The 118,523-nt window shown below is 39.5% G+C and overlaps 2 protein-coding genes across 2 annotated transcripts; one reads left to right on the top strand and one right to left on the bottom strand.

Annotated features, from left to right (window-relative positions):
* Positions 1-3,860: 3,860 nt before the first annotated feature.
* LOC136747601 (transmembrane protein 263-B) lies at positions 3,861-68,105 on the top strand. Its single transcript, XM_066700552.1, has 3 exons — positions 3,861-4,036; positions 4,929-5,028; positions 64,787-68,105. The coding sequence occupies exons 1-3, from the start codon at positions 4,031-4,033 to the stop codon at positions 65,065-65,067; spliced, it is 387 nt and encodes a 128-aa protein (XP_066556649.1). The 5' UTR covers positions 3,861-4,030; the 3' UTR covers positions 65,068-68,105.
* A 5,690-nt stretch (positions 68,106-73,795) lies between these two features.
* chst1 (carbohydrate (keratan sulfate Gal-6) sulfotransferase 1) lies at positions 73,796-76,921 on the bottom strand. Its single transcript, XM_066700551.1, has one exon. The coding sequence runs from the start codon at positions 75,537-75,539 to the stop codon at positions 74,277-74,279; it is 1,263 nt and encodes a 420-aa protein (XP_066556648.1). The 5' UTR covers positions 75,540-76,921; the 3' UTR covers positions 73,796-74,276.
* Between the last annotated feature and the right edge of the window lie 41,602 nt (positions 76,922-118,523).

The following is a 118,523-nucleotide window of genomic DNA, read 5'->3' as shown; positions in this document are numbered from 1 at the left end:
CCACGGCCTACCTGAGCATTGTTTCTGACCATGTCCATCCCTTTATGACCACCATGTACCCATCCTCTGATGGCTACTTCCAGCAGGATAATGCACCATGTCACAAAGGTCGAATCATTTCAAATTGGTTTCTTGAACATGACAATGAGTTCACTGTACTAAACTGGCCCCCACAGTCACCAGATCTCAACCCAATAGAGCATCTTTGGGATGTGGTGGAACGGGAGCTTCGTGCCCTGGATGTGCATCCCACAAATCTCCATCAACTGCAAGATGCTATCCTATCAATATGGGCCAACATTTCTAAAGAATGCTTTCAGCACCTTGTTGAATCAATGCCACGTAGAATTAAGGCAGTTCTGAAGACGAAAGGGGGTCAAACACAGTATTAGTATGGTGTTCCTAATAATCCTTTAGGTGAGTGTATATATATATATATATATATATATATATATATATATATATATATATATATATATATATATTTATAAACTAATTTGTATTATGACTGATTTATAATATTGTGCTGTAATTTTGCACTTTTGTTTTGCTTTTGTATCCTGTTGGTCGCCTTGGATTTAATAATAGCATATAGCAATAGTATTTTATGCAGATTTATGTCAGTAGTGTTGATGAATACATTTATGTTTTGAGTCATTTTATGTTCTATGTAATTTTTTTGTTACAAATTAAAATAATATTTTCCCATTATGTATGTATGCATTTCTGTATGTATTTAGGTATGTATGTATGGTTTATTTTAGTTTTTTTTTAAACAGCGCCAGCACCATCTATTATTTTAGACTAGGATTAATGTTTTTCATGGTTCATGCAGGAATAATCCCAGTTGAGAGCAGGTGAACCTAGGAAGGATGTGCTATATTATGAACCAGCTAGGAGACACACATAAACAAATCTTACATAAGGACATAAACACCTCTTACACTGCCTGAGCAGCACCTGGTTTAAAGAGAAACACCAGTACTCTGTCTGGACAGGAAAACGAAGAGCCTTAACAGATGTGGGCTATCTGTGACCAGTTATTTTGAAGGCATCCCAATACATATGCTTCCTGTAAACTTGCAGGAAAAGTGGGTTGCAAGACTGCTAGTGTTTTATTAAACTGATACAATGTCCGCTGAGTCTTCTTAAAGCCTGAGTCTCCTTTTAAACCGTCCTTAAAACTGCATACTTTGGACATACAGATGGGTGACAAATTAAAGGAAAACCCTGGATAAATCAGTGGAGGAACTGAACAAATGCAGATGCCTCCAAATAAGCAATTAACATGCTATCAGGCTCTGTGGCATGTATACAAATGCTGAGCAGGCCCAATTGACCTCGATTTTGGATGAAGATGGCAAGAGGAAAGGATCTAAGTGACTTTGAAAGAGGGGTCATTATTGGGGCACGAATGGCAGTAGCTTCAGTCACACAGATGCTCAACTGGCTCGTGTTTCAATAGGAGCAGTGACTAAAGTTACATTTGCATTTAGATCTATGGGAAAGACATCAGTAAATAGTGTTGGACATTGTGGTTGAAAGCGCACATTCGATGACCGTGATACTCGTGCATTACTGCGATATGTAAGGAACAACAGAAGAGCAACTCTTTCCCAGCTGACTGAGAATGTCAATGCAGGACGTGATCAGACTGTAAGCAAGAACAGTCCACCGAGAACTACACAGAGAGGGATATTATAGCAAGGCTGCAGTGTAGAAACCCCTCAACCCTTACAAAGACAAATGCACATCTGAGAGTTCAGTGGTACAAAAACCACAGGCACTGGTCTACAGAGATGTGAAACAAAGTGATCTGGTCAGATGAGTCATCCTTCACCATATTCTGGACAAGTGGGCGAGTGCATGTGTGGGACACCAAGAGAACGGGACAGGCCTGACTGCTGGACCCCTACAGTGAGGGGGTCCGGAGGCTCTGTTATGCTGTGGGGGGCATTTTCCTGGCATGGTTTGGGTCCACTTGTCCGCTTAGAGGGAAGGGTCCCTGCAAATCATTACAAAGTTATTCTGAGTGATCACCTTTATCCTATGGTGACACATTTCTCTCCTGATGGGAGTGTCTATTCCAGGATGACAATGCCCATCCACAGGCACGAGGGTCACTGAATGGTGTGATGAGTATGAAAATGATGTGAATCATATGCTATGGCCATCACAGTCACCAGATCTCAACCCAATTGAACACCTATGGGAGATTTTGGACTGACGTGTTAGACAGCGCCCTCCACCATCGTCATCAAAACCCCAAATGAGGGAATATCTTTTGGAAGAATGGTGTTCATCCCTCCAGTAGAGTCCAGAGACTCGTACAATCTGTGCCAAGAGCATTGAAGCTGTTCTGGGACTCGTGGTGCCCAACACCTCACTGAGACACTGCATGTGGGTTTTTCCTTTACTTTGTCCCCCATCTATATCTAGTTGTCAGAATAGCTCTTAGTAAATATTGTACAATGTAAGTGGTATATACATCATGCATTGATCAATACCTGCTTATAGATTTAAAATAGGGTACATACATTTTCTGATCTTTTTTTTAATAAATGCATTATTTTAAAATGTAGCTGTAGTTTTAGATATTCAAAATGTATGTTAGTACAATCAGTGATTCATGCACTTACTGTGTAAGTAACTTCTTACTTAGTACAGAGATGCTGCTTTAAGAGGATTGCTGTTATAAAGCTGAACTCATAACCTTTTAAATTAAATTAGTGTCTGAGCTTAGAAATTCAGTGTTCAGTTGTTTTAAGAGATTTGTAAAAGCTACAGAAGAAATAGCATCTCTCCTTAATTGACATTACATGTGTAAGGATTATTTTAGGTATTTTAAATGTAAGTGCAATATGAGAAATGCCAAACTGCTTTAGTTGTCTGAAGTCAAGATGATTAATTATTTTGCCAAAAAGGTTCACGAAAGAGGTGTTTGGGTTTTACATGTGCATGAAAACAAATATCCAATGTCAACCTATTTTGGAAGCATTACACTCTTTAAAAGTCTCAAAACTATATAGGGAACTAAGAAAGGTAACACACATGTTATAATAAGCATGGAGAAAATATTAAACTTTTAAACCTGCCTTGTAAAATTCATATGGAATTGATATTGATATTGATAAGAAATAAACAATAAATTAATGTACGACAAAGGCAGTCTCCATTATTCATTAACTGTAATTAAGTTCACATGAGTGCAGCAGTGTGTGTGTGTGTGTGTGTGTGTGCGTGTGTGTGTGTGTGTGTGTGTGTGCGTGTGCGTGTGCGTGTGCGTGTGTTTGTGCATGACATTGTCACTCAGCACCTCAATGACATTTGATATAAAAGAATATTGGAGAAGGGAGGATATTATTAGGATTAATATTTTTTCTTATTATTCATTCCTTTCTTTACTTTACAGCTGGTGTATATAGTCCTTGAGTGGTTCAATCAAGACCCAGTGTTGAACGTATGTGCACACTGAGAGTAAAACAACTGTCTTGTTTGTGTGGGCTTTCAATAATAGCTCAAGATCAGTTTATGAAGTAAGAGATTGTAATAGGGTTGCGTTGGGTTTGTGCTCAGATATGTTGTTAAAGTTTGAGCCAGTGCACATTTGGATTTATTTGATGAGGATCATAATTTTAAATGGAATTAGTGTTAACATGACATTTAGTTTATTAAAGTGACACATTAACTAGTTGCTGTGAATTGTGAAAAGGGTGTATTTTCTTCTCGTAAAGCAAAATACATATCGGAGTTATTTTTGTTGAATCTGTGTTTCTCCTGCGACACCGGGGAGGCGGCCCCTGGCGGCCCCTGGCGGCCGACACACGAAACGGCAACACTAAGCAGATTCAACATAAACATTCACACGTCATTTCCGGCCACATTTACGCAGAAAACACACCGCAGCTGCTCAATGGTGTAAACATTCAAACACACCAGTTAACAGCATCACTGACCGGCGCTTCAGGTGCAGCTGGTTGCTCTTCGGGCGGCGCGTCGACAGAGACAGACGGCGCTGACTGTGGCGGCCATGAAGGTGAGCGGGGCGGGAGTCGCGCTGCGGGGCGGACGGGCTCGTTGCTGCCGAGCGGGTCGACACTCAGGCCGCGCAGCGCCGCGCAGCAGCCGGCTCTCTCTCGGGGAGGCATTATTGGTTTCCGCAAAGTATGAATTCAATCTGATCCGACGGCCAATACCAGAGAAATGTCGTCGTGCATTGGCCTGCGCATCACTGATTTGACCTGAGAGAGCGGGCTGTTGTGCTGGATGGCAGTTCATACTTGGTGTAATGTGTGTAACTGCTCATCTAATCTGCTGCATAGTGCGCTTGATTGCGGATCCATGGACAGTGCATCTGCTTTTACAGTGTATTAAGTGCTAAATACACACACGATGTGTTTCATAATGCCAATAACAATCAATACATTCATGCTTTTATAATAATTCATTTTCATGTTTGCTCAAGGCAGTTCACATTGTTAACAAGTTACACTCTCTCTCACACACACACATATGACCAATATATAGATGCATAGATATAACTTGGATGATATATTTTAACAAAATTGTATTGTAACACCTACCAAAAATACATACAAGCAAGTAAAATACAGTACAACAAATGAGGTGTAGCGACATGCAGAAATACATGCAAAATCTTGTTCTCAAAGTTCTCATTTTGGATGCATTTATATTTGAAAAAGTTTTCTAGACCTTTCTACAGATACAGTTCATCTTTTGTGCAGAAGATTAATTTAGCTTTACAGACCCATTTGTTTAAAACTACAGACCAGCCTAAAGAAAAGTGAGACCATTTTGGTTTTAGTAGCAAATTAAAACAAAGGAACTCGAGCATACTGTAGCCATAATCAACCTAAGATCTGCACACATGCAAGGAGCAGCTGTTTAACTCTAGTGTGCTTGTGAAGGGACCCAGCACCGAGTCTGAGGCCGTGGAGGAGGCGAGCCCGTCAGACAACACGAGCAACGAGGAGCTGCCCCCATACCTGAGAGAAGACCCCCCCGAAGGTAAAACCCGGCCTTTTATTTTCTCTATTTGGCTGGGATGACTACAGATCTAAGCAGAAATGCAACATTGGCAGCTCAGAACAATGCTGAGCCAGCAGTCTTCCTCAGTATCACCCCGAGGACCGCAGGGTGAGAAACATCTCCCTCCAATCAGCAAGCAGTGCATCAGAGAATGAATCGACTGGACCGGTGTGACGACGCCTGCAAGCATGCCATTTAAAGGGTCCGACTCCAGTCAGATTGTCTAGCATTTAAATAGAAATAAACGTGGGTAACTGGACCCCCTGTGGAAACACTGCATGAATAGGAGGTGCGAACAGTACTTTTCTATTCAGGTCTGTATGGCTGGATTCACAGACCTGGATTAGCACTAGTCTAGGAGTGCTCTACATGAACTAACACTGGCAGTCCATGATTAGTGTGTGTCTGTGAAATCAGCCCATCGTCTCCTTTACCCCTTTTGCACTGGCACATCCGACTCGACCCAGAACCAGGCTGGCGTGGTGCGGCACAACTCTGGCCCGAATTTTCGGCTCTGCTCCTGACCCAGCACAGTGGAAACACACCCGACCCGCGCCAGGCCAGCTCGGCTCGGTTCTGACTTGGTTCCTGGTCGGGTCAGGTGTGCCCGTGGAAAAGGGGCATGTGTGAAAAGTACCATTTTAAAATATGCCTGAGTTTGGGGAGGCTTTAGGACATCTTTAGAACAGTGTTTCTTATGCCTGGATCCAAAACTCGGGTGTCTGATCACACAGAGCAGGATTCGCACTACCCAGAATCACATCGGGTCGTCCATGACTAGTGCGACTCTGGGTCTATGAATCCAGGCCCACAACTCCCAAGAGCAGAACCAAACTCCCAGAGCCTGGTCTCTCTATATAGGCTGGTAGGCCAGGTGCGCTATTAAGGGATGGTGTTTAATTGCCAGTCATTTCACTTCCTCAGTCATACCAACTTCCCCTGGGGCATCCCCTCCCGTTGAGTCTCAGTAATGGAGAGTTTATTCCTGACCCAGTGTGATGTGAAAATGTAATCCGCCTCTGTTATTTCACAAACTCATTTAATACGTATATTAACTACATATACTCTGCCCTTCTGCTTTTTACTTCATCCAAGCAGTTAACCACTTAATTTATTTGAATTGCTCCCAAAGTTCAAGGTATTAGGTGTTTGATGCTTCAGAGCGGGGCTGTTGGACTCCGCAGTCTCTGCTGGGTTTTGTTCCAGCCCGGCTCTTGGCTTCTTAATTGGTCTAATTAAACAATTAACAGCATTCATTTAACACTTCTCTCCAGACTTTGAAATGTTCTGTGGGTTCGATGTTTTGAGTCGTCATCAAATTGTAAAGGTATGAAATAAAATGAAAATACAATATGTATGTTTTAGATGAGCCCCCCTGAGTAAATAATGACATTCATTAAGTTATTGGGATCTCCTGTTGGAACAAAAATCAGCAGACATTGCGGTCCCCCAGGACTGGAGTCTGACACCCCTGCTGTAGAGAGACCTGCAGGTTTTCCAGGTCTCCAGAAACAGGGATGGTATAGATTTAGATATAGTTATTAGATAATTTAGAATTAGAGGCACTTTTCCAACATGATGCAAGTATGGCCTGTTCATTTCAAAGCACTGGCTGTTTTGAAGGCAGTGAATCTCTCTGTCACACCCACACACACACATATAATTCCTACAAAAAATGATGGTAAGCCAGTTAATTTTTTATCTTCTCTGTGAGCAGTTTAGTTTCAAAGACAGTCAGTAGCCGAAGCACTGAGGGCAGTGACCTCCTCTCTTCCACCATTGTGTAATTCCCAATGCCACAATCGTAACAACATTCACAACCAGAATTAATTATTGTCTCAATCAGGCTTATTAATCTTTGCATTTCAGAGCTCAGAATATACTTTGAACTCGGGTTACAGTACCCGGAGACCCCCTTGAACCTGGAGGGGAGTTTTAAATGCATCCAGATAATCGTGTAATCAGAGTAATTAAGTAGTCTGGGAGTAATTAAGAGATGGGCTGGGAGGAGATCCGGTGGACACTACCTCCTTCTGGCAATGGAGTTTGAAATCCCGTCTTACAGGGGAAACGCTTGGCTAATTTTACCGAACGTCCAGTCTCTGTCTGGGATTGTGTTGCTTCAGCCCTTAGAAGGTTGTTGTAAATGTGTAATTTAAGAACATAAGAACATCAGAAAGTGTCCAGTCGAGAGGAGGCCATTCGCCCCATCGTGCTCGTTTGGTGTCCATTAATAACTAAGTGATCAAGGATCCTATCCAGTCTGTTTTTGAATGTATCCAAATTGTCTCTTCAGCCACATCGCTGGGGAGTTTGTTCAGATTGTGACGCCTCTCTGTGTGAAGAAGTGTCTCCTGTTTTCTGTCTTGAATGCCTTGAAGCCCAATTTCCATCTGTGTCCCGGGTGCGTGTGTCCCTGCTGATCTGGAGAAGCTCCTCTGGTTTGATGTGGTCGATGCCTTTCATGATTTTGAAGACTTATAGAAGACTGAAGAATTATATTTGAAAAACTGAATAAATGGTTTATTTTGAACTAGGCCTTGCACTGAGGGCCAGTCAGAGAGAGAGACACTTCCTTCTTTAGTTTAGTTTATTTGTTTGTCTTTAAAAAAATAAAGCACATCCATATGATGACTCAATCTCGTTATACAATAATAAGACAATTTTCCTAATGTCATTTCTGTAGTGATGCATTTTCAGTATTTTATTTAACACCTGTAGAGCAGCATCTCTGACATTATAAGCAATTCATTTAATACATTCAGGCACCGACATCTGTGATTATTTCTGACGTTGGAAACCTATTTATTCATATTTTCTCAGACTGATTCCTCCATGAGTCTGTGCCATGTGAGGACACCAGAGGATATGCAGTAATCTCCTGCCTCCTCTAGGGGGCGTCATTGTCAAACTATTATCAACTATTATTCTATTCATTTTTTTACGACTGTATATGACTATAGTTACTCTGTTCTAAATCAAGTTGAAGATGAAAATGTGTAATTACTACAATGGTACGTTATAACTCCATTCAGACCCGGGTGTATCCAAAATCATTTTCTATCATTTATCTCTTTTAAAGACTTTCATTTCATTTCAAATTGAAGAATGGCTTCACGACATTTATCCACGTGGTGGCTGTGTGTCTTTTGATGGAGGCCTGGGCCTTGTGAAAAGACCAATTGTCTGTCCGCCAGTTGCATTTCACAGCATATGACTTCCAATATGCACTGGTATTTTTAATCCTCTCGTACTTAAGATGCAAAAACCTTTAATCGAGTCGTTGTAGAACACGGCAATGTGTTTAAAAACCAAACAATAACTGAAAATGCTGCCTTAAAATGTTGTAATAGTCTTATTTTACTTGAAAAGCATGTGAATTTATGTGAAATTATGATATGCATACATAAAATAATACTGTGCCTTTTATTGGAGATGCAGCTTTTGCTTTTTCTTTCTCTTGTTATTTGTAGTTTATTGATTTCTCACCACTAGGTGGCATTGAAAAAGCACCAATAGTGTAAATTCAGTTTTCTTAATTATTAGTGCTTTACAGAACAGAAACCACACGCATATCTGTGACTTTCAGGACCCGAGAGGTGATATGAAGACAAATGTATTGTGGGACGAAAATGGTATTGTTGTTATGGTGTTCATATTGCCACTTAAACCCAAACCGTAGCAGCACAGAATGGTGGCAGGAGAAGAAATGTTTCGGTATATTGTTGGAGTCGGCCACATCTGTCCCTGTATGATTACAGGAATATGTGATCATATTATTCACCCTGTACCGATCCTGATATAGCTGCTTTAGCCCATATACTCGCATGCAATATATTACAACAAGTAAAGGGACAGCGGTCTAATGGCAGAAGACCACACTTCACAATGTGTTTAGAGGGTGCGGGCTCCCCTTGGCCTTCATGTCTGCTGCGATCATCTTGACGGATTGCCAGAGGACTGCTATGCCAGTTCCCCTTCGGCACAGTTTCCAGCTGGACCGGCTGTAATCTCTCCCCGATTCTCCTTTCAAGTTTCTCCCAGAAGTGTTGAGTGATACTCAGCATAGAGATATCTGCAGCTTCTTGAGTCATAAGGACATAAGACAGTGTCCAATCGAGAGGAGCACATTCGCCCCATCGTGCTCGTTTGGTGTCCATTAATAAGTGATTTAAGGATCCCATCCAGTCTGTTTTTGAATGTTCCCAAATTGTCTCTTCAGCCACATCGCTGAACAGATTGTGTTTGTTCAGATTGTGATTGTGTGAGGAAGCGTCTTCTGTTTTCCGACTTGAATGCATAAAGACTTGTTTCATTGCGCGGTTTTCGGACAGGGTGTGTGATTGTGTTCGTGGGAGGTCGAGTCCTTGTCATTCGTTCCGTCTGTAGTGGTGGGACACTGTTGTGCATATTTTAACAATCCTTACTGGTAGTCATCACACACACTCAAAAGCCTAACGGTTACAATGCGTTAGCGGAGACAGGTGTGGCGCAGCACTTTTGGTTATATAGTGTATTGTGTTGGTAAGGTAATGTATTGTGACTCAAATGTATTTGTACAGTATATTGTATCTGGGGAGTAAATGTAGAGCTGTGACATTTATTCATGAATGGCTGGACTGTCCTTTTCCATCAAATAAGGACATCGTGTTCATGTCACTTTTTTCCCTTCGGCCTTCTTCCCAGCTTTCATTTAAAGTACACCGTATTAAACAACAAATGATGACAAATGGCCGTATTTTTCTTACTATTTATAAATGAGTCATAATCATTAACGTCTGCACTGTCATTATGCAGAAATAAACCCAGCTCTGTCAAAGCACAGGAAAAATCCACAAAACAAACAAAACAAAACAAAAAAACACTAAATCTTGCAATCTCTGCTGTTGTACAGAAATAAAATACTGTCTGTCCCTAAATTTAGAGTGACAATGTTTGAGAGCTGTAAATGCAGTTAATTTATTCTTAAAATGCTCTTTAGTTTTAAAAATTACTTCCTTGGGGAACGAGGGATAATTTTATCTCACTCACTGAAGGAGATGAGTTTGTAGTTTTCTCTCCCTGGTGTAAAACAAATACTTGTCAATATGTTTTGAATACTTAAAAGGGAATGTGAAAATAATCCAAAAGCACACTCGCTTTGAAGACGCAAGTTATTTTTATGCCTTTCTTTTTAAAACTACATTTGGACACTACAAAGAAACTAGGCTATGGTAATTGAGTAAAATAGAACAATATATAATTTGGGCCGGGAACTGGCTGTTATTAGTTCTGCAACTTTACAGTATTCAGAAGCACAAATGGATTTATTAATGCTCAGATTATTTAACAGCATATAAAGACTCGCTTGATTACAGATAATGCTGCTGAGTTTTACACTCCGCACTCTTACCAGGGCTACAATAGTACTAGTTTGAAAGAAAGACGAATTGAGTTTGATTTTTCAAAATAAATATAAGATACAATATCAGCGGTTTTCCCTTTAACATTCTGCACATTTCTGCTTTGTGTGCTATATTACAGGTTTCAGTTATTTAAACATTTTAATTACAGGAGAAAACAGATGATATCTCAACAGATGAACAATCTAATATTCAGACAAACAATGGGCACATGAGGGCTCAGCCTTCATGTAATTAACTGGGATGAACCGAGGACTCGGCTGTGATGGGTTGTCACAGGAGTGACGGGCGATGCTTTGCCACACACCTCAATCCTCGCTTCGGGGGTCAGAGAGACGCCAGGGTGTCAGAAGGTCCTGGCCGAACTGTAATTCCTGCGCGCGCCACGCTTTTAACTCGCTGACACAAACCACAGCTGGGGTCCGCCGTTTGCTCGGTCTCGTTTTGTGCGTTTTCTTTGTTTTGGTAAAAGGTGACAGTGTTAGGAAATTGCATGGATAAAATAAAAAGCCTACAGTGAAGCCTTTTTTAATCACCTAGAGTTTGTGCAGACACTTCTTTTCCTATGGTGATATACATCGACTTGGTTGGTTATTTTGTCTTGCTAACATTTACTCTAGATACCCGAGTACAAAGACATGATGGTTTCTTGGTGCCACCTCAGCCTCACGTGTCCAGGTTGAAAATCGGTAATTGCAGCACTTTCATATTAAATTCAATCTGGCCAAAAGTAAAGGATGGGACGTCAGTCAAGGGTTCCAGTATTGAATCTTACATCGATTCTGAGGATGTTTCCAGGATCCATTTAATAGTTTTATGTTCATTCATTTCCAATTCCCCTTTGTTTCCTAAACATAAAGAGAATCCTTTGAAAAGACAATTCACTTCAGAGGCTACTGTGCGAGCTGTCTATGTTTTGTGCTGTTGGTATGTTCCTTGGCTTCACAATGGGTGTCTGTCGTCAGCCAAACCACACTCAGACGAGGAGACAGGTGGGTGGTTTCAGGCAGGCGCACCATTGATAGCCCTGAAAACCTTCTTCCTGGGGAGTTGCAGGGACACACGATTGATCCAGGCTGTCATCTGCACAGTGTGAGGCTCTGTGCTGTTTTCTGCTTCTTTTTTTCCTTCGCCCTGTTATCAGCAGGGCCCTGCAAATATCGAAGCAGTTTTGCTAGTCAAGGGTAACTGTTCTGCTTCACAGCTTCCCTTGTCCTCTTCCCCTTCCTCCTTTTGTCAAGGTCCCCGCGGCACAATTAGTGTATGATTCTAACGGACTTTACCACATTACAAATTAATTAGACTGGTTTTCTCCGGACGCCGCTTGGCCAACTTCCCCGGCCAGAGGTTATCTCCCTCCCCAGCTTCAGTGGAGATAAGGAGCAGAGTAACGGTGAGCGGTATCGATTGCGCGCGAGTCGATGGCGTTCTTAATTGACAGTTACCTTTTTTCGCACTTTGATGAGCGTGGTCCGGCCTCCCGCGGGGGCAAGAGCAGTAAATCTGGCGCTCGGAGGTGGCAGGCCTTTGTGGGTTACCAGGCAGTGAGGAGGAGACGCACACCAGGCAGGTTATCATTACGAGAGAGAAACGAGAGCTGTGGCTCGGAAATCTGTGGGGAAAGGGTGTGCATTAATTCACACGGGGCATCTCGATTTCGCCTCGGTGGAACTACGGACGCCCCAATAGCAGACACTGGACTGGGTGGGGGGGTTATTTCTTGATGTGTATTTACCTTTCCAAGTCCTTGCACGTTATAGTTTTCTAATCGCACGTCCGCTGATTAAAAAGGAATCTGAGTTTGTCAAAAGCCCTTACCCACAGAAAGTTTGCCGTAATGCTATTGATTGCAATTCCGAAACCTTTTATACAGCACATTTCACAGAGATGAATTCAAATTGACCCTTTCATGTTTTCAGCTTGTATGCCGAGGCGACTGCAATATAAGCTTAAGAGCCAAGCATAATTCTTTGTTGATAGGCTGCTGAGTAGAAATGATTTTCTGCTTTAGTCACTCCTCATTTACTTGGTTGTAAAGAGGATTAAAGGTATAAGAAGCCGTACAAATCTGCTTTATCTGGACCTTAGGTTATTAAAATAGAAAATGCTCTGTACTGCATTCAACTCTGTTTTCATATACAGGAAAACCATCGCAGAGAGTGCAGTATGCTGTAGTGATTCGCCAAGGTTTTTTTTATTGTATTTCGAGACATTCTCTTTAGACATGGTGGGAGTTTCTGTGAGAAAAATAGCATCAGGAGGACTGATTGTATTGAAGTGTCCATTGCAAAATACAAGCCTGGTCCTCCGTGACTGGTTTTAAGGGTTGGGTTTCTTATTTAAGGCTCGCTGATGGATTGATGCCCTGATTTAGACCCCAGTTGGAACCATTATGTGAATAAATAATTAAGTCATGTAATTAACTCTTTTGGCATCGTGATGTCTGGGTAAGACTTTACGTTTTGGCTTAAAACATGCAGATTTCACGATTTTTTTTATTTGCTCTTGAATGAAGATTTATAATGCGAGTAAAATTCACTCCCAGTTTCATAGGAAAGCGCTTTAGAATACTAGTAATGCATTTTAATATTTAATAAAGATCAATCCGATGATCTAAATGTTGAACATAAAATACTAATCTCATTACCGCTCTCAGGATTAAAATGACAAATTATTGTACAAAACAGACTGAATGGCATTTCATAGGGCCTTATAACTTTCAGAAGTAGTTCTCAAGGGTGTTACAGAGAATCTAAGGTGTTACAAGTTATTAATATCAGAAATTAGGTTTTATTGACTTTCTCTCTCCTCTTTGCTTATAGATACACAAAATGTTCAATCATCTTGACAGATCCAGTTCACATCAGTGAAAAAGTTTGATGTTGTGTGTAACTGTGATGGATGGATTGTCAGCACAGAGTCCACAGAGGAGATGCATTTATACCTCACAGCTGAGTCGTGTATCTTGATGCGTTTGATTATCAGTTTCTCTTTTTAAAATGATTTTTTCCGCTCCTCTGTTGCCGGCGTTCATTTTCCTTGTACGCACGTCTGTTCTCTCTTATCTGAAATCGTATTATTAAATAAATCTGTCCAGCGTTTGCAGTGATTTGGATACCACGGTGACAAATTAGTTGCGATATTCCAGGATATTCAGTGGCAATATATTAGTTTGTCAAGGGTATACAAATTCCAGGAAGGTAAAATATGCTGCCAGTGAAAAACAAAACAAAAACCCTTCCTAGACCATTTATTTATGATGTATGTGATTTGTTTGTGATTTACCTTTGAAAAACCACCATTGGCCACTGAACCAAAGGTGTCGCCGAGTGATTTGAGTGATTCCTGATTCTGGCCCTTGCTCTGTCTGCGACTCGCTGTGCGTAACCCTATGAAAGTGAGTTTACCTCCTCTTGCCAGATGTAATATGTAATAATATAGTATGTAACTCTACACCAGTAGTGGTTAATGGCTTTAGACACTGCAAGATGCTTTGGAACGATGTGTGCGCTGAATATTATAATGATGATCTGTATGTCTAGTAGTAGTATGATAGTAGTAGTAGTTGTACTTGGTGTTTTATTAGTAGTAGGCCTAGTATATCAGGTAGAGACGAGACATTTTACATTTCTTTTTAAGTTTCAATTTCAGCTCGTTTACTGAACTCGTTTTTTGAAAAACTTCAGAAAAGGACAGAGAATAGTCCTGATTAGGTGAGATTATCTGCCTGAATGGCTACAACCATCCCAGATCATGTGCTTAGTGGTGGTTTACTGGGACCAGTTACTTTAGCCCGACATGGTCAGAAAGCCATGGTTCATCATCGGACACATGGCTGCTGATCCTGAGATTAGACAATCCTGTCCTGGCTGTAGGTGACAGGTGGCCGAGCTACAGGCAGCTTTCGCCGGCCTGGCCTACTGTCATGGCACAGCCTGCTTGACTACCTCAGCCAACAGCCACACCAACCATCATTTGAACAAGCCTGGTGTGGATTTTGTTTTTAACCCAGGCTATGTCGGCCAGAACTGAACCCACAGCAGTGAGGTCTCCATCTCCGACAGCGATTTATGTAGAGCTTCACAGGAGATCAGGCTGCAGTCAGGGTAACCGACAGAGCCTAGTGTAGGGATGACTTCTGCTAGGTTTTGGGGTGAATCTTCCTATCAATCATGTTTCCCCTTTTGGTTGAATGCTTGGAGATCACCAGAACTCACTGTTTACAGCGAGAAAGCACAGCGGACAGAGCTGTCGTGCTCAGCCACCCGGCATAACTTGCTGTAGAAACAAAATGCTGGAGGCGTAGGGCAGCGAAACGTTGTTTTTGTGTTTTTTTTTTTTTTTTTTTTTTTTTTTTTTTTAAGTCAACAAATATGGGATGATGTGTACAACTCTGCCCTCCATGATGGATTTTTGAAGGGCGTTACAATAGATCAGCCATTAGCCTCCCTCTGTCATATGTATTCAAACAGGAGTGTGTTTTACCACCTATCAGTGTATGCAATCATAGAAGAAAACATGTGAGTAAATGCTGTTTTTTTTTTAAAAAAGCAAGAGGTAGCCGATATCGCGCATGGATCAGATAGATGTGCATCAATCTTAGGGCTCTGTTGTAGTGTGAAGTTGGACTGGGGTTCACAGCAAACTGAAAGGAAATACATTCAAAAAACAACAACTGTCTGATTGTATTGAAACGCAGACTAAGCAAGGGAATATGACATGTTTGTAGGGGCTCTGACATTTATGTGAAGGGTTAAAGTGGCATTTATTCCAAAACTGATTAATCTGGCAGACTCCTAAAGTCCATAACCCCCCATCCGTCGCTGCCAGTCGTGAACATTAAGTCTTTTCTTTCCCGGAACAAAGGACATTTGACATCACTGGGGAAGGTCTTCTGAAATCAGCCAACATTGTAGTGAACACAAAAGCATCCTATAGCAAAAGCAAATTGGGTACGTGGTATATTTTTTCTCTAATATGATTTTCCTGCGGTTTTCATACTGTACCTGCCACCTGCTACAGCACGATGGATGTCAGCTGGTAAGTGATGCGGTGGCACACATTCACTCGTTCAGCTTGGGTATTAAGTTTGTTAATCCTTTTCATTATCCAGGGCAGTTTGTTCCTTATCTGTTTTTTACCAGAAGCATCTGGGATCTGAAAGCAGTTTGTTTTTTAATTACTTCAACACAAATGGGCCATTTTCGATTGTTTGGGTCTCTGGCACCCGGACAGACGTTCGCGTGTCTTCTCTGATATAAAGGAGGGCACGGCTGAGCCCTCGAACCAGGACGTGGTTTGCAGTGTTTATTGAGCACAGAAGCCTTGCTACTCCAGGAGGACATCATTGAACACGAGCTCATTTGTACTGCAATCATCAGAATGCTTTTTTAGGCTCCTCACTGTTAGATCTTTTACTCGCATATAATTTATTACATTTACACATTTGTGATCTTGGTACCTGTGTAGGTGTCTCTTCCTTGAATATTCACCTATATCTTTTCATTCCCATTGATATCATGAACTTTAATTCTTTGCTGCCTGAAGTAGACCTCAAGATTAGTGATGCTTCAGTGTGTAACACACAATTATAATGCAGTGTTGTAAGGAAGGAGTGATTAGGCAAAGTAAATAACATTGACCTTAACCACTCAAAATGTTTAGCATGACGGCAGAGCACACGGAGAGGGAGGCTTTTCCCTCGGCTGGCGGTTTTTATGTGTTGTTAATTCTAGAATATTCATTAAGGGCTTGTTTCTTCAACATCTGCAAACAGTGTCTGTGATGGGTGTGTGCGTGGCCTTTTTCTTAGCAATTTCTGTAGCCATTTTACCGTTTATATCTCAGCATGCATACTGGTGGCTGTATTTCCTAATATACAGACACAGATCTGCATACCGATTTGATTAGCTCTGAAACAAGTGCAGTGGGCACACCTTTAAGAAAATGAAACTGAAAAAACCTGAACATTTTGTGACAGTGCATTTTTTATAGATAAGAAGATAAGTTGAACATGCACAGAGAGTATCGCATTTGATGTCATTTATTTCAGCTGGTTCATTTGTCACATTTATTTTCTGTTCAGTGTCTTGGCCCGCCATGTATTACTGAACAAAGGACAATAAAAGAGTAAGGACACTCAAAGCTGCAGCAGAAGCTATTCCATGCTGAATGCATGCATTGGGCAGACATTCAGAAGTGTACAATAATCCTCCGAGACGCGGTCAGGGTACGTAGAAATATTACACTAGCATTAAAAAGAAATGCGCAGAGACTGCATTAGTTCGGCAAATGCTTGCCGCAACTATCCGATAAAAAAAGAGAATGATTGCAGGACATAAAATGTAATGTTATGAAAAATTCACTAACCCATTAACCACCTCCACCTTGCAGTGCAGTGCAGTTTTTTTATTTTAGAAACCCCATGACTGTGTCTGAGTGTTGACTTTAAGAATAGGAGACATAAGGTTAGGATGTTTTTTTCTTTTTTCTCCCCCTCTGGAATCCAGGATGGAAAAGTGCAGATCTTATAATAGTCTAACTGACTTGGACCAGAAAAATAAATAAAGGGAATGAATGAAAGCAATAACTATTTCCCTTGGCTGATGGTCCGGTGAGAACGTGGCTAATGTTGCAGCAGTGCTTTCTCTGTAAACGTGGGCTTTGTAATGTTTATTTCTAACCTTTCCTCCCTTGGATGACTGAGCAGGCAATAAATACTGCTTGTCACAGAAGTACACAAGTTGTGCGTAAAAAAAGACAAAAAAATAGTTGAAGCGTCATAGTATCGATGTAAAACTAATGGATCGCATCGATTCCAAACAAGCTGTGATTTGTTTTAAAATGTGCCAGGTGTCAGACTCCAGTCCTGGAGGGCCGGGGTGTGCTCCGGGGTGCGTTCTACCCCAGCTGCTTAATTGGTCCAATTAATTGATGAACTGGAAGAATTTGACACCTCTCTCCAGACTTCGAAATGTTCTGTGGAGACAATATTTTGGATAATCGAAACTAAAAAGTCTTGGCTAAGCCCACCTGAGGAAATAATGACATTAATTGATTAATTGGGAGCTCCTGTTGGGACACAAATCCAGCAGACCCCCCAGGGTTATCTGACACCCCTGACTTAGAAGATAAAGGTCTTAGTCAGATTATCCCAGTAGACCAGCCTGCAGCCTGGTGGCTCTCAATACAACCAGAGTACCTGGTAATATAAGTATATAATCTTATAAACAAAGGAGTAAGTGGTATTATGGGCAAATTATATTCCAACAATCCTATAACACTTGAAATAATTTTAATTGAATGTTGCAGTGCTGTGTTAGAGACTCCCAACTCTACAAGCACACTACTATGTGAATTGCCTTTATCCCTCGTTCCGCCCTGAACATTTACTGTAACCTTTTTTTAATTAAAGATTTCACTGAAGATAACCGTTTTATCATTCAGTGAAAGCCCTCCGTACAAGACTGGAAACACACGCTCATCTGTTCGCTTCTTGAAAAGGAATGAAGCGCTAGAGGTGTAAATATGTATTATTATACATCTGTCAGGTTTTTTGCCACCTTTTTTTAAATGAGAGCAAGAAGTGGGAATGAATGGAGGGTCGGTGGAGTATGAAAGAGAAGATGGCCCCCAAACCCTTTTGCCTTTCTCAACAGTGCACCTAATATGCCTCAATAATGTGGCAGGCTTTGAAGATTTCTCCATGAAAAATGCTTTTTAACTGTGCAGTGCAGTTTAGAAACTGACAAAAGCTTTTATTAATGGTGAAAACAATAATTTGCTGTTTTCATACTGAATAAAGATGTCTATTTCAGCTTGAGGCTTTACAACACCTGCATTAACAATTTACGGATTGTGATCTTTTTTCTCCTTCCCTAATAAGACCCAAAATGATATGCTTTGACCAGCAGTGCTAAATATATATCTACTACACATTTTATGTGGATTGTCATTCAGTAATTGTTATGTGAATACAAAAATTCAAAATGGTGCCACTTCCTAATGTTTTACCACACATTTCAGAAAATTAGCTATCAAGATTAATTAATTCATGCAGAATGGTCATAATTGTCCTTGTTAATGAAGTAAATCCTCAACCGTCTTTGTAACTTCATTAATTGATTTCTAAAGCTGTGTCTGGCAACAGATTCCATAAAAAGACTCTCATTGGTTAACACGAGGTCATTATTAATTTACTTGGATTGATTTCTTTGCCTTTAGATAATATTTTGTCAGACGTGCTATGCAGTGAAATGAGTCATTCTGAAGGCTATTGCAGACTCTGTTCATGACAAATTTAAAAGGTATAACAAAGTTTCATCATTTAATCATTAATATTTGTCCAGTGAGGTCTGGTAATTTCACAGAAATGTCTCCTCAGGGAGTCCAGCGAAGCCCAGTTCACATTGACTCATCAAGACCAGCTGTCCGAGGTTTTCCCACTGTTCGGCTTATGCTGCTGATGGAGTTCACTAACAAAATTATTACCATTCATTGATTCTATGAACTTTGTGTGTATATACATGTTAGTTATGTATTAGATACAGACGGGTGACAAATTAATGGAAAAACCTGAATAAATGAATGGAGGAACATAACGAATGCAGACACCTCCAAACAGGTGTACTGCATGATACAATTAATCAATTAACATCCTATCAGGCTCTGTGGCATGTATACAAATGCTGAGCAGGCCCAGCTGACCTCGATTTTGGATTAAGATTAAGAGGAAAGGTTCTCGGTGACTTTGAATGAGGCGTCATTATTGGGGCATGAATGGCAGGAGCTCCAGTCACACAGACGCTCAACTGGCTCGTGTTCTGGACAAGTGGGCGAGTGCATGTGTGGGACACCAAGAGAACAGGACAGGCCTGACTGCTGGACCCCTACAGTGAGGGGGTCCGGAGGCTCTGTTATACTGTGGGGGGCATTTTCCTGGCATGGTTTGGGTCCACTAGTCCCTTTAGAGGGAAGGGTCACTGCAAATCATTACAAGGTTATTCTGAGTGATCACCTTTATCCTTTATATTTATATTTCTCTCCTGATGGGAGTGTCTCTTCCAGGATGACAATGCCCTCATCCACAGGGCACGAGAGTCACTGAATGGGGTGACAATGATGTGAATCATATGCTATGGTCTTCGCAGTCACCAGATTTCAACCCAATTGAACACCTATGAGAGATTGTGGACCGACGTGTCAGACAGCGCTCCACCATCATCAAAACCCCAAATGAGGGAATATCTTGTGGAAGAATGGTGTTCATCCCTCCAGTAGAGTCCAGAGACTTGTAGAATCTGTGTCAAGAACATTGAAGCTGTTCTGGGGCTCGTGGTGCCCAACACCTTACTGAGGGTTTTTCCTTTAATTTGTCACCCGTCTGTATGTATCAATGTATCTATAAAATATAATCTATATATAATCTTATTGTTATATTACATTTTTTTTTATCCATAGTGAATTTTCTCCACCACAATATATACTGAGAGATACACAGCAATTTTCTTCTGAGAGAGTCAAAGTATATGTTTATGCATTCAGGACATGGTTTGGTTGGAGTGCTAGTGTGGACATATTTTGCTCCAGGGTGAATGCATTGTGCTCTTATAAAATATATTTATTTTCTGAAAATCAGTAATTTTCCAAAAGATTGGATAATAATTTCTCCCCCCAAATTGCACTGCCCAGTTGTTATTCTTTTCCCTGTAGCCAACTCACCTGACTGGAAGAGCTGAAATGGACAGACATCCTCGGACAAATGCGCGTTGCCAAGCAGAGGTTTTTTTAATGTTTATTGTATGCTGTGTACCGTGAACAGCAGCCGAACTGGAAGACAACTTGAAGCCTGACTCATAATATCCCAGTCAGCCACTCCATGTTGACCAGTGTATTATGTGGATGTAAACTGGCAATGTTTAGCTATCTATCTCTATATATATCTTTCTGTTCTCACCATTTTATGTTCCTTCTTTTGAGACTTGCTGTCAGGCCAGTTCATCATTGTACACTGTAGTCCTGAAAGCACACAACGGGACTGGCATTACTGCACCCTGCATGCAACAAAACAACACTTAATATGTGTAGAGACTTTTCTATTCTATACATTTCTGGCTATTCGGAAGAATTATATTTCCATTTACTTTTGTTCCACGTGCAGTCCATAGCCCATTCATTCTTTCTTATTTATTTACACTGACAAAATATAATTTCAGTATTTTAAATGCAATGTGACAAGCTTCTGAAGCCTATAAATATATTAAACCGGTTCATGCTCAGTAAATAAAGGGGGAATGCTTGGGATTCTTATGAAAAAGTACAAACATTACATTTTCAACATTGTTTTGCATTAGGTGTCTGACGTTTGTCTGTGAGTGGTCCAGCGCCATAGCCTGGCGATGCTGGGTTTGGAAATAAAGGGGCAGCCAGGCATTGGATAGAACCAGGTGCTTTGAAAATCAATTTATCACAGATCAGTATGTTGCGAGCTAAACAGAAACACAACGACTTCTGTGTTAGACACTTCCAACAAATAAAAAGATTTATACATGAAACATTGGACACCGTGTTCATAAATATCTTATTTGGCATACAGATTCCTATTAAATATATATCTTCATGAATACCACATCAAAAAACTGGAATTTGCTTAAGAAACCTCGTGTACCGTGCTAGATGAAGGGGGGGGAGTGAAACCGATTGAATTCAGGAGAGGGACGTGTCATCAGGTGGGGGTTTTGAAATCTGAAAGAAATAAGTTAATGAGGCAGAAAGCTTGTTGTTTATTATGGATCTCGAGCGGATTTTAGTGTTCATACCCAATTACTGTCTATTCTGAGAGCTGTAACTCCCCCCAAATGGATAAATAAATAATGGGGGGGAAGAAAAAAAAAAACAGATTTGAATAACTTTTTTTTTTCTTCTTCTTCCACTGCTGGTGTTTGGAAAGGAGTGACAATCTATCTCTATCCGTTTTCCGCAAGAACAAAGACAGATCGGCTTGGAGCCTCCGTGCCATCTGGATAAATTGGTAAATTATGACAGTTCATTAATTCTGCTTTCCTCTGCTACATTTTTTGCTGTGGGGGCAAGCAGTGCAGGAGCATGACAACCATGAGAGTCAATACCGAAAAATGTCATCTCAGGATTTTATTTTATTTTTAAAAGGAGGAGGGTACTGTATGTGATTGTGGGGGAATAGAAAATGAATTATTAAAAGTCAGAAGCTTCCAGCAAGGCTAAATTATCTAGAGATTAAAGTCTCAGGTGAGGTGTGTGGCAGGAAGCATCAGAGATTTAATTAATCCATCAGAAAATGGAAGGGGTGTGTAAGAAATGAAGCAAAAATTTAAACGGAGAGATCATCCGAGACAAGATGTTAGTTAGCGGTGGGAAATGCAGGGTTTGTTACACAGGCTTAATGAGTGACTACAGAGGGGTGATGGCAAGTCGGGGTTTTAATTGATTCTCTTTTCATGCCAATGAATCCGTGATCAGATTTGTAGGATCCGCTCCGTGCCGAGAAACGGATAGTGTGTTTTTTGGCGGCAGATAGCTGTAAATTCATACGTCAGTATAGACGGAACACACATTATTAATTTACAGCGACACACTGGGATCTTTGATAGGCGCACCGGCTGTGGAAGAAGGGTTTTTAAAATGTATTTGTTTACTCTCCGGTGCTGGACTCGGGGCCCTCACATCGTTATTTTGTAAAACTGGGAAAATAAATAATGGTTGGAAAGACTGGCAATTTTCTTTACGCGTTTGTGGGTCGATCTGAAAGGAAAATGTTCAAAGGTTTTTCTCTCCATTCTCTTCACTATATCTAAATGTTCTCCTGCTGGATATATACAATTAGACTTGTGCAGCTACTTTAGGGACCTCTGATCTGGTGTGAAAACAAATATCTTTCTGTTGACATTTTAGTTACAAATATGTTATAAATGTCTTCTACTAGATGAAGATTCACTTGTCGTAGAATATAACCAGAGCTGCCATGACACGTATGACCCAAGTCAAGAAAACAGGCAGCCCTATCTTACAAACACACAAAGAGATGAGAGCATATACAAGTGCTTTATTTCATGCAATATAAAGACTGGTCTGTAATCATCTGGTCTGTATTGACCCAATTCTGGTATTTGCATAATTGTATATATTTTGTTACATTTATTTGCCACATATTAAGTTGTGACTGGTGTTTCTGCCCCATGACATCAGTAGTTAATGAATCAACCTGCCTGGTGGGCTGTTCCTCTCAATAAATGAAGAGCGGCACACATCTTCACTAAGCCGAGCACTTCTGAAGCTGATGCGGATTCAACAGTACACTTCTGTCTGAGACTGTGCTGCCGTGGCATCATTTACAGCTGGCAGAATGGTGCTATCACATTAATAAAATAAACAAGAGTGCTCTACATAAGACAACAAATACTTTATTTAAAGGGTCTCCCTTCTTACTCAAAGCACAGTGCATTACATGGCTTTATTGATCGGTGTCCCAGAACCCTTGAGATTCGTGTTCATGCCAGAGCCAGAGGTGTAAACCGAAAGCCGGGGCTTCAAATGTCTTTCGTTTCCAGAGCAGGTCTTTGCATTCGGGCATCCCTTCTTTAATATGGCATATACGAGCCATTAAAGCCAGAATTAGGCTGCTAATGCATACATTGTGTATAATATGTCTGTTAGAATTTAACCTCGTGAGTCACTTTCTTTTGATGTATGTCTCCTATTGCTTTCATCACGAATACAGTGAAGCCACGAACATAAAACATACGCTGGCGCTGTATATTCATATAAACTCATCTGTTGTTTTATTTTATCCCCGGGTTTGTCAGATGCGTAAAGCTGCAATGTGTGACAGTTTATAATTGGCCTGACCTCTTAACTACTCATTTAAATCACAATGCCGCTTGTCTTGCAGATTTTTTTTTAAGAAAACGAATGCTGTGCGCAGAATTATGAGCCCAGTTAAGGTTTCCATGGCAACCGTGCAAAATGCCCATCCTCACAGCTGAGAAACTCAGTGCAGTGTCCATTTATTTTATTTATTTATTTCTTTGTTTTCAGCATCCATTCAACACCTTCCACTCCTGCCGCCTCGGATTCCCCTCATTTACCTATAAATAGAAGCCCAAGTTTTTCTAAGCCGACTGCCTTCTCTCCCCGAGGCGAGTGAAAAAGGCTGCCAGTCTTTTTAATTGAGCCTCCAGCAACTTTTGGTTCACCTGTTCTTTTAAGAAGACCTTAAATGATTTTGGCTAGTGTACCTCCGATAGCTGCTGAAGTTCTCTGTATTCATCTGCTTGAAGTGTCTAAGCATATACTCTTCTTAACTCGAATGTCCTAAACATTTAAATGATGGACTTTCTCCTCCACAAAATCTATATCTACATGGAAAATTGCTGGAATCTGCTAGTAGAAAAAAAGATCAAAGTGTGTATTAAACTACCATGACTTCAAAAGAATTCTGCCTTCTGCTGTGTGATAAGACGTGTAGAAAAGAGGCAAACTGGAATAACTTCTCATGTATGTTTCTGTACTATTGTGTTGTTTTCATGTACAAAAATACTCCGGTGCACAAGGTCTTATTTGCCATACAACGTAGTATTTATATCTGTATGACAGAAGCTAATTAGCCGAAATAGTCAGTAGCAGCTTACTAACAGACACATTATAGATAAAGCATCACTTTAGCCAAGTTGTTCATATTGCATTTTCTGTTTATGACAATCGCCACAGCTCATATGGTCAAATGCAAGATGAATAGAAAATAGTGTGACCAACTGTAAACTTTACAATTATAATGTAAAATGTTGATAAACCTGCTAAAAAATGTCTGCTGGACTTAATTAACATACACTCACCTAAAGGATTATTAGGAACACCATACTAATACTGTGTTTGACCCCCTTTCACCTTCAGAACTGCCTTAATTCTACGTGGCATTGATTCAACAAGGTGCTGAAAGCATTATTTAGAAATGTTGGCCCATATTGATAGGATAGCATCTTGCAGTTGATGGAGATTTGTGGGATGCACATCCAGGGCACGAAGCTCCCGTTCCACCACATCCCAAAGATGCTCTATTGGGTTGAGATCTGGTGACTGTGGGGGCCAGTTTAGTACAGTGAACTCATTGTCATGTTCAAGAAACCAATTTGAAATGATTCGACCTTTGTGACATGGTGCATTATCCTGCTGGAAGTAGCCATCAGAGGATGGGTACATGGTGGTCATAAAGGGATGGACATGGTCAGAAACAATGCTCAGGTAGGCCGTGGCATTTAAACGATACCCAATTGGCACTAAGGGGCCTAAAGTGTGCCAAGAAAACATCCCCCACACCATTACACCACCACCACCAGCCTGCACAGTGGTAACAAGGCATGATGGATCCATGTTCTCATTCTGTTTACGCCAAATTCTGACTCGGTGGGGTCTTCTGCTGTTGTAGCCCATCCGCCTCAAGGTTGTACGTGTTGTGGCTTCACAAATGCTTTGCTGCATACCTCGGTTGTAACGAGTGGTTATTTCAGTCAAAGTTGCTCTTCTATCAGCTTGAATCAGTCGGCCCATTCTCCTCTGACCTCTAGCATCAACCAGGCATTTTCGCCCACAGGACTGCCGCATACTGGATGTTTTTCCCTTTTCACACCATTCTTTGTAAACCCTAGAAATGGTTGTGCGTGAAAATCCCAGTAACTGAACAGATTGTGAAATACTCAGACCGGCCCGTCTGGCACCAACAACCATGCCACGTTCAAAATTGCTTAAATCACCTTTCTTTCCCATTCAGACATTCAGTTTGGAGTTCAGGAGATTGTCTTGACCAGGACCACACCCCTAAATGCATTGAAGCAACTGCCATGTGATTGGTTGATTAGAAAATTGCATTAATGAGAAATTGAACAGGTGTTCCTAATAATCCTTTAGGTGAGTGTATTATATCCAAAGTATAATACAATACATATCACGTATCGTACAACACAGATATGGTAAACCTAGTCTCATTATAGTTCTAGTGATCTGATTGGTCATTTTCCAGAGGTCCTTTACATTTATTCCATTTGTTTGTTAAAACCTGCTGTCTTTACTACACTTCCAAAAGAAGTGTACGTTATTAATTTAGATTTACGTTTGATGAGATATGGTTATGATATCTCGAGTGGTAGGTCCTACTGCATAATACTGTTCCGCTGTCTGTAAACTTTACACTGTGATTAACATGAAGGCTAACAAAAAGAAAACCACACAGAAGGTTTCCGTCCGAGGAATCATTCAACAGATGAAAATGAGAAGACGTCTAAAACAAGAATAAATGTTTAATGATGGTATTATATAAGTCATATGAAACCTTCAACTCAAACAGTAGTCAAGCAATAAAAGTGTTATTGCAGAAGTTACAGGGCAAGTGAGCTCAAAGCCGCAGTAAAAAATTAACTTTCTAATGATGCACTAATTAGCAGTTGTGGCCTAGCAGGGCCACTGACAATTGATTTGCAATATGCCATTTTGCTAATGAGAGTAATGAATACAGGTCTGCTGGTTCTGCCATTACTCAGCCTCCCCTGCAGTTAATACAATAATTGAGCTGTAAAGTGTGCAACAAAGACCTGCCCAAAAATGAAAAGCGACCCATTTAAGAGAGGAGTTTGTGGGGAATGTCGAGGGATACGACGCACAATTTTTGGCGATTCACAAAAAATAGCTAGACATCCAAGCTGTTCAAAATGCATAGCCTAATTTCTTTGTGGCTCTCCGATAAATGTTTTGTACACGATCCTTGATGTTCATGAAAGAGTGAGGAACTCAAAATGTCCTTTTGATTGTTTGTTTTATTAAAAATAAAAGTAGGCTATGGTCCCCAGTTGGCTGGTGGAGAATCACAGCACCCTGTGTTGGCATGTTGAAGTGTGTGTGCGCGAGTTTCCGTGCCCATGTTTGGCTAAATTCGAATCTCTCTCCTGGCATAATTGAGTGGGTTTATAATTTCTGCAGATTTAATTTCATGGCTGTGTGAGCTATGAATGTGTTTGCATGCCTGTTGCGCGGTGCGGTCCATTTCGTTTCAGCATCGTGTCCTTCCTGGATGTCAATGAAACGAGCATGAATAGTTCCTGGTTAATAGAGATGCTCTTTATACGGGATGGGTAACACGCACGATTAACAGCCACATCGTCCGTTTCCGTCCTGTTTTTCACCAGTGTGGGCATGATCTACATTAATGGCATATTTGTTTTTTAAATATGCTGCCACTTTATGGATAGGCTGACTTTCAGTTTCCACTCTCTCTCTTCCTATAGATTTACTGAGCAGATTCAAAAGCAAAGGATTACATTTTAAGCAGTCTGTTCTTATAACAATGACTGACAGATCTAGTTTATTACTAGGGCAGGCTGACCTTTCATATCTGTGGCATCTCCGGTTAAGGTTGTTTTCCCTCACTCGTTCGCACACGAGATGCTCTAAAGTTTTCATTTAAGAGCTTCAACTGTAGTGTATGGCTTTAATACATTTGAACAGAAGTTTTAATGAAATCTCTTTGGATTGACACACCCACACACATGTTGGTGTGTGTATACGAGTAGAAAAAGAATACCACACACCACTGTAGAATTGTGATATTCATGAAAAACAGTATATGTATTATGTAGTCGTAACTTCTATTCCTTCCTTTGCACAATAAATAATCTTCACCAGCAGCGTCAGTGAAGTGATTAATAGTCAAGTAAATTAAGTAAGTCTGGATTGGAGTCGGGCAATGGATTCGAAAGGGAATTCCCAGCCTCCCTCCCGAGCAGAATGTGACTGCAGTACTCCTTCTCGCTGCCGGTGAATAGAGAGTCAATTTGAAATGTTAGGAAGCTTCCATACCACTGAAATCAAAGAAAAGACAGGGAAATGTTCTTGAAAGACTATAAACTCTCTCTATTTTAATTAATTCATTACATTTACTTTGGTACTTGTATCTGCTTTTTAAGAATCACTATCATAACGTTGCCCAGATCTGTCCTGTAAATAATGTGTCGAATATTCAAGCAAATATTATAATCGATAACGGATAAGAAGATATCTGTGAGCTTACTTACACCAAGCTATATGCATCTCGGATAAGCCCCACTACTCACATGCTTATGGCTTCTTATTCCTTTCACATTTTCACTCAGACAGGATCAAAGCGTTGTGCCATGGAAGACTTGGGCTATTTTTAATACAAACCTGGAAAGCAATGAATATTTTGTGGATTTTCAATATACCAAAAGATGAATATATATATATATATATATATATATATATATATATATATATATATATATATATCCACACACACACACTAAAGCAGTACTTCAGTGATTAAATGAGTAGGCCTATACGTGGCATCAATAATGACCTTATTTTAATTATGTCTAATCAGAGACTTATGAATCTGAATTATGGAACAACTGTGCTCTAAGCCCTGTAATTAGGCCTACAACATAAACGTCTACACTTCGGCAGATTAAACTGTTAGGAACCACTTAAATCTATACTTAATGTTATTAGGTTCCAGGGAGCCCAACAGGATATTTGTTCTGTGGTAATGCAGTAATTATATGTAATGCAGTCATCGACTTAATCTTTGATAGCACTGCTGTCACTAGCGCCCAGCGTGCCCGTTCCCCTACAGGTTTTGTACTTTTTGAAGGATTAATACCTTTTTTTTTTTTTTTTTATTCCCTGACGTTGTTCAATGTAACTCCTTTATCATTCCTCAAGCCAGTCACTCATCCTGGCTCAATATCGAGACTACACGGATGTCAAAGCAAAAACGGCACCAAAAGAGATCCGGACGCTTCCGTGCGGGAGAGGTGAAATGCCACGGACAATATTGAGAGAGAGGAAAATCAATACAGCTGACAGCATAGCAATATCTACATCATGGTTTAACTCAATGGATGGCTCGGCTGGTGGAGTTTATATTGTATGGGGCTGAGTAATATGACTCTCCCTGTTAAGTGAAGCCCCCAAAATATAAAGGATAAGATTTAAAAAAACGAAACACACATAAAACACATATTTCTGTTGATGTGTGGTTCAGGGTTTCTCTTGAGTGTTTGTGGGAGAACTCGCAAAACTTGACCATAAATAGCTATTAGCGGCAGATGTATTCATTATTTTTATACACAGATTGCATCCATACACGTTTCAGTAATTGCCCTTTGTCCCCGTCCCTCTTTTGGATGTCTTAGCAGCTTGAGTGGTTTATTATTGTGGTGGGGGAAAAAACGCATTCATGTTCTAGAAGGGAAAACAAGGCATGATCCTTTTAATGCGCAGTCTTAAAGCTTCATTGCCTTGCCCTTTGTTCCAATATTGTTGTGCTTACCAAGAGATTCAACTTCAAAATACGGTGTCAGCTTTGATGACGGATTTCCCATGTTCCTTGGCGCCTCATAAAGGATTACCCCGAGACTGTTGGGAAGCTCGGTGCGGAAGCCGGTCATTCTCTGGGCTCCGTTGTTAAGCGTTCCCAGACAAGAGAGATGCTCTTTTCAAGAGGTCGACCAAATGTAGGGTCTGGCAGATGCACAGTGAAACGTGACTAGTAATTTAAGAAACACCAGTCCACTGGTTTGCAGTTTAACCTTAGTTTAATGCTGAACATTATCTGTGTCTTGCTTTCTGATGGTTGACAGCCCCTCACAGATTGTGATACGTCTTTTTTTTTTAACAATTTTTTATCACAAATGTTGGATAGATAAAGGGCTCACATATCTCTTTATATTTCTGTGATGGTAGGATGCCAAAATTAAGCTTTCACATCGGCCACATAGATTAGAGGACTGTGGGATTGAGATGAACAACAGCTTTAGTATTTTTTTTCATGTCAGCCTCACTAGTAGCCATCTGAATTAATAGAAATGTCCACTATAAGCTTCTTACAAAGGCAACGTTTTCATGACCTGAGAAGACCCGTGAGTGAGCAAGATTTTGAACGGGTCTTTGAACTGCTACTGTCTCCAGCCTTTGTATACATTACAGATGTATAGATGTACACAGTGTGTTCTTTCCTACATTTAAAATGTTATGTGATTGTTGATGGAAATGCATTATTTTAACTCTCCTCTTGGAAATCCAATTTGAAAGCAATTTGAAAGGAGTGGACAACAACACGGACTGTGGCTGTTTTCAATCAGCAAATGAGAAAGGAAGAATAGGAATGAATTTTGGCAGCTTTTAAGGTTCAGGCTTGTGTCACGTTTCCTGCTGGAGGCGGGATCCCTGTACACTCATTAGTAAGAAACTGTATAATGTCATGAACCTCCTCAGGATATTTTATCGCTGGCAAAACACCATGTTGTGTTAACTTTGCCATTAATTATCATTGCTGTAGCTTTCAGAGACAAACATCCATGTATGAAGAAACTGAAAGTCAGATAAAGCACATATCTGTACCTACATCTACATGTGTGTGTGTTTGTGTATTCTCGTGGGCATTGACACTGTATATCTTATGTGTCCTACAATTTGCTAAGGTTACTAATGTCATATTATGGTTAGCAATTAATTATTCATTATTTCTTGTGGGGTTATTTTAGTATTATGACTGTCTGTACATATTTCGGTGCCCGGTTGTACCTGGATTAGAACTAACGAGTTTAGCAGAGCCTTGACCGCACTATAAGTTTGATCGATCGTGACCTCACTGTACAGATACAAGTAATCATGAAGGCCCTGCTGCCATGTGTTCTGAGGGAGGCTTACCGTTGCTAACACACTGTGTTATGACAATGTTGTGTTTCATTTTGATTCTGGCAAGTACGACATAATAGAACTGCTGCAGAAACCTCAAAATACACTGCCTATACAATATTAATGAAAGCTGGAGTGTATGGACTCTGGAGTCGAACAAAACATTTTTGTTTGCAGCATCATCTTGTTGTGATGTCTCGGATGTTGAATTTCGGCCGTGTGGTTATTGTGTTCACTGGGATGTGAAACCTGTTGGTGTGTTGATTTATTTATTTTCTCATCTATGTATTTTCTACTCATACCGGGATGAATACCAGAATGCAGTCTGAGGCAATGCAAATGCAACAGCTAACTTCTGCAACCTGTTCAGCACAAAACAGCAGTGTAGCTTTAAACGTATAGCTTATAGACTGACCTGCCAAGCCATCGCCACAGAAGTGTGGAGACACTACAGAAACAGTGTATAAAACACTTTTTCATTCGATTTTTTTGTTTTTCTTCTATAACCAGCAAGGCCATAAGGCAGACATGGATGAATTGTCCTTCTGGGCTCTTCGGTGCATGTTATGCTTTTTTGATTCTCCAGATGAAGCAGGTGGCTCCCACAGCAAGTGGGAGGAAGTATCAGTCACAAGCCATCATGTGTGGGGTTCTGACTTGGCATTTTTCACCGTGTCTTAAGTCAGCTAAGCAGCACGGCGGCGGATGATGTCACAGTCGTCCGCCAGGCCCGAGATGGGGGGGTATATTTCTTTGCCCACTTTATACAAGCAATCGCCGCTGGAATTCGGAGAAACCTTTATTGGAAACGACTTTACATTTGTTGACAATAAAGGATGGTAAATGTCACGTCTCTTAGTGCTGTTCTTGCAGGATTCGACAACACAAAAACGCAACCCCCCGTGTGGCGCGCTGTGCCGAAACACAGAGTGGAAGCCTCCAGCATTTTACGTGTCATTGTTTCTGTAACCTTTACTTAATTAGGAGTTAAACAGAGAACATCCGCTCCTGGTGGCAACTCGCACATCCAGACAGACGTGTCGGCTGCCTTCCGTCTTCACAGCTGGTGGCGGGGTTAAACCCATGCTAAATTTGGATTTTGTTTAATTTTAAATGTTACTTAATTCATTTCTTTCAGAGCTATCAAACAATGGTGTTTTTCTAAATTACTGGATTAAAGAATATGATTTGTTTTTCACCTAACAGAGAGACTTCTGGGTTTCAAAATTAGGGCAGATCTAAATAACATTGAAAAAAAAAAATGAAATTAAAGAGGGATTTAAATTGCAGACCAAATCCAGTGACTTAATAGTATTGAATTCACATTAACAAACAAAATAAACCCCCAGCCTTTCTCTTCAATTTAGAGAGAGGGAATTAATCTGGACAATATAATTAAAAATAAATACAAATAAATTGTACCATATCTTCGTGCTGTTGATGTGGGGGTACAGTTTTAAATAATTTTAAGATCTGTTCATCAAATCCATCACACGTTATATTAATTTAACAGCACTCTGCTAATTGTTTTGACAGTCACTTACTTTGGACGTGTATCACAAAAGGGAACCGGAAACATCTAATGAATCAAAGGCATTGTTTTGAGATTTTGCACTTTAACGAGATGAGCCTTGTGGTTTTAGTGCCTCGGGGTTCGCTATAATACATTCTACAGAAAATCTCATGTCACACTTAGTTAAAAAATATATAATTGGAAATACATATCTGAAATTACTCAGGCATTTGGGGTTTTATGTGGATTCATATCTAATAAAGAAAATGTATTAGTTCTGTTGAAATGTGTGATAAGATTATCCCAAATTTAATGGGGGTTCATTTTTATTTTCTTCCCCCCTTATCTATCTTGGTTGGTTCCATTTTAAAGCTTGTATGGATGAATTATTCATGATTCCTTGTTTTAATGTTTTAATTTTCTACAACAAAGATTTGGTTTTGTGCTATCTTATTTTAAAACATGACATTTTAATTATACAGCTATTGGTAGTTGTAGAAACACTGTTGATCCGCCCAGAAACATCCAATTCTCATAAAGCTGTAATACTTTCTATTACAAGTTCAGAATTAATGATGTAGTGATGCACACACACACACACACACACATACACACACACGCACACACACACACACACACACACACACAGAACCCACATAGAATATGCACAGTGATATCTCCATTCTGATAACCTACATGTTTGATCGATTGAACTGTCCAAAGAAGCTAAATGGTACACAAGATAGATAAAACATGATTTCCCAACCATTGCATGTAGGGATTTGCTTGATACATTAAAGGGGTATTCGTCTCATATCTTGATTATGTAATCTGCTGGGTTGTATAGTAGCTCACCATACAATCTGAGTTCCAGAGAATATCATCCATAGACAAGCAAGCAAAACTCGAAATATCGGCATTGCATTAAAACTGATTAATTATATTTGGAAAACTGCTATAAGGAGCGTCTCGGCGTCTTATCTGAGTTGAATCAGACCCTAACAAGGATGCGAAGATCACAGTGGATTGTTTTCATATTTCAAATTATGTTGATGGAACAAGCAGAAATGAGACAACATCCTGTGAATGCTAAAATTGAATCTGAAGGTCTTTCAGTTTCAGTGACAGCATCGCCATGCTCGACCTATTCATCTGACAGACGCACACTGTGATTGAGGTTACCTTCTGTAATCTTATTCAATTTGTGAGCATTAATTATTTCATCATTTTGTAATAATCTAAAGCCTTTGAAAAATACCATAGTACTTGATTTAAAAATGAACCCCCTCGCTGTCTAATGTATTTATGTATTCCATAGTATATGGCCATGCTATTATTATCATCTTGAGACCAAGGAAATAAGCAGGTGCTGTTGTGCAACTTTGTAATTGCTCATGAATATCCATGAAAGGCTCAGGAACAGTTTGCTCATTTATGTCATGAACATTCATCTAAAATATATCAAGTTTATTTTTTGCAAATGCTCTAGGAGTGTTTGTTTAAATATATTGTGGAATAGGAGGGGTCCTACACCTACAGAAGCCCTAGGGGGGTTGACCCTCAGGGCTCCCGTGATTGGCTGTCTAAAGGCAGGCCTTGTTTGTGGGGAGCAGGAGTTGTCTGGAGGCGTTGGAGAGACACAGTGAGAATAAGGAACAAAGTATCTGGGAACAAACTCTCTCTGATGGACTGGGACCATGCTTTTGGACTGCTTGCTTGGCTGGGTTTGTCTTTGTCTATTTTGTTAGTGTTCATGTTTAGAGTTTAGGCACAAGTTTATTTCATGGTGTTGTCTTTTTTTGGTTCACTTCACTCCTGGCTGTAAATAAACTTATATATAATATGTATAAGAGATGAAAAAATACCTAGAAGATGACCACAAGATGGGAAGATGAAATCGTACACTTTGCAGGTGTGACGTGAGAAAGAGAAGCTAAAGATTGTGGAAGTGGAAATCTTGGGGAGCTTTCATCCTGCACTGGATCCATATAGGCTGATGGTGAGGAGATGTATGTGTGTGTTCTACCTTTTTCCAAAACTGTTCAAGCAATATACAAGAACATTTCTCCAAATCCATCTTCTTTTAAGGAAACCAAATCCAGTTTGTTAATCTTAACATTCTTCTATTATAATGAAACATGGCCTTGATTCATACATTCTCCCTCCACTTTTAAGTACCAGAAGTGTCGTATAAAGGAAAAAATATATTGTATTTAACAGTTACGAAAGAGCAGCAGGTTAGACTTTCTCATATTCACACAATATGCCTTTATTTGTGCAAAGGCAAAAATTATCTCCATATGCCAAGTACTCCCTCGGGGAATAGGACATATTCCTTTCACCTTTGACTTAGTGCTTCATTCCCGATTACACGGATCTGCATAATGTATTTTCTGCATCGGTCCCTTATAGATGTTCTCTCGAGCCAGTTTATGTGATATTGTGCGTTGTGTATTTACAGAAACTATACACATCCCTCCCCTTGTCTGAAGTCTCTGTTTGCAGAACTATTTGGTTTTTGGAATCAAAATGAAAAATACAGAACCACTCCATTTGCTTTCTGGACATGTGGGTTTATCCTGGCAGGAGGAGAATGTTACTCTCTTTCAATAAAACACGGTGAGCTTTGCATTGTTCACATCCCACATGGTTCAACTTACATGCCCTGGAAAGCAGATAAAGGAGAGTTACCGTATTAATGGCCAGCCAATGTCACTCCAATTGCCCACTGCGACTGTAGCTCAGATTAATTAAATCAAATCCACAGAGAGATATCTGTGCAGGGTTTTCCAACAAATTAATATATTATCTTTTTTTTTTTTTAATGTCAGATGGACATAAACCTTTAACTGATCCTTTTCATATTACAAGAGAACCAAGTGAGTTGCTTAATGATTTTCTATAAACACAGCTTGTGTTCCTATGAGAGAGAGATCCTGACTAGTGCAATGTTTCTTACTCGCATCCCGCCGGTCCAGGTTAAAGGAAATGTTGAATTAGTGGCGTGGAATGGTAATTGATTGTTATTTAATGAATTAGTGATACTTTAGATGGTATAACATAGATAACCATTGCCCGTATGCGTTTGAGTTGGAAATAAAGAACCGTTCATGGGTGCTGTGTTGATGGGTAAAGCTTTATAACATAGGTTGTGTTAGCTATTGCGCATTCATCTGTCTATTATTAAAATTGGTTGCTTATGGGGTTAAAACATGAAATAAAACAATCTTAAATGCATAGTTTTATGTTTCAAATTTAGCATAAGAAATTTCCCTTTTTTTGTATTTTGAATTAGGAAATGTAGAGCAGAATTTACACTTCAGTGAAAACCTCTGAAACTTATCTGGTTAATATTTGATATATTTTTAAAATATATATATCTTCCTACAAATATTAAATTCCACCCTTGCAATTAAATACTTTAAAATTTGAAGTGGGGCAGCCCCAGTCAGTGTGCTCTGCCTGGTTTTGTTTGAAATCCAGTGATCCGTTTTCATTAGCTGCACATCTGCTGCAGAAACCAGTCCTTTAATCTGTGTAGGAAATTAGTTTGGTAGAATAATACAAAACAGTTAGTATAAAGTTCAACACTTAACCCTTTTGCTTCATAAAATGATATATTCTGAACACAATGCATTAGTATAAATATTATTAACTTGTAATTATTAATATATTTCAATAATTTGACTCTTAAACTAGTCCTCCCTACATCAGATTTGAGGTGCTTTAAATACTACACTCATTTGCTAGCAGTACAGAAATGATGCTAGAGCTGTCAATGGATTTTTCCAAGCGTTTCCCAGTGATGTGTAAAGTGTCCTTATTTTATTTCATATTAATTTTGCATTTGGCAATCCTCTGAGCTATGTAATTATATTTCTGACCAGCACAGGTTACTGACAGACCGACTAGATTTTCTAATCAATCTCGTTCTGCTCACATCTTGCTGAGTATATGTTCTATTAAAATATAATCAGTTTTTTCTAATACCTTCCAGTGTATTCAGCATAAAAAAATCAGGTAAGCAACACGTAGTGCCTCTTCGTCACCATTAAATAAATGATTAATGCAGATAACAGCTCATTTTTCTTGGTTTATATTATCTTGTCAGCATAGTCAAAAACTTTGATTTCAATGTGCATTAATTAAATTTGCAGCAGTGCTACTACAGGCAATGCCACGCACTTTTATACATTTTTTTAAGCCCCTTTTTTGCATCAACTAGCTTAAGTATTTAAAAAGCCAAGAGTTCACCAAGTATCCTACAAACACAGACAACTTTAGTATTCAGAAACTTTATAATTGCATTTCCAAGATCTAATTTACTATTTTTCAAGGATCACATGCTGCTCAATCTCTGAACTTGTTATTTATTCTTTAAACATTGCTGTGTAACTGCTTCTGTCGGCCGCATGAAAAAAATAAAATCAGAGAGGATGGATGTCTCACTTAAAAATCCCAAGGCATAAACCTTACTTGAAACGCAGGTACTTCTGTAGAGTCGGAAACCTGATGTTTTAAAATCCCCATAGATAAGAAAAGGATTGCTTTCCTGTCATGAGCCACGAGCAATTTAGCAGCCTCCTGCCATATTTGTTGTCTCCACTGTCCCTCAGGCAAAGGAAATTTACATTTTGGTGATGGGACGGCAATCCGTGGCAATTCATAAAGACAAATGTACGGTGGCGGATGGAAACAGGCTTAACGAGGATCCTGCAAACCGAATAGAATAGACACAGAAAATAGAAGAGAAACTATAAGATATGTTGCGTCAGAAAGTTGCTGAATGCACTGGAAATCTACAGATGGCACATAAATTAGAGAACGGCGCTGTGAAGAAGGGACTGGCGTGTGAGACTTGGCTTTACTCGATCACAGACCTTGTATTTGAGCTGGTGGTCTGTATTGACTTTCCTGAGGGATGTTGGCATCTGTGTGATCAGGTGTGTTTCTCCCCTAGGCTGAGGGAAATCACAGAAGATATGTTAGGGCTTCTGAAAACATGTTGTTGCGGATATAGGAAATAGATTTTGATTCTCCGAGGGACAGTTGCTTCACGTCCGGGAAAGCATATCTCACAGACGAGTGCCAGTTCAGGCCCAGTGTAGGATTCGATAGTGACGGCTGTTGGGGCTTTCAAGGCATTCAGACGTTTTAAAGCAAAGAATAGATGACACATAATTTCAGTTAACTGTAAGTGCTAGAACGTAAGCTGTTTTAGTATGAAGCGCACACTCAAACCTGCAGTAAATTAGCATTCCAGCACGGCACAAAAGCATTAAAACTGAAAACTGCTTTCATATCTGTTTGGTAGCAGCATTCCTTACTATTGTGGACATGAAGTAACCATTATGCACCGCAAAGCTTGAAGGGCCCTGGTGATTTATGATTTAATATGTTTAGTGATTTAAAATCTGAGCATCCAAAAAGTGAGGTCCAGAGCAAAATAGGATGTACAGTATTTTAATATTTAATATATAACTGTGATCAGTCTGGGCTAGGCAGAGAGTGGTACCACACCACGGCCCGGGTTTGTGCCCAGTTTAGTCAATGTCTGACTTGCAAATCACGGCAAATTTGTACTTTGCAGTATACTAATAAGCAACTCCTTGTGCACATGCTTTCAATATGTATATCTAAAGCTCTTCCACCAAGTCATTTTAAATTAAACTTATTATGGTGTGCTTTTTTTGTCTTCTTTGGGGAAAAAAAAGAAAAACTATGGATAATTGCAAAATAAATATATATATATATATATATATATATATATATATATATATATATATATATATAGAGAGAGAGAGAGAGAGAGAGAGAGAGAGAGCTACCGTTGCTAAACTGTTTTGTTTTCGCTCTCTCAGCTTCGCCCTATTGTGAAAGTAACAGATACCCGCCTCCTGTATTAGTTGTAAGGAATGGACATTTGTAATGGAGACATTAAAAGTGAAACCTTAGAGACAGATGGGTGATCCACAGTGAAGCTTTGCATGTAGTTAGGAGTAAATTTGCCTGGGAATACAATGGACCGTCTTGGAACTACAAAAGCCCCCTTGTTAGGGTACATCCCCTTTGGGATGAATGCAACTAGGCCATTATTTTAAAACAAGGTCTCCAACGTCTACAATGAGACAGGCTTCCTTTGTATTGGCATCTTTATGTCGTTGATCCATTAAGGGCATTTCTGCATTGTTAACTACTTTTATACTTAATTTGTCTCCCCCTACGTGTCCCGTCTCGCGGTCATAAGGCGCGGAGCTTCATAGTCCTGATGTTTTCGTCTTTGATACTTTACGATTGTACAGATGCCGGACTCTCTTCATATTGTTTTCTGTATTTCAGGGTGACCAAAGTGTGTGTTTTATTTTGTGCAAGAGAGATTGCAGATTGGGGTTTTAAGTAAAGTTTCTAGTTGATTCTGTATGCTCTTTTGGAGGGGGAGTGGGGGAAGGAAGACTCACAGAGCTTTAAATAATCTCTGCTACATTAAAACAGCCAAGGATTTATTTAAACTCTTCCACAGTTTCCCACATAAGTGGAGTGGGTAGATATTATTTTTCATCTGGAAAAATAGCCTAATGGTTTCTTTCTACCTCGGCTCATGCAGCTTCGAGCTTGTGGTCAGTCATTGGATTAAACACAATGTTAAACTATTGTCATTCAAATCAGTAATTGTTAAAATAAGGCACCATTATATTGTGAGACAACACTGGTCGCTGTGCTAGAGCAGATGAACCTCAATAAAGAGCAGGAATCAGCTCTGCTATACAGGGCCCAGTTCTGCCTCCCATGTAAGACTACAGCCCTTTACATCAACTCACGATGCATACTGTAATACAAGGACATCGAGGGCAACATTTATTTATTTACGTCTGATTTCAGGTTTTCCATACCCGCCCTTCATTCATTATGAGCTGTTGTAAACTAAAACAACAATTTGATGTGGGTTTGAATTCTGGAAAAGATGCGTAGACTGGAGCAAAACAGAAGACGTTCAACAGCTTTAATAATTTTCCTATGTGTGCCCTGTAAAACATATTTCTTATGTGTTTATTTTCAACCTTTAGTATAGTATATATTTCATACACAAAGGACAACCGTGTAATTTGTCATTCAAAGTTTTAAGTATGACAAAGTTTTAAGTATGAAGATGGTGATAAGTACCTGATATGGAATTTCATCATGGAATTGTAAAATGTACACAGTGGATGATTTACTTGCATTTCCTTTGATTTTTTTTTTTTAATAAATCTTTTTAAATATACATGTTTTTTCGACCTGTACGTTTCTATGCTCTTTAATCCTTATTTTGTTGACCAAATAGCAATGAAAGTGTAGAGAACTTTCAAATATTAACATTGAAATACAGATCTATGGGAATACAAGCAACACAGACTGTCAGGTATTTGGGTTATTTTTCAGATTGTCATTTAGACATCAGTGGAGAGTTTGGTGGTGTGTGTTCTTACTTTTTTGTATTAAATAAGTGTCGTACAACACAGATGCTGTGAAGAAACATTGTCTGCATCTTCCTTTGATTAAATCTGGTAGTTCGTGAATTTAAAAAGAAGATGCTAAACTTGATGAAAGCAGCAGGGAAGTAAAATAAACTTGTGTCTAAACCCTATATTAAAAAACTCACTAGGAGCACCAGTATTATACTTAACTACCGCAGTGGCTATTCCAAGGCAGCTCAGGCGGTGGGCAGACTCAGTCAGGAGTGGGATTTCTCTTACGGTTTATGTGCTTCTGATTTCCCGCTGACTCAAAGAGCCACTCTAACAATATAGTTTGACTCCCCTAACAAGAACATATTTTGTTGTGTGCACTTAAATATAACAGATACTCTCACACATGGCAGGTACACTTTGTAAATCCAATAAACAAGTTACCTTCCTGTATGAATCACCAATAATAAAATACAGGATATTGAGTAATCCACTTATAGTTCTGGGATCTGAAAATCCTGTTTTGTTCCAAAGTACCTACATGCCTTTGAGAATAAAAACCGAAAACCGCAAAATTGCTGCCAGGGCCTGGCATTGAAATGACCACTGGAAAAAAGGAAACTTCCATATTTTCTACGACTACTGTAGGTTTTGCAAATGTCACCTTTGTTTTTAACTTTCATTCCTTATACGTGTACAATTCTGCAGTAGAAATTAAAATAAATGTAGTCTTTTTTACTGTAAATCAATAGGTTGACATATGCAGTCATCTTAGAACAATTTACATTTGTGGACTTCGGAGATTGTGAAATAATTGGATTACAAGATTGTGATAGATTAATCAATTAAGATGATAGGATTGATTTATTGAATCTGGGAGGACTGTTCGTTGGCTTCCAGCCCGAGCTCATGAGAAACAAATGATTGATCTCGACTGAAAAAATTAAATAATTGCTGATGCTGTACATCAGTGGAGTAAGAGTCTGGGAAAAGAGCAGAGCATTTGCTTTAATAAATACTCTTGAACCTGTAGAAAATGTGCAAGGCTTCTGCTTCTCTCTTTATCAATTTTGACTCAAATAGGTAAAAAGTGTAGGAAATTATTTTGATGGGCTGTATTTACCCCACTTAGATATGGTCCAAAGCCTCTGAGATTTGAGTCACTTATCTTCTTGGGGCCTGAGTTACCCCCTGTATCCCTCTATGAATTTTGATCTCAGATTAAGGATTTTCTGTTCCATTTTATCTTTGATTATTTTAGCTGGAGGCTTTAAGAAAAGAGGCGGTAAGAAAAGCACACCATCAAAAATATCAACGGAAGCGGCTGCTTTGTGTTTTATCCACAGACTGTCTTCTGCAGTCTGGTTCAAATCCAAGCAATAGTATAACTTACTTGATTGAGCCAAATTGGACTTGGACTGAAATTAGACTGCTCAATAATGACCCCTGTGGCCAGCCAAGGGAGTGCAGCATGACTTGTACCCTCCTGCTGTTTCTGTTTCGGGAACACAGTGTGCAGATCATTTGCTGAATTTAAGCAGATTTTACTACAGTGGAGCTCAAACAGTCATGTTTTAATTGGGGACTGTACACTCCTACCTCCTGCAAACAGTTCAGGGATGAAAATATTTGACGTTATAATCCAGACGATTCCTGAAAAATGGCACGCCAAAGGTCTCCTGCTTATTACTGAATAATGCTGCAATTCAGGTCTCCTTGAACTCGCCTCCATTCATCCATTTCTCTTTCCAAAATTCCCTGCAGTTTTCAGTCTAGCCTCCAACCCCCACTCACTCCCACCCCCCTGACTTGGTGTCAGTGAGTAATAATAAAAAAATACAATAAGAAACAGAAAATGAAAAATGAAATTGTATTTCTTCTTAAGCAACCAGGTAGAAACCAGCACCTCGACATGTTTTGCAGTCAGGGAGTATCGGAGGTGAAGGATGTACAACAGAAAATGACCTGGGGCTGTGATGTCATCAAGAGTGAGGACCCCTCTCACTTCCTGCCTTGTGTTTGGATTACTGTTGCATTGTGGGAGAGCTAGAACCACACCATGAATCAAGGGGATTACAATTTTGAATAATCTGATTGCCTCTTTTAAATACCAAGGTTTATCTGTTTCTCGGTATAAAGAACAGGCATACAATCAGATATAATCTGTGGCAAAAGTCGCACACATTATGGATAAATGCAGGAAGTCATAATTATAAAGCAGATTCCGTGTCCCCATTTCAGCTGTGTGAACTAATTATTCAAAACTTATGAAAAACAGGCAACTGACTTAACATAGTCAACATGAAATAATGCTGCAAAGAGAACATTGTTTTCTCAGAAAAAGACCGAACCTCAGTACAATGGTGTATTTGTATACAAGGACTAGTAGCAGATGCTGAATCCTTTTGGCCTAAATCCCCCTTTCGGTATTTTTAGGTTTATGATAATCTCCAAGCTTTATTTACTCTCTATTGTATTAATCCTCCTACGCAGATAATGAAGACACCTGACAGATGACCTGTTTTATCCGTAGTCTTCATGTCCCTCAGACTCAATGAAGAAAATGAAGAAAAATACAAGAAGACTGAAAAGCAATGTTTGAGAGTAATACCCGGAGTCGTAAATGATGCTATTCAGTACCAGACCTCACACATTCAAAGAAACAATGCAGAATCGTTGATGATACTATCTTCTCGTATTGCGCAGTCCCCTAAAGTATTGTAAGTATTTCTCATTGAGTAAACAATAGTTACCTTTGATTTAGGGGCACTGTTTTATGTAAACTATCTCAGATATCCGTTATTTTGCCCAAGATAATTATATTTTTCTACTCAGGGACCCAAGACTATAGTAATAGGGAAATATTTGCTTGGCTGTTCCTGTTCATTGCTCAGTTAAAGGTTATTAAATCAATAAATTGTACAGGAATCGGAGAACCCCATATGCTGATTTCCAATTTAAAAGAATAAAGTGTCTTTTAAATGCAGTGTGTGCTTGGAATAATGTGATCGTTACAGCATGAATAAAAATGCCAAAATAGACCCTAGATCCCTAAGATAATGATTTTGTGACTTGTTTGTGAGCTGAGCGAGAATACATTGTGCTGTGTTTATTTGCTTATTTATATCGTTTGTAAAATGGATAGTGGGGCGAACAGACGGACAGAAGAGAATGTATGCATTTGTTTTACCACATATTTGCTGCAGTTTTGCCTTCCCAGCACACAATCTAAATGTATTTGGGTCCCATTAATGTGTGTCAATCAAGCATCACAAAATATCTTGTGCACTTTCAGACAAATTAAAACTAAAAGGGGGACGGTTGTGTGGGTAGCAAATGGAAGCGATTCTTATTTTCACAGTGTCTCACCCCCTGCTGTTGTGTAGGTTGTCTTCCATGCAAATTGAGAGACACGTTTGAACAAATTCCTAAATGAGTTTCAGCTTCAGTTTTCTGCCAATTTATTTATTTATTTATTTATTTTGGTACTTTTATTTGGGCCTGCTTAGAAGTTTGTCGATGAAGTGCAATAGACAGTGCTCTGAAGTGGAGCCTAATTGTAATCTGACAACACTTTTGCTCTAAGCGTGTTGCAGTGGGAGAAAAATCTCTGTGGTTAAATGTCAGATTTAAAAGTATTGCAGATTTAAAAAGAAAAGCACAAACAGTCAGATGTTGGATTTGTATAAATGTGGGTACTATGAAATATATTGAAGACTAATATCTCATCTGGAATGAAACCCCCCACAGATCATAAAGCTTCCTTTTTTGATTTGTATTTTTCACAATGTGTGGAAAAGGTTGTAAAAGTTGATGTTACACTTATTTTAAAAGAGGAGTTTAGGATAATCGGAATCTAACTAATTTATGCATCTAAAATTAAGCTCTCTGGAATGTCCTATTTCCATAGATATGACTCTAGTGAAGCACACAGAGACAAACTGTATTACACATCGATGTTTTTTAGTCTATAGGAGGAATACCAGTGGAAGGATTTCACCAAACCCTGTCAGCAATGTCTGGCTTCCCCGCATTTCTCAGATGTTTATTCCGCCACAGTCAACTTCATTTTTCACTACTGTTTGATCACTTCTGCAAACCTTATGTTTTGGGTTTGCACATTCGGTCTCCCCCATAGCAACGGTGATGTAGCTGCATGTAGTAATTTTGTGCTCAGTATGTTTACGTACCACATACAGACAATACACCTTTTTACATTCCTGCTCAGCTATAACCTAAATACAGACTCCTCAGGTTTCAGTCACTGCGCCACTGTTCCTCTTCTCCCACCAGTTTTGAATAGACAGCGATACATAATGTTGCTGGCAAGACTATGCTTTTGTAGACTCAAAAAGGCCTTTTTTGGGGACTCGCTGGATGCTTATATCAGTGTTATTTAGAAGTACTTTGATAAGCAAGTTCTTAATGTATCTCTCAGTCTGTAGGAGCATGTACTGAGCCCAAATGAATGTCTGCTGGATCGCATTTCCTCTGGGATGCTGCCACTGAAGAAAATTTGCACCTGTTCATGGGAGTTAATTCAGAGCTTACATTTTTATCATGTATCTTTCAGCTGCAAAGTTGCTACATGCAGCCTCCTTCTTGTGATTTATTTAGGAGATCTATTTTAGTCCGTAAGAGGTTTGAAATATTGCCGCTCTGAAGGCACAAAACGGGTTAGGTTTTGGCAGTGTGGAATGAGGAGTTGTCGTCTTCAGGAAAATAAGCACGTCAAACAAAGACAAAAATACATTAGAAAAAATATGCCTTCTGTTGCAGTTTGTTACATTTGAATACTTTAATCAATTTTGTATTGTATTCATTCCATATTGATGATCCCATTCGTTACAATTTTAACCAGAAGATCAAGACTTGCTAAATCAGTGATGCGACAGTGACATTTAAACCCCTTTCCTCCATGTGACCCACAACGAGCCAAATAGCATTCTGAACGACAATGTAAAAGCAAGCCATATAGAGAGAGAGATTACAAAAAAAAAATGTATTTGTATTAATCATGGTGTCCCAGCATTTTCCCCACTCTCTCTCCCATTTAACAAATCAGATTGTTTTGAACTGCAAACCTGGAATTAATTTTGAACTGCAGAATTGTACAGATTTCCCAGAGGAAAATAAAGGCTCCTGGAGAGGTAAAAGTAAATATCCCTGGGCAGTTGTATTGGATAAATGTTCTGCTCTTTAACAGTAATGAATGTAGTCTCGCTCTCGTATGTTTGCTAGGTAGTAAATTACCTTAGCGTTTGCCACTGTGCACATTTTACAAATTGCTATATTGTTATCTGCTTTAGGCTTTAACATGCTGAAATACTGTTATCAAGCATGAGCTGTGACTTTGCAGCTACTCTAACAATTGCAGCTGCAGCAGTTGCTGACTGTAACCTTTACTCATTTAGCTCCACTTATTGCCAGTTTGTGTTTGCTGTGTATGTGTTCCCTTAAACAGGCGCACACAATACCGCTGCAAGTCTGCTAATTGTATTCAAAGTAATCCAATGCCCCGATAAACACGCCCACCAGCACAGACTGAGCTTCTAAATTATAGCCTAAATGGTACAAGGCCTCTAATTCTGAATGTTATTTTCACAGTTGAAGCCGCTGATGTGTGTTGACTGGTGACTCAGTCTTGCAAGCCACCGATATTGACAGAAGCATCAGGCAGGTTGTTCTTTGTCAGGGCAATAGTGGTACATCAACAGACATGTCATGGAAACCCCAGTGGATAGTCTGTCACCGAAATCCTTTAGTGTTGAGGAAAAACATAAAAACAAGCAATTTCATTTACTAAATCTACTTTCCAGTTGTCTTAGCCTCTGCTCTTCGGTCGTCCGAGCTTTCTCCAAATTCATGGGGATGCTGTTAAAAACAATCTGAGAGATGTAAGAAATAAACGAACCTTTGTATGATTCGTCAAATTAATTCAATAAATGTCATCAGGAATGCAAACTTTTATTAAGATTGAAGAGGAAGCATCCCTACTTGGCTGGGTTTCTGTGTTGGAGTAAATGTCCAATTTTACCCCAGAGGTGTGAGGTTTGCTCTGATACTGCGAGAACTGTACGCGTACTGTTGCGTCTGATGGTGGGCATCAGTTGAGAACATCGGACAAAGCGCTCTGCTGTTATGGTTGCGGTGAGAACGGAGGTCTGTTCTGGAACCCTGGAATCTTCTGGAATCTTAAAGATGTAAAGAGGTGTCAGATGATGGTCAAATAAACCTCACCACAACCATTTAATCCCTCTCTAGACACACTAATGCAGGCACGGTCCTTTATGCTGCCTGGCAGTTAATAATGCCCACACAGTCTTATAACAGTCGAGGTGGGGCAGTGTAAGACTCCCAACTGCAAATAACAGCTACAGTGAGGGAAAAAAGTATTTGATCCCCTGCTGATTTTGTACGTTTGCCCACTGACAAAGAAATGATCAGTCTATAATTTTAATGGTAGGTGTATTTTAACAGTGAGAGACAGAATAACAACAAAAAAATCCAGAAAAATGCATTTAAAAAAAGTTATACATTGATTTGCATGTTAATGAGGGAAATAAGTATTTGATCCCCTATCAGTCAGCAAGATTCCTGGCTCCCGGGTGTCTTTTATACAGGTAACGAGCTCTCTTAAAGGGAGTGCTCCTAATCTCAGCTCGTTACCTGTATAAAAGACACCTGTCCACAGAAGCAATCAATCAATCAGATTCCAAACTCTCCACCATGGCCAAGACCAAAGAGCTGTCCAAGGATGTCAGGGACAAGATTGTAGTCCTACACAAGGCTGGAATGAGCTACAAGACCATCGCCAAGCAGCTTGGTGAGAAGGTGACAACAGTTGGTGCGATTATTCACAAATGGAAGAAACACAAAATAACTGTCAGTCTCCCTCGGTCTGGGGCTCCATGCAAGATCTCACCTCGTGGAGTTTCAATGATCATGAGAACGGTGAGGAATCAGCCCAGAACTACACGGGAGGATCTTGTTAATGATCTCAAGGCAGCTGGGACCATAGTCACCAAGAAAACAATTGGTAACACACTACGCCGTGAAGGACTGAAATCCTGCAGCGCCCGCAAGGTCCCCCTGCTCAAGAAAGCACATGTACAGGCCCGTCTGAAGTTTGCCAATGAACATCTGAATGATTCAGAGGAGAACTGGGTGAAAGTGTTGTGGTCAGATGAGACCAAAATCGAGCTCTTTGGCATCAACTCAACTCACCGTGTTTGGAGGAGGAGGAATGACCCCAAGAACACCATCCCCACCGTCAAACATGGAGGTGGAAACATTATGCTTTGGGGGTGTTTTTCTGCTAAGGGGACAGGACAACTGCACCGCATCAAAGGGACGATGGACGGGGCCATGTACCGTCAAATCTTGGGTGAGAACCTCCTTCCCTCAGCCAGGGCATTGAAAATGGGTCGTGGATGGGTATTCCAGCATGACAATGACCCAAAACACACAGCCAAGGCAACAAGGAGTGGCTCAAGAAGAAGCACATTAAGGTCCTGGAGTGGCCTAGCCAGTCTCCAGACTTTAATCCCATAGAAAATCTGTGGAGGGAGCTGAAGGTTCGAGTTGCCAAACGTCAGCCTCAAAACCTTAATGACTTGGAGAGGATCTGCAAAGAGGAGTGGGACAAAATCCCTCCTGAGATGTGTGCAAACCTGGTGGCCAACTACAAGAAACGTCTGACCTCTGTGATTGCCAACAAGGGTTTTGCCACCAAGTACTAAGTCGAAGGGGTCAAATACTTATTTCCCTCATTAACATGCAAATCAATGTATACATTTTTTGAAATGTGTTTTTCTGGATTTTTTTGTTGTTATTCTGTCTCTCACTGTTAAAATACACCTACCATTAAAATTATAGACTGATCATTTCTTTGTCAGTGGGCAAACGTACATAATCAGCAGGGGATCAAATACTTTTTTCCCTCACTGTATATGGCATTTCTTTGACCCTTTATTGTTAATCAAATGCCCCTTCCTGACCTGGTTAAATATTTTAGCAACCTTTTGATTGTACGTGTCTGAAGGTAAGATCTTTTCCACACTGCTGTTCCGAATAGAATCACTTAAATCAATTTCTGTTGCTTGTACTTCTCACTGAAATAATTGTGCAATTGGTATCAGGTCGCTGTATTTAGGAGAGAATAGCTTTATGCCCTTGCTGTGTTTTTTGTTTGTTTGTTTGTTTGTTTAGATAAAATGCTAAGACACGAAAGCTATTATGGCACTGTGGAGTATAAAGGAGACATTTCCATAGGTGTTTTCAGAAGCAAATCAGCCATTGGGACTATGGATTTTTATGTTGTGTTCATCTGGTAGGTGTCAAATTGATCAATAAGTAATGGGATCTCCTTTCTTCAAAATGAGAAGGTATTTGGAAACACTTTTCAGGTTTCCTGCTGCTGCAAAAGATGAGAACTGTATCCCCCGTTGTTTGATAAATATGTACTACATACTCACTTCATGCTATATATTTCCCTGATATCCTATGTTGTCGCACAACATAATAAAGGTACAACAAAAAGATAAAATCTGAGAGTTTTGCTGTTTCCATGCATTTCAGGGAAAGTATGACTGAACTTAATGCACAGAGCCCTGTCTAAATATTTATTATGAATAAGAAAGTAATACATTATAAATTCTAACTCAAAATTTAAGTCTGCGTTGATTGACATTAAGCTTTACTCTATATTTAAAGTTAAAAATATCTACCCTAGCTACTACTTTCACAATATCTTCTGCCAAAAGATTAATGGGACTACTGCAGAGTTTAAATGTCAATGCAGATTTCTTTTCTTAAAATGCTGTTATATACGTGGGACAAGTAATGGCAAACCGTGTTATTATCCATGCTGTGCTCTTTAACAATTCCTCCTATAATTTAGATCAGAATCGTATTCTTCGCTGTATTTTTATCAACAATAGATATATTTACCTGAATAGCAGGATTGTATTTGATTACAGAAATAACCCATTTTAATTTTTATTGTCGCCTAACGAAACGCCACATACTTACCTCAGGTGGGTCTGGCAAGCTAGTTTGACAGAGCAGGGCAATCCTGTCAATCTGTACGTAGAGAGCGCTGGAATCAGTTGTAACTCACTAACCCTTTTAGATGAAATCTGGTTTGCAGATGGCATAGCTTTGTCTTTCAGTGTGTGTGCTGCCCAGTAATTTATGTGTAGAATTTTTATCTTTGCCTTAAAGCCTGTTTGTAGAAAGGGAGTCTCTTGGACTTCAAAGAACGGTTCTGGCACGGTTATCTTTTGGGCCCATTTAAAAAAAAAAATCTGCATCTGCTCGAGATGTTCCAAGAACGTTTATATTTCTAGCCGACGTTATCGACCGGGTGGATTCTGTCAGGACGGTTATTTAATTATTTATTTTTCCCCCTACAGCAAAGAAATGGGTGTAAAAATTCATATTGGTATAAGTGCTTCTGCCTAAACACCTCGAGGCTACAGGAGAGGAAGTGTGTCCAGATGATGCCCACTGGCCAGGTTTTCTCTTAACGGAATCAGTGGCTCAGACAGGAGCTCCGAGAGCTTCCTGAAACACTAAGAGATCAAGGTGAAAAGGTAGTTGCAATCCAGGCAGGTCAGCTACTCTGCTGGTCATCGTAGGAAGGCGTGTCATTAACATTTGTTCGGTGCAACAGGCAGTCACGACAGCTTCGTGTACTGCGGCTGCGGTGTTTATTTGTTATTCCTTCCACATTTTATTTTACCAAAAGCCCTCGGAGAAAAATGATTTATTTCTGGCTATTTCTTTTTCTCCCTTTCCTTTTTCTTTTTCTTTTTTTTTTGCAATGCAGCTGCACAGATAATGTCTGTATAGCCCAGAGTTAGAGCTGTCACACAACTCTTGAATATGATGCATTTCATAAAGGTATAAAAATACACTTTTGGAAATGCAGGAAGATAATTTAATCTGCAGGGGCTTTGTTCTTCAGAGACTAGTTATTTTACCACAGGTGAGACTGCTAGGAACATCTGTACACACTCTCTGGGAAATAAGCTGATTCACTACTTTTTAGGCTGCCGAGCAATATATTATTTCTGTGGTTTGTTTGTTTGCTCAATCAGATTTTGCTTTATTGTCGATACAAAGTACAGTTGTGAAGGGAAACAACTGTGGTGCGTGAGTTGAGTGTTTTGGATATTCATCTTTGGGATTTCAGAAACTCTTTAATATATAACACATGCCATTATTTCTGAAAGTATAGTCAAGTTCAGTAATTGTAACTGGTTTGTTCTTGAAGTTGTCTTTTTTTGTGTAATTGAGCACAGTTTAAAAAGGTTGATGTAAACCCTATTTTAATATAATTTCTGTGGATGGTTGTGAATCAATCTCTATTTAGATCCAGTGTTATATATGTTAAAAAGTAAACACAGGCCAATAATGTGTCTTTTTTGACTGTGAAGTACTAGTAAATTTAATTCACTAGCACATTAAGTACCAGTCAGTTAGTTTCTGTGCTGGAACCTTTCCAATTGAAAGCAAACACAGGCTTCCTCTGAATATTTATAACCACGGCAGTTTGGATTTTCATCTCTTTTGTGTTCACTGTCAAAATGTCAAAGGCGTAACATAATTACGCTCAAATTTATTCACCTTTTGTGTACAGAGTGCGCATCACAAGAATGCCATTGTTCAGGGAAAATAGGTGGCTTTTTAGGAAGCTGATTCTTTATATTCCCTGGGTGCTGCTTAAAATGATTAATGACTAGAAAATACTTCTATCATATCTCTAATTATTAAGCTTCTCTTTTGCAGATGAGAATATTTATTGGCACGGGGTCTTGAGAACCCCATTTCAGAGTTTTGAGAAGTAAATCAGTGATTTAAACTGGCTAGTGGCGGATCATATCATAAAACACTTCTGACAATATTGCGAATCCGTTATATATGCTTATATACGTTTTCCCTTACGGTGTTTGTGAAATATTTAAGACCTACCACCCATCACAAAACATTACAAGCAGGAATGAAAAAGGCCTGTTTCTTGCGCACAGTGAGAGGTTGTCCTCGGACGCTGTTGGTGTGTCACTTTGGAGAGCGTTCTGAATAGTTACAGGGAAAGGAAAGCAAATTTGTCTTGCCCAGAATGCCGTGCGCAGGGCTGCAGTCTGAACTGTGCGGATAAGTTATTCATACTGTATTTGAACGATTATTCATGTATACATTTTTCAGTTCTATTAGAGATTCTTTCAAGAATCTGAAATCTCCAGTGTAAAATTAATTCAGAGGTTGTCTAATACTGTTAAATGTGAAGGCAGTTGCTATATATACACACACCATATCTTTGTTAAAATGTGCAAACTTTCTGCAGGTTTTTAACTCCTTCAGCTCTCAGTAGTCCAGTAGTGGGATTCACAGTGTGTCACTGGCAGGAGAGTGCGTCGGACTTAAACCAGCAAGAGTGTGACGCCGCCATGCATCTCAGAAAGTTGGCAGCCGTACTTGATTTTTTGTGAGGAATTCAGCTGGAAGAATAAAATTCTAAAAATATAAAGCTTTAAGGCAAATTAATCCTTTGCCACCTTGAAACTCCATTAGATATAGCTGTGTGGTATTCATATGCTTGGATTGCAGTATTGTTTGTGGTGTTGCTTGAATCAAAATTTTATTTTGATTGCTCTTCCATCATTGATCTTGACCCTTTCATTTGATCGAACTATTTACCCCAGCTGTTTTTTATATTGAATGATTTTCATCCAGACATTTTTTGTACTTTTTTAAAATCTGAAGCATTCATATTCTGGTACTTTGATGTTGTGTTTTTCCACGAATAAATGAATACACTTGCATACTTTTTCTGCCAACACAGCAACAGATTGGAGGTGGGGGGGTGAGGATTTTTTTTTTTTCGACAACATTGTGGACCACGGCAAAAAAAAAAATTTGAAGAAACTTTTAACGACTGCGACAGACAGTCAAGCTCCCTAGTCTACAAAATATAACTGATATGAATATATTTATAGGAATATCTTAACCTTTTCTTGTGATCCTTGAAATGTCATTGTTCTGCGGCATGTATATAAAAAAAGTGACATTTACTTGCAACTGTGGAATAGGATTGACCTTTTTGAAGATTCTTGGTGGATGAAATGTGGCCGAAGAATACGTCTTCCATTTGGGAGAGAGAAAGAAAGGGAAAAAAAATCCCTCTGCGGTTTTCCTTGAAAGGAGGTGGAGAATAAAAGCAGATTTATTTATTCTTGCGTGAAGATGATCAATATTTAAGGACACCGAATCCATTCACAGAGGTGTTTCTGCAGGACACGAGTTTGATGCTGCCCAGGCACCTGCAGGGCATTACAGAGTTCAAATGGACGAGCTTAAGAGTCGCATTCAATTCTGCTCTCTCGTGTTGTGTGAGAGCAGGGCATTCACTGTCACAGGCGTTACGCGCTTTGTCTTGATGTGATTCTGGTGTGCGTCTGATTTAAAGGTCTGCACACTTCACTGTCTGCCTCTTGTGTGTTCATGAGCTCTGTGCTGCCTGCCAGAGAGCTCCATCTGCATCAAAAATGGTGTAAAGGAATCAAATTGCAGCTCGTGGATTATTTATTTATTTATTTTTGTGGTGTTGTCGGGTGTGACTCGATTTGTGCAGTTTACAATATTTGCAGATGAAGATGCTACTTCTTCACTTGGAGAATTGCTAATTCTACCACATTATCTCTATCCTTCACTGAAAAGTTTTTAGTTTTTTTCCCACCTTAGCATTTTCATGTTTTTTTCATCCGGATGTTTTTTTCCTCTTTTGTTTTGGTTGTCGTTTCCCAGTTGTTTATCAACAGAGCAGATATCTGGCAGCAGAAACTCTGGCGCACAGGAGCACTAGATAGAAAGTTGTCATAATGAGCGATGAATAAGCAGTCGTCGTACCCCCCTCTCATCCAGTGAGCAGCTCCCGAAGTTGCTCAAATTCCCTGTATAAAACTGTACTCTGAGCTAACCAGCCCTGACTGATGATCCCAGGGAACACGCATGGGGCTCCGGGCCCAATTCCTCCGGGAGTTGAACCAGTGTTATTGAAATTTTCACTTTGCTTCATGCTCTGGGGTAATGCAGCTCAAGACTGACTCAATGAGCCTCGCGCACAAACAGGAGGCACTAATTGCATTAATTATTTTTTTGGATACATATATATTCTAACTGCATCCTAATGAGAAACAATAGGCATGAAAGAGCCGCTTTTCTCTTGTGTGCCACTAGCAAAGAATGGAAATGCTGGCAAAGCCGTGCTAGGGACTCGAGATGTTCCTCGGCTCGTACAGCGCTGACAGCTGCGGTTCAGTCCGAGGCGGGCAGTAAGGAGGCATGACGCTTTATACTGTTCAATGACAAACGGGCAGTTCTTTCACTTTGAAATCCAGCTACTTCAAGTACAGTTGCGCGTGTTCATGAGCAGTGGTTGTTATATCACGGTTTTAATTTCACATCTTTAAAAAAATATAAATAGACTAACTATATCCTGAGGGCACAAAACAAAACCATTAGGCTAAATTAGAGTATAATGATTTAAGTTCAGTGAATGAAAATATAAACACAATTCTGACCCCTGCAAACGACGGATAATCCACAGAGCAAAACTGTTTATTGTTGTATTACTGTATTTCGCACAGTTTACCTTTCCATTGCGTGGATTCATTTTTGGGGGAAGTTTACCCCCATATACTTAACCATAATGTTCCTTTCTGTATATGTCATGCCTTGTTTGGATTCATTGTGTTGTAGATTTATTTTTTATTTTCTCTTGCTGCTGACGTTGCAGCAAAAGACCCACGATCATTAGATACCTTGATACATTTCCTTAATGAATGTAATTACTGTCGTTACTGTAGACATTACTTTCACCCGATTGCAGAGAGCACTTCAGAGGAGTTGAAAAGACATTGAGTAAGACACTGGGAGTTAATTCATTGCATCCTGTTTATATGTATCTCAATCACCTTTTGTCCTCCAGAAACGCAGGCCAGTATTCAGCCGGGACTCATTGTACCTGTTAGCAGTACAGGCACGGAGATGTTCTGTCAGACTCTTTGGTCACATAGCTGAAGTCAGGAGCTATTACAGCTGACTTATGAGCCAGGCCTACACCACAAACATTTGTTTGTGCTCGTTGCAATTACACTTTCACCAGCTCCGTGGGGAGGCTCTCCGCCAGTGTCTCTCCGTCCGGGCCTTCGTGGAGAGGCAGCACAAATCCGTTGATAAATGTTGCAGCAGCGGAGCAGAAAATCATCTACTTTATGTTTTTATTTTGATGTATTGTGAGAACGCTATCTGGTGATAGCCATGGCAAAATTACATACAGCGCTCTGCAATCATTTCTTTTTTAACTCCCGTCCCTCCTCGGGAAGGCCTCTGCTGGGGAAGGGCACGCGACCCAAAGCGTGTATCATAAATATTTAAAGAAATATATACTGTAAATAGTGCTGGCGAATTTGTTTTTTTCATGTTCCTTGTGAGAATCTGGGATTTGGTTTTCTCTTCCTGAAAGGCAACCGAGCCCTTGCCAGGTTCCTCTATGATACGTTTTCTGAAAGTTCATGTTTTGATGAAGTCCAGGCTCTTTTTTTTTTTTTTTACCCAGTATTTCTTTTTAGAAACAGTTAAATTCTCCCAAGGTTAACAACCTTGTGACCATCAGCGGTTTTAAGGTTTAGTCCCTCTCTCTCTCTCATTTTGGTCACATACAAATTATTGTATTACCCAGCACCTTATTTCTGAATCTTTGCTGTTCTGCAGTACTCTCACTGGCGTGTTCAGTAAGCCTTACAGACACGTAGCAGACTGAGATTTGAATGGATTATGAGAAATCTCTCTCCCATATTTCAGTTCTATGTATTGTGAACTGGGGATAATTTGCTTTGTTCTGTGAGAAACTGGCTTCTGTGGCAATGTAATAATTGTATCCAAGTGCATAAGACTAGGAGAGAAAAAAAGAAAAGGCAATGCACCAAACTCAGGACTTGACCCCACTAAAGAGACAAGTGCACACCTTTGGTTGAGTCTGGTGAGAAAAAGAGATCTCGTTAAATTGTAGCACCACTCCGAGTCAAGGCTATTGTATGAGAAATGGGTAATTACCGCCTTCCCAGGTGAATTGCTCACAGCCAGTTTTTAATTGCTCTACGGAGATAGTGCCTAGCTTGTAAGAACAAGTCATCACCTCGGCATTACCTTTCCTAATGACGACGTCAATAATTAAGAAAAGGAATGAGACCTCGTTGGATGTGAATTGTTACCCGGGACCCGCACCATGTCGGGAGTGTCTTGCTCTATTTGTCCGCTGTCAGAGAGATGCATGGCGGGCCGTGGAGATAACGAATGGCTCTGCCACGCGGCTCCGCAGGTGCCGTGCTGATGATGTACAGTACAGACCCAGGCAGGAACTTGATGATCATCGCGGACAGTGATAAACCATTCATGCAACGGAGGAAAAAACAACAAAAACAAAGCAGCTCTTTAGCATCGCTGGCAATCTGTTTCCGCAATGATGGATTTGGCGAATGCTGATATCCTTTAACTCCTTGTCATTGAACTCTCCCCTAGTTTGTTTCCTAGAACAAAATAAATACAACTTTTATGCTACTTTTTAGCAGAGGTGCCTTTAATCAACAGACTCAATGTGTTCTGTTGTATTTATCTTCATTTAACAGCCACATAGCCGCTTTCATCTCATCAGGGCTGCAGGTGGCCGATACCGAGAATCGGGTAAAGGTAAAATTGCAATGTTTGTTTCTATTACACATTTATTTTGAGGAATGGAAAGCTTTCTAATGTGGCATTGCGGCTTTCAGGTTAGCCTGCGTAGTTATATAAATGCGATGCTTCAAAACCTTACATTGAATTAGGCCTGGCGTATTTTGTATCCAGATAATTTAATTCAGGCAAATTGGAAATTTCAATGTATAATTTAATTCCTTTGCATATGAAAGATCTATTTATACTATATAATATATCGTATGTATTGTAAATATAGAAGTCTTCCATTTGGGTTTGTTTCTGAACTTACTAAAACTTGCAATATAAATCCTCTCTAACATTGAGCATCTTAACTGGTAGTCTGATACCAGATTTTCTGTCTCTTATTCAGTCATGTTGCAGCACGTGACAGAGAAAATCCTTACAGATGTTTGTTGAACAACCTGCGAGATCAGAGCAATGGAGGAGGGGATGCCTATTTCTATCGCACAAAACTGGCTAACTCTTTCCGACTGTTATGCAGATTAGTCACAGACAAAGAAAGCAAATGTACGTAATTGCATGAATCATTGTCTGTTGTATTAAATTAATGTATATTAAATTAGCGTAATCTTTCTGGAAACCAGAACGAAAGAGAGGGTCAGAGAAAGTGATCGATTTCTAACTGTGCCGTTTCATGTTCTTCTGTTTTCCCTATCGTGTCGCTTTGGCCCCCTGGTCCTTTCAAGAGTTTCCATCTTTCTTTTGGGATTTAATGTAATTTTCCCCTGTCACATTAAACATTGCAGTTAAACAACTATATTTTTTATGTTCAATTACCTTAATGCTTAAATGCGAATGCAACTACACACATCAGCTAATTGTTGCCTTATTTCAGGCCCTGCATGTTGTCACCTCGGTGAAAGCCATGCTGTAATATAAATCAAAGGACATTCATTTGAGACTTTGTAAAACACACACCCACACACACAAACCAGGACTCTGGTGGTCTGTCAGGGCCTGGTCTGGGGTGAAAACACATCTTAGTAAATGAATGAAGATTGCAAAATGGTGATGTAGAGGGTCTTGTGTAATAATTCATAGACATTACACAGCAGTTCAACAAAACCACCATTTAACATCTCTTAATATGTCATGGTAGGATGTTGTAGTTAGCTTTTAGCCTTTTTAAAAGCTAATTATTAATCACTGCAGTGCCATTAGATTACAACATAATTACATATTAGCAAGACTGGGATAAATCACATATTTAAACATTAGAATAATCACTTTCCCTATTTGCACATTACAATAATAATATAAAAAAAAGATAATGCAGTAGAATAAAAGAAAACTGAAAAGTGCTCCCATGAAGATAGAAGGGGTATTAAGCTCATATCCCAAAGAAAACAAACAATCTTGATATCCAGATATCTTTTCCTTTGATATAATTAGCATCGGCAGACATCAAACCCCGGCTCCCAGTGTTTGTGCAGTGGGCACCAGCGGGCCGACTGATCCGTGTGTTGCCGCCTGCTCTGTGTGATTGAGTAGATGTCGTGGAGATTTGAAGGTTAGCACCCGAGAAGCCCGACTGAAACCATCACAGTGTGAGACTCGGATGACACGAGTAGGCATTTCCTTCTGAGATCTGTAATTATCATGTTTGGTCTCCGCACAGAGCAATGAAGTCTCATCTTCGAGACCTAGCACTACAAAAAAGACAGAAACATACACTGAAGATGCCTTTTAAAAAGCAAGAACCCCTTCTGACATTACAGTAAAAATCCTAACTATCCACGCTCCATTTAAGCGAATCATTTATGATACAGCTTGTGAAACTGTGACTTTCCCGCACTCTCAGTTGGCGTGTTGAGTATGACTTTTGTGTTATCGAATATACAAGGTAGCGCATATAAGCCAATCATAATACTGGCAGTTAATTCAGCCTGAACAAGCTGACGACTTCTTTGCCAGGTTTTCATTTCCACTTTGCTGAGGAAACTCTTGGCTTTATTCGCAACTTAAGGAACATCGACTAAAAATAGTTCCGGGTATGGTCTTCATTCACCACCCTCTCTGTAATTTTCCAGTGAACCAGTAGCGTATGTTTAATTACTCCTCTCAGTACAGAAATATAATTTAAAATTGTGTATTTTGTTTGCATATATATTAAAACTTGTAGCAGCCATGTCGATAAGCAGCAGCTCCTCCTGCATGGATTTCACAGAACTTTTTGCCTTTCGATTTTGCGGTTAGTCAAGACACATCTTTTCAGACTGTACTTATAATTTAGTCATTCATTTTCCTGTAAGATAGCACTTATATAATGTTTTGTCATACTACTTGCCTTTGCATTACTAGTACTCGTATTTGATTTCCCCTATGCTCCCTCTCCCTTAGCTCTTAACTTTGAATTAACATCTGGTCTGCACTCACCAGCTTTTACAATCTAGGATGTAAGACCTTATATATTGTTTACTGTATATCTCGTACACACTTGTGTGAATTTGAATTTGTACAATGTATTATGCCTTGAACTGCATTGTATTAATGCATTTTGTGTTGCTCTTATATTTTGTAAGTCGCCCTGCACAAGGGGACGTCTGCGAAGAAATAAATAATGGTGATGCCGTGTGAAACAAGCACGTTTCAGATGATCGGGGTCTTTAACCTTTTCTGATGTCAATAGAAACCTAAAGATTGCTTTGACAGGTGTGTTGCATATTTGTCCTGCAGGTGCATCGAGTACTTTATCTCTGCTCTGTCTTTATTTTTTCCTTCACTTTCAATCACGCAGGAGGTTTCTAATGTCATTACTCATGCATGGTCAGGTTTGTGTTCACTGCACAGTCCTTATGTAGAGACACTGCCTTCTGAGAAACTGGTAGAGGTGACTTCTTTACTTCTTCTCCTGGAGGTTTTCGGCTACTGGGAATACAACCCATTTCTCCTATCTGTATCCAGTTATCAGTGTTTTACACTTTCACATCTACACTCTGAACATAAAGTAGAAATCGTCACACTAGCTGCCCTGCGAGAGTGCCACTTTTTTGATCACTTTCTTCCTTCCCCAACCCCCAAAGGCTCATCACTGCTTGACGTCTACCCTGACCTGTAATTGTTTATAGAAAGTCATTTTGGTTTGTCATTTACCTTGAGGAGATTCTTCTATGATTTTAATCTCGAAACTGGCAGCATGTTTTACCAGCAGGGACAGTTCAACTTTTCCGAACGGCGCATGAAGTTCCGTGGGTGAGATTGGTTTCTAAAGCAGTGCCCTCCCAATACAACAACCGTAATCCTTTCCAGTCTCTAAGCCGTATGGCAACACAGTGGTTTACAAATGACCCAGACACAGTCAATTTCCCCAGCGTCTTCTAGTCAGCATGAACCTGTTTCCAAACAGAGTTAAGACTTCATCTAAAAACCGAAGCAGGAGATCATGGCTGAGGCAGTGAGAGACTACAGCTACTGCAGCTACACAATTCATACTTTTTTCACGTCTGCAGCTAGTTACGCAACAGGTGCTGCATATAAGACCACAGTTCATATGGCTGAGATCTTAAATGGGAAGCTATTTTAAAGCAAATGTCCATCCTAATACATTAATAACAGGTTTTGTTTACTGTAATATATGGTTTACTGTTCTTGTGGCATCTGAGGACAAATAACGTGTTTAGTTTAACAATTGAGTTAAACACTGTGGATTAATTAAATTGTTGTTTACATATGTCCCTGTCTTTACACATATATTATCATCCTCTTCAGCCTTTATTGATCCAATACTGGATGAAGGCCTCCCCAAGATATTTCCATATATATATATATATATATATATATATATATATATATATATATATATTATATTCCCGTTAGTGCAGGGTTCTTTTGAACTGTGGTTACTGAAGCATGTTTATGACCTAGCTGCTAGCATGACTTAGCCTCCGAAGAATATTTAAGGGTATTTAAGACATGTATGTTTGTGACATCATGACATTTCCAGTGAAGCGACTTACCAATTCACTCAACAAAGTGGGGCAGTCTAATCAGATCATGACTGAGTGGATGCCCCAGGGAGCGAATGCCGGTTCATAGAAAGTCAGACTATTTCCTTAACCAGTTTTATTTTTTTTATTTTTTATTTTTAAGAATGGATTTTTTCTTTTTTCCGTCTCTTACAGAGCCATGATGTAAAGGGATCATTATCACGCATACTAATCCATCAAGAGAAAATAAAGTCCACTATCTGCTGGCGAGAGCTGTTGTGTTTTGTTTGAACTGATTGAATACCATTAAAAGTTTTAGAGTGAAAGCCCTGGACAAGGGTAAGATGCGCATCCATTTGTCTGAAGTACCCTGTTATATTGATTCCTTTCTGCTTTGCGAAAATCAATCTGTTTCCACAGGATAAAATCAGATCTTTGTTTGTCTTAGGCCGCGAGACACGATGTGGGAAAGAGCACGAGAGCCACAGTAAAAGCTGCAATTTTCTTAGAATGAATCGGGGAGATTAAGGATGGTAAAGACCCAGGCTTATTAAACATGGCCATTGACTGAAATGCGAAGTCTCTTGAGAGGTTGCCGGGCAGCTTATCCACTTCACTCAGCGCCTGGCACTTAATCAAACATTTGGGTTTTTTCGTGAACTTACATGTTTGAATTTTTAAATAGGAACCAGATGTACATGCATGTTTTCACTGGGATTAAAAGTTAAAGACTATTCCTTATGTGGTCTGTGGTTTGGATTTAATGTATATTTTTGATTGTATCGCCTGGATTATTTTGAAGAGTTATATATTTCAGTCCGTCATTATGTCAGTGTGTACTCTTATTTATTTATTTATTTATTTATTTATAATAGCTCTAAAACATCTCTAATACTGACACAGTCGACATTACCTGATAGATAATGCATGGTGGGCACTGTGACACGCTGAGTGCTCGTGGAAATTGCTACATTTTAATGCAGTGCCTTGAAGATATCACCTCTTAAACTGATTAGTGTACTAGGGTTTTGCAAATTGTGTCTTCATTAAAAATAACTGAAAGACTTAGCCACACATTTTTAATACATGGAAGGTCAGAAAACAGTTGTCCTGAGGGGATTGTCTTCTGCACTTGGTGCTACAGAACTTTCTGTGGAAAAGATTAATCACTCTCGGGATTGATAATGACAGACAGCAGGAACAATTTTGTACCGGCTGACGTGTTTTTCTCAGCCTTTAATAATGTGAGAGTATCAGTGAAATGCTTTTAAAATGAACTACTTAGGCATGCAATTGCATTTCATGGCCGCACGTCTGTGGTTGTTATTTTTAATAGGGCTGCATAAATAATTGTAATTTAACTGTAGTCTTGTAACGATGCCCGGCAAACCAGCTTCTGTTATGTGTTCTCCCTCCATACAAACTAAATATTCACATATCCCTTCATTAGGTGGTATTGGATATTTTTATACACAGTACATTGGTTGGTTGTTTCATCTTCATTGGAATGGATAATAAGATAATAATAGAACATCTCCAAATTACATAAAATCAGTTCAAGTGCATCTCGCCCTTTAGCAGGAACTTAACACACACTCTTACTTATCTTACTTATCTGTCTTTATAGCTTAGCTGGGTGGTCATGTGACTACTGTTTACAAAGTACAACAAAAGCAATTCTAAAACTATACATGAAAGTAAATAGAGAGACACATACAGTGCATCCGGAAAGTATTCACAGTGCTTCACTTTTTCCACATTTTGTTATGTTACAGCCTTATTCCAAATGGATTAAATTCATTATTTTCCTCAAAATTCTACAAACAATACGCCATAATGACAACGTGAAAGAAGTTTGTTTGAAATCTTTGCAAATGTATTAAAAATTAAAAACAAAAAAAGCACATGTACATAAGTATTCACAGCCTTTGCCATGACACTCAACATTGAGCTCAGGTGCATCCTGTTTGACTTGACTGGAGTCCACCTGTGGTAAATTCAGTTGATGGGACATGATTTGGAAAGGCACACACCTGTCTATATAAGGTCCCACAGTTAACAGTGCATGTCAGAGCACAAACCAAGCCATGAAGTCCAAGGACTTGTCTGTAGACCGCTGAGACAGGATTGTATCGAGGCACAGATCTGGGGAAGGGTACAGAAAAATGTCTGCAGCAGTGAAGGTCCCAATGAGCACAGTGGCCTCCATCATCCGTAAATGGAAGAAGTTTGGAACCACCAGGACTCTTCCTAGAGCTGGCCGCCCGGCCAAACTGAGTGATCGGGAGAGAAGGGCCTTAGTCAGGGAGGTGACCAAGAACCCGATGGTCACTCTGACAGAGCTCCAGCGTGTCTCTGTGGAGAGAGGAGAACCTTCCAGAAGAACAACCATCTCTGCAGTACTCCACCAATCAGGCCTGTATGGTAGAGTGGCCAGACGGAAGCCACTCCTCAGTAAAAGGCACATGACAGCCCGCCTGGAGTTTGCCAAAAGGCACCTGAAGGACTCTCAGACCATGAGAAACAAAGATTGAACTCTTTGGCCTGAATGGCAAGCGTCATGTTTGGAGGAAACCAGGCACCGCTCATCACCTGGCCAATACCATCCCTACAGTGAAGCATGGTGGTGGCAGCATCATGCTGTGGGGATGTTTTTCAGCGTCAGGAACTGGGAGACTAGTCAGGATCAAGGGAAAGATGAATGCAGCAATGTACAGAGACATCCTTGATGAAAACCTGCTCCAGAGCACTCTGGACCTCAGACTGGGGCGAAGGTTCATCTTCCAACAGGACAACGACCCTAAGCACACAGCCAAGATAACAAAGGAGTGGCTACAGGACAACTCTGTGAATGTCCTTGAGTGGCTCAGCCAGAGCCCAGACTTGAACCCAATTTGAACATCTCTGGAGAGATCTGAAAATGGCTGTGCACTGACGCTCCCCATCCAACCTGATGGAGCTTGAGAAGTCCTGCAAAGAAGAATGGGAGAAACTGCCCAAAAATAGGTGTGCCAAGCTTGTAGCATCATACTCCAAAAGACTTGAGGCTGTAATTGCTGCCAAAGGTGCTTCAACAAAGTATTGAGCAAAGGCTGTGAATACTTATGTACATCTGCTTTTTTTGCTTTTTATTTGTAATAAATTTGCAAAGATTTAAAACAAACTTTTTCACGTTGTCATTATGGGGTATTGTTTGTAGAATTGTGAGGAAAATAATGAATTTAATCCATTTTGGAATAAGGCTGTAACATAACAAAATGTGGAAAAAGTGAAGCGCTGTGAATACTTTCAGGATGCACTGTATATGGACTCCATTCATGTAAATTAATGAGTGTCTGTTTTGTTCAATATTAATTTTAAATTCTCGTACAATTTTCAGCTAATCTAATATTTTGACAAAATGTAAGTAAAACGACATTCATTTGCTGGCAGTTGAGTATCTACTTTTAATTACAGATTACTTCTCCTAATTGACTTTTGATCATTCACAGAGGATTTATCACAAATATGAAAAATTACACCCATTAACACTTGCAGTGTTTTTGTTCTCGACACATATGTTCAGTGTTTAAGTGTTGAAAGGCTAAAAAGCAACCCTGTGTCTGTTGAGCAGTTAGATTTAAAAAGGGAAAATGTGTTGGAAAATGAGTCAGTGACATTTACACCTTCTTGGAATATCATTTGAGAAAATATGGTGGTAGAATTAATATAACCTATGTGCAAAACATACAAAGCTGTTTCCTGTGCCAGGAATAACACTTGTTATTTGTACTCATTAATAATAATAATTTTCCCGCCTCTAATACCCAAGTTTCAAACCGATAAATTCTGTGTAGCTCTACATTGCAGTTCACTCCTGCAGTGAGCTATAGTACCTTATAGGTCTTATTGCTACTCAAAATAAACATACATATTTTTATTTATATAAATTGATACTAACAGTCAGATGTTAATATGAGTTGTTTTCATATCCTGTATCGCTTCACATTTTAGATATTCAGATGCAAATGCAAATCTGTTAGCCTGAACACATCACTCATAGCAGTGGTTATAATAATAATACATGTTTAAAGGTGGAGAGTGACTGTAACCTTGCATGGTGACAATAGCTTTGTATGAGAATGGCATCTTAAAATAGTGGATTAGGAGTTTTAATTGTCTGTTTCACAATGGAAAGTATTAATAGGCTTTTCGTTTCGCTGCTTTTTGCAGCTTGCCTCCGCAGCATAATCTGTGAAGTGAATAATTCTGAAAGTATCTCCTCAGTAGTTTTGCCTTGTGACTCTCTGTGTTCGCAGTGTGTCTGGGGACTTGAGATCTGTTCTGTATAAACTATGACCTGACGCCCTTAAGCGACTTCCAACTGGGTTATTCACATCAGTGTGTTCAACTGAATGATTTCCCCCCCGTATCCCACACTAATATCAAATAGTATTTTGAAGGATTGCTTTGCTTTGTAGCAAGTTAAGAAATCACAACAATTAAATATTAAATATTAAATAAAGAGACATTTAACCTCTGTTGTTCACTGAAAACTAGTTATGGTGGGAATGTTGAGTACTGGGTTTTTTTGTTAAATAATTGAGGGCAGTTGGTTAAGCCTGCTACAGTATAATTTAATTAGGGATTGACCACTCTGTTTTGCCATAGGGTCAAAGGAGAGAAAATTGATCTAATTGTGTTTACTTACTGTGTCACTTTATAAACAATTTGACACTGGCCAGAATCCACTTACTTATGTGCGTTAAAAAAATATTAAGTTATTTATTACTTTTGTGTATAATGAGTGTGCATTTAAAAGCATTCAGATCAATAACGGGGAGGGGGGGTCTCCTACCTGGCTTGTGTGCATGTCGGTTATTAAAATGCAGTTCATCGAGTCCAGAGGAATAACCGACACAGAAAAGTAGCTGACAGACGCATTATGTTGTCACTACATCACGAGGCCGGGACTGCAAGAGTGGCAAAGCATCGTTATGTCACATTATGCAGCTGGTTGCCGCGTAGCAGTTTGTCATTGCATGTAGATTTGTACGGCTGGGGGAGACGGTGGGGGCCGTGGAACTACTTAATACACCGCCTGAAATCAATTACTTTATTTGAACATCAGAATCCCGTCTCCGGTTGTGCCTCTATACTTTTGACTCATTTTCCACTGTCTGGCTGTGGCATCATAGCGAGGTATTTCTGGCCACTTCCAACAGTATCACACAGTTACATGTAAGTAAGCAGCTAAAGAAAACACAAAAAAAGCTTCTGTCAAAGGATACAAAATTAATCTCACTAGGATTAAAGGAGGCTGACTCATACATGCGGGCTGTTTTGTTTGACGTGAACTACTTCATGCTGTGTCTGAGTGGAACAAAAAAGGCTTTTATTAACAGACTGCAGATCCAATAAGTATTTGACACAAGGTGTACACATTTGTTGTATAATTTTCAAGGTCTTTCGTTACTGTTTAGTTCTTTTCATAATTGACGTCTATACTGTTTTTCTCTGGCCTAAAAGACGTACATTATCCATCTTGATAGCGTTTTGTTATTTCACCTCATGATCTTGTTTCAAATCGCTGTAATTTTTTAAACATAATAAGAGCTGTACAGTACAGACACAAGCTTTCTCCTAGAAGATATAGGGAAAACTGCATTCTGCCGCAGTGGACGACCAATTAAACACCAAGCCGAGCGGAAACGATAAAGACACCAACATGTTCACTTACACAACCAGGCATTTTGATAAAACTGCTGTATGATGAACCTTATAGACTTCGAGAAACATACAGATACCGAGTATCCTTGTGAAACTCATTGCTTTGAGTTGAGTGCTACTTAATTGATATGTGATTGTGTTATGTATATTATTAGTGTGTCAGTCTTGCCGTGTTGCCAGTGCCAGTCCGTCCCGTCTCACAGGTGTGCCCGTCTTGTTTTTCAGAGTCTGACAAGGACCACCCCAAAGTGGAGGCTGGAGTGATCTGGAGAGTGACGGGGGGTCTGTTCAACATGACGAGAGGGGCAGTCGGTGCAACGCTCGGTGGCGTGGCCTGGGTGGGCAGCAAGAGCTTCGAGCTCACTAAAACAGCAGTCACAAGTGTGCCGGCAGCTGGCGTGGGATTGGTGAAAGGAAGCGTCTCTGTGGTGACCGGAGGAGTCGGAGCCATGGGCTCGGCCGTGGCCAGCAAAGTCACACCAAAGAAAAAAGACAAGTCTGACTAGATTTGGCATTTGAGTTCCTTTTTTTTTTTCATTGGTTTGTTTTTGTTTGTCTGGTGGGTTATGTCTTGGATATACCTGGTCACAGCTGGGAATCTTTATGCTAGAGTGTGTTTTGACAGAGAAAGAGACCAAAAAAGATTAATATTAGCCTCTAGCTCACCCCTGCAGTTGCTCCATGGCCAAGTGCTCCCGATTGCGAATGGTCAGCACGTCAGACATCAACAGGATGACTTTCCACACAGTTCGCTCACACACAGAATCCACTGTACTCTTTCAAAAACCACAAAACTCCTACAACTGCTGTAAAAAAAAAAAAAAAAATGTCCAAATTAGATTGTATAAATGATATTCTATATTTTAGCTGGATTTTCACATATGGCAGTAGGTTTAGCTCTGAGGCCAGAAAGCTTTGAACCTCTTCCCACTAGTTAAATGGGAGTAACAGCCAGAACTCAAGGTACAAGGTATTCCTTTATTTCTTTTCTGGAAAGGTTTCATTAACCCTTCAATAACTGACCCTCGCCAGAGATTTTATTTTTCTTCTAGACCAGTGTTTCACCTTAGTGTGCCATCAGGCATACATAGGTGTGCCTCATGAGAAAAATACAATAACTACACTAACGTCACATTATTTATATTACTGACCATGCTAAACAAAGAATGGTGTGCTTTTGTATGACATCAATAAGCCACTTACCTACTTCAAACATAGAAATCTACATTCCATACAGAAATGGCCACGGATAAGCCTAAAACCTAAATAATATTCTGATCCTTATTGTGAATTGCAGGGTCTGCAGGAGACTCTTCTCACTGTAATCGTATCACATCGAAGAGTTACCTGCCCCGTGTGAAGCCCAACAGCAGCCTGAACCCCAGCTGCAGCCAAAACCAATATGTCGAGCTAAACCAACAGAATTCTGGAAAACCACACATGAGAATAATACAATAATATTAAATACATAAATCAGTCATTCATCAGGACAAGCTCAGCTTTCTCACTGAGAGTATATTTTGTTTTAAAGTTTTAAATGGGGAAGGAGTGGAGGTCCCTCACAAACTTTCAGATGAAGGGGGTCTGACAGATCGAGGAAACCCTGATCTAGACAATAAAATGGGACAGTGGCATTTCATATTCCACTTCATAAATCCCAGCAGGCTGAGCTTATGCTTTGGACCAATTTGAAATGTAAACCCTTTGGCTCAACACAGCCTCTGGTCTTTTGTTGAAGACAAGCGGGGCGGATGTCTCACATCCCTCTCTCCTGTAGAGAACAGGCACCTGCACAAGAAAGCCCCCGACAGGATGCTGTGCGACGCACGAGGACAGCGTGACTTTCAGGGTTGATTAAAATCAGTATTTCTTCTGCATTTATTAGAAAATCATTTTTACAGTTGCCATTGTAAAAGTGCTTAATTTCCCAGGAGCTTATTACCCTATATGTCACAATGCGGGGAGTTATGACCGAGTTTGAATCTCTCAGTGTTGGCCACAACAAAAGGCTTATAAATCTTGGCAGCTCTTGCAAAACATTAAATGAATATTCTGAATAAAAAGGAGAAAAGCAGAAGATATACTGCAGGCAGACTAATTTTCAGCTCAGAGTTTTCAGTCTCAGCCTTTGCAGTTTCACCGCTCGATCAAACGGACCGGTAACCCTCTGCCGAGATGCAGTCGTCGTTTTCCTCTAGAATCACTCTAATTTCTACGCCTGCTCCCCCTAATCAATCAGTTGGTCCTTGTCTTGAAATTAGGACTTTGATATCAAATGCTATGTGATGCTATTATCTGAATAAGTATGAGAAATCGTTTTGATTTTGCCACCGGCGTTCCCAATTCAAAAATCAAGGCAAAGCTCAGCCGCAGTTATGACCCGTAGGTGCCCTGTCTGATGTATTTTTTAAGTCATGCAAAGTGGATGAATTGGCAAGAAGTAATTGTGCCTTGGAAGGACTAACCCTTCCAGGCCTTATCTCACCCACCAGATAGCGAGGGAACTGGACCGGGGAAGGACTCCTTGGAATGTTATATCGCAAACTCCTCAACCAAAGTTAGCTCTCGGAATCGGTTCTCCACGGCACGGATATGAAAGTAGACACTTAATTGGTTCAAGTTGGGTGCAGATGTTAAAATCCAGTCGTGGAGTACTACTCGTACAAACTAGTTGTAAATCTCTCAAGATGTGAGGTGTTTTTAAGGGGGTGCCGTGTTCAATATCACTGTTTATGTGAATGAGGGAAGAAAGCATTCACAGACAAAAGCAGACGAGTCACAGTCACTCTTGTAAAGCATTTTGATTTATCCCAGCACTGCAGGGGCGAGTCTCATTCAGTTCCATGATCGCAGTCTCCCACTACAGGAGTGAGTTGTAAGGATTGGGAATAAATATTTACATCATGCCCTTAACGTGCATATACTTCTTTGCATAAATGTATTTTAATGTGCCTATGTAGAATAGCTAAATACTAATATGTGCTGCATTTCCCAAGGGTTGAAAGCGAAACGCGGAAAACATGAAGAACTAATTACTCGGAACCAAGTAAAAGTCATTTTCTAAGATGTAACTTGTATTTGCGATATTATTATTTTTTCCTCATGAAAAATGTACATTTGCATTGTCTTGATCTCAAATCTATATGTCCAACGATATTTCTCTGTTTCGCTAAAGGAAATGATTTACAGTCATTGTACCTGAGTGTGTATTTAAAGTCACAGTACGAGAAGATGAATTTACAATTCGAAGCACAGGCTCCGCATGTTAGTGAGGGAACTCTAATACATTGCATGCTTCTGAGACTGTAGTTAAGTGTGCACAATGCAGTACACTTATATTATTGTTATATATTTAATTTTTACCACTCGGTTATCGTCTTTCGCTCCTGTATTCTGCACATAAAATTCTTGTAGGTAAATCATGTACTGGAGACTCTGTTACTGTAAATCAAACTTCTAAGACCGTTTAGATTTTGTCTATTATAGAACTATTTTTGCAAACTTGATGCTGTATTCTATTAAATAAAGTAAGTCTGTATTTTAATCACAATTGTGCTTTTTTAATTTAAACAACACTGGTGCCCATACAGTAGTGTCTATTGACATGTTCATTCTGCGAGAGAGAGAAAGTGTTTTTAGCAGGAGGGATGTGACCCCCTCCTTATTTAAATGACTTCTCTTAAAGCGAGAGGCCGCAGATGAGTAAGTACGCTCTGTATTCTGTTCACACGCTCGCAAACAGGAAAGACAGTTGATCAGCTAAAGCATAATAGTCTAGCCTTAGATAACTCAGAAAAGCCCCACTGTTTGCTCAAACTGACACCTGTTCCAGAGCCTGATTGCTCTTTGCTCTTTGCCTACATTTTGAACTGCCTCTGAAGGATCTCTTCTTTTGGACATTTTTTGTATCCTTTCTGAATAATCCTTAACCTCTCCAGTCTTTCCCCACACATTTTATTTCCTTTATTATCCGACGGATCAGATAGCTCTGTTCTGTTTGGGTTTCCTTTCTTTCTCCCCTGCTGGTGTTAACGTCCCCTCTCCGAGTCCATCCTTTCTCTGCCCTGAATTAATGCGCTGCGCATTTTAGAGCCTGAACACTTCGGGGTCCTTTATGTCCTGCCACTGCAAGGAAGGATTAAAATCAGTATTTCTCACTGGAGCTCTGCACACATGGCCAGGGTGTTTTTACTTGCTTTCTTATCCAACCAAGATGCAACCGGTCGTAGCAGTAATAAGAATACAATTATAGTTTACTCTGTACTGGGGTAATAGTTTAAAAGTAAAGTTCTCCTAATGACATATCCAAGGTCAAGGAATTGGATAGAGGTTGTGCTACTGTAAGGAGACCAAAAACATAAGAATAGATTCGCTCAAGGTCCAAATGAAACATCAGTATTTAGAGATGCAACTCCTTAGTAAAGTATTAGATAAAATATCACCTGAATTTATGTTATTATGGCCTTGTGACTCTTGCTGGAGAAAAAAGCATCCTGCCACCATTTAGATAAAGGATGTAAAAGAAAACTAAACATGATGATTTTTTTTTCCAGCATAAATACAGACGGGTGACAAATCAAGAGATTAAGGGAGATTCTGGACCAATGTGTTATATAGCGCTCTTCACCACCATCATCAAAACCCCAAATGAGGGAATATCTTTTGGAAGAATGGTGTTCATCCCTCCAGTAGAGTCCAGAGACTCGTACAATCTGTGCCAAGAGCATTGAAGCTGTTCTGGGACTCGTGGTGCCCAACACCTCACTGAGACAATTTATGTTGGTTTTTCCTTTAATTTGTCACTTGTCTGTGTAATATATATATATATATATATATATATACTCAGCAGAAAATAAACTTGCTAATAGCTAATACTTATAATAATAATACACTAATAGCTTACAGGCAGTAGGCAATTAAGGTCACAGTTATACAAACTTAGGACACTAAAGAGACCTTTCTACTGACTCTGAAAAACACCAAAGAAAGATGCCCAGGGTCCATGCTCATCTGCGTGAACGTGTCTTAGGCATGCTGCAAGGAGGCATGAGGACTGCAGATGTGGCCAGGGCAATAAATGGCAATGTCCGTACTGTGAGGCGCCTACAGCGCTACAGGGAGAGAGGAAGGACAGCTGATCGTCTTCGCAGTGGCAGAACACTTGTAACAACACCTGCACAGGATCGGTACATCTGAATATCACACCTACGTGACAGGTACAGGAAGGCAACAACAACTGCCCGAGTCACACCAGGAACGCGCAATCCCTCCATCAGTGCTCAGACTGTCTGCAATAGGATGAGAAAGGCTGGACTGAGGGCTTGTAGGCCTGTTGTCTGGTGAGGACCTGCCTTACATCACCGGCAACAGCGTCGCCTATGGGCACAAACCCGCCTTCGCTGGACGTGATTTCCTGCAAGACAGGAATGTCAGTGTTCTGCCATGGCCAGCGAGGAGCACGGATCTCAACCCCATTGAGCACGTCTGGGACCTGTTGGATCGGAGGGTGAGGGCTAGGGCCATTCCCCCCAGAAATGCAAGTGCAAGTGCCGGTGGAAGAGTGGGGTAACATCTCACACAAGAACTGTCAGATCTGGGTCGGTCCATGAGGAGGAGATGCACTGCAGCACTTAATGCTTCTGGTGGCCACACAGATACTGACTGTTACTTTTGATTTTGACCCCCCTTTGTTCAGGGACACATTATTCCATTTCTGTTAGTCACGTGTCTGTGAAACTTGTTATTTATGTCTTGGTTGTTGAATCTTTTTATATTCATACAAATATTTACACGTTAAGTTTGCTGAAAATAAAAGCAGTTGAAAGTGAGAGGATGTTTCTTTTTTGCTGATCAGCCATAACATTATGACCACTGACAGGTGAAGTGAATAACACTGATAATCTCGTTATCATGGCACCTGTCAGTGGGTGGGATATATTAGGCAGCAAGTGAGCATTTTGTCCTCAAAGTTGATGTGTTAGAAGCAGGAAAAATGGGCAAGCGTAAGGATCTGAGCGACTCTGACAAGGACCACATTGTGATGGCTAGACGACTGGGTCAGCGCATCTCCAAAACTGCAGCTCTTGTGGGGTGTTCCCGGTCTGCAGTGGTCAGTACCTATCAAAAGTGGTCCAAGGAAGGAAAAGCGGTGAACCGGCGACAGGGTCATGGGCGGGCAAGGCTCATTGATGCACATGGGGAGCGAAGGCTGGCCCGTGTGGTCCGATCCAACAGATGAGCTACTGTAGCTCAAATTGCTGAAAAAGTTCTGCTGGTTCTGATAGAAAGGTGTCAGAACAAACAGTGCATTGTAGTTTGTTGGTTTGTTTGCGTAGCCGCAGACCAGTCAGGGTGTTCATGCTGACCCCTGTCCACTGCCGAAAGCCCCTACAATGGGCACATGAGCATCAGAACTGGACCATGGAGCAATGGAAGAAGGTGGCCTGGTCTGATGAATCACGAGTTCAAGGTGTTGACTTGGCCTCCAAATTCCCCAGATCTCAATCCAATCATGCATCTGTGGGATGTGCTGGACAAACAAGTCCGATCCATGGAGGCCCCACCTCGCAACTTACAGGACTTAAAGGATCTGCTGCTAACATCTTGGTGTCAGATACCACAGCACACCTTCAGAGGTCTAGTGGAGTCCATGCCTCAATGGGTCAGGGCTGTTTTGGCGGCAAAAGGGGGACCTACACAATATTAGGCAGGTGGTCATAATGTTATGGCTAATCGGTGTATATATATAGCAATATATAGCATTTCAGACATTTAAAAAAATGTCAAGCCAGGTTACTGTATTCACAATATATAATTGTTTTATTCGGGTTCTCTTGGCCCCATAAAACTGGAAATATATTTACAATAAGGGCCTAGTTACATAATGTCATCTCTGTACCCTATCATCTCAGGGGAAACCGTAAAAGGGGAGTGCTGTACCTTGTCTTTTTATGGAACATTTGAATCGTTCAGATGTCCTGCTTTGCATGTACAATGTTAGTTTTATGTTTAAACTCAGCACTGCTATAGGATTTGTAGTTTGCATGCAGATAATTCTTCAGCGAGGGGAATTCTTAATCACTCCACAATCCATCTGATTTTTTGGCTAGTACAGAACTGACAAACAAAGGCCTGGAATGAGAGGATTAATCCTGTGAAATAAAGTTCTTGTCTTCTTATCTGATAGCAGCTGGCGATTCAAAATGGCTGGTTTAGGCGATTGAGATATCCGCAAGAGTTGCTTTCTCCTTGCTGTGATACTTTTTTATTTTCAGTCAAAGACTTACATATAAACAAACCATAAACGTTGCCCCGAAAGCCGTGACATCAATAGAGTCTTAGTATTAAGTCCAATTGGCATGTTTGCCAACAGTAACAGGCTCAATGGTAAACCAAAGAAGGGATTGTGGGTCTTCGCGACTCTTAATGCCAAAGTATGTCAAGATAAAATGAAGTCATTATAAGCACAGACTTCCTTTCCAGTCTCGTTACAACTCAGCTGTTTTATCGTGAGAAGGAGGACACTTTACAATAAACAGGGCTCAATAACCTCGATCAGAAACAAGGTGTGTAAATAATTGTATATATCGGATATATAGGAGATGTTTAGGTCATTCGTATTGTTCAGCAGGCTCTCAGAACACAGATCCCATTCATAAGTTACTGGAAAGACATTGAGAGTTACTATAAGATGACAATCCTAAGCTGATCAGGGTGTGAAACTTTACCTGCGATGGAATATAGTGAGTTGCAGGACGAGATGAGCTTTGTCTAAAACTTGGGGAGAGAGAATTCCCAGGCATCTCTGCCATGAAATATTCAATGCAAGTTCAGACTGGAGTTCAGTGGATGAATTCAGCGTGGAGCTGTATTTGCACACAGCCTAGAGGTTTGCGGATTAAATGCACTGCATTAAAAAAAAAAACGCTGCTCCGTTCATTTTTTATAGACCTAAATGCAGTTAAAGGCCCAGCACGATGCAGCCTTTTAATCTGGTTCAGCTGCAATGCACTGTCTTCAGTTAACAGTATGAGAAAATCAATCTCTCCACAGCAAAGACCTGGTTTCTAAATGGCTGAATAAGTGGCAAGAGGGTAAATGACTTTAATGAATTTTGCAGGGTGATTTACCATAATGTGCCATAAGCTGAAGAAAAGCACAGGGGAAGCGAGATCATAAGAGGAGCAGTCATAGTCTTGCATAAGCGCGAGTAAACAGTAAACAGTCCTCACAGACTGGCCTTCCTCCTGCCTGTTTCTCTGGGAGCACCGTGGATTACCTCAGGTGTAGGAACAGGGAAACCACTAAAGCATCAGGATCTGCTTGAATCGAGATCAAATCAACCAAGTAAACTAACTCTCCTGTGAAAAGGTCGATTGAAAGCCATATGTTTTGCCCAGGGTAACAATAAAAATCACGAACCATTAAATGTCTCACACAGTGCAGAAACAAACATGGCGTAACACTGCATAGCTGTTCAGAATGAGGTCAGCCCTTTACAAATTACAATACATACAATTGTAAAAACAAAACAAAACAAGACAAAAATAAAAGTTTTCTTTTTAACATTTGATACAAATAACAAACTTGCCCAAAGTATGTTGTAAGTTGACATAGGATCCATCTCAATAAAATAACTCAAATGAAGTCAGATATGATCGCACATAAAAGTGTTATAAATTTTAAAAATAACTACAGGTGTTAACAGAATAGTCATCGCAACAGAATAAAATAAAAACTCTCTTGTGGATTATTAGTGGAATGTCTACATGAACATGATCAAATATTTAAGACTGATGTGTTTCAAATGATTCTTGGCTTGTATATATTTAGGTTTTAAGAAATTAATTGTGTCATTTTCCATCATCTAAGTGTAACATTCATTTAGTAAATATGTATCTACACCTCTGCTTGAGCAAGACTGTGAAACCTTCAAGAACACGTCTCAAAACATTTAATTATAGCTGCTTATGCAGACATACTGTGAGCATTATTCACCAAATATGGGAAACTCCCTCTCACTGGGGCTATTCAAGGGCAATTACTAGCTACTGAAACTGTAATTCTCCATTTTTTAAGGGATTCAGTTTTCTTTGGCACATTCAAAATAATTATATATAGAGAGACAGAGATGGTATTTTCTATGTATATACACTTACACATAAACATACATACACACAAGGGAATCAAACCCTAACAGTCAGGGAATAATAATAATAATAATAATAATAATAGTTGAGTGCAACATTCAAATTTTTATTGCACAGTTGTTCTCATACAGTTTGTTGAATATTTCAGCCACAGGTATTTAGTACAATTTCTAACAACCCCTTGGGTCCAATTACTTATAAATGGACAAACAGCAACATTCACGTTTGTCAATGCAACAGCCAGCATACAATAATTTAAAGAAGAATGGTGCTTTAGTTCTGCTTTATCGCTGAAGTAAACATTACAGTCTTTAAGAAATCACCAAACATTAAACTTAGTTGTTTTGTACTTTTTTAATGTGTAAACAGCATACAGCATTATATATTATAGTCCATAATATATATATATATATATATATATATATATATATATATATAGTGCTGTTCTTAAAGTACTAATGGTACCCTTAAGATGCTTTCAAGGTTTTGAAAGTTTAGTGCAAATCTGGAAAAATTAAGGCAACATATATAAATATATCAAAAATAGTTGTCCACAACTACCTTCATTACAAAAATGGTACAAAATTTCTCTTCTCAACTAATGTGACGGAGATGTTTTTAAGTTCCTCGGGGGATTCTACCATCTTGTAGCCCAGCTGGTTGAGAATCTGCTGGCAAACAGTTTGAGTGTAGTCTACCATGTCATACGAGAGTTTTAACCTCCAACTCTCTGCATTAGCTGCAGAGTCTCTTACTGTGCCGTATTTATGCTTTGCTGACAACTCATTACTTCCTCGAGTGTTGGTCTGTATCCACTTTACCACATTATCGTCCAGCGACATTCCCAAGTACTCGTATATCTCCTGGGTTTTCTTGAGTGGATTTCGGGCCAGATCCTCATATCTAACCAACATATATTTTCCTTTTAGCCACGGGGGCCTACTGAGTCCAGTGGAGACTGAGTTAAGGAAATCCTCACACACCACTGTTAGTTGACTCATATCCAAATTGTACGGTTTCCTGCCTGTCGCCCTCCAGATCCTCCACAATCGGTAGGTATCTCTGAAGGTCTCAATCCGGGAGGACAGGATTCCTCTGGGGTCTCGAACCAGCTGAATAATTTTCAGGTTTAATCTGGGGTCTTCAACCAGAGCCCTGAGGTCATTGATCTCTGGAACCCGGACTATTTTGATGGCAACATGCCTCCTGTCCTTGCAAGAATCAGCAGCCAACGTCATGTTCAGAGAAGCACATTTCTTAACACAATCCCCTTCCTCGATGTTGACCTCGCTGGGGCGGAAGGCGTCACAGACTGGTGGGGAGCAGAGCGCCTTGCTGGCTCCCCGTCGAAACAGTTTGTCGGTGGTGTGATTCACTGGTTGGGGTTTTATGTAGCTTTCTAAAAAGTACAAATCGCAATCATAAAGACTTCTTAGGAGGTCCCTACTGGCACCCAGCATCACTCTCCGGTCAGCCGTGTTCTTGCTGTGGGAGAGCCTGGGGATCAGCGTCGTCTGCACATGGTAAAGAGGCTCAAATAAATAGAACACGTCTGAATGTTGATTAAACAATTGCCCAACAAAGGATGACCCACTTCTGGTAGTTGCCAAGATCAGGATGTGGGTCTTTCTTGAGATATTGTAAGTGAAGTAGGGATACTCATCACAAAGTCTATCAAACGATTCAGTCTCTTGTCCCAAGCCACAGTTCAGAGGGTTTGGCACTGGACAGATCTGAAAAGGTTTGGCTGTAAATGTCCTGATGGCCGTGTACTGGATTGCAATGGAAGCCAAGGCTAGCAGGAGAACAGCCTTCCAGGAACATTGCATGGCTGAACACCTTCATTTAGACTCTGCAATCTGTTTTGTTGCTATCTGTGATTCAAAAAGGGAAAAAAAATAATACAGAGTCAGGGAAAAAATTACCATTAGACAGAAAGTCTATTCATACTTTATAGTAAACAGGCGGGGAACAGGAACACACACTCGCAAAAGTACACTGAGTCTCAAAGCAACATACAGCTACTTTTTGTCCAGTGGCTGGAAAAACGAAGTGCAAATATGAAAACTTTCACAGCCAAAATTACGCAGAGTCTTAGTGTGCCTGTTCAAACTTGTAATTGTGGTGCATATTCACAAGTCGCCAGCAGCCATTATAAAACTTAATATTGATTTCTAACACAAAAAAGCATAAGTTAAACCTGTAAATAATGTTATTTTATTTTATGATCTCTCATATTGGTAATAAATGATAGCTAACATGATGTGTACTGTCAGTTATTTAAATTATTTCATTTAGAACCAAAACTAAACCACCATGATCTTCGTGCCTTAGTTTCATTATGACACAACAGACAAAGCATTATTTCCATCTCCAAATTCCTCACTTAGACTTTCACATGGATTTCACATTTCACAATCATACATATTGAAAATGCTTCGAGGGGGAATGCTAAGCCTAAAATCTGAAGTGGCAGTCGTGGAAAAAGAGACCGGTTTTGTTGGTTAGTTTAGTTCATTTTTTTTCATCCCCTTTTGTCCTCAAGTGTCTTTGTCAAGTGACTTTGAAGCAACTATATCTTTAAAAATTAAACTCTCACAGTCCTTGAAACAAAATGCCCTCTGGTCCCAGTTAGGAGAGGAGATGTAATTTACGTCCATAACTTCTGTACTTACATCTTTATGTTGCAGGTCCTTCAGAGAGCAAGGTAAAGCGTAGGTCATTGGATTAAACCATACCACCTCCTTTTCTAGAGGTGTGTGTCCATACAGTATTGTAACCTAATCCGTTGAATCAGGCTGGCACTGGATGATGCTTGTCTAGAAGGGCTATATTGTTCACCTGCTGCTGAAGAACTATGCGTTGTATTTATTGGAAATCTTAAAGATGTGACCTGAACATATTATCAGGTTTATATTGATTTTACACTTGTACTTACAGCTGCTACAAATGAAATGCTGATTTATTAGCCTTCACTATAACTGTCACAGATTTTGTAATTTCTAAAGAGTAAACGCAATATGAACTTCACTCCTGTGTAATTTATGTAAAATACACCAGTTACATTAATCGTATAATTTGCTTTTCTTGTACCGGAAAGATGCTGCCAGGACAATGTTCAATCTATCCCTTTTAGTGTGTATTCAAGAATAAAAAAACGGGTCTGTGGGAAAGTACAGATCAAAATATTAAGTCTCATTAGATTACATAAATAGCGCGGAGATGTGTGTTAAATATTGAAATATGTCGGAATACATTAAAAACCAATATACCTGTTCCATTCGCCTCAGAATTGATCTGTCCATCCATCTGTCTATAAACATATATGTACTTAAGTTTAAAACAAAGTTGCACCAAGTTCACTCTTTTCTCACCTGTAGATAATCTATATTATATACGAGTCGCATGTCGGATACATTTTTTCATACTGCTATACTGGTGTCCCTCTAAGATGTGATTTACTGCAGAATCCCACACCATTTCATTCGCAAAAAGAAACGCAGTCGACTGGAAAGGGATCCTATCGGGGCTCAACTTTTCCCCACATTAAAACGTGCCTCTGTTAATGCATTAAAATGGATTGGGAATAAATAGAAAAAGGCTATAAAGAAATACTTGCCTCTCAGATCAGTGACATGCCGGGACAGGGGGCTCTGTGCAGATGTGCAGATGTGCAGATGTGCTGTAGTTCCAGTCACAGAGGTTGGGTCCCATCTCTTCTAAGAGGAACATCCATGGGAAGCACCTGCCTTGCTGTATCCCCCCCTCTGCCATCTGACTAGCGAGGAGAGAGAGAGAAAATCCCACCAGGGTGGTGCTACACAGGGGCAGAGATGTTCGCCGCTATCCCAGCATAGGAAATGGCAACGATGACAGCGCTGAACAGGCGCGGCGAGCCAGGCGACCTGGGAGAGAGCAGCCCCCGCGGAGCGGACCTGCGCTGAGAGGAGGACCGGCAGTGTGGAGAGTGGACCACCCCCGGCACCTCTCTCTCTCTCTCTCTCTCTCTCTCTCTCTCTCTCTCTCTCTCTCTCTCATCAAGGCAGCTTGCGCCTCTGCGTGGTGAAACAGATTCCCAAATACGCACTTGAGCTGCTTTAAAAAAACACAGATTGGAAACATGTCCTAATCATTGGTTCAGAAATGTTCTCCCTTCCGTGGCTTTAAGAAGAAAACGCGAGGACCCCCCCTTTTTTAAACCCTCATCAGACAGACATTTTAAATCTGCATACAAAGAGGTTGGCGCCTTCAGTTTGATGGTCGCAGATGGTCTGGCCACCTTCTTCTCCCTCCTCCTCCTCCTCAAAACACTGAACAGGCACACATGCAAACAGACAAACCAGGAGACAATGCGTTATTGTAGATGCCGTGTGGGTATCAGCACAAATACAAGTGTGATTCATATTAGTTTAAGAGGATGCACAGGAATGGTAATCTCATACACATGGGAGAGCAACGGAAATGTATACAGACAACAGCTTCATGGCTATTAAGTTTGGATTTCTGAAACATTGAATTGGGAGATTTAAAAAAAGACAAGCAGGACTCAAATGAGTGACACCAATATGACTTGAGTAAACAAATTCAAATCAGGAAATAAATAAGTTTTCATAATAGAGTGTAGGCTATGTCTAATAAATATCATTGCATGTGATTTGAATGTAGGCTGCTGTTGGGTTGCTGTTGTTATGTATTGTCAGGCATTTCGCTTCATTGTATTGCCAACATTGTCTAGTTTTGTTAAACTGAACTGCATTGGGCACATTACCAACTGTGTAACATTCTGGCCAATACAAAATTATTGTGTATATTAATAAAGCATGCATTTGTGTGTGGTAATTATAACTGCAGATCCCCAATTCTTCAGTGATTCCCTGGTGTAGATTTCTGTCACAGAAATACTAGTCATTCCTTCATTTTAAAATTAAATATGCACTGGAAAAAAAAAAAGTTTGCCTTCTGAAGGGGTTTTAAAATGGCTCAGGTTCTATACATTTTCATGGAGCTTCATGAACATATTTCCCATCAGCATTATGAGATATAATTGAAACGCTGGGTTAGAAAACAGTCCCCAAGAGGCCAAACAACCTATTTATTTGAATGAATGTAGGTGGGCTAATAATGAGGATAAAATGACATACATTTAATCAGAGAGCAGCGAAAGGGAGAAATCGTGAGGTAAATAGTCATTTCTATATTCTACAGGCCGTTAAGTAGGTCACAGACACAAATAAAATTATGAGAAATTAAAGTAAAATGCTCACAAAATGTGTAATAACCAAAAGGCGAAATGAGGAAAGTAAATCTTGCGATGAATATTTATCATGTTAGCCTGTATGGAATATTTTTTGCCGAAGGCCACATTGAAATGGAACACCTCCCTCATGTATAGTTGAAAACGGGCCACTGTCTTAACATGGGCAGAATTTTTTTTATTTTTTTTAAGTCAAGCCCTAAAAAATGTAAAGAGCCTCCCTTTATCTCCAAATGAATCACACTTCATTCCAGTCTACTGAATAATACATAAAGTAACTATATTGACTTTAAAATAAAAAACAAATACATACATACATACATACATACATACATACATACATACATTAAGGCAGGCAGCCACATGTTTGGTAGGTATGACATAGACACACTCACTTTGTATGGTGTTTTGATCATGGTAAAGGAGCTTACAACATATTCAAAGAGTGTAATGTCCAAAATATCTTGATTGATTTGGCCTCCACTTTGAATATTCAAATTAAATCAACCATCATTACTGGTCCACCACCATGTGACACAGATATTTAATTCTCTCATGTGTAATAAACTTCTGTATTATTATTGGTATTATGTTTTATATGTTTAATGTTATAGATCTTATAATGGATTCCTTCAGAATTACTTTTTCTTTGTATCACACATAGCCATGTAAAAAACACACAAACACATCCCTTCACTGAGTTTCTCATCAGAGTTTCTATGATACATGACGAGAAAGGTAGAGTGAAAACATGCTGTGAAGGCCGTATAATTATTTACACTGATAGGCCGATGCTTTTGAGAATGACATGTCTCGTCACCGCTTGATGTGTCACAGTAGAAATCCCGGGCATGCAGCCAGAGAGCCATTAAAAGAAAGCCAAGGAATGAGACATTGACCGGCCCTCCGGTCTCACACACTGGACCGAGAAACTCACTGGGATGACAAGAAACCTACTGCCTGTTGCCGGCCAAGTGGACCAATTAGTTACGGGGCACGGCTCGTCTCCCTGGGGTCAATTATTGGCTTTCAACACCCATTCAAAATGGATTTCATGGGATCTCTGATCTCAGAAACATAGCATTCAGCTCAACAATCGAGTGAAACGATAGATTCAATTACGCAGTTATAACACAGGCGTTACTGTATAGATTAGAGAGCTGTTAATGCAGTATTTTCAGTCTGTTACTCATTTTATTATGATTGTTTATTCCTCAAAGATGAATAACATAAAGCTTCGGTATCTGAATCAGCAGTCTTCTGCAACGCTTCCTATATCACTCACACTCACAGGTAGGACCCGTGCCATGCAACCTACCTAGGAAATGGAGTTGAGATTGGTTTTGGTTGGTGTATAAGCATTGTGATTTAATATGCAGCTCAGTCTTCTGCTTAATGTTTTTCTGAATCCATTAAAGCACCAAGGCAGACTTTGTGTGTGTAAAACTATGCTTGACAGAATAATGAACAGGTTCTCTGTGCGTTCCTTCGCACTCTGCCTTATCGTTGAGAAATAAGTTACAGGTAATAAAACAAAACACCGTGGCTGTACTGGAAAAATATGAACAGGGTTTCATAGTATACCGTACATCTCAGAATAAACTATTTCACTTTCATCAGCTGCTTGGATTTCATCTTCTTAAATTAGTTTTGAGAGATGCATCCATTTATTGATGCTGCAAAACCAAGAGCGATAGAAGAGCCCAGTGTTGGGAGCACAAAGGAGCCACACATTGCAGGGCTGAAGTCGCCATTCCCGTTTGCCATGCAGCTGCCGAGCGATTTCAGGGGGTGTCTCCACATTCGCACACAACATCTGCTGTCGAGTGATAGCCTTTCTTCTTTATCGTATTGTATCCACTCAAGCAATTCAATTAAATAGACAGAAACAAGCCAGGCATATTAAAATGCAACACAAAACTAATTTGTCAGTTGTAAACACATGCCAACAATTAGTGTGTTTTATGCCTAGTTTACTTCATTCACAATGCAAATTAGATGCTCTTAAATAAGAAGCAAGACTTCTCTGTATAATTAGTTCTGTCCTGTTCGTGCACAGAGAGGAAACATACCTCCCCTGCCCTGTAAAATGAGAAGCTACAATATGTTTAAAATATAACATTGTGTCAATAAAATAAGTGTCGATACATGACATGTAAGGAGGCACAGTTACAAAATTGTTGCATCTAGTTTTCTTCCTAAGTTCCAGGAAGATTAAGTATTAAAGCAGATTTTTTATCGTTGATGTTGGTGTTTTTATTTTTGCATTTCTTAACACAACACTGAGTTGAGTGGACTTGAGTTTTGAGCCTGAGTGAATCATTTCTTTCCACAATTTATTCTATATTCTTCTATAAAGAAAGTCTTTTAATTTCCCCCCATATCTCTCAGATGTCAACAGGAGATCAGTTTTGATTATTCAGTTCTGAGTGTTCTCCTCCGTTCTCATACATATGCAGCTTAATTGGAGTAAAACTGAAATCACTATCATCCTAACCCACAATCACTGCCATGCGGATAACAACTCCGCAGCACCGAAATGATTTAAATGCATTGTATGACTTTCAGAAAGTGGGCTATTGGAGAACTTTGGGCATAGTGACTTTTCAGCATCACCATCACTCTCTCTGGCTCACTGAGCCTACTTATCTATTAGAAATGTCAAGATGTTCTCCATCCCACGGGAACAGCTAAATGAAGCTATTGCCAGCCAGCCACTACTGCTGGTGTGGTCTCTGGTCAATATAAACAGGTACTTGAGACTCATAACACTTACACATATTTTGAATACACATTGACACTTGACTAACACTTGTTTACATTATAAATAAACCAATGCAAAAAAATAATGAAAAAATGTAACAATAAAAGCAATCTACAATAGAACACGTCTTATACATTCATAGAACCCTGAATGCACTGTGATACTTTGAGAGTTCACCAACATGAAACACCTCATTTTCCCGGCTCCCCACACCCAATTTCTCCTAGAATTGCCCATTAAATGTGTGTTTTGAGATTTTGTCAGTAAGGAATCAGGAACACATTGACTTTCACTATCCGATGCGCCAATGTCTAAGCCCTTTCAATTACAGAGTGGTGATGTATATTAAGAGAAATACATGTCGCTCTGCACCACACTGGAGTTGATAAATATGCAAGAGCTAACCGTGTCTGAAAATGAATAGAAATGCAAAAGCCTCTCGCAGAACAAAAAAAGCAATCATGGGAAAAAAAACATAATGCTTTCCTCCTGAGATTATCCTTATATCCGCAGACGTGTTGTCTTTAATTGGAATATGAAGTTGGTCTTTACTCACATCAGTTTTTTTGTCTGATTTTCACTGCAGAACTGTGATAAACAGATTAGAAAAAATATCCTACAATACAGTGTATCCTTTATCACAAAAAGTTATTAATATTGTTGCATGTATTTAATTATAAATTGTTATTATGTTGAAATCTGTCCCCCTATTTCAAGACACCTTGTTGTTTTCTTGAAAGCTAATGAAAAGATTGATTGAAGGTCTAGATTTGTTTTTCAGTCAATAAACACTATAGTAAACATAATTCCCCCTGACAATAGTGCCATATTTCATAGTTATATGTGAACATATTATTATTAAACCTGAAAAGAAATGTAAAGCACTGCATCAGAAGAAGAGAAAATGTGAAGAGAAGAAAAGTAAAAATAAAATAAAATCCTGGAATATACATTTTATTGTGCCTGATTTCCAATTGTTGTTTGCACTACACACTATATATTCAGAAGACATTGTAGCTCTTGTTTCTCTTTGCCAATATACATTATTTAAAACCATTTAATTACTTTTTTGTTCCTTTCATGCTGTATTGTTTCTTTACGAGCCTATTCTACAACCTGATTGACAGAAGAGATATGAATTGACCTTTCACCTCAGAATACACACACATGCACGCACATATATTTACATACCTCAGGCATTAACACAATAAATTAAAAATGTAATTGACTACAGAAAAGGTTAGACCAACAATACTGTAAGTCTAAGGGGAACATATGTGAGACAAAAAAGGCATATTGTATTTCCTCTTGATATTATTGTACTGCAGGAGAGCATTTATCACTAAGCCTCTTTTGAAATGCTCTTAAATATATTACTTTTTCCATTTCCAACGTCCTTCCAATGATATAATTTCTGATGATAAAGCAAGATTTAAGAGATGGAAACTCATCTCCTTTAAAAGAATGATCTACCAGGAAATACAATATATTCCAGAAGCAGCCTACATCTTGCAAAATCTGATTACAAAATGCACTGAAAAACTCTTTTTGACAGTTTTACTATATCTCCAAAATGTCAGAGGAAAGACCTATGACGGGACTTCACATAAAATACCAAAATTTGCATTAATCAGCTGCTGAAAGATCGCTTTTGCTTCATGTTAGAAATCGGAGGTGACAGGGTCTAATGCTTACATGTACAGTACAGTGTAAATACGGTGTGCAGAGGAAACGATTTAGAAACCCAGTGTCCAACGTCTCTTGGCTGCAATATTTCAGGAACAAACACAGTTGTGCTGAAGCTCTGTTATAGGGAGGAAATACCATCTCTGTGAGTAGTGGGTAAATAATAAAGTAAGACTGGAAAAAACATTTAAAAGAGAAGTGAATTTCAGGATATAGCTGATGACCAAAAATATGTACATGATTTGGGCAAATCTTTGCAGCTGTCGTGGCCTGACAAGAATTCATGGAACTGGGAAATTGAAATGACAAGAGTTAAGCCTTGACATGGAGTAATAAAGAAACATCTTAGTGGATTTAAATTACATGTTTTTGGGGGCTTTATAAATATATAAACTCACAAACATCAGGGTTTCCCCCAAACTATTTGACATGTCATGTGTTTGGAGGATCTGGTCTCCAAATTAAAATTGTAGGGGTTTTCTGGATACATAACCAGATCTTGCTTGAATTTCTCAAACTTGATTTGTTTTTGCTGTTCTTCCCAATCCGTTTTAATAAAAGTATCACATTCTCAGCAGGCTCTTAGTCTACAGGCTTTCTGTGTTTCTGTATTCCCTGCTGACAGCGCTATGTCTAAAGGGACAGGAAGAACTTACACTATAGAACAGGTGGGCAATAATGTTTATAGCTGCTGGGAAGAAAAAAAAACTAAAATTGCCTATGAGAGGTGCTTAAATGGTTCATTTAATACATCACGGTACTTACATTTTATTTAAGTGTCTTACATTATACTGCAAAAACTCTGCAATTGCACATGACCACCTCCAAAATCGACCAGTCTGAATGCATGAATGTTTGTATGTGCAGGTAAAAGATCCAACAGTATAATTCACACAAAATAATGCACAGCAACTTCACATGTAACCTGTAAGCAATGTCAAATTTAAGTCATGTCGATAGATCATGTTTTCATCTTACTAGAGCTCTGTGTTTTTACCAGTGATGTTCCCCTGTGAGGTTGCTGGATTTCCCCTTTATACCTGGCTGTTACTGATACTTGACAATAATACAGCAAGTACAGTATGCAGAAGATGGCATATATCTACAGTTGATTTACCTAGTCAGATTTGCAGAAGTAGTTACAATGAAGCAACCAAGCAAATGGCCAGCAGATAGTCATGGAAAGCCCAGAGATACATAGTAAAGCCAGTTATCAATGTCTGGTTATCTTACTTCCTCAGAATATATCATATAAACCACATTTTAGTATTGGGGGGCAGAAGGGGGTGTGGGGAGTCACCACCCCTTGAAACAAAGTAATTGCATATTGTAAATATTGGCTGTAAGGTCTGCAGAAAGTGTTACAGTTCAGATAAAGAGCAGGATTTCTTGAATTTGGTCTGAACACGCTATGCTTTGAAGAATAAGTACTCAGACATTGATGTTGGTTCATTTCATGCTGAAATTACAGTTTAGGATAAAAAAAACAACCCAATAAATTAATTTAGAATTAGTGTTGCAAATATTGTGATGGGGTGAGAATTTGATTTCAGTTTAATTAAATATCTTTGCGAGAGTCAGATTGGCAATGGCTGTTAGGTGCCAGATGGCTGTCAGATGTTTCCGCATTATAAGCACTCAAATCTTTTCCTTTCTTCTTTCCAATGTGGGTATTTTACTTTGGGAGATACAAAGCTCACCAAGACATTTTCTTTTCTCTATCAAATTCTACCGAGGTGCCCTCTGGTCATTCTATAACCATGACTAAAAGAAGCTACTACAAAAGCATGAGAAAATGACAACTAGAACTGCTCCATTCAAATTAAAATTTCACAACAGCAGCATGCTTGGCCGCATTACAAAAATACCTATTGGAATTAAAGAGAAATCCAAGTGCAACAAGCTTAGACTTTAATTAAGGAAGGCCATGTTAATCCCAGGAAACCCAAGAGGGAATGTTCCTTTATATGATCTAAAGCTCACCGTCTGATACACTGTCTTCTCTTACCGTCTCTATAAGTTTGCAGAGTTCAGCAGGATTTCTACGTGTGTTTATTACGGTGCCAAAGAAAGGAAAAGGAGCTCCACCTTCGTTCTCTTAATTAATATGTTCTCATTCATAAAAATAGACTTTTATAATGAGAATGCAGTTTGCATATCAAAAAGAGCAATCATTAATGCGATCATCCCGGGAGATCATCTAAATGCCACTGATGAAATCACTTTGAATGGGATAGAGGATAGAAATTCCAGGGAGAAAAATGATACATTGTGACTGAAACCACATGCACCACATGCTGAATTACATATTCAACTTCTTGCTATGTGTGCGTGCGTGTGTGAGAATGTGTGTGTGTGTGCGTGTGCGTGTTTGTGTGTGTGTGAATTTGGCAAATACAAAAATCATTCCATAATATTCCATCTATGTGTATGGGCTCGCAGTTATTCTACAAGACAGGTTTCTGAAAGTACAACTTTTTTTAATGTGTTAGAACTGTTTTAAATGGATATTAAACTGTAATGGGAATGAAATTGTAATGATAGATTAACCTACACAGATTTAAAAATTAGATACATGAGGTAAAGTGGTTCAGGGTGTTAATGGAAAATTGAAGATCATTACAAGTCAGACCAATGTGTTTCACATTTAGTAATGCGCTAATATCATGTCTCTTGATGTTTCTGGGCCGTAGCCATAGCCAGGAGAAAAATACACGCATGTGGTGAATTTTCTGCAGCCTTCACTGTGAGACATGGACGCTGAAGTTCTGGTGGGATTTCACAAACTCCTGATCCGGCTGTCATTTCCCTTTCCCTAAATTCTGTTATTCCCTTTTGCTTCCAGCTGTGTTTGCTCGGAGACAGACTGCATGAGTATTTCAGATCTATTTTTCCACAGCTGCACAGATACCTTGTAGTAATCCTGCTTCTTCTGGACTCTTATCATCGGCTTTAGCTCAATCAGTGTATATCCATGTGGTCAGTCTCACTTCTCACTCAATCTGTGTGTTTACCTCAGAATTTCATATATATATATATATATATATATATACATACATACATACACACCAATGTTTTTAACATCCAAATGCAAAACTAAACGTGTGGGTGGGCCTTTGCTTAGTAACCATGGCTTGTCCACATGGTAATAAGTCCTCCATACCTAGTGAGTCACTCAAGCTTGTCAATTCAAAGCTACACTGCTCTGTTACATGAGCCACTGTAGTGAAGAGAAATGTTAAAAGGTGTATTTATGTAAATGTACCATCTGTAATCTTCTGTGGATTGTTTGAGACTTGACACTTAAGTCAGAGAGGAAATTAATGTATAAAACAATATGTCATAAACAAAACTAAACTAAACTCTACAAAGGCTGAACAGGCTGGGTTATTTTGGGCAATCTCATTATAAATAATACTACTTCAAAATAACAGCAACACATAATTGTACTTTGTCTGTTTTAAAACACTTTTTCACACCATTGTGTTCATGTTTCATATTGTGTTTATAGCGCTGTTACATTGTCTCACCCATTTTATCCTTTTGGCAGTTTCTTTATTGGCTTTGTTTGGTAATAAACATTTAATGACCATATCAGAGAGCATCTTAATTACACGTCCATTTTGCTATATAATCATTGTTAAACCAATTTAAAAGCAATTAACTGTGAGACACTGGACTTCGAGGGGTAATCAGCACAGGGTGGTCATTTGCAGCAGTGTGATTACCATATGTTGTTTATGTCATGTCTTATTAAATGTAAACGCTAAAAGATATGAAAACATAATAGACTGCCTAAATGAGAAGTACTTTGAATGCAGGCAGCACTGAGAGGAGACACAACCTGGCTTTTTTATTTCACGGTGCACCGTGATCTGAGCTCATTTTAGGATGCAATTCTTGTAGATCTGTGATAAAAGCATAGATATGCAGGAATAAAAAGCAATTTGTGTAGAGAAAGTTTCTCGCTCTTTCTCCCTGCCTGAGTGCTTTGATATGCCTGATTGGGATTTCAGCTTGCCTGGCACTGAACAACTTGGGCTTCGCTGGGCGCTGGCCGTGGCCTGTCAATCATCCTGCGCTCATTGCTGGTTTCTGTTGTCATATCTGGGGTGCATTCTGTGCCTCCTTTACCGCAGTCCAGGGAGCGTGTCCGCAGCAGTATGTACAAATAATCCAATATATGCAGAGAGATCTATGTGTAAATTGCTTCGGGTGATGTCACCGAGAGATCTGGAACTGTGTTCGGTGGAACGGGCGCAGGTAGGGTCACTCTCGTTCTCCGCTGCCGATGCCGCTAGATAAGTGATTTAAACACATGGTATTGGTATTGACTACTGGTGGTTTGGGTTGGCCCAGCTGCATCTAACTAGAGTTGTCAACTCTGTTAGTTAGACCAAATAACATGGCAGTGGTCAGAGAGTAAATTGCAAGCTAATTGTAGATTTCACTGACCTATGTGTGACACTGTGGGGGGTTGCCACAGAGCTGGGCTCTTGATATACACCGATCAGCCATAACATTATGACCACCTGCCTAATATTGTGTAGGTCCCCCTGTTCACTTGCTGCCTAATATATCCCACCCACTGACAGGTGCCATGATAACAAGATTATCAGTGTTATTCACTTCACCTGTCAGAGGTCATAATGTTATGGCTGATCATAAGGTAGGGTAGGGTCCAGGGAAACAGATGTAACAGTACAAGTATGTATGGTGCAAAAGATGTTGATTTTTTGTATATTGCAGGGGTGAAGGAAATTTTAAAAACTAGCTCTTGTTGAGCCTATCTACACATGAAAACTGATGAATTAGACAAAGACACACCAAGCCAGGAGAACAGGCCAAGTCAAAATCCACCATGTCAATGCTCTCTTGCTCTCTTGCTCTCCTCCTCTCTTGCTCTTTTGCTCTCCTCCTCTCTTGCTCTCTTGCTCTCTTGCTCTCTTGCTCTCTTGCTCTCCTGCTCTCCTGCTCTCCATACAAGGCCTGCCTCCATCTTGCTTTAATGCATGCACTGGCCTATCACGGGAGTCCTGTGGGTCACATGAGGAGTGGAGCTGGCCTGCCTGACATTTTGTGTCACACTATGTATGAAATTACTCAGAGGCTGATGAAAGGATGCATCTAAATCACTGCTCAATACACATGTACATTATCCATCCAAATTATATTTTTTACTTTACTGCCTCCAGCAGTGTTTTAATTGAACTTCCAATCTTGATTTTAACCTATAGGTCCTTCTCACTGATCAAGAGTGTTGTGGTGTTGGGTCAAGCATTCGTACCTCCAAAAAAGACCTTTGAAATGAGTTAGTAAGGCAGATGCATAGTGCCTGCTAACCAGTTAGCCGTCAAGAGCAGTTTTAAACAAGACAAGAGAAGGGCTGTGCATGAATGCATTCTTTCAAGCAGATCAAATGCTCTGAGGTAAAATGTGTGTTTATCAGATCTGAAGGAAATTAAATATTAAGGACTGTATAATGTACTGGATGTTCTCCAACAATGTGGCTCACTAACACTGGTTCACAAGTTTACTCAAAGTCTCTTTCAGATGTGTTAGGTAAAAACATTTCACCATCTCATCAGATGAAAAGATACTACATTAAATATAATTAAATCGATTGATCCCAAAGCGTTTTAAATGCTTCAGTTGCAATGTATAAAAACTATATAGATGGCAGTATTATAATTGAATTACTATTGCCATTTGCCCTATACCATGCCAAAACACTATCATGCATGCCACAAATCGCTGCACTGAAAATTAGCGGCTATTTCTAACAATACAAGAGAACAGCTCGTGCTTTTGCTAGGTACTTCAGACTTACAAGTTTGTCGTTGTGAATTAAATCTGGCCCCCTGCTGTTCTGCATGTTCAGTAATGGCAGCTTGCAGAAGGTACTTTTGTGCTGCAGAACTTTCCACACCAATAACCGCCGAAGTCTTTTGCAGGATTGTGGAGTTTGTCGTGATAGACAACTGATTGGAATGGAAGGGTTGTGTGGGAGTTTGTTACAGATGGTGCTGCAGTGAGGATACGCAGCGAATCTGAAGCTGTTTGCAAAGGTTTGCAGTTTTTACAGTTTCATATAGTGTCATTCTTATTATTATTATTTTTTAGCGAATGTATCATGACCCGTCTGGTCAAAATGTGAAATAATTAAATAGCCAAGTTGTACTATTGGATGATAAAAATTAAATCATACCATTTGGGTCATGGTATTGCCCTCTAAACTCTCCCTTTAGTCCTCTACCGTGTTGGTGCCTGCAGTGCAGAAGTTAAAGTAAAAGTACTTTCCTGGTAACAAGCTTGAACACTCACGTCAATATTCAAGCAGGAGACATAAAGATGTTGCCCACTGTGTGCGCTGAGAACCTGAACAGCCACGAAAGAACGAGTTTTGCCTTGGGCTTCAACCTGAACAATAATGAGCCTGCTTTTACAGAATAATTTATTGCTACGTCATTTGAGGCCCATTATCACCAGTAAAAAGACCTTTAGTTTGCATTGGGGTCAATGGAGCACAAAGGTTCCAGGACGGGCCTGCATTGTGTTATTTCATAAATCTTCCCTCGTACAACCATGATCTCAAGTCACGTCCGCGCCTTGTGTTATGCTGTCCGTTCCTGATTTACACCAACGGAAGCTGTGTTCTGAAATACTGCAGCATTAAAACCTTGACTATCTCGGCAGCAGTAAACTGAAGTATTGCAGCTTTTGTCCTTAATTATTATTATTTTTTTATTTTCGTTATTATATCTCAGTGCATTTCCCTCCAGTGTGGGATTTATATTACACTGAGGTTTTCTCCAACATACTCCTTAAACCATTTTTCATTCCAGTCTATTAAATTATATGAAACTCGCCTTTCTCTGGGCTTCTTAAAATCTGATTATTTGAATCCAACCCCATCCTTTGCATTTTATTGAGCTCTGGCACGATCTGTGTAATAGATTTATTTGAATCAATTTAATGTTTATTTCTCAGGAGGCTGGGCATGCCTTTGCCAATAAACACTCTCATACCTTATCAGAAATGGTTACAATCGTTTACCCTTGGAATCACAGGGGTGGGAAATCCGGGGCTTTCGAAACCTTGATGTTGTACATTTACGGATAACTTGAAACCCGTATAGACTTACCCTGTATGGCTCCAGACTTGGTTAAAATGATCCTTTATGGATAATTCTTTACGTGGAATTAATGGAAATGAAACAAGAAGCACATTTTAAAATGAGAGTGGGTTTGTGTAATTTCACAATTACTAGAATTAAGAGGAGTTGCTTTAACTGGAGTGAGGTTGTTAGTGGAGTTCCACAGGGATCAATACTAGGGCCTGTGCTTTTTCTAATCTATATTAATGATCTGGACTCTGGAATAGTTAGCAAACTTGTCAAATTTGCAGATGATACTAAAATAGAGGCAGTTCAGAGGCGAGCAACCAGACTTATTCCAGGTTTGAAAGACTGAAGGAACTGAACCTTTTCACCATGGAACAGAGGAGACTATGTGGGGACTTGATTCAAGTCTTCAAAATCATGAAAGGCATCGACCACATCAAACCAGAGGAGCTTTTCCAGATCAGCAGGGACACACGCACCCGGGGACACAAATGGAAATTGGGCTTCAAGGCATTCAAGACAGAAAACAGGAGACACTTCTTCACACAGAGAGGCGTCACAATCTGAACAAACTCCCCAGCGATGAGGCTGAAGAGACAATTTGGGATCATTCAAAAACAGACTGGATAGGATCCTTGATCACTTAGTTATTAATGGACACCAAACGAGCACAATGGGGTGAATGGCCTTATGTTCTTTTGTTCTTATGATTATGAACAGAAATGTGATTCTTAGCTAATTAATATTGAGAAACCAGTGGCATTAAATTAAAGAAAAAGTTACAATCCATATCTGGCTAATTTAAATTGCTCTGCTGTGCACAAATAGCCTCTTCTTTAAAGTGTGAGATATTTTCTTTAGATAAAGTTCTATGATGAGGCTTATTTAATACAACAGGATAGTTTATGCGAAATAAAAAAAATAAAAAAAACATTATTAGGGGAGTTTATTGACATCTGTGTGGTAAGATTTAATTAAGCATCCCTGGGGAATTAAATTAAGATTCATTTCTGTTCCTAATTAACCCTACAGCCCCTCAGAGTCATTCCATTCTCACATAAATTAAACATGGAAATGTTATTTCTTCCTAAATGTGAGCATAATGGAGATGCATTTCACTTTTATGGTTGCTAATGATGATATATTCTGAGCAAATCTTTTTTTAGTGTGAACAAATGCCTCTTTTCCGGTGGAGTTGTGCTTTCACTAATTGATAGATTTTCATTTGGAACAGCATTTCATTCTTACTCACTGTAAATTAATCAGAAAAGTCTGTTTGGAAGCCCTTGGGAAATAAGCAAATATGACAAGAAAAAATACTACACCTGTCTTAATGGTATGAATGCAAAAGTTGGTTAAACTTTGAATTGAACATGTTTATCCGCATAAAGCAATATGTTACTGACATATTACTATTTATCCCAATATTATGTTTGTGTTAAGACAAACTTTTTCCAACGCAATTTTCAGTTAATAATACAGTTGCATAACATAAACTCAATAATATGTCCAAAGTAAGTATGTATATAGTTGGAGTGGTTGGAAAAACTGCCAGATGCAACATAAACCAAATTGCAGAACAATACGAGGTCACGGCAATATATGGGTAACTACAGCACATAAGCGGGAAGGTTTACAATGCAATACACTTGGAAAGTAAAATGAAACGCATGTAGGTTAAGTGTAATCATTCATCTTAGAGCATGCAGCAGGTCCGTTGTGATGCAGTCCTCTATAGTGGGTGGTGTCAATTAGCACAGTGCTGGGGATAGCAGTTTTTAATTTGCCAGGAAGAGAGGTGAATTGTAAGAACTACAGGTGCAGGCTGAACAGAAAAGTATTTAAGCTGAGACAGGCTAGTGCTGGAGTTATGAGGTAGGTTGGTTTCACTGAAGGCAGGGGGGAAGTTCAGGGAGTGGCTAGAATGTGTGTTTTTTTAGTCAGCCCATGGTACAGATTCCCCTCATTTGGAACAGGCAGACCAGTGGGTCCATCGGAAGGCACATCATCCAGACCTCACTGTCATTGGGCACTCAGTCCCCCTGGAAGTGAAAGGGTGAGATTCAGGCTCTGTGTTCATCAGGACGAGTTTAGATAATCTAATAATGGCTCTGACCTTTTCAGTTCAATAAATTATGCAAAATATTTTGCTCCCTGAAATCGATCTACTCAAGAGAACCTGTAGACATTTCTACAGAGGCTGCAGACGGAGATTGAGTTTCCTGGGGTATTAATTACACGAGTGGGAAGTGCAGCGAAACATCCTGGCCCTGTGAATCTATATGCTTTCTATTATTTGGTTTACTATTGAGAAGTTTGGCAATTTATGGCCCCCTTAAAGGTCAGCAAAGTCTTACAATGTTGTTTTTTATAAGGGCATGGGAAATCCCTATTCTATTCATTTTTACTCATTGTCTTCTTTCTCAGGGGGGTTTAAAAAAGAAGCGACTGTGGTCATGAATTTTACTTGGCATACAGCTAATGCTGCAAAATGTAAAACAGACTCGCTTGGAATATCCATGCTGTGTGTAGCAACTTTCTTCTAAAATGTTTGGATACATTGATGAGAGGTGAAAGACAAACCTTCTGTAATTGGGATTCTGTTATCCCTAATTAGTGGTTGAAGGCGAACAGTCACTTATGTTCACAATGCATGTGAAAAAGCTGCAGTAAATCCCCTCAATAGATAACATGAGAGATGAAGCTATAATGCATCCCCTAAAGGTAGGACACAGTATATTAAGTAGGTTGTGTGCTAAATATGAATGTTTTTACCAATTACAAAGCAGGAATGAGCTCTTGGGATTTATATGCTTAGCGATAATATATACAACTAGTTTCTACTGATTTCACCCCTCAGAAAATGAGTTTCTGGGTTAAGAGTTACCTGTTGTTCAGGGACTATAGTGGCACAGTAAAAACAAGTACAATACCACACTTTTTATTTTGTTGTTTGTTTCTCTCAGCAGGTAGAAATAGTTGCTTTCACTTATAATTGTTACACAATGAAATCAGTATGTACTTTAAAAATCTAACGTACACATCACAAGACTAATTAAAACCGTATGCCTCACAGGAGTCTGTATTCAGAGCGGTCTAGATGTATTGAAATGCCACATTTTACTCCAATCCTACATAGCACACATGTATAAAGAAAGGAATTAGTGCAGCAGGCTGTAACTGGGCATTCTGTAATAATGAAAATGAGTTAAAAATGACACGAGGGCTCAGCTGTTGGCATTTCTTAACGACCCATGAATCCACATTCTTCATAAAGTACCTTGTATGAAATTTAGACATGAAAAACATCTCCTGCACTATCCATCCCAAACAAGCACAGTTTAATTTCCACTGTTCATCCTCTAATTGATTTAATTATGATTAGAACATTTATTTCGTGACAGGGTGGCCCTTGCAAGGCTCCATGAAGCCTCTAGCCTCTCTAGAGACTGTAGGTTTGAAGGAAAAATTGAAAATAATTTATAGAAAAAAATATAGTGCATCATATAGTGCACCAAAAAACAGTCCCAGGACAATAATGCCCAAGTCCAACTGATCCACTACAAATCAAACCAAACTTATAGTCCCATGGGCAGCTAGAGGTATTTTCCCTGCCCCCAGGTGTCTGATTGGCTGATTGACTGTGTAATGAGGGTGAGGAATCCACCTGTAATCTCATGCCAGTCAATCAATCAATCAATCAATCAGTGAGACCTCCCTGGGAGACACCTCTAATTAGCTCTAACTAATTTACAAGAATCTGTATATTTCATATTTGTCACGACTGAACAGCAGAAAAAAACGCATTTATTTTTTTATATTTAATTATTTTACATATTTGTGCCTCTTATTAAATTTAAGAAGAGTAAGACTGGCAGACAGACCGAATACACAGAGGAAACAAAGCCAAGCAGAGCTGTGAACCACCTGGCATGTGAACAATTGCAGAAATCAAGTATCTAGCCAAATAAGAAAGAAATTAAGAAATACATGTAACTATGGTGGCACTAACAACACATCATCGGCTGCCATGATGTTTTGGAAATTCCCATGTGCAATTCTTCCTTTTTATATTTGCTTTATTTATGCCTCATAAGTACAAACTGAACTGAACTTTGGTATTAATTCAATTCCCTTCACCACTAAGCAAAATAACAAACTACCCCATCACCGTCAACATGCATACTGAATGGCTTAATTTAATTATTCTTGAAAATGCAAATATCTTAAAGCGAATGTGTTTTCCACAAGAGAAGGTGAACAGAACAACAGAATTTTAATGTCTGCAATTAACATCAGCATTATGCTCCCAGCTATATTAAGTTAATAAAATGCTTGCAGAAAAAGAATCAAGACTAGCAGCCAATTTCTGAGCATTAATTAAAAATCAAGGGATTATGCATCACGGAGACAGATATTCTGGGTATCTGGGTAATACTCCTTAAGCTCCCGTACACACGTTATATCAAAGGTAATGGCAGATATTGAAGAGTTCTGATCCACAAACTGGATGAAAAATCTATCACTGAGCAACGTTTAAGACACAAATTAAAACAATATCTATTTAACATATTCTATTATCTGTCACTCTGGGTAAGAGTGTTTGCTAATAAATAAATACATACATCAGCTTTGCTTTCTGGTCCTCACACTAAATATGCACGAGATAAGAGTTCTTATACAATAGCAGACAGTTTAATATATTCACTTATATAACAATTTTGTATCAGCAGAAACTGCAATGGTACCATGACTCCTTTGTACAGCTTGTGTATATTTGCATTGGAGGAACACATTTAGATTATCTATTTTGAATAAACCAGCATCTCTTTTATTTTTTGTTTTTTAAATGAACCCCTAATTATTAATTACAGTAAAATGAAATGACATTTCTGTCAGGGCATTGTAGTCGCTACCACTCTCATATATAAGCCACAGTGTACATTTACAACAAAGACAAGGAAACACAACACAGCATGTATAGTGGGTGCAGGACAAACGTTTATGGCAAGCCAAGTTATCATTTAGAGATATCTTAAATATTTAAAGATTTCTGTAATTACATTCAAGATCATTAAATATTTGAAGATATCTTCAATTGCACTTGATGTCTGCAATTCATTTAGAGATATCTTCAAATTTTTTTAAGATATCTGGAATTAATTTAAAGATATCTGCAATTCATTTACACTTGCAAATCATTTGTAGATATCTGTAAATGACGTCTTGTTCATTTCGAGATATTTCTAAATCATTTTGAGAAATCTGCAAATGACTTCCCGCATGTAGCCCAAGATTATCACTTCCTGTTCATTTCGAAATGAATGAGGAAACAGGAAGTGAAAATCTCAGCCAACATACAGGAAGTAATTTGCAGATATCTTGAAATTATTTGCAGATATCTGAGAAGACATCTGTAAATGGAGTTAAATTAGATATCTGTAAATGATTTAAATATATATTTAAATATTTAAAGATATCTTGAAATGCAATTGAATATATCTCTAAATGATAAATTGGCTCGCAGTTACTTAGGGCCCTGAGAAGGCCCAGGGTCCCCAAAAATTTTTGTTGTGTTCAGATATATTGTAAATAATAAGGTTGAACTGAAATTCAGATGTGTTTTCTGCTTAGGGCCCCAAATATGGTAGCAACGGCACTGTGTGGGTGTAAAGTATAGAGTGGGAAATAAATAAATACTACTTGCATCTCACTTCCATAAAAATAGTATCCCTAATCAAATCTATTAAATACATATCTATAGTAAGCATTTATAACAAGGAATTGCAAGAATAGTAATTATTTTAATTAACAATATGATATTTCTGATTTTCACTTTGTATCCAAAGCTCTCATAATATTATGTTGAGCAGCAGTGCACAATGTATATAATCATGCCAGTGATTTTAATTGGATCAAAGATGATTAATATGTTTGCAGAAGCAACAGAAGTTGGTTCTTCTCTTCGCAGCCGACGAGTATTTGCAGGAATTCACAGCGACAGTGACGGTGATGATGGTGGTTAGGGATACGAATGCAGCAGACGTCTCTTGTCGAAGTATAATTTACCTAGTGAAATAATATGACATCTTAAGTACAGCAAAGAGAGTCAGTTTCTTGTCCATTATGTCAGTTTCTCAGCAAAATCATATGCGTCAGGTTAACGTCCCGGAACATATACCTAACTTTGTCAAACTTGACGTAAAATAGATATGAGATGGTAAGACCCTCAGATTTGTTTCTTGAGCATCGTATGCTAATACTAGCATATTAGCTGCTCTGTTTAAAATTAAAATACAGACTGGCAACAAAAGCCAATCCTAAACACGGAACTTGGAAGGGAGTCTAATTCATATACAGCATATAATCAGAATATCAAGTTATCATCTTTGCATCCCTGGTGTATGTTTTGTAACTGACAGCAATTGTATAAAATAGACCAGGTAGATTTACCACGAGGAATATCTCCAGCTCTCCGGAACGCCATTTCTATTCCAGGCAGGCAGCAGTTTGCAAGAGAAATACATAATTAGCATTACATTGGCATCTATGACTGGCACACTCCATAAACAGCTTGTTCAGGGACATAAACCCAAGGTTAATGAAATGGCAATATTGACAGATAAGTTTGAAGGTTTCTGATCCTGATTATTATACTTTGAGCATTTTTACACTTCCCGGAGTTTATTTGAAATTCAACCATGAAAGGCGCTTGGGTGTACAGTAATTTGTCAATCACTCCGCTAAAATGTATTATTGTTTTTTAAATTTTATTTCATCTCTTGCATACATATGCTTTCTGCTGACAGATAAAATGTTTATGTGGAATAAATCCAACTTTAATTACCTTGACTGAATTAATGAGGAACTCTCTAATTATCTTCCATTTTTCCCTAGGTGAATCACATTTGATCTTCGCCATATGTCTATTCACTTGGTATTTTTCACTCCAGCAGTTTTAAATATAAACTTTTTTTTTCTGTGAGGTTCCTCAGGTACTGTACCGCAAACAGTGCTTTAATTGAAAACGCTGTATGACAGAAATTGTAAACTCTATTAACTCTTGTGTCCTTTTGAGACTCGGAAAGATCTTTAATATGTATAGCTCCCCCTTATCTCTGGAATTCAGAGTGGTACTGATCTTGCAGAAATACACACTAGAACTGGGATGACTATGTATTCAATCACCATAAATGGATGGATGCAAGGGAAATGGTTACACTCAATTGAAAGTCATATATATATATATATATATATATATATAAAGTAACTATCTTCCCAGAGGAAAAAAGTCAAAATTCAGTATTTTCTCAGGCATGGCTCACAAATTGAAATTAATCCTGAAGACTTGTTGACACAACATTTCATAACTGAATCTAATGCATTTATTACAAAGTGGTTTCAAATACAAATCGTATTTCCTTGGTATTTTATTATTTTATATTACAGAGTTAGTTGCAAGCATACACTTTTGATATTTTTGGTTGAGAAGACTATATTTAAAGTAACTATATCAAGGAACTCTTTCTATTAGCTTATATTGTTTACGTGGGCTAGACAGTCCTATAAAAGACATTCTTAAACTCTCAGCCAGATACTAACATCAGCTCTGAAATACAGAGAAAACAGGACAGCCCTTCAGTGTCTGCCAAACAGTACTGTGGACCTCGGTGTCAGTCTATTGTTTGTCATCTGCTGTGTCCAAAAATACTTTTCTAAACACACACACACACACACAAACAAATCTGAAATGCTTTAATGAAAACACAAGGTTTTTGTCTGAAATATGTAACACCGAAATGAAATGCTTACATGATTGATGTGTTCTAAAATTCTAGTCACTTTCTGTGTTCTGGTAGTAATTTTGTGAACAAGTCAACAATGTTCTGTTGTTCCAGTTCCAGCCACTCCAGATGTTCTTAGGTAGTACATTAGTTGATTTCAACAGTCAAAAGTTTGGCACGACAGGAAAAGTTTAGGTGTAGCCCAGTTGTGAGATTGGAACTATTGATGTCTTTGGTAGAAAAGGTTTTAATTCTAAATTGGTGCCTTTTTCTTCAGCAACCCAAACATATTCGTGGCCTATGAGGGAGCTTTGATTGATCATCTCCTTTTTTGACACATTCGGTTCTGCAGTCATAAGCCCACTGTAAAAAACAAAAACAAAAACAAAAAACAAGAAGGAAAGTAAACATCTCTGTCAGGCCCTGAGAGGTTGCTCGGTATGGGATGTTTGACAGGCAGTGTCCATTTCTCATACTCTGCCCCGGCAGTACTGTCACATCAAATTATATAGCAGCTGGATGACTTTTCATATATCCAAGGTCTTAGGCAATGGATCGAAGAAGTGCATACATGTGTATGTTGGCTACATACATACACAGACAGACTTATAAGTATATACATTTAAAATACAAATGGTGATGTAACTTGTGTTTAGTAACTGAAGTCAAGATGTGTGTTATTCTGAGTTAAATTGATCCTGCTCTGAGCCCTACTACAGCTGTCACATTAACTTTGCCCAAGAGCTTCCGGAGGAGATCAAAGAAGAGACATGGTCCTCGGCAAGGGTAAGGAGGGTCCTCCCTAATTAGCTGAATACAGAACTGTAATAATCTCGCAGTGACCGATGGTTAGGCGAAAAAAGCTAAGGACATCATTCTGCTTTTTTATAATTCGGTGTAAGGTGGGCAAAATATAAATGTAATAAATGAATGTGGTACAAAACAGTTCCTTGTGTTATATACTTGATGGTGGTTGTTGCATGCTAATGGCAACAACAAAGTCAAATCAAATTTATATAATGGCGTACAACATTTTTCACATGCTTGTCTTTAGTGCAGCCATGGTTATTTATGTATGTACACTCGTAATAAGAGGGCTGTCATATCTGGAATGATCGGGTGGACGTAAACAGGCCGCTCTTTTTCGATTACACCGTACGCACTCACTCGCTGAGACGACACTAATAATGCCTTGGCGGCTTCCAAACGTAGGAATTAGAAGGTCTCCAAAGACAGGTTTTACATGTTAATCAAATCTGAAGTCTGACAAATGTGTAGGGAGTGACTAATGAGCAGGTCAGAGCCTGCCATCGCACGCCCATCCGGAGAAGAGCCTCAGATACAGACTTGCCTGTAAATTAATTCTGTGACTAAACAAGGTGGCAGAAGTGGCTGAGCAATGACCTCATAAAGCTGTCACAAAGGCATTCCATTATACTGAGGAATATGCACATTAAAATACAGTAATGGAAAATATTACGGAGACAGAGTCCTTCTAAACGGCTCTATCAAATGCCAAGTGATGAATGGCTGGTAGCACTGGTTGAATTAAATGCATTGTGATCCCTTACCCTCAATCCCCCAACAACCCCCACTTTAAAAAATAAAACAAATAAAACCATAAACAATTAAGTTATGATCACTGACTTACTTTGAACGTAAACGTAAATGTTTTTCACTAGGACTGATGTGTCTTAAGATCTCCTTCCTCTTCCTCTACTTTTGTATTTTCCCAACAAAGACATGCCATCGCTCATATACTGAAGGCTTCCTCGATGTACACAGTGTGTGTTGAAGCTATATTTATATCTTTAGGGCTTAGTGGAAACACCAGGGGAACAAACAAGTTTAAACCGTGATATTCATTAAAAAAATGTTCCTATTATTCTCTGAACATAATAATAACATTGTCAACATGGCTCGATTTAGAGAGTTAACAGGATGATTTTCAAAGCCACCACAAAAATAAAATATATTCTATTTATTTTTTACAGTACAGAAGATGCATCTGCTGTGAAATCAGAAAATAAAAAATCCATATAAAATCCATATATATATTAGAATTATATATTGCACACTTCAATGAAACGTTTAACCCAATTTGATACTGTATCATTAAGTCGAAGGCAAACTCCTCTGTCAACCAAAGAAGCCGCCATCAAGTATTGGAATTTGAATTGTAGCTTTAATATGTTATCGTTTCCATAGACTTGGCCTATATAGAAAGAAAAAAACAGCTTGAAAATCTTTAGCAGGCTTTCAGTAAATCACTTTATTTTCTCATGGTTCACTCCAACTCAAAGAGATGTTCGCTGAAATGAAATACTAATGTACGGCTCACTTTGGTTTTCTGAGCAACTGCATTATGAATAAAATATACTTTGGAGAATAGAAACAGTCTCTCGGCTAGTTTGGTAAACACATTCTGTTTTTCTTTTCATATTTGTCTTTTGGGCTGTGTCTGCTAATTCACCCTTGTTTGCTGCGAAGACTGGGCTTAATGCTTAGTGAACTGTAAGCTGTTTGTCTGATTTATACCTGCAAGGCACACTTTTAAATTCTTTGCTATGTTTGGGATGCCACAGAATCTATTCTATTCAGTGCGGTATAAAAGCCATCACAAGATAAGAAAAACAGTTGTACGTCTGGCCTAAAGTAACCTTCTTGATTTTTCACATTTCAGCTAAAATCCCCTACATTCCATAAAATGTATAAAGTTAACAACCACAAATTGGTAAATACAGAGTTAGGAAGTTTGAATAATAATGCTTCTCATGCACATCTCAGTAGAGTCACGTTAATAGCTCAGATTCAGATTTTGCTTGTGAATATTAGAAGCCTATTGCTTTTTCAAAGGAGTTCAGTCCAAAGTGTTTCTAAGTTTGTTTCTTGTATATCTCCTCCCTCTGATTACATTCAGTCAATGTCTTCCTGCTGCACAGCACCACTGGCAATCCAGCAGCAACACAATACAATGGGCACCTGTTTTTGCGTTTGTCTAACATTTATCTCCATTGTGGGCTGTCCTGATTGATACGCGCTCGTCTGAATTCACCGATCATTGGTGTATCGGTTTAAAAACACGCTAGCTTGACAGCAAGTCAGACAGAAGCGTTTGTGCATATGTCACTCACACATGTCAACAAAGCAGCCACAGATGATGCGTTCTTTCTGGCACTGATGTTGATGTCTTACTGAAAAGCTATTATAAAGACTCAGTCATTCCCATGGCGGGAATGACTGAGAATGACTCTCACTAGACTACTGGTAAATGCAAATGCACATATTGGCCACTGTAGGATAAGCCTGTCTGAGAGAAAATAAATAAATGGGGAAAGGGAAGGAGGATTCACTGGCTTTCAGAATGATACCTTTTATGAATTGATTTATTTTTGCTTTGGTTTTAAGTCTTAATGGTGGACGTCAGTCTGCTTGAAACGAACACATCAAAGCAAATGTGTTTGAAACCAGGCTTCTGTCAGACTCAAAACTGGTATTGATATGAACCAATCTATTTGGTAACATGTAACATTACAGAAATAAAACTGGAGAGTTCTTAAAGATAACTTTGAATTTTGACACATTTGCATTACACATCAAAACTGTCAAAGGGAAAGTACCGAATTTGATTTATTTGAAATGCCACTGTGTTATTCCCTTTCCTTTTCACTTGCAGCTGAAGCAAATTTGAATTTAAAAACATGTAGCCACATGTTCTAACAACTGCACTATATTGTATATGCTGTGATACTTTTACATTTTTATCCAGCATAGTGTAGCAACACTCCTGCATTTCAAGTTAGTAGAAAGGGTAGGGGTAGAAGGAAATGAGGACCGCTAGAAGATCTTCTCCCAACATTGCTTTCTTCCAGAACAAGAATATCAGAAACAGAGCTGAACTTTGCTGAGGAACATGAAAATCTATCAAGAGAATTACCCCAAACTCTGAGCAGTGTGACAGGACCAGAAGATTATTATTATTATTATTATTATTATTATTATTATTATTATTATTATTATTATTATTTTTATTTCTTGGCAGACGCCCTTATCCAAATATTGCACATAAGTGCAAAAATACAGAGAAGTACAAGGTATCAATCATTACAAATTCAACTTAGCTAAAACATAGCAATTCAAATTAATACATTTTACAAATTCCAATTACAATTTACACAAGTACAGTAAGAGACTTCCTACATCCTGGACGGTGAAAGCTAAGTGCTGTCAAGATGTAGGGTTACAGACGAGGGCTACGGGAAAGGGAGCAAGGAGAACAACATTTAAGAATGCGAGGAGCATAATAAGCTGAAGTGCTATCTAGCAGGGATAGAGGACTAATATTACAAGTGCTGTCGGAAAAGATGCGTCTTGAGTAGCGCTGGAATGAGGTCAAGGACTCTGCTGTTTTGACCTTGGTGGGCAGGTCATTCCACCACTTAGGGGCTAGGGATGAGAAGGAGCGGCTCTGGAGGAAGGGGAGTGGAGAGGAGGCAGAGTTAGCCTTCTGGCACTGGAGGAGCGCAGTGGTCTGGAGGGGATGTATGGAGAGACGAGTGACTGAAGGTAGCTTGGTGCAGTGTGGTCAAGACAGCGGTAGGTGAGGGTCAAAGTCTTGAACTGAATGCGTGCCGCTATCGGGAGCCAGTGGAGGGAGCGGAGCAGTGGAGTAGCGTGTGCGAATCGGGGCAGAGAGACACCAGACGAGCCGCAGAGTTCTGGATGAGCTGGAGCGGCGGGTAGTGGATGCAGGCAGGCCGGCCAGGAGGGAGTTGCAGTATCCAGGCGGGAGAGGACCAGTGACTGGACGAGTAGCTGAGTTGAGTAGTCGGTGGGGACGGATCCAGCATATGTTGCTCAGGAAGAATCTACAGGTGCGTGTCAGTGTGGTGATGTGCTGGGTGTAGGAGAGTGCAGGATCGAGGGTGACTCCTAGATTTTTAGTGGAAGAAGAAGGAGAGAGTGTGGTGGATTCCAAGGGGATCGAGATGGAGAGGTCAGCAGAAGGTGAGGAAGAGTGGGGGAAAAAGAGGAAATCTGATTTGGAGAGGTTGAGCTTGAGGTGGTGCGAGTGCATCCAGGCGGAAATGGCAGACAAGCAGGAAGAGATGCGTGAGGGGATGAGAGGGTAAGAAGAGGGAAAAGACAGGAAGATCTGGGCATCATCAGCGTAGAAGTAGTAGGAGAAGCGATGAGGGGGCCCAGGGAGCGAGTGTAGAGAGAGAACAGGAGCGGGCCCAGGACGGAGCTTTGGGGAACACCTGTGAGGAGAGGTTGGGGAGTGGATGAGGAGCCTTGCCATGTCACTTGGTAGGTCCGGTCACTGAGGTAGGAGGAGAACCAGGTGAGAGCTGTCCCAGAGATCCCAAGGTCAGCGAGGCAGGAGAGGAGGATGGAGTGATCGACGGTGTCAAATGCTGCAGAGAGGTCAAGGAGGATGAGGACCGAGGAGAGGGAGGCTGCCCGAGCGCGGCTGAGGGAGTCAGTGACAGCCAGGAGAGCCATCTCAGTGCATAAAGGATTGCAGAGGATCAAGGAGTGAGTGTTGAGACAGAAAGTCAGAGACGGTGGACCGCCCGCTCTAGAGTCTTGGAGAGGAAGGGAAGTAGGGAGACAGGGCGGTAGTTCTGAGGAGAGGTGGCATCAAGGGTTGGTTTCTTGAGCAGTGGGATGACAGCAGCTTGTTTAAATGCAGAGGGGAAACAGCCAGAGAGGAGTGAGGAGTTGAGGAGGGAGGAGATGAAGGGGAGAAGATCAGGAGCGGTTGCTTGGAAGAGATGAGAAGGGAGAGGGTCCAGGTCGCATGTTGTGGGTTTGTGACGTAGGACGAGAGCAGAAACTTCAGCATCTGAGAGAGGTGAGAATGAAGAAAAGGAAGCTAGGTCGGTGGGAGGTTTCGGTGTGATGGGAGATGAGGGTGGAGTATTGAAGAGCCTGCGGATGTCTGCAATCTTGGAGGAGAAGAAGGAGGCGAAATCATCAGCAGTGAGAGATGAGGGAGGAGGAGGGGGAGGGGGGGCAAGGAGGGAGGAGAAGGTGGAGAAGAGTTTGCAAGGGTTGTTGATAGTGGATTTGAAGAGAGATTGGAAGTAAGACTTCTTGGCTGAGGTGAGAGAGGACGAGAATGTGGACAGTAGAGAGCGGTAGAGTTCGAGGGCGGCTGGGAGTTTGGTCCTTTTCCACTTTTGTTCGGCGGCACGCAGACTAGTTCGGGTTGCACGGAGAACAGCAGAGAGCCAAGGCTGAGGAGGGGAGGGACGGGCAGGACGAGACGTGAGAGGACAGAGAGAGTCAAGGGAGGAGGTGAGGGAGGAGAACAAAGAGGGGGTAGCACAGTTGACAGATAGATTTGAAAAACAATCAATGGAAGGCAAGAGAGTGAGGGCAGTGGAGGCAAGGGTGGAGGGGGAGACAGAGCGGAGATTTCGGCGGAAGGTGACAGAGGGAGTGGGTGAAGAGGGGAGGGAGGGAAGGGAAAGAGAGAAGGAAATTAAGTGGTGGTCCGAGATGTCCATGGGTGTCACGGAGAGTGTCGAAGGGGAGCAGCCTCAACAGAGCCGACAACAGAGGGCGGCTCTGAAAATGACAACTTTTTAAACAGCACCGCACATCGTTATTAACTTAAACAAATACTCCTGATCCAGCCAGGAATTGAAGGGCATGTTTTTTAATGTAATAAAGGATTTCCATTTAATGAAATATGTTAATTTGGTCCTGTTTATATGTATGCTAATTAAGTTAATTAAAAATTTGATTAGGCCCAAAATCATGTTAGAATCCATATTAACTTGAGTGGTTGTTCATCGTGTTGGTGCCCATCCAACTCCAGACTCTTCAGTAACACTGAGACACACGCCACCACACTGCGCTGCCACAACTCTACTCCAAGGGCATTTACATAACTGTGCCTTTATCAGCTGGTTCTTTCTGCATACTGTTGGCAATTCTCTCCAACGGTGATGACAAATGACAGACTGAATACCAGACTGTGGTAATGTGGGATAGCAAAAAGACAGTAAAAAGAGCTCTCTCTATGTGAAATGCCTTTCTTCTTAGTTAATTTGATCTCTGTGGTGTTGTCTTTTTGTATAAATACAACAGAGCTAATTGACAAAAGAAGGACTACTATTGAAAAAGATAAGATTACTTTAAAGCCTTTTATTGTGTGAGGGGATGAAGCAACACACATCAATGGAACAGAAGACAATAAATAAAAACATCGCTGAATGCTGTGACAGCAGAACAGTCACCTGTATTCAGGAAGTGTTAGATATAGTTTTTCCTCCACATGGAGGGCGCAGGTTCTTGATGTGTTAATCAAACATCTCCTTGAATTCAGAATTCACTTTAGTCGGGAACTGTCAACAATCATCGTAACTCAAAAAGCCGGAGAGAAAATATTTTCCAGTTTTAATATATTACTCAGCAAAAGAAAAGTTAGAGAATATAGTTGATATGAATAGCCTTCTCTAGAAAGATACTGTAGCTCCGGGACTTAAATTCATAACAGAACCTTCCTACCATAAACAGTCATTCAAACCTTAAAACTGTATCTTCAGGCCCAACAATAGTTCATTCATGCCTCGTTGGGTTGAGAGTTGAGCATTTTAAATCTGGCATTTTAGTCTTTTGAATTCCCTCCTTAATAAAATAATAGCAATTTAAGCCAAAAGGGTTTCAATGAGTAATTCTCCCTCTTTCTCTTCAGGATCTGATTTGGAGATCAAGGAAATGTTAAAAGGGAAAATGACAGTTTAATAAATGTTTATAAAACCACCCGATTATTTTTAAAGACTGTATTTAAAGTGTCACTCTTTCAAAAGATGTGGTATTCTGTGTGTTAGAAGCACTGTTCAAAGTATATTGTGTTTCAGCTAACATTAAACACTTACATTTACTTTTAATATTGCACAAATTAACAATAATACTCTACTGGAAATATATCCTGTACTGGCAAAATGTTCCTGTACTGTGTTTCGGAATTCCACTACATCCCCCAAAAGTTCAAGGTGACTTCTGTTACTGTTACTGTTAGGGCCGCTATAATATTTATTCTAACAGTCAATATTTTTATTTTACGCCTGCATGTTTTGTTGAATGGAAACTGATCTCCAGATTGGTTCAATGGCTGTTGATGGTATCCACACTGCACATGCACTACATGGGTCCTGGGAAAGGTTGTTCTCTTGGGGGTTCGGATCCTGATGTTATTCGCATCCTTTTTGCTTACAAGAAAAGATCCCGTTGCTTTTCTTTATATCATCAGGAGATATGGGGGGAGACCATGCGGCAGTGGATCTGACTGCTGAGGTGGGGGGACAGGCAGCATTGCTTGGTCGTGTATCTACTGACAGCCACTGAAAATGTCAAACCTGGGCAGCCACTGTGCAGTCACTGATGACAAGATCACTTCAGCCATGGGATGCAGCTGAGTCATCTAATCGTCATGCTGTTAATAGACTAAATACAATGGGTTTATTCTCCTCTCAGTGTGGGTAATTAATTATTTTTTTAATCAAAGACAAAGGAAACAAAAACAAATTCATTTGGAGAGCTGTAGGGTTGTATGTGACCTAGTATTTTATTCACATCTGTTGTGCTTAGTATGATAAAATGGAGCTGGTTTTATATTTTGGACATGAGCATGTGACATCATGGAGATTTCATGATTCTGGCAAAATGTTCACAAAGTGTCTCAGAAATTTCAGATAAATGGAACAATGCAACTGTCATTCTCGTTCTCAAGAAAGAACACAAAGAAGATCTGAACACCTATATGCCCATTAGTCTACTTCCCATCTTATAAAAGTATTTTCAAAGATATTAACACATCGCCTACAAGACACACTGGACTTTGCCCAACCAAGAGAGCAAGCATGTTTCAGTGGATATGACACAATGGATCATATACAAGAGGCACTGGAAAAGATGCAGACAACATGAGCTTCCTCTGAGCCTAGGCTTTGTTGACTATGAGAAAGCACATGAACTCTGACATCAGAGATCTAAGAAATATATATAAATATATGTGTGTGTGTGTGTGTGTGTGTGTGTGTGTCTGTTGCCAAAATAATATATTTTTCTGAATGTATGTTTCTGCCTGACGAGAGTACTCTTCAGTAACACTTTGTGAAAGATCATATAATCCCATTATCTGTCATAATGTCTTTCATATTCTGCGCTTTCTCTACTGTAAAACATCATCCGGTCTCCATAGCAACTTCAAGCAAATACTAAACAATCTAGGAAAGTAGAAAGAATTAGTACGTGTAAGTTGCCAAGGTGATTTATTGTGGTTTATTTATTTTGGTGATGAACGGGACTAACGACGAATTGATATTATCTCACACTGAATATTTTAGCAGCACCACTGTTGTTAAGAATAGGTACTCAGTCAGTAGCACAAAACCCTATTCAGACAAAGCACTCCAAGACAGATCACATTGCAGGGTGTAAAATGCTCTGCACCAGAGCAGGGTTGTTTTATTCCCTCCATCCCTTGCTTCTGATAAAATATCGCACTGTAATAACATATTGCAAGAGCATTCTTAGCCCATGAATAACAATAGCACATTCTCACTTGTTTTTTAGTTGATTAATGTGATTAGTGACACTTAGACAACCAAGTATGGTTAGTTTATTTTATATTCATCATTTTCCAATTCCATTCATTTATTAGGGTTTTTATTTTGTGAATAATTAGAGCAAATTGGCTAATGGCACTGCATTGCATTTTGTATTTGGCAGAATATATTACTATAGTGAAAATAGCTAAAAGAAATGGAGGATCCCACTTCCCCCACAGGACACGGTCTGGGAGGTTTTATTATGTGATATAGTCACTTGAAAGACTGATCCATTAGCAACCAAAACTCTTTTATTGGAACCTCTGTTACGGGGATACATTAATTTCTTGTTTTATAATGAACAGTTTTCCAAACACCAATCATAACCAAAGATATCAAGATTGAACATACCTAGATTGAAAATAATGTTATGAAGCAGAAGCCCAACCATAGACAACGCCAACTTTTGAGGCCTCAGCCAATCCACAACTACACATCATCTTAGTCAACGTTGTACAAATAGCAACACTAGGGGCCAGATTAAATCAAAACTTTGACCACCCGCTAATAGAAAACTACAAACCTGTACATCATAGTGGTTACATTTATGATTAGAAGAGAATGGCATCTTAATAAAAATTACAGTTCTGTAGTTTTCTATTAGCAGGTGGGTCAAAGTTTTGATTTAATCCGGCCCCAGGTCTAACAGAAGTTTAAGTCGACTACCCAAATTGGATCCCAAATCAAAATGCAGTTGCTGAATTTGTGAACTGTCACACAGCAGTGACAGATGGAAACATGCGAGATTACACATCATTGTGTTATAGCAATAAGAAACCTTTCACATGATTAGCCCTTAAAATAACCAGAGGCCAACACTGAGCCCAGTCTACATCCTATGCATCAAAAAACACAAGGGAAATGTAACCCTACCCCTGGCTTGATCTCTAAAATGAAGTTTATAGCTAATGTTATTGCTAATTGAAAATATCAAAACAATTGAAAGCTGACGTTAGACAATAACTATCTTGACCTAAACTCACCTAAAGGATTATTAGGAACACCTGTTCAATTTCTCATTAATGCAATTATCTAACCAACCAATCACATGGCAGTTGCTTCAATGCATTTAGGGGTGTGGTCCTGGTCAAGACAATCTCCTGAACTCCAAACTGAATGTCTGAATGGGAAAGAAAGGTGATTTAAGCAATTTTGAGCGTGGCATGGTTGTTGGTGCCAGACGGGCCGGTCTGAGTATTTCACAATCTGCTCAGTTACTGGGATTTTCACGCACAACCATTTCTAGGGTTTACAAAGAATGGTGTGAAAAGGGAAAAACATCCAGTATGCGGCAGTCCTGTGGGCGAAAATGCCTTGTTGATGCTCGAGGTCAGAGGAGAATGGGCCGACTGATTCAAGCTGATAGAAGAGCAACTTTGACTGAAATAACCACTCGTTACAACCGAGGTATGCAGCAAAGCATTTGTGAAGCCACAACACATACAACCTTGAGGCGGATGGGCTACAACAGCAGAAGACCCCACCGGGTACCACTCATCTCCACTACAAATAGGAAAAAGGGGCTACAATTTGCACAAGCTCACCAAAATTGGACAGTTGAAGACTGGAAAAATGTTGCCTGGTCTGATGAGTCTCGATTTCTGTTGAGACATTCAGATGGTAGAGTCAGAATTTGGCGTAAACAGAATGAGAACATGGATCCATCATGCCTTGTTACCACTGTGCAGGCTGGTGGTGGTGGTGTAATGGTGTGGGGGATGTTTTCTTGGCACACTTTAGGCCCCTTAGTGCCAATTGGGCATCGTTTAAATGCCACGGCCTACCTGAGCATTGTTTCTGACCATGTCCATCCCTTTATGACCACCATGTACCCATCCTCTGATGGCTACTTCCAGCAGGATAATGCACCATGTCACAAAGGTCGAATCATTTCAAATTGGTTTCTTGAACATGACAATGAGTTCACTGTACTAAACTGGCCCCCACAGTCACCAGATCTCAACCCAATAGAGCATCTTTGGGATGTGGTGGAACGGGAGCTTCGTGCCCTGGATGTGCATCCCACAAATCTCCATCAACTGCAAGATGCTATCCTATCAATATGGGCCAACATTTCTAAAGAATGCTTTCAGCACCTTGTTGAATCAATGCCACGTAGAATTAAAGCAGTTCTGAAGGTGAAAGGGGGTCAAACACAGTATTAGTATGGTGTTCCTAATAATCCTTTAGGTGAGTGTATAGCCCAAATAAAACCTCACAAAATTGCCCTTCCTTCTGTAATGATGTACCTGTTCCACGGACCAGGTGGGAGGACGAGAACTCATGGATAAGCAATAGTCCACAGAAATGAGTGAGACAACTCCTACTATAGGAAAAGGGTGACTATTTATCAAAATTACTAGTGGAGCTGATTGGACACTGGTAAATGAACTTGCCTTTATATAACCAACATGTCCATTCTAGCACTTTCAGGAAAGGATAAATAAGAGCAGAATACATTTGCACTTGTCTTCTGGTGATAAAATTGTCACAGTTCCCTAGCCCTGACCCTCTTTCCCCACTAGAGGCCACCAATGTTCCCTTGCCTTTTCCTGCTCCCTTCACTGCTTTCCTTTTTTCACTCTGTCAATTAACATTCCTCCACACCCTTGTGCACTTCTGCTCCTGTCCTCTGTTCTCATTGGTTCTGCTCCTGCCTTCCTAGTTTCTGCTCTCCTTTATATACCCCTCAATGCCCTCACTCTGGGTGAAGTGTTGTCAGCTCTACCTGCATCACCAAGCCTTGTGCTCCTTGTGCTCCTTGTGCTCCTTGTGCTCCTTGTGCTCCTTGTGCTCCTTGTGCTCCTTGTGCTCCTTGTGCTCCTTGTGCTCCTTGTGCTCCTTGTGCTCCTTGTGCTCCTTGTGCTCCTTGTGCTCCTTGTGCTCCTTGTGCTCCTTGTGCTTATGTGACCTCGCATTTGGATTCTCCTTGGTTTCTCTCCACTCATTGCACTAGCTCTGCACTTGGGTCCTTTCTCCAACAGCTTTACGGTCCTCCCACGAGGTAACCCTGACAAAAATGTTAAAGCTCTCAGTATTAAAATAATCTTTCATCTGGAGGGTAATGGTCATCATTTTCCACTTTATACAGATATAAAATTAATTTGTAGGGGAGGAGGTTTACGTAAATATACACACATGCACGCACAATTTATGAATAAAGCAAACTGTTTGTCATTTTGAATCCTTGTTTTATTACATTAACATTTACATCTTGCATTGCAGTCACACAGAATCCAATAAGAATAATAAATCCAAAAAAAATCTATGTACACATTGCAACATTTTATGAAACTTAAAGGAGAACGTAATCAAGCATTAATTTAGTCATTTTAATGTCTTTAGCTCTTCCGTTTGTAATAATCTGGAAATATATTTCTCTTTGCTATATATTTCATATTTAAGTTCTAAACTTACATTGTAAAACATCAAAGATCATCATTTATTGCTCTTCGTTCTTTATTAATGGGGGGAGATTAAAGGGATGCATGAAAACAGCTTCCACTTTGTCATGTCTTCATACACCCAGAAGATACCAGTCTGTAAGCCATGTAAAGTTAAAATTCAGTATTTGCAGTTGATTTGATATTGTAAAGAGACACACTGATCCTTTTTCTATCCCTAAACAGGCCTTGTTAATGGCGATTGTCCTTTCTCCTCTGCTTGTGATGAAAGTTGTTGTTGGCAAACGAACCAGCTAGGCCTTGAACTACATCTTTGTCATTATAAAAGCCTCCAAGATATCTCCGCTGTATTGCTTTTTATGCATAGTTAAAAGCAACAAAAAAAAAAACGACAAAAAGAGAGTGAAACAGGGATATGCCATTCTCACAAACCACCATCACAAAACCCTGTGATAAAAAGCGGTTCTTTAAATGACTTGGCTACACAGACCCGATCCTCTGATTGCAAGGATTGGCGGCTTTTTAAGTAAGAAAAGCGCAGGATGAAAACATTTTTAGTGTAATATAGAAGCAGATATTAACTCTGTTCCTTTTACATGCACAAAAGAGAAGTTTTTGGTTGCAAGGTATTCCAAAATGTTAACTACGTTTCTAATTTCAGTCTTGACTGCAGCTCGTAAAAGGAGTCATTATGCAAGCCCTTATCAGAGCTGACTCCAGGACAAAGCAGTGAAACCATGCCCTCCAACCCCCACCTCCTTCTTTCATTAAAAATACATCGCTAAACACAGTGAGCACTTTTAGGACTGGTCCTGTGTTTTGCTGCTATTTGTGCCAGCAATATTGTTTTGCAACCCACACAGTGCTGAAGAATGAAGATTGGCATTCATCCTCAATGTGGACGTCTTAAACAACAACTTGTTTTGAAGTACTGCACAATTTACAATGTAACTCTAGCTTTTTAGAAAGATAAAAACGTACAAGTGTTGACAGTAATCCTACACCTTTTTTAGTTTAAGATACTTGCATGTCCTTATATTTTAAGATATCTTTTACCCTTGTAGAAAGGAAAGCAGCAAAGTTAAAATGTGTTTATTCTTAATTTATTCTGTGTGCTGATGACAGTGTGATCAAAATGCTTATCAGGTATTATCACTAATTATAATGTTAAATCACTCATCACAGCAGGCTCCTGAAGCCACAAGGAAATGATGAACGTCAACAATTCTTGAATTATGAACAATTCCTTACAATCTTATATTATAAGGAATTCTTCTGCAAGTTTTGATAATCAAAATCAACATTGAACTGAAATATCTCTCAGTTAGAATTCGAGATTCAGTTTCTCAAAAAACAAAAACAAACAATCAAAAAAATATGTGATAATATAGTTGGCACGCCGTGATGACAGACAGTCCAGAAATGCTTATGGGAAATAATTACTTTCTATTCTGTAGAGTCATCGTGTTCTTGTGGTGAGAACCGCGTGTGTGAGGAAATGTTAATAAAACTAGCCCTGACAGGTATAGTATAGAAAGACAGTAATTGAGTAATTTTGAATGTAGGTATTTGCTGTAAATTGGCAGTTACACTGAGGAGACTGACAGCTTTGCATAGTGAAATGAACAATGTGTCCAAAACTGATCAATCACAGCATTTTACTGGAACTAACCCTGATCAAAAACGTGGAAGGGGTCATTTTGTTTGTCAATGTGCCTGTACAGCTATTTTTAAGGGCTGTTTTTTAAGAAAGCAGTAAATATAGAATGAATGCAGTGAAGATCGGCCTGTTTGGCAGATGTGCTTCAGAGGTTCACATGCCTTTTGGCGAGTTTAGTTTAGACTGTGTTTATGACAGTTGAGCAACTGTACTTCTTGATAAAAGCCTGCCAGGAAAAATGCTGAACCGTGGTGAGACCTGTCAGACAGCACTGACCCAGATGCCCCAGTAAATGAATGACCTCTTGCTTTTTGTCATTGTGTCCAGAAATGCACATTCTGTTCACAGTTCACACATCCATGACAGCTAAACCATCAACGTTAACATTTCGAATAGTTTATGTTGAAAGAAATTACTAAATTAACAGACATCTATTTCAAATAAACAGGGATGCACTGTGGAACATATTATACATTGAAAGGTTCTTTGTTTATTTGTGTCTTTGTTGAGACAAAGTTGACATTTGACTCATTATCCATAAGTTTTAAGAACATCTGACTAAAACCATAATTTGCTTCCCTCTGTATTATTTAAACCTGGGCACCAACCTGACCCTCCATCGTACATAGTGGGAGTCTTGTCTTCTATGCGTAACTTTTCACGTCTGTTGAGTAGGAGAGACTAGTTGGGTTCCAGAGACCAAAACATGATAAATGTGAGTGTATCATAAAATGGCCTACATGTTTTTCTGATCTTAAATTATTTTGCCAAGGCTGCCAATGATATTGAAGTCTGAAAGATACAACGTACAACATGGTTTCCCGTATCGATTGGCAGTGGGACTACAGACTTGCATATGTTGACTTTATTATTGGAGTTAAAAATGTAGACAGTTATACAGTTGCCATGGGATCACTAATCTCACCCTAACATAAGCAAGAGCCTCTGCAGGAAAAACATCAGGCGTCTGCTGTACGAAATAAAAGGAAACAGAATGGTCTGCGCATTAAGAAATTTAATTCAATGCACAGAAGGGTGCTCCAAGGGGGCAACTACAGCCCATCTGAAACAACTTAAACATTTAAGCATATTTCTGATATATAGGTTGAACAAATCCAGAAATTTCTCCTGTTTGCCATGAACAGATGGCACTGGAGGGCTGATGTGGGATTCCTTCTTAAATTGTTTAAATTCCTTTGCACATTGCAATAACCCTGAGTAAAATCTAGGGCAGAATTACTGTGGTGTTCGCAACAGTGTGCATGTCCGTTAATTCTATCCCATTTCTTCAAACAAGGTGCACCTGTTTATAAAGGTTATTAATAAGTATATTAAATAAACTAGTGAGTATGTACACATGTTCGTTGGTTAGAATTTGAACTTTCATAAAATACCCAGAATTCCAATGGGCTGGTACACATTACTTCAAGGGTAAATCTATAACACCTTCTTGGAGAAGAATGAGAAAGACAATTTGCAAGTGCTTTAAAAACATTAAAACAATCAGGACTGTGATAGCAGTTGATTATTTTTTAAACATGAAAGAGGTGAAAATATGCAACTCATTTCAATGGTTGCAAATGCATTCTTGCATGCTGTTGTTCTGGGTGAGCTGTTCTTTCATCCTAATTATGCAGCACAAACAGGCTAGGCACAAAAAGGATTGTTTTGGAACAGAGACCCTGTAAGCTTTAATTAAAAGAAGACGTCCAAATAAGAATGGAGATCCTCTTGAAACACAAACGTGGCAATTGATATTAATGGGGGCAGCTATCAAGCGTGGCCCTGTCGACAGGAGTTGGACACAAAATAAGCACGTTACAAGATCTCAAGAATGCCCAGGGCTGTTTTGACACAAGTCCCCTGTAAATAGCATGGCCTGAGCATATTGAAGAATTATACTTCTGAATATTTATACGTGACATCCCTTTCACTCTGCATATCTTTCATGTCTCGAACTCGGTTTTCATTACTCTCCAGTAGCCTATGAATATATTTAGTGTACTGTCAGAGTTAAATGTTACCTTTCTTCTCTGTCAGGCACTTGATACATAAATGTAGGGGGAACTCTGGACTGAAAAAACGGTTTGCATCCAGTCGGTATTAACTTTAATACAGTGCAGATGATTTTTTAATTAACTTGAAATGCAGAACATCAAGAGCAGTTGCTGCTTCGTGGAAACTTGAATGGCATTCAGTCCAGTAAACAGACATAGGAGCTTCCACTTCAGTGTTCCCAAAGATGAGACATCAAGATGTTTGCGTGTCCGTGGTTCTTGAAAGGAATGAATACAATGAACATTTTTGCTGGGATGTGTCATAATGTTGGTACTGTCAAGAGTACTGTTGGTACTGTACTCGGAGAGACTGAGGACCTGAACCTTCTCACCCTGGAACAGAGGAGACTACGTGGGGACTTGATCCAAGTCTTCAAAATCATGAAAGGCATCGACCACATCAAACCAGAGGAGCTTTTCCAGATCAGCAGGGACACACGCACCCGGGGACACAAATAGAAATTGGGCTTCAAGGCATTCAAGACAGAAAACAGGAGACACTTCTTCACACAGAGAGGCGTCACAATCTGAACAAACTCCCCAGCGATGTGGCTGAAGAGACAATTTGGGAACATTCAAAAACAGACTGGATAGGATCCTTGATCACTTAGTTATGAATGGACACCAAACGAGCACGATGGGGCGAATGGCCTCCTCTCGATTGGACACTTTCTTATGTTCTTATGTTTTCTTAATGTGACCAAGTCGATATCATTTAATAACTATAAACATCAATAGAATAATGTATTGTTATGTTCAGGATTGTGTGAATCTTTAAGATGAAGATCATGTGTATAAGAGAAGTCTTCACAGGCTTAAACTGCACTTTACCAATTTCACTTCCGATCTCCGTCAATGAACCCCAGTCCATCTGGTGGAGCGGCTGGACTGTGATTGCCTCCCCAAGCTCTACTGACCTGACTGGGTTGCATAAAGGGTGTTTTTGCATCCCATATTGCACACGGATCTCTCCTGCCATCTGTTTTCTCGCTTTGCTTCTTATCTGCATTTCCTGGTGGAGCGCTTTTGATGAAAAATTAATTAAAATCTGATTTAAGAGCATGAGTAATATTCACAACTCTAACTTAAAGCGGAGAAGAAGGAGAGAAAGAACACACACTAGGGCTTTTTTTTGTTGTCTCTGCACAAGTATTTAGCAAACAAGAAAGCTCAGGATATGGGAGCAACGGGACTCGGCACCTGTGCTTGCAAACCACAAGTGAACAGATATGCTGTGGAAGGAGAAAGAAATTACAATAGATGAATAAATTGTGAAATTAAAATAAAATTCAAAAGTTGCAGACAGAATGAAACAAATATAACAATGCTGTAAAATATTTTGTCAACTAGATGTGCCTTATGGTATTACATGAATATGTTACTGACCTACCTACATAAAAACTGAAATCATTTCTCCACACAGGGATAAAATGTACAAGCATGACACCTACATAATAGTCAGAGTCTTTACTTTGTTCTGTGATACTGCATTGCAGTGTCAGATGCAGAAACTTTTCCTGATAACCCATTGTACTGCAGTGGGTTACCTGTCACACTTTAACCCCTAACAGCCCGAACCCATTTCTGTATAAATCTGATTCTGTTAAGTCAGTACAGAAAGTCTAGCTTACCCTCACTTACATTAATTTAAATGCAAAACGTAAATATAATACTCAAAATAATGCAGTTCCTTCCTTCATATCTATCCTGAATTAAAACTTAGCTTTGTCAAATGTTTCTCATTTTCGGGATTTTCTTTTTTTCTCATTAAATGTTTACTTCTCCCTCAAATTACAGACAATGTTGTTGATTTTAAATGTATTTTCTTCAGTGTCTTTATTTTTCTCTGTTCCCTCACCGCATACACACACCTATCAGCACAATTTCCTTTTGACATCTGTCTCCTGCAATGGCAATTAATCACACCAGTTGTGTAGAGGAGAAACCCACACTATTCGGTTGGTTTTTGCAACCCTAGTCACCACTGGTATTTAAATGGTGACAGTTACCGCACAAAGAATCTGACATTTTCCTGCGGATTTTCATTCAAGCCGTAAACCTATTTGGCATTCCATTCATAGTTTGTACAAGGACGAAATTTCTTAGTCTCTGAACTCTATAACAGAGGCACCAGGCTGCCAGTTTGAAGCAGTCAGTAATTTATCTTTAATAGCAGTAACATGGATACCATATAAATTAAGCAGGGTGTCATCAGCATACAGACAGCAATTATGAAATTGAAAACCTTTGCCTTTATCATTATCTTATGAACAAAACTGCAGTGGAAATGAAACTGAGCCCTGTGAGATTCCCTTCCGTATTATCACTTTCTGCAATTTAACATTATTTAACACCACACACTGCTCCCGATCTCGAAGATAATTAAATACAGAGTCCAGCTGAGAGCGTATGAACCCTAGGGCACATAGCTTAAGATTCAACTTTCTAAGAAGTTTCAGTGGCGCAGTGTAACTTCCTCAATTACAATGAATGAGTGAATAAGTTCACTCGATACGATTATGGGTCATATACATAAAGGGCTGAATCGTAATGAACTGGTATAATACAATTAAGGGGAAGATATTTCTTATACCAGGAATATAGCTACTGTCTGGTTGCTGTGCTGAGAGATTCAATATTATCTCCATCTTCAGTACACTGCCTAAAATCAATCACAGATACTTTACCTTAATTTGTTACTGATATCTGTCACAATACATAGGGTCAGTAACTGTTGTTTGGAGTGGTTTATGTTAAAGCCATGGTTACAGACGTGCTCAAATGTGTTGGTACCCCTCCACAAAAAACGAAGAATCCACAATTTCCTCTGAAATAGCTTGAAACTGACAAAAGTAATTGTCATCCACCATTGTTTAATCCATATTTAACAGATATCAGACTTTGCTTTTGTTTTTCAACATAATATTGTAAATAAAACAATGAAAATGGCATGGACAAAAATGATGGGACCCTCAACCTAATTTTTTGTTGCACAACCTTTAGAGGCACTGCAATCAAACATTTTCTGTAGCTCTCAATGACACTTCTGCACCTGTTAACAGGTAGTTTGGCCCACTGTTACTGAGCAAACTGATGGTGGGTGCCTTCTCCAGACTGCAAGTTTCAGCTCTTTCCATAGATGTTCAATAGGATTCAGATCAGGACTCATAGAAGGCCACTTCAGGACAGTCCAATGTTTTGTTCTTATCCATTCTTGGGTGCTTTTAGCTGTGTGTTTTGGGTCATTATCCTATTGGAGAACCCATGACCTGCGACTGAGACACAGCTTTCTGACACTGGGCAGTATGTTTCGCTCCAGAATGCCTTGATAGTCTTGAGATTTCATTGTGCCCTGCAAAGATTCAAGGCACCCTGTGCCAGGCACAGCAAAGCAGCCCCAAAATATAACCACGCTTCCTCCATGTTTCACTGTAGGTATGGTGTTCCTTTCTGCA

The sequence above is a fragment of the Amia ocellicauda genome, chromosome 4 (assembly GCF_036373705.1).
Source record: "Amia ocellicauda isolate fAmiCal2 chromosome 4, fAmiCal2.hap1, whole genome shotgun sequence".
Classification (NCBI taxonomy): Eukaryota; Metazoa; Chordata; class Actinopteri; order Amiiformes; family Amiidae; genus Amia; species Amia ocellicauda.
The sequence above is the reverse complement of the archived record's forward strand: the minus strand, read 5'-3'. Positions and strand labels throughout refer to the sequence as shown.

Excerpts from the sequence above, each read along its gene's own strand:
- LOC136747601 (XM_066700552.1), top strand. Across the intron at positions 5,029-64,786 it reads GAGAGAAGACCCCCCCGAAG|AGTCTGACAAGGACCACCCC; the intron begins GTAAAACCCGGC and ends CTTGTTTTTCAG.
- chst1 (XM_066700551.1), bottom strand. The coding sequence starts at position 75,539 with ATGCAATGTTCCTGGAAGGCTGTTCTCCTGCTAGCCTTGGCTTCCATT.